We start from the raw sequence: 144,179 nt of genomic DNA, 5'->3' as shown, positions 1-144,179 counted from the left end.
AGAGTTGTGATTGGCTGAGGGAGCCTGTGAGTTTCCTGCTTCTTGGAGTTAGAAGGAAAAGAAGCGGGTGGAGGAAAGGCGGCAGCAGTCATCAAGTAAGTGATTTTTTTCAAACCCGACACATTCATCCTCCCTGTCACCCATGTTCCTTAGCAGCCGCCACTGAGCAAAACTATAAAAATCGTTAGATAAAGTGTCAGTCTTTGACCTGGCCCTGGTCTTTACATCTCTCACAGTGTTTATATCAAAATCTGTAAGACTGAACTTTTCCTTGCAATTTCATCGATCAATCTCTGCTATGGAAAGGGCAGAGAGATGTGTAAACACCTGCGCAAGTCATAAGCCTTCCTAACAAATTATTTCAAACAATACTTAACTTACTTGGAAGCTAGACAGACCTGCCTGAGAGAAAATCCTGTCTTCCAGGTGCCAAGGCTCACTCAATCGAGCTTGGCCAGATTTATTGGGTCCTGCAGTATAACAAGGGTAGTAGGGCACCTTGTTGAATAAACAATGTCTGGCACTGTATTCCATCCTGAGAGGTGTGCAAACATAACCTCTATGAAGGGCATTGAAAGCAGTTCAACAGGAATTTCCAGCCTCTGTGCTTTGCTGAACACAACAATAGTTACAATAGGAAATGGAACTAATCTGACCTACATTCATTTATCATTGGTGTTTAAGCAGTGCTATCACCAGAACAATAAAAAAAATACTTGATCTTAAATCCAGGAGCATATATTTGAGATAGGAATAGTGCCCAGTAACAACACCAACTTACACACCGTCATTACGAGTTGGCAAATAATTACTAATATATTTGGTAACTCATGTTACTCCACCTATCAGAATTGTTAGTTTTGTGGGTTTTATCTCATCTCATTATATACAGAGTGTGATTAAAAAAAGCACCCCTCATTAAACTTCCGCAGGTTAAATCTGCTGAGATTTAAAGGAAGAATAATGTCCAGTAATTATGGGGACATGTGATAGCACAGCAAAACCCACATGTTATGCTCCATTTTAGGGAAAAACTCGTAATAGGTGCTATTTACCGCACTCGATAAATAATGTAATCCCACGGAATCATTACTTATCATTTCGTATCAGTATCGCACCTAATACTAGGCCACTCAAAATGAGGGTCAAAGAGGGCTGAGGCACAGGCCCGGACTGGCCGTAGCGGGCATCGGGTGTTTGCCGGGGAGGCTGGAAAGATGGGGGGCGGTTTTGGAGTGGTAGGGTCTGGTTTTGTTACTGAGGTCTGGTTTTGCAGTGATACTACAATATTGGCCCCCAGTATCAAAAGCAGCAGTGCCGGGGAGTTTTTGTTACACAGCAGTGCTTCACACTGGTTCCCCCCACCCCTCCACCAGCCCCCCAGGGTTGGTAGCCAGTCCAACAATATTGCTATGGCTGCATTGGGTTACTAGTCCATGCCCTGCTGAGGCATCGATAAAACCTGGATAGGAATTGAAGCACTTCTGAACACACACGCATCCAGACACAAGCCTATAGACACTGACATAGACTAGCGCGGCTTAGCCAGATTCAGACTTTGTCTTGGTTCTAAAGACATCATGCCTACTGGGGCAGGAGGATGAATTAGAGGAAAGCATGTTAGGCACAGGTTAGGGATCACAGACACGAGTCAGATGTGGTGTGTGGTCTCAGGAATGGGAGATAAGGAGGTAGCAGCCTTGTACTGTATTATATCTTATAGGATTATTCATATAGAGATTGCTACACCTGTGTGTTGGGTGTTGAAGTGCTTGCCTGTAGGGGTAGCTTGCCCTTCATTTTTAGGTTTTGCCTATACAGAGCTTGCGCTGTGCTTGTGAAATCTCATGCATTTAATATATCTTAAAAGGGGTCGCTTATCAGTTCCTGTTGCCCAATGACTCGGCTCATTTGCTTTTGTGTGGAACTTTATTTTTTTAACGTCCCCTGGCTGCACGAATTTACGATACTTTTGCTAAAGCAGTTCACACTATTTAAGCCCCATTCCCTGTCAAGATAAGATCTCTTCCTATGGAAAAGGCAGACAGCTTCTAACAGTATACTACAATGCTTGCTTTTTATTACATGGGGCCGATTACGATGCGGCCCGTAAAGGCTCTGACTGACAGTCGGAGCCTTCAGGGCCAGATATTAATGGATTGCTCGGTTTGCATTACGATCGCCTAATTATAAACTAGGCGGTTGGAAAGTAAACAGGCCAGTCATTCCGACTGGCTTCCGATGGGCTCCTGGAGCCCGTCAGCCAGTCGGAAGCCTGCCAGTAATCACAAGGGCAGCCTTTCCGCCCTTGGGATTACAATGCACTGTTTCCAGCATGGTTTCCATCCCGGCCTATCCAACATGGAAACCATGTCAGAAAGCATGCTTCTTGGCCCCCAGCAGGGCCCCCTTGTGCTTGTGGACGCCGAATGGGGCCGAGGGGCACCTATGTTGCCCCCTTGTTGATCCCTGCACCCCGTGGCAGGCAACTGACGTGCCTGCCACGGGCTAAAGGGATAAACTGCACCTCCATTTCCCTATGGGAGCATGTATTACGGCCAGTTTACAGCCGTAATGCATGATCCCATAGGGAAATGCAGGAATGCGTCATATCCTAATGAGGCGGTCGGGACCGCCGACTAGAGGTCGGTAAGTCCCAGGACCGAGTCGATGTTGGGCAGAAGCAATTCCACCCGACATCAAAATGGGTCCCTTAGTTGTGTAAAGCAGATGCTTTAGCTTTAGAACGTTTGTGGCATTTCCTATTTATGCCTCAGCACCTTAGTTTGCACTTAGTAGGCATTATCGGATTGATTTTTTCAACTTAATCTATTTGGTCATTATGATTAAATTCTAAATGTTGTAATAAACATTGCACGTTAAAAGTAAAGTTAATATACAAGAGCTATACTATATTTTACTACTAAACAGGCAGCCACAAGTGCAGTTACCTTGCAGACCAACAAGAAACACCTTGAAATTTTTCAAAAATCTTTAAAGATTAATTTAAAGTGAAACTTCCAATTGCTATAAGGAAAGTTTACCAAGAGCATGAATTGAAAAGAACTCTGGAAAAATAGGTTTGTTTTGATTATTGTTTTGAAAGAAATTATATTAAAGGAAGAATTGTATTATTGTTTAAAATACATTTTGTGTTGATTTTAACATTTTCGTTTTAGCCTCAATAGAAAATGGAGTACAGCAAATACTGTAAAATTATTAGTTTTATTGTATTATTGGCCATATTAATAGTCTAAGATAGCCTGTTGTTGTGCTTACTCTCTCCGGTGGAAAATGTCTCTACAGAAGTTGAATTATCTATAGTACATAATGAAGTGAAGCATAACACACTGACACATACAGAAAATTTAGTTAATCGATTTCTGACAATATGAAGGTTAAATACTGTTTCATCTGTACTTTCCCTCCCTTTTCTGCAGATGAGAGTGCTACATATATGCAGTTTCCAATCGCTTATGACTTCTCTTGCACAGTGTTTTATTTTATATAATAATATTGAATTTGTGTCTCCTTATTTATCAGATTTCAATGTGTGCTGGAGAACATATCTATCTTGGAGAAAGAAGAATCTAAAAATGGTATTAAATGTGATCACTATGTCAAGTCAAGTCAAGTCAAGTCAGAGATTTGTATAGCGCGCTACTCACCCAGAGGGTCTCAAGGCGCTTAAGGGAAAGGGGTTCGTTACTGATCGAATAACCAGGTCTTGAGTTGCTTCCTGAAGGAGAGGTGGTTCTGGGTAAGACGGAGGTGAGAGGGGAGGGAATTCCAGGTCTTGGCCGCCAGGTAAGAGAAGGATCTTCCTCACATGGTGGCTTTACGGATGCGTAGAATCACGGCGAGGGCTAGGTTGGACGAACGTAGTTGGCGGGTGGGGGTGTAGAAGGATAGGCGATTGTTGAGGTAGCTGGGTCCTAGGTGGTGGAGGGCCTTGTGTGCGTGAGTGAGGAGACGGAACGTGATTCTCTTGCTGATAGGGAGCCAGTGCAGGTTTCTCAGGTGTTCTGATATGTGGTTGTGTCGAGGTATGTCCAGGATGAGTCGGGCGGAGGCGTTCTGAATGCGTTGAAGTCTTTTCTGCAGTTTGGCTGTGGTTCCGGTGTAGAGGGTGTTTCCGTAGTCTAGTCAGCTGGTGACAAGTGCTTGGGTGACCATTTTCCTAGTTTCGGTGGGGATCCATCGGAAGATCTTTCGGAGCATGCGTAGGATGTTAAAACACGATGATGAGACGGCGTTGACTTGTTTGGTCATGGAGAGGGAGGAGTCTAGGATGAATCCTAAGTTGCGCGCATGGTCCGTTGGTTTGGGTGAGCTGCCTAGTGCCGGGGGCCACCATGAGTCGTCCCAGGCAGAGGGGGATGTTCCTAGGATGAGGACTTCCGTCTTGTCCGAGTTCAGTTTTAGGCGGCTGTTCTTCATCCATTCGGCTACGTTTTTCATCCCTTCGTGTAGGTTGGTTTTGGCGGTGGTTGGGTCTTTGGTGAGGGAGAGGATCAGTTGAGTGTCGTCAGAGTAGGAGATGATGTTTAGGTTGTGTTGGCGTGCGATGGATGCGAGGGGGCTCATGTAGACGTTGAAGAGGGTGGGGCTGAGTGAAGATCCTTGTGGTACGCCGCAGATGACTTCGGTGGCCTCAGATCTGAAAGGGGGGAGACGGACTCTTTGGGTTCTACCGGCGAGGAACGAGATGATCCAGTCCAATGCCTTATCTTGTAATCCGACGTTTCTGAGGCGATGTACTAGGGTGCGGTGGCATACCATGTCGAACGCTGCGGAAAGATCCAGGAGGATGAGGGCCACTGTTTCCCCGTTGTCGAGCAGTGTCCGGATGTCGTCTGTAGCTGCGATGAGGGCGGTCTCAGTGCTGTGGTTAGCTCGGAAACCGGACTGTGAGGGGTCAAGGGAGCCGTTAGACTCAAGGAAGGCGGCGAGCTGGCTGTTGACGGTCTTCTCGATGACTTTGGCGGGGAACGGGAGGAGCGAGATGGGGCGGTAGTTCTTAAGTTCGGTGGGGTCTGCTGTAGGTTTCTTCAGGAGGGCGCTGAGCTCGGCATGCTTCCAGCTTTCCGGGAAGGTAGCGGTGTTGAAGGAGCAGTTGATGATATCTCGGAGTTGGGGTGCGATGACGGAGTCGGCCTTATTGAAGATGTGGTGGGGGCATGGGTCTGTTGGAGATCCGGAATGGATGGAGTTCATCATGCGTATGGTTTCTTCGGTGCTGATTGGGGTCCAGGCACGGAGGGTGGTGGTAGGGGGCTTCAGTTCAGAGGTAGGGGGAGAGGGCAGGTCGCTGAAGCTGTTATGTATGTCTGCGATCTTGCTGTGGAAGAACGAGGCTAGTGAGTCGCATAAATCTTGAGAGGGAGTGATGTCGTTGTTGCCGGCGCTGGGATTGTTGAGCTCATTGACGATGCTGAACAGTTCTTTGCTGTTGTGGGCGTTGTTGTCTAGTCGGTCTTTAAATGCTGACTTCTTAGTAGTGCGGATCAGCTGGTGGTGTTTGCGGGTGGCGTTCTTGAAGGCGGTCATGTTGTCTGCGGTTGGGTTTTTTCTCCAGGTTTTCTCCAGGGTGCGGCAGTTCTTTTTGGAGTTCTTAAGGTCGTCGTTGAACCAGGAGGCTCTTTTGCTTTCTGGTCTGTTCGGACGGTTTTTCAGGGGTGCTAGTTCGTCAGCACAGTAGGTGATCCATTGTGCGAGATTAAAGGCTGCTTGATTTGGGTCCGTAGATCTGGTGGGAGGGTTTTGGTTCAGTGATGTGGTGAGCTGGTCGAGGGTAATTTTGTTCCAGTTTCTGCGGGGGACCTGTTGCGGGTGGTGGTGGGTCGTTGTCTTTCTGAGGCTGAAGTGGACGCAGCTATGGTCCGTCCAGTGGAGTCCTGTGGTGTGATTAAAGGAGATGTGTTTGCTGAAGGAGAAGATTGGGTCGAGCGTGTGTCCGGCGTAGTGGGTGGGGGTGTTCACCAGCTGTTTGAGTCCGAGATTGGCGAGGTTGTCCAGCAGGGTGGTGGTGTTGTTGTCGTTGTAATTCTCCAGGTGAAAGTTGAGGTCTCCTAGGAGAATGTAGTCCTCGGAAGGGAGGGCGTGTGGGCTGACAAGGTCAGCGATGTCTTCGCAAAATTGTGTGCGGGGTCCTGGGGGTCTGTATATGAGGGTGCCTCTGAGTGTTGTCTTGGGGTCGGTGTGTATCTGGAAGTGGAGGTGTTCGGTGGCAATGAGGGAGTCGTCGGAGCTGGTCGAGATGCGGATGGTGTTCTTGTGGACGATCGCGATGCCTCCTCCTGTTTTGTTGATGCGGTCTCTTCGGATGATCTTGTATCCGTCCGGGATGGCTATGGCGATGTCGGGTGCTGATGAGGCGTTCATCCAGGTTTCCGTGAGAAAGGCGACGTCCGGGGATGTGGTGTCGAGTAGCTTCCATAGTTCTATGGCGTGTCTGTGGACCGAGCGGGTGTTGAGCAGGATGCACTTCAGGGGGTTGTTGTTGGAGCTCTGTTTGACGTTTGTGGTTGTAGTGTGGGTCCTGATGCAGCAGAACATGCAGGATTGGCAGGTGAAGGGTCCATGGGTGTGTCCTGGGGCAGCTCGGTGGCAATCTGGGAGTCTGCCGGTGTTAAGGGCATTGAGGGTTGCGGTGTCGTATGTTCTGCGGGGGGGATGGTTACTGCGGGGGCCAGGGGGTCTGGCGCTGGGCGCGGTCCAGGCGTGGACGGGCGTAGATGGGCTTACCTTTGGCGTGCCTTCGGCGCGCATAGGCCGCGCCTGCTGCGCGTGAACGCTGCGTGTTTGCCATTCTGCCATAAGTGGAGAATGGAGGGGGGCGGAGCGAGGGAGGAGCAGCTGGGAGGCGGGAGCGGGGTGGCGAGTGGGGAGGGGAGGAGCGTTGATGCAGGACGGGACGGGGGTTGGGCTGAGCAGCGGCAGGGAGCGGGGTGGAGGGGCACAGGGCACAACAATTGGAGTAAACAAATGAAAATCGAAACCGGAGAGGCACAGCGGGCAGCGGTGGCGGCAGCAATCAGGGGGCGTAACAATATGAGTGCAGAGCAAGAGCGAAACGGGCACAGGCACAACAATTACAATGCCGGGCAATAATGAAAATTAAAATACAAGACCAGATCCTTGGCGAGCTCAGGGGCACAGCAGCTCAGGGGCACACCAGAGGCACAGCGGGCAGCGGAGGCGGCAGCACTCGGGGTCAGGCACTAGGCGGATGGAGCGAACGTCTCTGACCAGGTCAGGTCGGGTCACAGCTCCTCGTCTCGCTGAAGCACACCTAGGCTACTAGTGGGAGGGAGGAGCAGCTGGGAGGCGGGCTGTGGGGTGGCGAGTGGGGAGGGGAGGAGCGGTGATGCAGGACGGAACGGGGGTTGGGCTGAGCAGCGGCAGGGAGCGGGGTGGAGGGGCACAGGGCACAACAATTGGAGTAAACAAACGAAAATCGAACCCGGAGAGGCACAGCGGGCAGCGGTGGCGGCAGCAATCAGGGGGCGCAACAATATGAGTGCAGAGCAAGAGCGAAACGGGCACAGGCACAACAATTACAATGCCGGGCAATAATGAAAATTAAAATACAAGACCAGATCCTTGGCGAGCTCAGGGGCACAGCAGCTCAGGGGCACACCAGAGGCACAGCGGGCAGCGGAGGCGGCAGCACTGGGGGGTCAGGCACGAGGCGGGTGGAGCGACTGTCTCTGACCAGGTCAGGTCAGGTCACTGGGGTGTTGAAACTAAACTATCTGAAACTAAATCTATTAAAATGGCATATGTGTGTGGCTTGAGCAAGGAAAAACATGAATTTATTAAACAATGCAATGAGAGGAAAGTAAATATGTTGAGATGTTAATAAGATAAAATGGCAATAAGAGAACAAATTAAAGGAGTAGAAGATACAATGATATATGTATATATATATATAAGACAAGCATTTACAATGCAATGGTTTCGCCTTTGGAAAAGTTAGAGCTATTGGCATTGTAAATGACAAATTTTGTATTTATGTGTTGGTTTTGAAAACAGATAAATAAATGGCATTGTCATTTACATTGCCATTAGCTTAATCTCTTGCAACCTATTGTACCCTACGGACGAGCTCAGCAGACAGCAATTACTACCACACACACACACCCAGAGCCACACACACACACACACCCACCCAGAGCCACACACACCCACTCAGAATATTAATATTTGGCTTTTAAGGACTAAAAAGAATGTATTTACCATAACCAGGATTCCGATTTATGTACAAGGTAATGTGAGAATCTGTATTACTTGATCGAAAATCAGGTTCTGAAATGACCAAAGGGGTAAATATTCATACTAATATTCTCCTAGATTATTAGATTACAAGCTTCATATCTATTACCATCAAGACCTGTCAGGGGCGTAGCTAGAGCTTGTGGCGCCCGGGGCTATCCCTCAGGTTGCCGCCCCTTGGAAGAGGGGAGGGTGCTGGGGAAAAAGGACGGTGAGCACAATTAAGAGACAAAATAACAGGCCCCGCCATTGTGTGCCAGCCATCTTATTATTAAAGAACAACAGACCAGGAAGCAGTGTTGCAGCCTTGATTGGATGACTGGTGTTATTGTGACACTGGTAACCTTTCCATGAGTCAGTCCTGTTTTATAGGCACACGGAGTTCACTAACTAGGGTGTAAGGTGAAGCGATTTTGGAATGAGCTACAATATTACTGTGCCCTTTAAGATATAAAGGGAGGGTGACAGGGAACGACTTGCACAAATCTAGCTCATAAAAGCCCACCACTGAGATCCAGATTGTGTCAATATTTCCACCCTTCCTCGTGAATAGAAAAGTTGCCTGCATAGGAGGGATTATGGGTATATTACTTCTCTCCCCCCTCTGTGGTAAAGTGGACGATGCCTAACTAAGGGATTTTAAAGTAGTGGTTCATAGCTGCCAAGGTTTCAGATTGCTTTGTGTGACATTTTCATAATTTCAGCGTAATTATGAGTGACATTTCAAAAACTAGGTGTGACACTTTTTCCGCAAATCAAAACCATGGAATTAGAACGAGGGAAACATAAATATCAGACATTACACCCATAGGGGTCACAACCCGGACACAGACTGTACTTTATTTCAAAAAGACACAATGAGCAGTTTAATAAAAAATCAATTTGCGGATTATAGCAGGGTTCGCAGCCCCGCTCATTATTTATTATTTACCCGAGGCTGAAAATACATGTTATTGCTATTCTAAGCCATTACCATACGACACAGTAAGGCATCGGAGGGAGGGGGGTGGGGCAGGGCAAGCCTCAGGAAGAGAGGCTGACTGAAGTACACATAGCCTAGTTCAGAGCCCGACTGTAAGCTGTATTCTCAAAAAAAATACACTTTTTGAGAGAGTGAGCAGTTATATTCATAAATAGTTGCACGCCCGTCAGCCCTGGCCATGGTTTACTGGTATGTCACCGCCTCTACCTAAGAGTACTTGCACCAGTGCGTGTCATGCAGGCTGTCTAAAAACACACATATGGCACAGAAGTCTTAATTTTAAAACATACCGGCACTCTCTCTCTCTGGTACATACTTCATTCTGATGACCAATGGCTTCGTGTGGCAGCTGAGCCCAACTCCAGCACTTCTCCTCCGGGGCTCCATGCGTCTCCGGGCGGGACTTCCGTCAGCTGGAGGAACACAACTCCGCTCCTGCCGTCTCTTCCCCCGGGGCTCCCTCAGCACACGGGAGCCCCGCACCATCCAGCACTTCTCCTCCGGGGCTCCATGCGTCTCCGGGCGGGGGCGGGACTTCCGGACTTCTCTCCCACGCACCATGCCAACGGTGCTTCACCCTAACCCCCGTTTCCCCTCCCTTGCCCCACAGGACTCTGCTGACTTGCCTGACGCCGCGGCACCTGAGCCCTTCGAAGCATTCTTGAAGGGAGAGGACACGGACGGCGGGAGTGGGCGGGAGGGGACACGGACGGCGGGAGGGGGCGGGAGGGGGCAATCGGATATGAAATTATAAGCGTACCTTAACAAGCTAAGTGAAACGCAATAATGTAGTTTGCATTGACCGTGGATTGGACTCTGTTGTAGGAAATGGCCCTTTCTCCCGCGTGACTGCTGGCCCACATAATGCCTCGACTTCTGAGCGGTGACGGGTGGCGTTGTCTTGGATTGCTAGATGCGATCATCTGGGATGAACCCCCTACTGTTACATTAAAAAAATCCTATTAGAGCTTCCCTGCTGAGGTGTCAGGCTTTGTTGTGCTGGACGTTCTTAATCTTAGTGAGACGTGCTTCCTATCGAACGAAAAGCAGACTAAGACAGCTGGAGAGGACATTCAGTGACCCCTAGATAAAGAGCAGCCCTGGCGAGGAGTGTTTCTCTGTCCTACTAAACGCATAAAGTGCGACTACTGTCCGAATGCACTTATAGCAACACTGAGTGTATATTGCCCCAGTAAACGAATAGCTCAGCTGTCTGCCAAGAAGCCCTGGGTCTATGCACCTGAAAGCACAGTAACACTGCTGCCCCTCTGTCCTATGTCTTAAAACCCCTGATTAGACGTGTTGTTGCTCTCAACTAGTGAGTGTATAGGCAGCCATACGGAGAAGTATGTACACTGTTGTACATTACGGCTGCTGAGAAGTGTCGGTTTACTTCTGTCCCACCAAACATATGGCAGCTCAGGCGAGACTTCCTTGAACTGCCCCACCAAGCACATGGCACCCTTCGTTAGAAGTGCTGGGTCTACTTTATTATATGTATAGCAGGGCAGCTGAGAAGTGCTTGATTTACTACTTTGAACGTACATCAGCAGACCCCGCTAAGAACTGCTAGGGCTGGCATATCAGGTGTATAGCAGGGCACCCGAGAAGTGCCTGCACTTCCACTTCAAACATACTATAGCTGGATCTGCGGCGTAGCGGGGCGGGTTAGAAGTGCCTTTATTAATACTTTAAACCCACAGCGCACTCCCCCATTAATGATGAAAACTCAAACGATACCACTGAGGACAACAATGACAGTGTTCAATTCAGCAAGCTACACATCATCAATCGAGTGATAATGCACATGACCTTTGGCCACATGCTGGATACACTGCTATCTATCAAGTCACCCACATTTGGTTGGGTATTTGGGATGCAAAAGCCAGTGTTAAAAGTCCATACACAGATGGACTTTGCTCGCCTGTAAATCATTACGGGGGTATGACTGGGTCGTTCTAGAAATGTTCAATAACAGTGCATATAATGGGAAAAGGCCATATCCTGTGTACAGTACCTACGGTGCTTGACTGTATTAGTGGTGCCCTTGTATGTAACGAGCACAGGGTATGTACAGTTAGAAGCCACGACAAGTATGCTCTACTCTGAGCTGATGGCACAAGCCACTCCCAAGGGAGTCACTCTAGTCACTAGTGATGTAATTTGACGTCGTGTAACTGTCCTCAGTGACCATTCCAGTGGCGATGGTTATGGTGGTGTACTGTACCATACTGGCAAACCATAGTGATGTTTCAACGTTTCAGGGTCCATACTGGCAAACCATAGTGATGTTTCAACGTTTCAGGGTCCACACACAACATACTACGTACTGCCACGATTCTTGACAGTTCAGAGAGAGACTGTCGCAAATCCACGAGTTTGACTGACAGTTCTTTTGCTCGCTCCCATGAACAGTAGCATCAGAGGAGCTACTGGCAGACGGTGCATTTTAATACCAGATTGCTAGAAATGGTTAAATGTGGTCGATACCGGCAGTGGCAATAGTATGTAAGGCCTGGTCGACTTTCACGCCCTCGGCCTAACGTATGACATCAGTGTGGCTCTAAGATGGACTTGATCAAACATCCGACATGTTAAGGATTGAGGAGAGGTCGCACACAGATAGATAGATATCCTTCATAAACCGCGGACTGGCGCTCGGCTCAGAGGGTGCAATGGTCTTCTCCAGGCGGGCCCGCTCTCTGAAGCAAACCACAGCCCGTCTCGGTGGCAGAGACCGCAGACTCGAGCGCCGCGAGTCACTCCTCGTCTGCCGCACGAACACTTCTTCCTGGCTTGTACACTTGGTATGCAGGAAGCGAGGCGCAGATAAGGCGAATCTCTTCCCTGTGTCAGCGATCCTGCCTTTATTGTCATGACAACGCACTTTCAGTCTGACGGTGAGAAAAGGGGCGGCCACCTCCCCCGGCGGCGCACGGCCCGACCATGGCATGCTCCCTGGCCCCGGGGAGGGCAGCCCGCAGGAATGCCAGGCACGCAGGGGTCAGCCCCCCGCCTTTGAAGCCTCACGCAGCCACTGTCAGGAGCCTTCTGCCGGGCAATCTCACATTAACGGAGGCCGCGGGCGGGGCTTGGGAACCTGCCCGACGCGAAAGGGAGTCTCCGGCAACGGACGGCGGGAGGGGGCGGGAGGGGGCGGGAAACGTGCACAGGACAGCGAGGGGGGGGGGGCGGAAAGGCACACGGAGGGGGCGGGACGGACGGCTGGAGGGGGCGGGAGAGGACACGGAGGGGGCGGGAATGGACTGCCGGGCAATCTCACATTAACGGAGGCCGCGGGCGGGGCTTGGGAACCTGCCCGACGCGAAAGGGAGTCTCCGGCAACGGACGGCGGGAGGGGGCGGGAAACGTGCACAGGGCAGCGAGGGGGGGGGGGCGGAAAGGCACACGGAGGGGGCGGACGGACGGCGGGAGGGGGCGGGAATGGACAGCGCATCTGAATTCACTTTCAGTGAAAGGGGAGGGAACGGGGAAAAACGTAACTCCGCCCTGGGAAAAAATCTCGGGAACGCCCCCGAATCTGGTCCGGCCTTGACGGACAGATCCGGCACCCAATGGCTAGCCTCCATTTATGGAGCTAGCCAATGAGAGCCGGGGGACGTTCCCGAAGTGCTTAGTGTAGACATAGGATTTCACCTGCGCTGAAAGTCTGCGCAGAGCGCAGCCTTTCGGCAGGCGAAACCCAATAAAAGGGCAATAAGAGAACAAATTAAAGCAGTAGAAGAATTTAGATTGACGTCCACATCCTAGATTGAGAAGAGAATAAGAATAGAGAGATGAAATGTATATGGTGCATGAACCTTTTAAAGGTTACAAGGCTGGATATGGGGGTCAAGTGAGAGCGAAATAGGCTATGTTCTAATTGGGAATTATTTGGTTGGTGCACAGATTATTCTGAGGGGTGATTTATTATGTGTGTGGTAAAACTGCCTGGTTTAATTTGCTGAGTAATTGGGTAGGATCTTGTTATCTTGCTTTAGTGTTTCCTAGAGTTTATCACATGAGTGAAATGCATGATGCAGTTGTTTTGAGGAGAGTGAAGCATGGATTTGAACAGGTAGTTCTAAATATATATTGCTCATGGTGTGGCAATGAATGATGTGAAAATTAGATGTTTATCTACATTGGTGGATAAACTTGCTTTAAGCACAGCCGAGTGCTAACTCAAATTAATTCAGAACTAATTGCTATGGTGATGCAGAACCACTGAGCATTAAATATCTTTCTTGGGAAAGAAGTTGCTGTTTGTAAAGTACTAAAAATTAAGAGATGCTGCACTTTTAATCCTTATAAAAGTCCTGGTATTAACGCGTCTATCATCAACATGACTAATATCTCTAATGAAGTTTAACCTTTAAAATGCATGGCTTGTGTGATGCTATCTGTTATTGGGTTAGTGAGATAAGGAAAGGTTTTAGCAAGGTTGGTAAATGGTTAAATAATTTTGGTGGTAGTCTGTACGTATTAAACTAATCTCTGTAATAATTATAATGATTTGTACTATTGTTTTGTTTCTCTTGCTAAACTTTTCTGGGTGTCTGATTAAAAATATATAAAAATTAGAAGCGACCATTAAAGAGGATATGGACTGAAGAATATGAGATATGAAATATCAAGGATCGTGTCTATAATCAGTTATAAATGGTGCAGAAGGATTCCAGAAAGAAGCAGAAAATAATGCATTCCTGATTAATAAAGTGTTATCAATTGTTTTAGTGATTATAAAATAATAAGAGGGGGGATTTGTGATAAAGTTTTCCGGGTTTATAATTTGTGCATGAATAATGACAATTAATATGCCTTTTTTTACTAATGAATCAGGCTGTGTCTAAATGTAAGTCTGCCACAGATTCACAAATAGCTTTGTAAATCGTCCACTCTGTGTTATAGTCCTCATGGTTGTCAACCAGGCTCCCCCAACAGGTATATCAGTAAGGATTCATACAAAGCAGAGTTATGGCCAGATTTATTTCGTGTGTCTTATATTATTTAATTATCGGTGAGGTATCTGGAACACAACAAGCCTTTTTAAATATATGTATATATCGGGGGTCAGGTTTTAAGGCAAAAGAGGAATTCAAATATCTTGAAAAGAAGCAAACACTTTCACAATGTATTTTTGTTTTTATGTAATGTAGGAGTATGTCCATTTTTTAAAGAGAAAAATATTGTTTAATCCTCTCCTTTCGTCAAGTTGATTAAGACACAATATTTAGCTTTCAATACAAATAATAATAATATAATGAGGAAGAAGCAGAAGATGATTAAGAATGTGCCCAATTAATGTAAATTCCTTATGTGTCTTTTGCACATTTTAATGATACTGAGTTAACCAGCATAGGAAGAATGGCAGGCAGAGCTGGCCTCGCTGTGATGCAGACCTGTGGTGAAAAGATCACAGCAAATGACAGCAGCAAGCATTAATTCACTGAGCTGTCTTGCTATCATATCTGCACACTGTCTCGCCTCACCAGCGTTAAAGAAGAAGTTAATTGCATGAAGAAGAGGTGAAAATGTGTGGTGACGGTCTAGTGTTGTCGGGTAGGCGTAGACTGGAACCGGAAGGGCGGCCATCTTAGATAGCGGCCGTGCCCGATAGAGTGAGAGCGTTTCCCCGGCGCCCCGAGGAATAAAGAGAACCCAACCAAATAGTGGCTACGGTGTATTCATTTATGTGCGAAGGGCACTTCCACAAATGGTGACGAGGCGGGATGCAAGAAACATCGAAGACCCACGAAAACAAAAACACTAAACATCAGAAAACCACGAACGAATACACACCTCGGAGCGCGGCAGAGGGTGAGCATTGAACCGGGCCACACGTGGAAGCACAGAGGCACGTGAGCGGCAGACCAGGCCAGAGCAGCCATCGCACAGCGGCGAAGCGCCAAGCTGACGGACAGACAACAGCCGTTAAGCGCGCTATAAAAAATAAAAAATAAAAACCCGCGCTGCGAGCGGCCACAGCACGCCCAGGGCGGCACTGAAGGACGGGAGACACAGCGCCCGGCGACGCTCAACGCCTAAGGTCACGAGGGCGTCGGGGTACCGCCACGACCAACCCCACATAAGAGGAGCAAAAGCGCGAAACGCTCGGACCGGTCAGGGGAGAGCGGACGACACAAACCAGAGAGGAAAGACGGGAAGCAAACCTGGAACCCCGAGGGGCTTCAGGCAACGATGACGACGATCCGACTCCGGAGAGAGGAAGAGAGGAAAGGCAAGCACCGGGAAGCCGGCCGAGCAACAGTGGACAAGCCCAAGCTGAGCCAAGGGGCAACAAAAAGATGGCCGCAACCTCCACATTACTCACCAGCATGGTGCCGTTCTTGCCAAAAAGAGGCGAACCCACGATGCCATGGGAAGACTGGAAGAGGTACTTTCTCAATTATTTGTCGGCACTAGAGGAAGAGAGTGAAGCAGAATACTCCAGCCCACAACGGAAGAAGATACTCCTGCACAATCTAGGGCCGGAAGGTATAAGAGTATACGACAACATAGTGAAGATAACAAGGCAAGCGACGGACACGGACGTATTCCAACACGCAATAGATGATCTAGATGCTCACTATAGGCCAGTAGTATGTGTGGCCATAGACTGATGCAATTTCTTCCAGAGGAAGCAGGAGAGCGGCTAGACTATCGACGAATATGTAGCGGTGCTACAGAAATTGGCATTAACTTGCAAGTTCGGAGCACTACACGACGAACTGGTAAGAGATCAAATCATCATGCATACATCTAACACAGCAGTACAAGAGAAACTGTGGGTTAATGGAGATGCGCCCCTCAAGGAGGTGTGGGCCCTGGTGAAGAAGGCTGAGTTGTCCAAAAGATGTGTGGAAGCCGCCAGGAAGGACACGAGTAGCAAACAGACAGTATGTAGAGTGATGGTGAATAATAAAGGAGACAAACCCAAACAAACGGGACCACCCAGAAGCCAATACTCGAAGAAAAACCAGCAAAGCGCCGGAGTGGCGCAGAAGTCGAGTTGGGAGAAGAAGACAAGTTGCAACAGGTGGGGAAGCAGCTCACACGCAGGAAATGACAAAGTGTGTCCAGCATTCAAAGCTAAGTGTGCATACTGCGGAATATTTGGCCATTACGAAAAAGTCTGCAGACGAAAGCGCAGAGGGGCAGCGGTCAAGTGCATAGACCAGGTGTAATGGTTGCCAGCAGGTTCCGCAGGAGCGTCAGGAATCCGAAGAATATTCCACAGCCTTCCCCTACGGTCTTCCGACTCTATCAAACCATAGAGTACGAGAGACTCGCCAGGGGAAAACAGGGAGACAAAACAAGGAGAGGTTGGGGAGAAGAAAGTGCTTGCGGGAGGTCTTCAGAATGGATGCGTGGCAACTCCAGTGGTTACTGGACAACAGGTGGGCTGTAACAAAAGGTAAGTAACAAACTTATCTAAAGGAAACACTATATCTCTAAACTCTCTGATATATTTATATCCAGAAACATTACATACCCAAGGTTTTTTCGGGTATGACGCAGAACTGATATGTAGACTAATCCGAGGAAAATCTTCTTGAGTTCTGACGGTTGTAGAAGGCTCGAGGAAAACACACCCTATAGCCTGATGGACATGTAGAGAACCTGTTTGCCACACCAGTGACCGTTGCAATAAAATCGTGATTCTCGGTCGAGATGAAGAAATCTGAATCCCACTCTGGTCCACGCAAGCACTCCAAACATAGATGATAATGCAAAACCCCCGGAAAATATGGTAACGGAAAAGGATTTCCAAAAAGGGGGTAAGCAGCAACCAAGAAAGTGAATTGTATAAGGAGAGAGGGATAGGGACACGCACCTATATAACTTCCTAAGGGGATGGGGAGAAACCCAGCCGGGCAGCGGAGACAAAGCCCGGCCGCCGGGCGGAGCAAAGCAATGGAGGGACTTTAGAAGGGTATGCCCGGCCGAGCAGCGGAGACCAAGCCCGGCTGCTAGGCGGAGCAATCAATGGAGGAATACTGTAGAAGACGCCCGGCCGAGCAGCGGAGACCAAGCCCGGCTGCTAGGCGGAGCAAACCAAAAGGAGAAGGAATTGATACTGCAGAGCCCAGCCGGATGGCGGGGAAGAACCCGGTCGCCGGGCGGGACTCTAGGAAGGGAAAAACGGCTACGGAAAATCCGCTACAGATGACACCAAAAAAAGCAGACGCCAGAAGTATGACACGCCCGCTAAACTGGCCGCTGGAAGGGGAGAGTAAATACCGGGGCCCGCAAAGATACGCGGGGGCCGGGAACACTCCCACTATGAGAACAACAGGAAGTAACAGGATCGGAAGTCAGGCAAACAGGATCTGGACGGAACTGCACCCAACGGAGCTAAACGCAAGAACGTGAAGCGTTGCTCCAGAGGTCTGGGTGCCCTAAATAGCGAGACAATTAAAGAGACAGTGTTACAGAAGGCTCGAGGCATGACACCAGGGTAGCGCAGAGGAAGAAGAAGCTCAGGGAGGAGAAGAGTACAGTGAAGAAATTCTCTACATTGGAGACCAAGTGTTAGACGTGAATTGCAAAGGATCCAGCAAACCGGTGTTAAAAATAAACATAGGAGGAGTGATGATTGACATAGTGGCAGACTCAGGATCTCCCATCACCATCGTGCAAAGGAAGGTATGGGAAGAAGAGTTCCAGGTAGCAATAAAGAAGGAACTACACCCTATGGATGTGCGGCCAGTCACCTATACGGGACAAAGGATACCCATGGTGGGGTATTGTCCTTTATTGTTCGAATTCAGAGGTCGTCAAGCCGAATGCAAGCTGTATGTGTGGGAAAAGAGGCCTTCAGTGCTCGGATGGAAAGACCAAGATGTCTTAGGCATCAAACTCAACCCTGGTGGAGTGGAGAAGGTAATGCTGACGGATACAGAACAAGGCTACGAGGGAGAAGCGTGGAAAAGAGAATACCCAGAGGTATTTAGTGGGAAGATAGGAAAATTAACAAAATTCACGCACATGATACACTTGAAGGAAGGCGCCAAGCCTGTGAGCCACAAGGCCAGAAACATTCTGTTCCGATGCCGTGAAGCAGTACAAGAAGAATTAGAAAGACTGGAGAAGAGTGGCTAAATAAAGGCCATTGAGAGTGCGGAATGGCTATCACCCTTAGTGGTGGCACAAAAACCCAATGGGAAGGTGAGGTTGTGCATAGACCTCAGAGAGCTCAACAAAAACATACTAGTTGACAAATTCCCACTACCACGCATTAACGAAATGCTCACGAAAACGAAAGGAATAAAGTGGTTTTCCACGGTAGACCTATCCTCAGCATACCATCAGGTAGCATTGTACCCCTCATACAGCCACCTCACCTCCTTCATCACACCGTTCGGGTGCTACAAATTCGTGAGGATGCCGTTTGGACTGACGTCAGCAGCCGCAGTCTTCCAAAAACTGATGCACAAGATGTTCCAGAAGGTGGTAGGCGTACAGTACTTCCAGGACGATATCCTCATAATGGGGAAGTCAAAACCAGAGCACAATGATAAGTTACACACAGTACTGGAAATACTAAAGAACAACGGACTCACAGCCGAGTGGGGTAAATGCAAGTTTGGAGTGCAATCAGTGACCTACCTAGGACATGAAATCAGTGAGAAAGGTATTGAACCAAAGAGAGCCAACATGGCGGCGATAAGGTACGCACCTGCCCCCTCAAGAAAGGAAGATGTCAGGTCATTCCTAGGCATGGCAGAATTTTACAGCAAGTTCATCTCACACTTTGCAACTAAAACCCACCACCTTCGACAACTGCTCAAAGAGAAAAATGGGTTCAAATGGGATAAGGAAGAACAAGAGGAGTTTGAGGCGTTGAAAAAAGAAATGAGCGAGGCGATACCGCTCAAAGGGTTTGACCAATCAGCAGCATCGATACTAACCACAGATGCCAGCGACAGAGGGCTGGGGGCAGTACTGATGCAGAAGTCAAGTACAGGAGAAGTCTCCACAGTTTGTTTTGCATCTAGATCCTTAGCACCCAACGAAGAAAAGTTTAGTGTAATTGAAAAAGAGATGTTGGCCGTAGTATGGGCAATGGAACGTTTTAGGCAATTCCTATGGGGAGCTAAATTCCTGGTATGCAGAGACCACAAACCCCTAATAAAGGTACTCACCTCTAATGGACACGCACACGCAACCCCTCGAATAGCGAAAATGACGCTACGACTGTTAGATCACGTGTACGAGGTGGAGTACATACCAGGCCCCAGGAACAGGGTTGCAGACTTCTTAAGCAGAGCTGCAGCCAAGGAAGGAGTGGTCGAACAGGAACTCCCCGGATGGGAAGGGTACATGGTGGCGACCATGCAAGACCTGGAACACGTCATCAGCTAACAGGAATGGGCTGAAGAATACAGCCTAGATGAGACCCTGGAGGCAATCAAAGGGTATGTGACACATAAATGGCCGGACAAAAGACACCTGGACAGCCAGATGAGGAAGTATTAGGAGGTTAGAGAAGAACTGTCGTTCGGGGAGAATCCCTGGTTCTTGTTGAGGGGGGACAAAGTAATTCCTCCCCAGAAATTGGTGGAACACCTGTTGGCGATCCTGCATGAAGGACATCAAGGCATCACGAAGACTAAGGCATTGGCGAAGCAGGCGTACTGGTGGCCTGCGATTGACGCCCAAGTCGAGAAGTATGTGAGGATGTGCGAATCGTGTTCCCGAGCTGACAAATCTCAAACCTTGATAAGACCACCGTTGGGAAAATTTCCAACGCCCAGCTGTCCGTGGGAAATGGTATCCATTGACATCATAGGGCCCATCCTCAACATCGAGGGAGTGCAGAAGTATGCCATTGTAATGGTAGACAGGTACTCAAAGTGGCCGGAGGTGGAAGTAAAGGAAACAGCGGACACGGAAGCAGTGCTATCATTCCTGAATGCCATATTCATAAAGGAAGGGATCCCCAAGGTGATAACCTGCGATAATGGACCGCAGTTTGTGTCAGCCAAATGGGTGGCGTTCATGGCCCGGAACAGAATAGAGGTAAAGCACACCCCCATCTACCACCCAGCAGGGAATGGATTGGCCGAACGGTTCAACCGAGTGATCATGGGAACCATCCAAGCAGCAATCAGCGCAGGTCAAGATTGGGAGAAGGAACTACCCAAAATGCTATGGGCATACCGCATCACCCCGGGAAGCACAGGATACAGTCCTTTCAAAGTGTTGAGAGGAAGAGAACCGTTCACCAAAGACAATCTAGCATGGAGGCACATGGTAGTACAAAGCAAATGGTCCCCTGCTGTGCTGAGAAGGAATATGGAGAAAGCGCAGGAAGTATACACAGAACATTTCAACAAAAGGCGCAGTGTGCAAGGAGTGACCTTAGAGAAGGGAGACTGGGTGAGGGTGAAAGTAGCGACGATGAAAAGGAAGGGAGAAAGCAAGTTCACACCACCCCTCAAGGTCATTGAACCATACGCCCGATCAGCACTATTAAGCGATGGCAAAGTGTGGTCACAAGACAGTATGGCGAAATTTAACAAGATTCTAAACTGGGAGACGGCAATGGAAGGAGGGCTGTACCCCGAAGAAGGAGTAGAAGAGCAAGGAAGTGAAGGAAGGGCGGAAGAGCCGAGAACTGAGAGCGAGCACGGTAACACCAGGGAAGGAGAAGACAAAGGAACAGGAGAAGAGACGGCCCGGAAGGAAAGTAGGAAGGAACTGGACAAGAGTCGATGTGAATTTGAGCAAGGAAGTAACCTTGGGAGGAGTTGGCTGGACACTTCCCCCAGAGTAAGCGAAGGAATGAGTGAGAAGGGGGCGGTGAGAACGAGAGCCGGCAGAGTTGTAAGAGTTCCCAAGAAGTTCGATGACTTTACCATGAGCATCAAGTAAGACTGTTTCAATGTACATTTTACATATTGTTGAGGGTGCTAAAGGGGGGAGATATGTGGTGACGGTCTAGTGTTACCGGGTAGGCGGAGACCGGAATCGGAAGGGCGGCCATCTTAGATAGCGGCCGTGCCCGATAGAGTGAGAGCGTTTCCCCGGCGCTCCGAGGAATAAAGAGAACCCAACCAAATAGTGGCTACGGTGTATTCATTTATGTGCGAAGGGCACTTCCACAAAATGGAGACACAATGTAAAGAGTGTAAACAAAGAATGGGGAGAAGGAAAGGAAAGTAAAGTAGTGATGCAAAGAAGGGGAGAAAAGAAAAAGAGCATCATGGTATGAGTAGCTGTGTGTCATGGGAATTGTGGGATCATTCCCAAAGCATTAAACCACACACCCTCTCTGACTGTGCAGTGGCATCCTCAATACCTCATTAAACCGCACTTGGGTGATTTCAAATAGATCAATGGCCATGCCTTTCCACTCAGTCTCCCACCCACACTCCCTCGAAAATGTGTATGTTTGCCTCATTGACTCACTGTAGTAATAACAATGCAATATTTTTGACAGCTTTCACAAAAACAGCAATAAAGATTTAGGACTATTGGTGGAACTCGGCATGTACCTTAATGTGTCTCCTCGCATGTCATATACTCCTGCATTCAGACAATAAAATATATTCTATCCTAAATCCTCCAAATATGGACTCATATACTTGGTCTCACTTGCTTTTGCATTTATGCTGTTTTGTGAATATTTCTTTACTGGGAGCACAATCAGCGGCGTCGCCCCACTGCTCTCACAGCCGTGCAACAAGGAAAAATAAAATGATAACAGCACATTATTATAATCATTTTATTTTTCTGCATGGAGCCAGTGTGGGGCAGGGCGGGGCTGGGCTGGTTCACAAGAGAGGGAGTCGTATGGGCCCTACTAAGTGAGCATGATGGTTTGGCCGGCCATCTGGGGCCGGCCAAACCGTCAAGCGCACGTAGCATTTCTCCACCCAGCTGTGTTGCACAGCTGTTGGAGAACTGTCCCAAGGTTCCCAGGCACTGCCTGAGTGACCAAAAAAAGCAAACACAAGGAGATGATGGACGGAGCACTGAAACGTTACAGACACTCACCCCCAATCACAGATCTGGGTTGAATCCATCATCGTTCTTTAGCTCTCTTCGCCACCCCAGTTCAGACACAGCTATATACAAATCAGTCTTGACCCAGTGCCTCATGGGAACAGTCCAGCCCGAACTGCCAAGCCATCTCTTCCCTGGACCAGAAACAAGCATCCTGGGACTGGTTTTGAGCAAACAGCCCTCATCAGCCACTGGAGTCAAGCTATCCTGGCTGATGAGCGCTGAAACCCTGAAACCGGTCCTAGGATGCTTGGTTCCAGTCCAGGGAGGACCTGGCTTGGCAGTTCGGACTGGACTGTTCCCATGAGGCACAGGGCCAAGACTGATTTGCATATGGCTAGGTTCAAACTGGAATCAATCAATCAATCAAAGCATTTATATAGCGCACTACTCACCCGGGGAGTCTCAAGGCGCTGGGGGGTGGGGGTCCACTACTGCTCAAACAGCCAGGTCTTGAGCTGCTTCCTGAAGGCGAGGTGGTCCTGGGTCAGGCGGAGGTGAGTCGGGAGGGAGTTCCAGGTCTTGGCGGCGAGGTAGGAGAAGGACCTTCCCCCAGTGGTGGCTCTTCGGATGCGGGGGATGGTGGCGAGGGCGTGGCTGGTCGATCGAAGCTGGCGTTTGGGAGCGTAGAAGTTGAGGCGGTTGTTGAGGTATCCTGGGCCTTCGTTGTGTAGGGCTTTGTGTGCGTGGGTGAGGAGGCGGAAGGTGATTCTCTTGTTGACCGGGAGCCAGTGCAGGTCTTTCAGGTGTCTGGAGATGTGGTTGCGACGGGGGATGTCCAGGATGAGTCGGGCTGAGGCATTCTGGATCCGCTGGAGTCTCTTCTGGAGTTTGGCGGTGGTTCCGGCGTAGAGGGCGTTGCCGTAGTCCAGACGGCGGGTGACGAGGGCCTGGGTGACCGTCTTCCTTGTCTCGGTGGGGATCCACCGGAAGATCTTACGTAGCATGCGCAGGATGTTGAAGCACGACGAGGAGACGGCGTTGACTTGTCCGGTCATGGAGAGGGAGGAGTCCAGGATGAAGCCCAGGTTGCGTGCGTGGTCTGTTGGTTTGGGTGCGTTGCCTAGGGCGGAGGGCCACCAGGAGTCATCCCAGGCGGAGGGTGAAGATCCCAGGATGAGGACTTCCGTCTTGTCCGAGTTCAGTTTCAGGCGGCTGTTCTTCATCCATTCGGCTACCTCTTTCATCCCTTCGTGAAGGTTGGCTCTGGCGGTGGCGGGGTCGTTGGTGAGGGAGAGGATCAGCTGGGTGTCGTCAGCGTAGGAGATGATGTTGAGGTTGTGCTGGCGTGCAATGGCTGCGAGGGGGCTCATGTAGACGTTGAAGAGGGTTGGGCTGAGCGAGGAGCCTTGAGGGCCGCCGCAGATGACTTCGGTGGCTTCTGATCTGAAAGGGGGGAGGCGGACTCTCTGTGTCCTTCCGGCGAGGAAGGAGATGATCCACTCCAGTGCCTTCTCCTGGATTCCGATGTTGCTGAGGCGCTGCACTAGGGTGCGGTGGCAGACCGTGTCGAAGGCCTCGGAGAGGTCTAGGAGGATGAGGGCCGCTGTTTCTCCGTTGTCGAGCAGGGCTCGGGTGTCATCGGTCACTGCGATCAGGGCGGTCTCGGTGCTGTGGTTGGCCTGGAAGCCAGACTGCGAGGGGTCGAGGGATCCGTTCGTCTCGAGGAAGGCGACCAGCTGCTTGTTGACGGTCTTCTCGATTACTTTTGCTGGAAACGGGAGCAGCGAGATGGGGCGGTAATTCTTGAGGTCGGTGGGGTCGGCTGATGGCTTCTTTAGTAGAGCGCTGAGTTCGGCGTGCTTCCAGCTCTCCGGGAAGGTGGCGGTGTCGAAGGAGGTGTTGATGATGTCCCGTAGGTGGGGTGCGATGACAGCGTCGGCCTTGTTGAAGACGTGGTGAGGTCAGGGGTCGGTCGGAGACCCGGAGTGGATGGAGTTCATCGTGCGGATGGTGTCTTCGGTGCTGACCGGGGTCCAGGCGTGGAGGGTGGTGGTGGGGGGCGGTGGTTCGATCGTGGCGTGCGTCGGTTGAGTGCAGAAGCTGTTGTGTATGTCCGCGATCTTGTTGTGGAAGTAGGAGGCGAGGGAGTTGCAGAGGTCTTGCGAAGGGGTGATGTCGTTGTTTCCGGCGTTGAGGTTGGAGAGCTCTTTAACGATGTTGAAGAGCTCCTTGCTATTGTGTGCGTTGTTGTCCAGTCGTTCCTTGAATGCAGTTTTCTTGGTGGCGTGGATCAGTTGGTGGTGTTTTCGGGTGGCGAGCTTGAGGGCAGTCATGTTGTCCGGTGTTGGGTCTCTGCGCCAGGTTTTCTCGAGTGCTCTGCAGTTCTTCTTGGAGCTCTTGAGTTCGTCGTTAAAGCATGGGGCTTTCTTGCTGCCGGGTCTGCTCGGCGGGGTCTTCAGAGGGGCGAGGTTGTCTGCGCAGTCGCTGATCCATTTTGTGAGGTTGGTGGCCGCTTGGCTGGGGTTCGTTGTGCTGGTGGGAGGGTTCTTGCTCAGGGAAGTAGCGAGCTGGTCGGCAGTGATCTTGTTCCAGCTTCTGCGTGCAGCCTGTTGCTGGTGATGGTGGATTATGGTCCTTCTGAAGCTGAAGTGGACGCAGCTGTGGTCCGTCCAGTGGAGTCCAGTGGCGTGGCTGAAGGCGATGTCCTTGCTGGATGAGAAGACCGGGTCGAGTGTGTGTCCGGCGTAGTGGGTGGGGGTGGTCACCAGTTGCTTGAGTCCGAGGTTGGCGAGGTTGTCCAGCAGGGTGGTGGTGTTGCGGTCGTTGTTGTTCTCCAGATGGAAGTTGAGGTCCCCGAGGAGGATGTAGTCAGCGGAGGGGAGGGCGTGCGGGCTGACGAAGTCGGCGATGTCCTCGCTGAATTGTGTGCGTGGTCCCGGGGGTCAGTAGATGAGGGTGCCTCTGAGGGTGGTCTTGGGGTTGATGTGGATCTGGAAGTGCAGGTATTCGGCGGGTGTGAGGGTGTCGTCGGTGTTGATCATGATGCGGATGGTGTTCCTGTGGATGATGGCGATGCCTCCTCCAGTCTGGTTGATGCGGTCCCTCCGGATGATCTTGTAGCCGTCTGGGATGGCGATGGCGATGTCGGGCGCTGAGGAGGCGTTCATCCAGGTTTCCGTGAGGAAGGCGACGTCAGGGGCTGTGGTGTCGAGCAGGTTCCAGAGCTCGACGGCATGTCTGTGGACGGAGCGGGTGTTGAGCAGGATGCACTTGAGGTGGTTGCTGCTGGAGTTCGGCTTGGTCGGTGCTGGTGTGGTGCAGGTCCGGATGCAGGTGAACTTGCAGGAGTGGCAGCTGAAGGGTCCGTGGGTGCGTCTCGGGGTGGCTCGGTAGCAGCCTGGGATTCTACCGGCGTTGAGTGAGTTGAGTTCGGTGGCGTCATAGGTCCGTCGGGTCGGCTTCCGTCGGTGGAGGCCAGGGGTCCTGGCGCTGGGCGCGGTCCAGGCGCGGACGGGCGCAGACAGGCTTACCTTTGGCGCACCTTCGGCGCTCATTCGGTGCTCCCGCTGCGCGCGTCCACTGCGCGGTCGCTCTGGGGGCGTCATAAGAAGGGAGCCGGGAGGGAGGGTTCGCTGGGAGGCGGGAGCGAGTGAGCCAATCGGCTCGCGGGGGGCGGGGCCGCAGGCAGGCAGCGGCGGGAAATCTATGCAGAGCTTGGCGGGCGGCCCTGCGGCGGCTGGGGCGCCGGGAGCGGCATCGGCGAGCAGGTACTGGCAGCAGGTGAGGCTCAGAAGCAGGGGAAGTGAGGAGCGTGGGGGCGATCAGGCCGAGGGCGCAGTGGTCGCTCCCGAGAAGGAAGCAAGGTCCCCTTAAGAAGGGAGCCGGGAGGGAGGGTTCGCTGGGAGGTGGGAGCGGAATGGCATGGTGAGCAAAAAAATGATGGATTTAGGCCCAGATCGCTGTACTGGGGTGAATGTATGACATTGTTCTGCATTCTGTCCATCAACTGTTCTTTTTCCATGAGTGACCAAACAGGCTGCTCAGACCAATCACGTCATGCTTGTGACAGCAGAGTTGTGATTGGCTTAGGGAGCCTGTGAGTTTCCTGCTTCTTAGAGTCAGATGGAAAAGAAGCAGGTGGAGGAAAGGCGGCAGCCGTCACCAAGTAAGTGATTTTTTCAAACCCGACACACTCATCCTCCCTGTCACCCATGCTTCTTAGCAGCCGCCACTGAGCAAAACTATAAAAATCGTTAGATAAAGTGTCAGTCTTTGACCTGGCCTTGGTCTTTACATCTCTCACAGTGTTTATATCAAAATCTGTAAGACTGAACTTTTCCTTGCAATTTCATCGATCAATCTATCTCTGCTATGGAAAGGGCAGAGAGATGTGTAAACACCTGCGCTAGTCATAAGCCTTCCTAACAAATTATTTCAAACAATACTTAACTTACTTGGAAGCTAGACAGACCTGCCTGAGAGAAAACCCTGTCTTCCAGGTGCCAAGGCTCACTCAATCGAGCTTGGCCAGATTTATTGGGCCCTGCAGTATAACAAGGGTAGTAGGGCACCTTGTTGAATAAACAATGTCTGGCACTGTATTCCATCCTGAGAGGTGTGCAAACATAACCTCTATGAAGGGCATTGAAAGCAGTTCAACAGGAATTTCCAGCCTCTGCGCTTTGCTGAACACAACAATATTTACGATAGGAAATGGAACTAATGTGACCTACATTCATTTATCATTGATGTTTAAGCAGCGCTATCACCAGAACAATAAAAAAAAAATACTTGATCTTAAATCCAGGAGCATATATTTGAGATATGAATAGTGCCCAGTAACAACACCAACTTACACACCGTCATTACGAGTTGGCAAATAATTACTAAATAGTTACTCCACATATCAGAATTGTTAGTTTTGTGGTTTTTATCTCATCTCATTATATACAGAGTGTGATTTAAAAAAGTGCCCCTCATTAAATTTCAGCAGGTTAAATCTGCTGAGATTTAATTTAAAAAAAAAAAAAAAGGAAGAATAATGTCCAGTAAATATGGGGACATGTGATAGCACAACAAAACCCACATGTTATGCTCCATTTTAGGGAAAAACTCGTAATAGGTGCTATTTACCGCACTCGATAAATAATGTAATCTCACTGAATCATTATTTATCAGGTGCTATCAGTATCGCACCTAATACAAGCCACTCAAAATGAGGGTCAAAGAGAGCTGAGGCACAGGGCCGGAGTGGCCGTAGCGGGCATCGGGTGTTTTCCCGGGAGGCTGGAAGGGTGGGGGCCGGTTTTGGAGTGGCAGGGTTTTGTTTTGTTACTGAGGTCTTGTTTTGCAGTGATACTACAATATCGGTCCCCAGTAACAAAAGCAGCAGTGCCGGGGAGTTTTTGTTACACAGCAGTGCTTCACGCTGGTTCCCCCCACCCCTCCACCAGCCCCTCAGGGTTGGTAGCCAGTCCGACAAAATTTCTAGGGCTGCTTTGGGTTCCCAGTCCAGCCATGCTGAGGCATCAATAAAAACTGAATGGAAATTAAAGCACTTCTAAACACACAATCATGCAGACACAAGCCTATAGACACTGACATAGACTGGCGCGGCTTAGCCAGATTGAGACTTTGTCTGGGTTCTGAAGACACGGGCCTGCTGGGGCCGGAGGATGAATTAGAGGAAAGCCCGTTAGGCACAGGGTTGGGATCACAGACACGAGTCAGATGTGGTGTGTGATCTCATGAATGGGAGACAGAGAGCCAGCAGCCTTGTACTGTATTATATCCTATAGGATTATTTATATAGCGATTTCTACACCTGTGTGTGGGGCGCTGAAGCGCTTGAGTGTCCGGGTAGCTTGCCCTTCATTTTTAGGCTTTGCCTGTACAGCGCTTGCGCTGTGCTTGTGAAATCTCTTACATTTAATATATCTTAAAAGGGGGCGCTTATCAGTTCCTGTTGCCCAATTACTCTGCTCATTCGCTTTTGTGTGGAACTTTTTTTTGTGTTAACGTCCCCTGGCTGCACGAATATACGATACTTTTGCTAAAGCAGTTCACACTATTTCAGCCCCATTCCCTGTCAAGATAAGATCTCTTCCCATGGAAAAGGCAGACAGCTTCTAACAGTATGCTAGAATGCTTTCTTTTTAGGTCTCGCTGGCTTTGCAGCGCGAAGCGCTGCCGCCAACGAGACTTATAGCTGCCGTGTTTGCCTCCAAGGGAGGCAGACCTGGAGACAGACCTGTGCACGAGCCGATTCTAGTATGGGCACGAGCTCAGGTCTGTCTCCAGGTCTGCCTCCCTGAGCGCGCTTCAGGCTTTGCAGGGCCGCCACTGCCAGGAGCCGCAGGGAACGCTAACGTGCACGCTCACGGCGTCACGCTCATGCACTCCCGCGTCCCGCTGTTCTCCGCTCCAGGCCGACTCCTTGACAGGCTCAGCAAACAGAGCGAGGTGAACTGAACTCACCCGCGCACAGGGCAGCACCATGGCGGCCACGCACCTGGAGCAGCACGCATGGCGTCTCTCGTCTCTTCCACCAAGGCATGTAAAGGCGTGTAGTCAGGGGTTATGTTTCATTTTAGTGCTTTGTTTACTCCAGGCAGGCAGGCACAGAGCTCAGAGTCGCAGGGGTCACGGGGAGGACAGGGGGATTTTGGCAGACTGTGGGTGCTTTTCTGCCAAGGCAGCAGCGTGTTCATATTTTTTGCATCACGTTTCACTTAAAGTGAAAGTGTGATGCAAAAATAAACATGCTGCTGTTTGTTTAGGTACATTAGGTGGACGGCACCTTTAAGATAGCTTTGGGCACTTGTAATGAATATGGTTTGTTTACATAGCTGTGACGTTTTGACGCTCCATTGACGATCGGCTAACATCTTGAGGAACTCACGTTTTCGCGTGCTTTTGCATACTCGTATCCGGGTCTTTGTAGTACCTACAGACACCGTTTCAGGTAATTTCGCCTTGCTAGAGGGTCATGCCTCGGCTTTGATTTATAGGTTTTCTCAAAGGGGTAAAGCGGGGAGCGGTTGTGGTAATCTTTGAGAGAGTCGGGGCAATTCACAAAATTTAAAATTAGAGTCAGTGGGTAGTGAACTTTCGTTTTTCCCGTACGAGTTAATATAAGGAAGATGAGGCCCCGTTTCCAGTCACTGTTGCGATTGCGTTTTGACATCTAAGTCCCTCCCGTGACGTTACGCTCACATGATTCGATAACGCTGGTATAGATCAGAGACCGAGCAACTGAGGTCTCCCCTGTGCTTGCCCCATCTTGACAGCTTGCCCCGCAGGGGTAACTGCAGACCGCGCACGGCGGCAGAGTCTTCACCAACTGCCGTCTTAGACATCTTTGCAACCCCGCGGGGTGCTCATTACTCCGTGCAGCTCCCTCTATGTCGCTCTACACTATCATGGCTCCGGGCGGGTCCTGGTGGCGGACGCTGCCTGCCTTATTGTTGCTTGGTTTTCTGCATACTTCCTCTGCTGTTTTATTTGATGTTAAAGATGGTAACAACAAAAGTTGCATCATGGCAGACTTATCGCTTAATTTTTCAGTGCAATATAAAGCTTCAGACAAACAGAGAATCAGTAGCTTCAGTCTTCCAGATAATGCAGTTGTGCACCATAATAGTACTTGTGGTAATGGAAGTGTGTCATCTCCCATTTTGGCTAATACATTTGGAGAGCAACACGTTCTAAGCCTGCACTTCAATAGAACTGTGACTGATTATTACGTTGTCGAGTTGAATGTTGTTTTCAACCAGTCTGACAGGGCAGTTTTCCCAAATGCATCTGACAAAGGATCTATTGAAGCATCCTCTCGGAAAACTGATATTGCTGCGCCGATCAACACAACATGTAGGTGTGTCAGTGATAAACAGCTTAACATGGGGGATGCTAATGTCACTCTTCATAACATTTGGATTGAGGCGTATCTCCTAATGAATAATTTCAGTGCTGAAGAAACTGTATGTAGTAAAGCTAAAAATCCCAGTCCACCCAGATGCCAATTACCAATTCAACAGCCAAGCCCACGGCACCAACACCACCACCTGCTCCAGTAGTTGGCACATATAATGTCTCTGATGAGAATGGAACTTGCTTACTGATTTCTTCAGGCTTGCAGCTCAACATCACCTATCAAACCAAAAACAATGACTGCGGTAGATGTATTTGCCTTGGATCCCTTACAGGTGACCCCCACAGGGAATTGTACCCCTTCACCAACTATTAGTCTTATTATGAAGCAAACTGTTCTTTCTTTGATATTTGTGAAGAATTCCTCTTCCAATGTGTTTTACCTTGGGTCGGTTTCTGTGAACACATCTGTACCTGATGATGCACAAGCTTTGAATTTTGCCACTACAAATGGATCAACTTTCTACCTAAAAGCTGCTCTTGGACACTCCTACAAGTGTAAAACTGAAGAAACCCTTAAGATCTCAAAGGAATTTTCAAGTAATACTGTCAACCTTCAAGTCCAGGCATACAACATTGATTGCTGAAAATTTAGAGCAGTGGGAGAATGCCAGTTGGATGAAAACAGCATGTTGGTACCCATCATTGTTGGCGCTGCTCTAGCAGGACTAGTTTTGATCGTGCTAATTGCGTATTTGATTGGCAGAAAGAGAAGCCATGCCGGATATCAAAAAAATTAATTATTCCAATGCCCTTGATCCTCAGTCACAACTGAACATCTTCAAAGCAAGAATTCAATAACGTTTGCCTGTTGAGTTCAGATTGAGTGTTTTAAGGAAGAAGTGTTTTTCAATTTTTTTGCTGCTTGTGAAACCATCTCAAAACATTGTTGGTTATGCACAGGCCCACAATTCCCAATATAGAATAAATTCTTTTACTGAGTGGGTATCACAAAAAGTCAGAAACCCTGCTAATATTAAATAGTGCTTTAAAAACAATTAGCTGAATTTGGTGTTGGATAAATCCCTTTTTTAATGGCTGGTGTAGTACTTCTCTCAATATAGTTATTCCTCTACAAAACGTAATATTTATTTCCATTCCATTCTGTGGTCTGACTAAATTTTGCAGATAATTGCACTAACTTTGTGGGCTTTTTTAATGTTAAATTAGAGTAATCTCTGAATTATTGCATTAAACTCCGAACAGCAAATTATCTTTGTTCGGTGCGTGACTTATTTTCGAAATTAAGCTAAAAGCACCAGAGATTGCCTGGTACTTGTAAGTTACTAATGCAATACTGCAATCCTATAGGAAATTTTACTTAACTTTAATACTGAGTTCAGATGTATGCATTGCCTTAACAGTGCTAATAAAAAATACATCCAATTCAATGGTACCAGGCTTGTATTTAACAAAGTTTTTTTTCACTGTTAGTTTTGTTACGACATTGGATGCCTGCGCTTAAACGAGGGTTTTTAGAGCTGGTTTCATCACATATCCACAGAAGTGAAATTTGGTAACCTTTTGATTAGGTGAGTGGGTCCAGCTACATGGGAGACTTTGTTCATTAGATTTAGCAAAAGAGGTTTGCACTTGATTTAGCATGTTTTCGTTGTGTATCTTTTCAGGTGGCGGTACATTCAGGAAAAGGTACCCAGTTGGACAGTGATTACCATTTTAGTCTGGTCATGACATTGATTCATTATGTATTAATTAGGCTTTTTCCAGCCGGATTCACCCCATATACACTGAAGTGAATTTCGGTCACCTAGCAAATAGGTGAGTGACTTCAGACATAAGGGATGTTTTGATCATTAGACTTAGTGTAATAGGGGCAGATTTACACGCCCGTTTGTGCCACTTTTGCGTCACTTTTAACATGGGACAAGTGACGCAAAAGTGGCACAAGGGGCTTGTAAATCTGTCCCATAGTCTTTTACATGATCCAGCGTTTTTTATTATGCATCTTTACATCACACTCAGATGTTAGTATATACAGAACAGATAGTCTAGTTGGATAGAGACATCAATTCCAGAAGTTTTGCCTGGTTATTCTTGGAAACTGGTGAGTGTGGTTAGATTAGAGGCACGCTCTTGCCCCATGTTCAATGCTCTGTATTTCTCTGTTTTTCCAGGACAGTTTGGAGTCCTCGGACTACGCCCTTACGTGGTACCCCTCGTCTGTTGTAAATGTAGTCCAGCTTCTTTTTCAATTTGGTGAGTTTCCCCATATTAGCGGGATACTTACATTTTTTGCATATAATAGAATCTTGTCTTAAGTTTTTTTATTCTTTTCAGCCTGAACAGAACACTTTGGTTTCTTGTATGATTTTACTTAAAGCCTTTCGCTACCGGTTTCTATTGGAGTGTAGCACTGTCACACCTAAGAATGTTCATGGTGAGTGTCACCATGGTAGCAGTTCAAAACCGAGTGTTTTTTTGCTGACTTTAATTCTAATGCCTCGCATTTCATTTTCAGTCCACATGGAACATTTCCTGTCCATGGTTGCCATCCGTTGCGCTGCATGTATCCGGGATTAATTTTGTATTGATTTACTACATGCGCTTCTAAGGTATGAAAGCACTTCAAATATTGGTGTGACTGGAGTACCACTTTCAGGAATGTTCACTTGCTTTAAAGCTCATATGAGTTTGCACTTTTGCCACTAAATAAAACCATACAACCTTCTGCTGTTTTACCTCCCAATTTTAAGTGTAGCATTCGGTAATTAGGGGTGCGAGTTTCAAAAAGTAATACTTCCCTCCCGAAAGACCATACCGCCTCCTGCTGTTTTACCTCCCAATTTTAAGTGTGGCATGCGGTAATTAGGGATAACATGCAGGAACAGCTTTACCACATTGCAAAATACCTTTTCATCGCATTTTCGAAACTTTGACCTATTGTTGTTATAAGAGACAATGCTTTTTATTATTGCAGGTTTTTTAAACATATAAATGAAAGGCATTGTCATTTACCATGCCAATAGCTCAAAATCTCGCAAATGCGAGACCTAGTGCATTGCAAATGCTTGTTATTACATAGGGGCCGATTACGATGCGGCCCGTTAAGTCTCGGACTGACAGTCAGAGCCTTCAGGGCCACATCTTAATGGGGCGCTCGGTTTTCATTCCGACCACCTAATTATAAACTAGGCGGTTGGAAAGTAAAGACCCCAGTCCTTCCGACTGGCTTCCGATGGGCTCCTGCAGCCCATCAGCCAGTCGGAAGCCTGCCGGTAATCACAAGGGCGGCCTTTCCGCCCTTGAGATTACTATGCACTGTTTCCAGCATAGTTTCCATGCCGGCCTGTCGACATGGAAACCATGTCAGTAAGCATGCTTGTCGGCCCCCAGCAGGGCCCCCTTGTGCTTGTGGCCGCTGGCTGGGGCCGAGGTGCCACCCTGTTGATCCCTGAGGTGCCTGCCACAGGGTGCAGGGATGAACTGCACCTCCCATTTCCCTATGGGAGCATGTATTATGGCCAGATTACGGCTGTAATGCATGATCCCATAGGGAAATAAAGGAATGCGACCGAACAGTGTTCGGTCATATCCTAATGAGGCGGTTGGGACCGCCGACCAGAGGTCGGTCAGTCCCAGGACTGAGTCGATGTTGGGCAGAAGCAATTCCACCCGACATCGAAATCGGCCCCTTAGTTGTGTAAAGCAGATGCTTTAGCTTTAGAACGTTTGTGGCATTTCCTATTCATGCCTCAGCACCTTATTTTGCACTTAGTAGGTCTTATCAGATTGATTTTCTTCAACTTAATCTAGTTGGTCATTATGATTAAATCTAAATGTTGTAATAAACATTGCACGTTAAAAGTAAAGTTAACATACAAGAGCTATACTATATTTTACTACTAAACATGCAGCCACGAGTGCAGTTACCTTGCAGACAACAGGGTCATGATTTGAATTGGTGCAGCAGGTGCAGTGGCACCGAGACCAAAAGTTGTCAGAACTCCTCTGAACACGTATTATTGCTAAATTTTACTACTATACAGGCAGTCACAATTGCAGTTACCTTGCAGTTAAAAGGGGCTTGATTTAAATGGTACAGCAGGTGTAGTGGCATCGCGGCCAAAAGTTGTTATAACTCCAATAAACACCAAATATTGCTATATTTTACTACTAAACAGGCAGTCACACGTGCAGTTATCCTGCAGGCAACAGGGTCAATATTTGAATGGTGCAGCGGGCGCAGAACTCCTCTAACACCTAATATTGCAATATTTTACAAATAAACAGGCAGTCACAAGTGCAGTTATCTAGCAAGCGATAGGGTCAATATTGCATTAGTGCAGCAGGTGCAGTGGCACAGGGACCAAAAGCTCCAGGCACCCCACTAAACACTGATTATTTCTATATTTTACGACTAAACAAGCAGTCACAAGTGCAGTTATCTTTCAAGCACTATTGTCATGACTTGAATGGTGCAGTAAGTGCAGTGTCACTGGGCCAAAACGTTGAAAAAATTCCTCTTAACACCTAATATTGCTATATTTTACTACTAAACAGGCAGTCACAATTGCAATTACCTTGCAGTTGAAAAGGGCTTGATTCATGGAGCATCAAGTACAGTGGCGCCAGGGCCAAAAGTTGTCATAAATCCACAAAACGCCAAATATTTCTATATTTTACTACTAAACAGGCAGTAATAAGTGCAGTTACCTGGCAAGCACTAGGGTCACGATTTCAATAGTGCAGCAGGTGCAGTGGCACCGGGACCAAAAGCTCCAGGTACCCCACTAAACACCAAATATTGCTATATTTTATTCCTAAACAGGCAACTACAAGGGCATTTATCTCGCAGACAACAAGGTGATGATTTGAATGGTGCAGCAGGTGCAGTAGCACCAGTACCAAGAGCTGTCAGAACTCCTCTAAACACATACTATTGCTATATTTGACAACTAAACAGGCAGTCACAATTGCAGTTAACTTTCAGGCACTAGGGGCGTGATTTCAATGGTGCTGCAGGTGCAGTGGCACTGGGCCCAAAAGTTGTCAGAGCTCCTCTAAACACATAGTATTGCTATTATATCTATTAATTCTATTATTTCATTTCATTTTTCAAAATGCTGTTATTACTTACTATACCACTAGTAACAGCACAATATATTGCCCTGTTGTACATAAACAAGTCATAACACTTTAAAAGACTTTCTGCAACCTATATTGTACAGCTACTCAACAAACTGCAACTTACAACAAACCTAATGCATTTACCAATGCTTGTTAACCCAGGAACTTTGAGGCCTCTCACAAGAGACAGGGGCAGTGGCAGCAGCATGGATGAGGTCCAGACTCCTGCTCTGTGCTCTCGAACAGTGGCTCTCTACTAGGCATTGCCCTTTGATCTAATACATGTGGTGCCACATAGAGCACTTCAAAATGTCCATGGAGAACCTCTCTCTTCCCCTGCATGCAGCAAGCTCAGTATTCTCCCAGCCTTATAGGTCAATACTCCTAAGTGGCTTCCAAACCTTAATTCAACCCATATGTTCTGAAGCACCTTTTCTTAACCAAGACTGCAAAAATACATATGCTTTAAACTAATGCAGGAAATGGAAGTATTTTTTCCCCAGATATTCTACTTAGCGGAATTTTATTTCAGGATCCCATCAAGTTACCACCATATAGTACCAGAGTAAGAGGCATAGTCAAAGAATTCTGACTGAGCAATGCAAAATGGGGTTGGGCTGACAAAGTTGGTACGTTTCTTTTTCAGCCTGGGCAGAGTTTAAATGAACTTTCACATAGCCCCAAGAGCGAGCACAAGAGTCCAGCCTCTAGGGCATAAGACAAAGAGAGATAGGATCAAAGACTCTAAATAGGGTCTGATAAAAAAACACAGGTCAAATCCCTCCCTGCCAGATTGAAATACCCTGACCACGAGCCCATGGCCAAGTGCTTTGAAGAGTCAGTCTTGGACAGACAGCAATGCTCATGCCTAAAACTGCAACATCTAACAGGGCACTTACTATAACTTCGGTTAAAACTGTTAATCAACATAAAAACTGAAAATTCTCCCTTGGAATCATCATCTTTTTTTAGTTTAAAGAAGCTTTATTGAAATGATTTAAGCAAAAAGTGCATCATAATAAACATGTCTAGTATTTAAGTCAAAATGATAAACAGAATTAATGCAAGATTATAAATACAACCTAAGCAGTAATAACTAATAAAACAATGCATTGTAGAGCTATAGACCAATAATAATAGGAAATATACAAAGGAGTACCTGAGTAATATTCCAATTTATGTTTTATGGGAAGGAGAGGAGGGAAAAAGGAAAAAAAGAGGGAAAGAGGAAAGAGAGAAAAAAGTCAAGAAAGGGAAGAATAAAGTTATATGCCTTACAAATATTAAATAATATTGTGGTTCTCAAATACTTAACACACATAAATTAGGCTGCAATACTGTATACAATAAGAGAAATGTTTATGGAGGCTGAAATGCAATCATTCTGTCATGGATCTAGGTGGAGTTACAAGATAAATATGTGGTAAAAGGCGACCAAAACATATCCTTCTGAAAAAGTTATTGTAGAGAAGATGCAGAAACTCTATCGAGTCTATCATGATGACAGAGTAAGTTCCACCATCCGGTAAAAGTAACTCAAGTAGCATGCTTCCAATTGGATGTAAATATTTGAAAGGCAATGGCAAAACGTAAATCAACAAATTTACCCAATTTACATATGCCACCCCAGGCATGAGAAGAACTTCTTAAAATCATGTCAATATCAAAAGGAAAAGTAATGGAACATATTGTTGAAATTGTTTTACGTATCTTAATGGATGGGCAGTTAAAAAACATATGTATATATGTGCCCCATGTTTTTTACAGGTCCGACATGTGCTCTGAATGAAAGGATTTTATTTACAGAGAAAGGTTGGGGTTAAAAACAACACATGGTCAAAATAATATAAAGTTTGCGTAGTGTTGGCATTACAAGAGGTGTGGTGGATTTTGGAACAAAATACATTATAGATTTGTAGTGAAAATGAGTGTTGTCATTCTAATTTCCATAACAGTTTAAATTTAAGTTTTTGGATGATTTGTAAGTACATAATGAAGATTCTTGTATATAAAGAAGGCTTTAATAGGTAGGAAAAAGCTAATCTGTTCCGGAAGCTCAACGGAAAGTGGGGAAGGACCTTGTAAAAGGGTGAATATTTGTTGTGTAAGAACATTTTTCAAAGCGTCACATTTAAGAGTGGAGGCAGAGGAGTGGCCAAATTTGCTTTGGACTTCAGATGAGGAGAGGATATGCATACCTTGCCATAACTGTTTAACCTGAATTATTCCTTCAGCTACCCAGTCCTTGCACAAGCATTGTATGATTGGACAATTTAACATGTTTGTTATGCCATATTGAAGAGTTCAGGAACACCTGCAATGACGGCAGAGACCGAGTAAAGACTGAATATAATATTGACATAGAATGTCTAATGGTGGAAGAAGCAAATTATCTTGCAGGGTTTGAAAAATTAGCCAGAGAATGAAAGGAGAAAGGTGAAACCACAGAATCTTCCAATTTGCACCAGACAGCTGGATGTGGATCTGTGACAATGTGCAGGTGAGGCAAAACTTGTTTTTATTAAAAAATGAGGAATTATATTGTTGAATATTAAAAAAATTAACCCCTTCCATTTCTTTAGGTTTGCATAAGGAAAATAATGACATGCATGCTTTCCGTCCACCCCATAAAACATTTTCCAGTGAACTATATAGAGATTTGAAGAACCTCAGAGGAAGCTTCACAGGCAGCATTGATTGATAAAAGTGAATAACAGGAGGCATCATCACTTTGATGGTGTCTCACCTACCGCACTAAGATATATACAGAGAGGATCACCTTCCTGACATTTAAGGGATTCTATGGTGAGCATCCTCCAAATTTATATGGATGGTTTTGGAGATTGGAGAGGAATATTTGATCCCTAAACATTTAATTTAATTAGAATTCATTTGAAAACCAATAGCCACAAACATTTATTTTAAGCAATATTTATTTGATGGAAGTAGTAGAAGTTAATTTGTATCCGGATAAGTTAGAATAAAAGGTAAAGGCAGGTATAGATGTTTGTGGATCTGAAAAATATAAGACAATATCATCAGCATAAGCAGTGAATATGATTTGAGTGTCTTTGTATGAAAAACCATGAAAAGAAGGTGAATGACGTAAAGTATGAAGAAAATGTTCGAAAGACAGTATAAAAAGTAAAGGTGCTAATGGACAATCTTGAGGGGTACCATGTAAGAGGGAAAAGTATGAGTATTGAATGCCATTTACAAATATTGAAGTATTTAGGGAGGAATAGAGCTGACTAATATATTTTTAAATACCATGTACAAAACCATGCCATTTAAGTGCAGGCATCATGAAATGCCAATGAACCCAGTTAAATGTCTTTTCAGCATACAGTGAAGTAGCGGCCATAGGTGTGGAACATTTTGATGCAAGTTGTAGAACATACAAAAAAGCTGTAGAGTTATCAGCTATACATATACCTTTTACAAACCCGGTTTGCCCTGTACTAATCAAATGTGGAATATACTGATTGAGTCTAAGGGCTAAGGTTTTTGCCAACATTTTACAGCCTAAATTTATAAGAGAAATGGGTCAATAAATAATGCAAAAAGAGAGATCTTTATCTTTTTTTGGAATCAAACGCAACATTGCTTCCAAGACAAGTACAGTGAGCTTCGTTATTAGAGAGAAAGTATTGGTACAGGGAGAGTAAATAAGGAAGTAAGATGTGCAAGAATCATGAATACAATTCGGCTGTAAAACCATCCGGTCTGGGGGCTTTATTTTAAGGTAGTGTAGTGAAAGCTATCTTTCATTTAGAGATGGATAAATCGTTAGCTAGAAGGAAAAATCTGACAAGAACGTGGGGGAAGAGAATCAAAGAAGGAGTCAAGAGCTTTGTCTGAAGGGAATTGTTCTGGGGTGTATACATTTTGATACAAAACTGTAAAAAATGTAAGGATTTAAGCATCTCTAAAATGTTTGACACTGTTGTCATCCGTAATGCTAACTATTTTAGATATTTGAGATTTGAGCTTGAGGTAATTCGCAAGCAGCCTACCTGCTCTATACCGCCCCCCATAAAACTTACCGTTAATCTTTCATAAAACATTAGATGCCTCTTCAGTGGATCTTTTGTTGAAATCCAACTTACCTTGAATAAGGCACTTTAGTGTGGCATCATTACTTGATGTATAATATTCATGCTCAAGTTGTTTAATGGATGAAAGTAAAAATTAGGATTCCTTGAGAGCTTGTTTCTTTTTGGCCGCAACATAGTCAATAATATGTCATCTAGCCGTTGCGGTGAAGACATCCCAAATAATATGAAATAGAGGATCAGGAGTATTGGAGGAGGCAAAATATTAATTCAAAAATGATTCAAACTTTTTCACAAATACTTTATCCTTCAAGAGGGTGTTGTTAAAGTGCCATTTATTTGATCTAGATTATTTGGCATATAAATAGGTGAAGAAAAGGGCATAATAAATATACATCTTCAACTTAATAAAGTAATTAAACCAATACAGGTAAGACAACCAATACGCCAGAATTCAAGTACAGCATAGTATTGCAAAGCCGTGTGAAAATAGTAGAGAAAGGAGAAGAGAGAGGAAAATGAAGAGAAGGGAAGTGACCGAATCTGATAAAGGAAGAGAAGATGGTAACAAGCTAAGAGTCTTCAAACATGGTGGACCATGTCTATAGCCTGAAGTATACTTTTAGGGAGGCATGGTCCTCAGATATGACCAAATATTAAAGCTGTGCACTATGCGTGCATTCTTTCCCAAATACTTATAGGGGAAATGTACAGTATGCAAAGTTTTAAAGCACACAGTGATCTATGGTGCTTTTTATTCATGTGTGTGATTCTATTTGAAGAAATACACAGAATGTTTAAGGTATATATTAAAGCATATTTAATCAAGATTCCACAATTGGTTCTGAATTTGTGGTCCACCATGTCCCTATAGAAACGTAGTTGTAGGCTTGAGAAAGACACAGGCCTGAGCGGCAAAAGGGGCGAAACACATGTTGGCTGCCTATTCCAACAAGCGTTTTGTTTTGAAATATGAATGTAAAATTGTGCAAATAAACAATTGAATAGAAAACTCACCAAAATGTACAGAATCTTATTCCCTGTGAACTCCCAAGCACAATACTTATGATTAGCAAAAGTGCCTGTAATTATAGTACTGACTACTCTATACTATTATTCATATTGTGCATCCAGGTTTGGATGATGTGCAAGAAGTGCTTAAAGCATTGGATGTCAGAAACATGGAAGACTTTCAAGTAGAGCTGTGTGTCCTCAATGTGCCGAAGGCAGCTGAGTGTCCAGCAATATCAGGAGGCAGGGGTCATCTTCATCTGTTGTCAGGAGGGCATTGCCTACGAGGTGTAAGGTATTGGACTTCCTGCTGAAGCTTGAGCTGCAGTCAGACAGGTAGTCGTGCATATGGAAATTACTTCATTTTCATGTACAAGGCATTCACAAACAGTGGACATGTAGTAGTAAATCCACTTACTTATGCTTAATATTAATCAAGAAGGCATGATATTGCTTGAGTAAATACTATGACAGGTGCAAGGAATGGGTGTTTGAGGATTTGGAAACCAGGGAATGTTCTGAACTCACGCTTTTGTGAACACTTATTATTATTATTATTATTACAAAGCTTGTAAAGCGCCTGGTTACACTAACTAGTTACAAATATGTTTCTAACCCTTTCCTACCATGGAAACGTTGGTAATTTACTCCTTTTTAGGGGCATGAGAAAATCCTTGTGGAACATGGGAAAAGCCTGGAGCTCCAGCAAAAACTGGGTGGCTTACGGGAAAGGGTTTCTCCAAGAGCATATGTATTTTACTGGATGAGAAAAAAGGCAATTGCAAATACAAGTTCTTTATTATTAAAAAGAATGCCAATGTTTGGGTCAGCATGTTTCTTTTAATTTTAACTTCTGCCTGTATTTCCCTTCCTTTTCAGATGTACCTGGTGGCAGGTGAAATCTGTACCCAATATTAGTGGTGCTTGGAAAATTATCTTATCTTCTTGCACGAAGATTTTAAAAAAGCATCATGGACCTCTATTCGCCAAAATGTCAGTGGTAGCAGAAATAACTACTTTCCCTCAGTGACCTCGCAGTAATTGTCATCAAATGATCTTTGACAGCAATCATCAGAGGAAGTGACTTCACAAGACATCTGACAGCCCAAATTGACGTAATTGTTAAGAACCGCATAATAAGTGCAGAATTCTTAGTTACTAAGGTGCAGTATGTTTTTGTATACCACCTATATTTTAACTAGGGTATTGCCATAATATTCCAGGGGCTCAGTCATCACCTGCCCAGGCACAGCCATTAAATGCCCAACACAGTTATATCCAGGTACCGCCTAAAAAACACCTGGGCACAGCCATGGCATGTCCAGCCTTTTATTCCTTACCTGTTCTTGCCAGTATTTAATTGCAATTCAGTTGCTACCCCTGCATTGAATGTCCTTCCCTCTAGCCTCCAGTACACTAGTCCAGCCTCCAGAGCCAGGTATACCCCTCTTAGGTACATCACCGTTGTCCATTGCCTGAGGCAATCTCCATGGGAGCAACCCACGCCGTCTACCGACTGACTAACTGTACCTTCCTTCTCATACGCTAGTGCTAAAAATGTGCCCTTCCTGTAGGGTCACTCAGGATTTTTTGCCTTTTTCCTGAACCCTATTTTTTTGGGTTGGTTGTAGGAGTCTGCACACTTTCCCCTGCTAACCAAGGGTAAAGTGTTTTGACCTCCTTTTTTCAAAGTTGGTCAAATTTGAATACGCCTGATTGTCACAGTTAATTTGATTTTAGGTTCCTAGTATATGTTACGACCTGTACGCATAGCCTGAACATTAAATGATTCTAGTAGACTGCAGCACCCATTGTGCCAGCCAGTACAGTAGGACTTCAAAACATGTCTCCTGGACATGCCCTTACAAGCAGTGTGTGCAGTTTTAAACTGCCATTTTGACCTAGCAAAATAAACCTTTACCAGGCCTAAACCACAAATAATAATACAAATAAGTCACTCCCAAGGTAGGCTTTAAAAGCCCAGAGGGCAGGGTGCATGGTATTTAAAAGGTAGATCCTCTGTATTTAATGTTTGGCTTGTCTTGGCAGGAACAAACCCTCCAAATTCGTGTTTCACCGTGGCGTGGCTGGCTGTCCCATAAGTTAACACTGGTTTACACTATCACCATTAATAAGTACTGAATTGAGTTTGGGAACGGCTAGAAAAATGGATTAAGGACTCATTTTAATAGTAATTTAAAATGCAACTTAATGGTCAAGTTGGATTTTATATTACTACTTTTAAAAAGGCATTTTTACAAAGTTGTCGTTTTCCTGCCTAAAACCAAAAGGCGTTCCTGCCAGTGTCCAGCAGTCACCGGACCATGAAAGCTACCCTACAGTGAGATGTACATTGCTCCCTGACATTGGATAAAGGGCTCTGGGAATGGGGACTGGGACTACTGTCTTGTCAGGAATGAATGGGGGTGGGGAGGGCTGTGCCCAGCCCCTTCCTGAGCGTTAAAGGACGTCTATCTTGTCACTGGCAGATGGAGCTCTCACCTAGGCCTGCCTTATCTTTGTCTCTTTAGTCAGGCTGGCACCAAATGCAGTGGGAGGGGAGGTTCAGGCCAGATCTGATTTAGGAGATGGGCAGAGGCTTGCCCTCCACCCACAGGCTGGCACTGGGCATAAAGGCAGACCACACAGACCTCTCATCAGACCACTCCTGCGCAGGTGAGGAATCAGACAAAGGGCTGCCCTGCTGTCTGAAGAACCTGAAGGAAGACTGGCCTGCTTGCCTTGAGTCCAGGACCCAAGAAGTGTCTCCAAGGGTCAGTCAGCTGGCCTCCTGTTTGAGCGACAGGGACCCGACAAGCTTCCAGTGGCCTCTCTCCCTGCAACTGCCCAGCTGACCAGTTTTAACTCCACCTGCCCTGGACCTTCCTGCTGGCCTCTGCTGGAGTGAGTCCTAACCCCCAAGTGGTGCCCCACAGGTCCTGGACCATTGGCTGGTGTTAAAGTCTACTCCTCATTTCTCTAAACTATAAGAACTGGGATTTAGAATCTTTTTGGCAGCTTTCTGCCTGGAGAACCGACAGAGACTGAGACACATGTCAGAGCCACAGTTGTTGATGTCGAATCACCAGTTAGCCTCAGCCTCAACTTTCTAGTTTGTCCCCCTGAAGGAGATCTGACTTCAAGAAATTTTTCTACATCTGAACATAGAGCGCTTCATTGGGACCCATGCTGACCACCATCTGATCAACATTGAGTCTTCCCAGGCACAGTCTTCGCCGGCTCGTTTTACCGCCTTCATAGATGACTGCACTGGTACAGCAACCCGCCTTTGTCAGTCCCCACATCAGATCCAGCTTGTCCCGCTGACAACTCACCGGCAACAACTTTTACACCCTAAAATTCTTTATATCCGAAAGTAAACGTTACACCAGGATGAACATGGTACCTAAATCTGACCTGCGCTGCATTGTGGCCGGCCTTAACTTTTGACTTTGACCCAGTATAGTACAACCAGATCACAGTGGTTGGCACTTTGAGCATTTTAGTGCTATTTTTAATTCAATCTTTAAAACATCATGTCTCTGCTTATTGAATTTATATCATTTTGGTGTCATCTGATGTATTAAAATGTATATTGCCCTGATTCACAAAGGTAAACTTACACTTTTGTGTCAGTTTACGTTTGTATTCACAAACAATTTTACAAGTAGTATCTTTATGACTTAAGAGTTTTAGTACATTAAAAGATAGGACTGTCCTTTCTTTTTATGTGTGGAGACTCTACAGTCGTAGAGATAATTCTTGTAAAAATGTTGCGAATAGCAAAAAAATGTAAACATACGCAAAAGTTTATGTTTACCTTTGTGAATCAGGCCCCATCTTTCTAATTTGGCTTGGGATTTTTCGTGTGCTGTGTTTTTACTTTTATTACTGTTTGCCTGACCGCTGTGTGCCAAGCTACCAGAGGGTAAAGCATAGGTTTATTTAGTGACTCTCGTGGTTTACCCTGGCAAGACTTGTGATTAAGATTTAATTATTATTTAAGGTGGGTTCTCACCATCTCATCTAATGCTTCAATTTCTAACAGGGAGTAAAACTGACAAACATAGTTGCAAGCATTTTGTTAAATTCAATTATGGGTAGGTATTTAATGCACTGTCTCTGCAATGTAGGCTTAAACTGCCTTGGACACCAAGCTCTGTAAAGTCCATTATGAAAGATGTCCTTGTGAATGATGTCGATAGATTAAAAAGAATCTGGACAGTGACACAGCCAGCATACACCTCTCCTTTCAGGTCACCCAAGATAGTCTGTGTGTGTATGATGGAGGGGGCCATGCTGTAATACACGATATTCATTGACTTGAGAAGGAGAGAAAGAGAGTGTTAGTTATAATGAAACTTCATATCAAGGGTTGGCTTCTTCATTGTCCTTTCTTTTCTTCTCCCACTTTCATTTATTTCCTCTCCTCTTTGACTGGTGTCCTCCCGTGTCATAAGAGCACCCTGTTTGTCCTTCTCTCTCAACTTCTTCTCTACTGTCCACCATCTCTGTGTTACTTCAGCCCAGTCAAGTCAGTTTCTCACACAGATTACTTATGACACTGCGATTGAGTGTATAGCTCAAGGTTTTCTGGGATGGGGGAGGGTAGAGTTCACTTAAATACTTGCAACACGATGCCAAGGCAGCAAAAAATAAGGTTTCTCTCATAGGGTGCAGGGTGACAGACGCAGCAGCATTCCAAATTTAACTCATATGCAGTACCGGTACTGCACAGATAGCAGTAAAAGTAATAATAGTTCACTAACAGGCTTCATGTTCGCACAGAAAAAAGGCAGATCATGGGCCATAGGGTGGGATTGCATCACACAGTAGCGGTATACCTTAGGTAGCAGTGCTCACACAAGCAGTAGCGGTAAAGCACAAAAGCAGTTATGCCAGCTTCCTTAGAAACATTGAAAGACACAGTGCAAGCTTCATTCAGACAAGGACAAAAAAGGCACAGTATAGACAGCAACTATGAAAATTACTCTCAGGAAAAGTGACTGCACCACAGATATGAGCTGGGCAAGCATTTCTCACACACGATGGTGCATCACAGTAAGCAGATGTATGAAGTAGCAGGAGAAAGCTCCCTCACAATACAGGTAGAGGATGGTAGAAACTGAGGGCAAACCTTCAGACAAAATAAGAACAGCATGAGCAGCAGCTCTTAAAGCATGTAAAGCACTGGAAGCAAGTGTTATTCATATTTGTAGAGCACACCATCAACTGAAAGGTTGACCTGGCGCTGAAACTCACCTTCACAGAATATACACCATAGACACCAGCTCTGCAAACCTCACTCACACAAAAGGACAATCTGTACAGAAGCAGAAAATGTCTACCTTACTAAATAGATGAAGGACAGGAAGCAACCATCTCTTCAAGCCTCTCTCACTAAACATGTACACACCACTAGCAGGAACAGGTGTGCAAAGCTAGCTCAGCTGCCACCCTAGTAGGAGTCGCATTACTTTGCTACTGTCTGCAGGTGGGGCAGCTGAAATAGACAATTATCTCATTCGTATGGTCATGCTCTGACCAAAATGCCTTTAAATGTTACCCTGACTACAACAAGGCAAATGAATACTATGAATGATATACGTCACGTGATGTACTAAAATCAATCATGCAGACAATCTCCTGTCTGCCAAAAGTAGACGGTGGAAAAAGCGATGCACTACAGTACATGGGTAGGATTAAGGGCCATATGTATCATTCTTCTGTTTTGCGAATTCCAAATAGCGAATTTTAAGGAATCGCTATTTGGAATTCGCAAAACGGTATGTATGTACAAAATCGCTATTTAATAGCGATTCCTTACCATTCCTAATTTGCGATTAGCAAATTGCTAATCGCAAATTACCCATTCATTTCTATGGGCCAGGAGGCCCATAGGAATGAAGGGGCAATTTGCGATTAGCAATTAGCTAATCGCAAATTAGGAATTTTTTCAAGGGTGCAGGGGTGTCTCAAGAACACCCTGCTGCACCCCTGAAAAAGACATTTGGGGGCATATGGCGCACATACATGCCCTAAGGGCATGTATGGGCGTCATATGGCACCTTTTGTTTTTTGGAAAAAAGATTTTTGAAAAGAATTCCCAAATTACCACCAACTAGAAGTTGGTGGTAATTTGCGAATCCTTAATGGCATTTTTTGAATATTTTTTGTTTGATACATTGCATTTAAGGAATCGCAAAATTTGCGATTCCTTAAGTGCAATCGCAAAATAAGGAATTGCTAATTTTGCTATTCCTTATTTTGCATCAAACATGTTTGATACATACCATTTGTCAAATTAGCATTCGCAAAGGCCGAAATTCGCAGAATTTCGGCCTTTGCGAATGCTAATTAGCTTGATACATATGGCCCTAAGCGAACAGGATATTGTATTAGGCACGTTCATCACGGGCTATCCCCAACACAAAAGTCAAGGTACTTGGTCTTAGTCCCACTTTACGCACTGGCCTCACCCTCCGTCACCACACTTTAAAATTTCTTTTTTCCAACAAAATACATTTGCTCTGCAGTAAGGAAAGGAATTAATAACTTACTCTACTGCAGGGTAAATTAGAGGGATTAGGCTGGGTAAGTAGACGTTTTACTGATCATCATCATGTGCCTAAGATTTGGCTAGTAGCGAGTCAAATGTTGCAAATGTGGCAAATGTTGAGGCAAACAATTTGAACAGACGTAATCTGTTATGGAATCCATAAAATATATCACTTGGCCAGAAAAACGTGGCACATGCAAAGAATTTGTTTTCAAAGTTTTTGGAAGCCTAGGACAGAATTTAGGAAAGAATAAACAAATTATGTATTAGTAAGTGACTAAGTGGGCACTGAGAGGGAAGGGAAGCAGTGAAGCATACATTGCTTTTGCATTGCCATGAACTTTGCAAATGACTCATTAACTGATTTAGGCCCAGATCTCTGCACTGGGTGAATGTATGACAATGTTCTGCATTCTGACCAACAATTGTTGTTTTTGCGCATGACTCATTAACTGAAGCAGATGCACATTCCACAGCCAACAATGCAGTGCTGCTGAATTAAACCATGTAGCCATTAGACGCTGAGTAGGGATGGAGGGAGGTGAAGATGAATTGATGATGGCTGGGTAGGATACATAATATATCTGTCTCGCTTGAAAACTACTGTGAATCAAGAGAGTAGTCAGAAATACCACCTCAACCCTTTGAATCAAAGCTTTGATTAAACCATTCGAAGCAAGTAAAGCAGGTGAGAGCGCCCCTCCAGAGGATCTCCCTAGACCCTTGTTTCTTCTACATTCCAGGCATTTATCCATTCATCATTGCATTGTTCTTCTAGTATTCTTATTCTCCACCCTTGGCTTTGCTATTCACTTGTTAAGTTTTACACTCTCTCATCCAGTCTTCACCATTGAAAACCATCCATCCATCCATTAATCCATCTATCCAAACATGGCTCTCAGTTTCAACAAGCCTTTCCCCAACATATATTTACCCACTCATACATCCTTTCACCCATTCACCCATCCAACCCACCCAAGGATTCCTTTCACTCACCCAGGCAGGCATTCTTTTACCCGTACACCCTTTCAACCATCCATCCTTCACCCACCCATGCATCCCCCTATCACCCACCTCTGTGCATCCTTTCGATGCGCATTCTTCTCTTTCACTAATATTACATTTCACCCATCCTTTCTCCTTCCATCCTTCTCTCCCTTTTCCATCAACCCATCATATTTAAAGTACTTTATGAAAAGTTTACAATAACTGATTAGCTCCACGGGGATTGAGGAAATAAGGCCTGCACTTATCCTACGGTGGGAAAAGTCACAAACTAACTTTGGTGCACAGAACCAGAGGTTCAACTCCCTTAAACTTCCCATGGTTAAGGAACCTTATCTCATCAATTGATACAAAATGGTTCAGCCCCCAAAATTGTGTAAATTATATTATTTTACATCAATCAAGAGTTCAGCTAAGGCACGTTAAATAGTGTAACACAAATTACATGTTTCTTAGTATAAAGCACCAGTCAAGCATGTTTAGTTTATGATCCTTTATTTATAATGTTTTCATCATCTTCTTCATAATCAGTTAATAACCATAGCCAACGTGTTTCATCCTCTCAGACTTCTTCAGGGCCACATTGACATGTACAAATATTTGTTTTAGTTACAATATTTACAAATCCATAATTTAAACATACAACATAATCTTTTCTGACATGACAGCACCTATACAACATTTGGTCTAATGACTAGTAGTAAATCATCAATTTACCCTTAAATGAAAAAAGGCACGGAATAAAAGCACATTATATCAAACCAGCTAACCTAATTTATTAACAATATCATCACCAATACATTATGACTGTATTGAACTTGTTTATCTTTCAGTGTCTGAATTTCTTTAACCTCATTTCACGCTAAATCCAGTCTGTTCTGCATGTAAGGTTTGTTTTTTTCTATTTTTCTTTATCCGGTATTTTTTAAATATTTTTTCATTTAAAAAGAGATGGAGCCAAGTCTATTCAATATCATAAAGTGAAACCCTTACCTCTCAATAAAATTCTTCTCAATTTGCTGGATGGTATAGTTCTGTTAATTTTTCTGTCTTCTATTGTATGCTTTACCGATTATTTTATCCTATTGAATGTTTATTTTGAATATTGTAAATTATGACATCTCTTACATCCATCTAAAATATAGCTGTATGAATAACAACCATGAGGACGCACCTCCTACTGAGAGGTATGAATTATGACTAATTACATATTGTTAAAATGTATTATCAATAAAAAAAAATTGAAAAAACAAAAACCAAACCTTACATGCAGATCAAATTGGATTTAGCGAGAAATGAGGTTAAAGAAATTTAGACACTGAAAGATAAACAAGTTCACTGAAGTCATAATGTATTGGATAATATTGTTAAGAAATGAGTTCAGCTTGTTTGATATAATGTGCTTTTATTTCATGCATTTTTTCATTTAAGGGTAACAAGAGGATTTACTACTAATCATTAGATTAAATGTTGTATAAGTGCTGTCATGTCAGAACGGAATATGTTGTATGTTTAAATTATGGATTTGTAAATATTGTAACTAAAACAAATATTTGTATTTGTCATTGTAGTCCTGAAGAAGTCCGAGTGAACAAAATGCGTTGGCTATGGTTCTTAACTGATTAAGATGAAGATGCTGACAAAATTATAAATATAGGATCATAAACTGAACATGCTTGACTGCCGCTTTATATTAAGAAACATGTACTTTGTGTTACACTATTTAAAGTCCACTTGCTGAACTCTAGATCAATATAAAATCATTAGATTTACACAATTTTGGGTGCTGAACCATTTTGTATCACTTTATGAAATCTTGTCTGCTGAGTTGCAGATAGAAGAGGCCATTAAATACGCAACTCCTGCTGTATCTGCTGAAGCGGGGTGTTCACAAGTCAACACAGTACACCCTTGCAGTGAGTACATTAATTGTCAATAAGCAAGCAATATGACTTACCACCGCCATCCACTGACGCTGCTGCCGGCTCACCCCCTTGGACGGCTGCTGCGTCTGCTTGGCTGGCTCCATCACTGCTGGCCCCATCACTGGTGGTCGGTGCAGCTAGAAATAACATTACACAATTTTTAGTTCCCAACTATGCCTCCCCCTATTATTTTTTTTAAGCAAAATAAAACCACAATACATTACTACAATTTGGTTACAGTATCTTGTATCAAAAATCATGGTTTGGGCATTTTGGTGGTGGCAATTTTTGAAAGCCAGGTAGTCAAGACAAACAATAACTTTTTGTAATGGAGTGGCAGAGCTATTGATAAAGCTAAGTATTTTAAAAGAAATAAAAGGGTGGACATATGGTCTTGGTTGGCAAATGCAGTGGGGCCGTCCTCCTCATGCTTCCTTTCAGCCATGGTGCACAGTCATCATCAACTGCTGGTGCTGGTATACTATAATATTATATACACAACATTGGGGGGTCCAACATGACCATGGCCACTCTCTCGTTTTACTGATTGAGAATGAGCAAGAAAAGGGAAGCCTTCTCATCTCAACAATCATGTGTAGAATACCTTACCTGGGCATGCAATCTTCATGGCAGAGAAGGAGTATGTGACCAATAGGTTCTCTGAGTCTTACAGAACCACCACCAGTCCAGTCCACAAGATATATAAGGGGAGAGGAAAAGCTTACTGTAGGCGGCTGTCTTAGTATATGGTGCAGTCTTATGTAAGTGTAGTACCCTGCACTAATCCAGACCACCCTTATGGTGATTTTAGTGGCCTTAGACAATCTTAGAAATCTCTCTAGGCGGTAGCTGTGGAGCGCTGCCTTCAGGCTTAGTTCAGGAGAGTAAAGCATCTTGTTTTACCAGTACTTAATCTTAGAGTGTAGGTTGAGGGGAAAAAAAACACACAGTTCAGTTATAAAAATATGTGTTTATTTTATACAGCTGAACATTGCAATATGACCTACCTGAGATATAACCACAATACACACATTACTTTGATAATAGAACATGTAAGTAGCACAAATACACAGTGGTCTCCAGGGGGAGACCAAACCATATACTAAAATAGTGGAATGCGAACCACTGCCTAAGTCAAGGCTGGACCCGAAAAACGTAGAAGAGTCGGGATCCAAGGAACCACCCATGGTAAGTACCCAGGAACACCACAGAGGCCATGTGCAGAGTGGGAACACGACCGCATGCTCAATACAAGTCATTGGGTAGGTCGCGGCTGCAGATTTTAAGAAGAAGGACGCTTCCCAGAGGACCCTGAAGAAACCCCGTGGAAGATGGAAGGTTGGAGAGTCATCCACCCGTGGATACCCCAGGAACCAGGATACCTGCATCAGGGAAGCCGGATGCATAGGAGCAAAGTGATATCGGAAACCGCCGTAGACCACAATGGAGGACTTCAGTGAAGATGCCGCTGGCGAAGAAGGTGAAAGAGTCTGGCGGAACCCTAAGGTGGATTCAAGGTGAGAGGTACCTGCAAGCAGAGGGGACAGAGTCTATGCCACTCAAGAGTGACCATGAGGCACGGAAGACGAATGCCCACCGATGTCGGAGTTGCAGGAGAGTTAGCGGTGCTATTGAAATTACAGCTGTGTGGACCAGGAAAAGCTGTAGAAGACCAGGAGACATCACAAACTGTCCCACATTGGATGTCAAGAGCCAAGGGGTCGGTGTCCGGCAAGAGCACCAACTAGCCTTAGTAACAGCAACCAACATAGTTGTAGAAAAAGGTGCAGTGTTGGGACAAGCAAGGTACAAGTGATTCACCATGAGCAGGTAAGTCAGAGCAGGCCGTGAGCAAGCAGGGGAGCCCACTGGAGCCAAAGAAGACCCTCGAGCGAACCCACGAGCCAGAGGCACAGGATCCGCAAGAGGACCTCGAGCAGCTCACCAAAGCATGAAGGCTCACGGTGCAAAGGATGCGGTGTAGGTAAAGAACTTGGCTGTAGAAGATGCTTGAGGCTAGAGCTTCTTGGAGCCCAAAGATCTCTGGAGGAGAGAGTCAACAAGCCTTGGCAACAGCAAGTCAACGGGGTGCCAAGGGGTTCTGTTCCAGCGGTTCCGATGTGGGATACTGGCCTCGAACTCGGTGAGAAGACAGTGCAGGCCTCAAGGGAGTTGCAGAATTACAACCAGTGTTGCTGAGCCTTTCAGAGTCCGTGGGAGCCCAGGATCAGCAGACCGGACAGCTGTGTTGCGGTGCCTGCAGATGCAGGGGAGTGACTACTTCACTCCAAGAGAGATTCCTTTGGGTGTCTTGGATGTCCACAGGTCTTCTGAAGAATATGTATGGAGCCCAGGCACAGATTTAGCAGCAGACTTGCAGGACAACAAGACCAGGAGCAGCATGAGTCTTTCCAGTTGCAGTCTCAGTACCCAAAGTGAAGTTCAAAGTGCCCAGACTGTTGAAGTTGAAGTGCTATTAGATCAGAATCTTGTCCCATGATGAATCTAGGGTCCCAAACACAGGTAAGCTATTAAGTACCCTAAGGAAAGGGTTGGAACGATTCAGGGGTCCCTCTCACAGGAGGGGCTGGACAGTGACCATGCCCTTTGTCCAGTTTCAGGCCAGAGCAGGAGCCAAAGGCTCACTGAACTGGTATTGAACAGAAGTATGCAAGAAGGACACCCAATGGGCTCTTAAAACAGTTTCAGTGGCGCTGCCAAGTGCCCCCAACTTGTCTCAATATGCTACGTCCTGTCTGGGAGGTGGCCACACCTCCCTGTGACAGGAAACCTATTGTCCTGCTTTCTCCTGCACGAGCTTGGCTCAGCAGCAGGAGGTCAGAATCGTGTCTCTTGTCAGCAGCAGCCATAGTTTGCTGTTCGGGAGCACTGAGGGCCTTACAGAGGTGCTTTACAGTGCATCGAATCATACCTCCCACACCGTTTACGGTGTGGGGATATGATTCGAACATGTTTGATATGATACCAAACACGACAGGGTTCGTTACAGCCAGTTTAGAGATAGCCATTGTATGATGACGTATGGCCACTCTATGTATCTTAAAGACTGATGCACTTACAATCCAGGAGAATGGACTCCAAAGGTTGTAGGGGTGTCCTGCTCATGGAGGTGCACCCTCACTCTTAGAACTGAGCACCCTGCCTTCAGGATTGAAAGGCATGCCTTAGGAGTGACTTATAGGTTTTAAGTGCACTGACCCCAGATATAAGGAAATGTATATCTGTCATAATTGGTGCAAGCACCAGCTTACACAGGCTGCAATGGCAGACCTGTTGGCACAATTTGGATGGTCTCTCATGGGTGGCATAATATCTGCTTCAAACCATGAGAGACCCCTGGTGTACTTATGCCCTGGGTACCTTAGTATCACATACCAGGAACTTTAAAGAGTGCACCAGTAGCCAATCTGGAGTGTACCTAAGTACTCACCATGTCCAATTTAGGGATGAAGCACAGAGACTGGGGTCCTAATTAGCGGGATCCCAGTCAGACTAGTCAGTAAAACATAATGACACCAGCAAAAAGTAGGGGTGACCATGAAAGCAGATCCTACTTTCCAACACTTACTGACAAAGCAGAAGAAAGGAAGGTACAGACAGATTACAGCCAGTTTGAAGTAAAGTACATAAACTTGAAATATAGAAATAAGTCAATAGGATAACGCAGGGATAACAAGAATTTAGGAAACGAAAAGATCGTAGAGGACTTGGAAAATAAATTTGGAGACAGGCAGAAATAATTCGAAATGTGGAGCGGTAACGTTAGGGAAATAAATATTAATGTTAGCAACAGGGGGACTTACTGGGGCCAGCAGAGCCATCAACCGCGGAACTTTGGGATGCACCTAATGCTCCCTTACCCACCTCATCCGCTCTCTTCTTGGCCTTGGATGCTGTTGTAAGACATAAAGTAAAGAAAATTAAAAAAGATTGGTGGTAAATAATCTCGAAAAATATTCTGGGCAAGAAAAGGCAATCACGATAACTTTGAACTTTTCTAAATCAGATTGACTAGTAGTGTCACCGACCATCCTATTCCAAATTTCCTAAATCTACCTATCCCTATTCCAAATTTCCAAAACTATATTTTGGAATTACTAATAAATTCGAACAAATTAGGTTTACTTCTCGTCTCATTCGCAATCTCTCCCAACCCTATTTGACGGGCCAGTTCACTATGTCTGCTTTTTCAATGCATGGATGCATGCATGCATACACATCAGTGGGAAATTGCTTGACAATGTATGAGCTACAAAAAAGTAAAGGCTCAAAGAAGTGACAGAACACGCTTACTCACTAATACTAACTTCCACTATCTTGGTGACAGGACACAGGAGTCTCTGCATTACTTGTTCAATAATCAGCCCAAGCGAGCGCCAACAAGTACGATTAGGTAGCACCCAGCACCTGTCTAGAATAACGATCACAAAAAAAATGCTAACTTACCTACGTGTCAATATGCATGCCTGCTATTTGAGAAAAAAATATTAGCATAGAATAGAACACAAGTAGTAATAATTACTCACTGAGCCCAGCGACCTCAACACCTAGCAGGTCCAGCAGGTCCTGGTCTCAGTCCAGGTCATCGGACCACTGGTGCATCGGCTGTTTCAGGGTGCACCGGACCCCAGAGCAGCAGCGCACAGCCTTGCGCACCCTCTCCCAATGATGCTGATGCTCAAGGAGTCTGAAGCTGCAACAAGGCCTGCCGCCTGCCGCCTGCTGCCAGTGTGGAGGGGAGGTGGTGCTGGACATAAAATAGGAGGGCTGCCACCTCCACTTCAAAAAATAGGGTACAAGGCTGCACACCTTGATGGTGTCCCCTTCCTCAAGGAAGGCAGTGGTGCTTTTAGGTGGCCTGGCGCTGCCGTTGCTCTTTTATGCCATGGCGCTGTGGGGAAGAGAGAAAAAAGAAACAGGAAAAAGGAGGAAGGCAGGGAACAAATAGGGAAGTAAAGCGAAACATTAAAAAAGTACAAAACTCATACAAAAACACAAAAATTATAGCAAAAAACGTAAAATACACACACACAAAGGCAAAAGGTAACATCATAAATAAAAATGAGGGGTAAAAAGTTTTATAAGGTAATGATTAAACAGATTAAGAAAGAATGAAAAAGTAGGCCCAAGCACCATAAACAGAGTGAAAAGCAAGATGGCTGCACCCATGCGAACCGCGTGGTGCAGTTCGCTCGAGTTTCCGTCCGAGAACAGTCTTCGCATTGACGTGTAACGTAAACATGACGAGAACAAGTGCGACAAGGGAATTCCACGTAGCGCGACAGAGTTTTTTGCCACTTTACAGAGTTCCGCATAGCACGACTATGCGAACTGCACCCGGGCCTTTTTATTATCATTTGTTTTAATCTCCCGGGTATGTCTTGGGGGCAGGGCCGTCACGGGGAGGAGGGGGCAGTCATTGAGGGAGAGTGGTGGGCGCTATGATCCATAAGCATGATGGTTTTGCCGGCTGTCTCAGGCTGGCCAAAGCGTCATGCGCACTGAAGCTCTATCTTTTTCTCCAGCTGCATTGCTGAGTTAGAGACAGCAGTCACAGGCTCCCAGTCTCCCTGGGAATGCAAATCTAGGGCGCTCAGGCTAATCCTGACACTGAATGAGAGCAGCATCAGGAATTGGCTGCAGGGGATTCTGAGAGTATGTGCTGTTGAGGAGGAGAAGAGCGACTATCCGGCAGGATGAGCAGGTAAGTTATTGTTTGATGTTTTTTATTTGTTTTTTGTTGTACTCGTTAGCCCTACCAATTCCTCCCACCCCCACCACACCAACTGTTTCTGCCTCTGCCTCAGTGCAAGTAAGTAAACTTGGGAAAAAAAAGTAAGTGACCCTTACTACATACATGCCAACAGACCCTATTCAGGTGGTAGATTCCTGGTGTTTCAAACCCAAAAAGGGTTTCTTTTAGCTGTGTCCTGCCTACAATTGCCTTTGCAAGTCAATGAGGAAAGTAAATGCCCCCGATTTTTTTCCCCTCTTTGCAGCTTGATGATGTTGGCATGTATGCTTAATTGTTTCTTACCTGTCCATGTTCCCAGTAGGATTTTGCATTAACCCAACAGTACAGTGGTCTTCTTGTTTTTGGCACCCTAAATGGGAAGGGTTTGCCCAGACATGGGGCCTGTGCTCTCTGCGCCACTGGATTCAAGCTAACCTGGCTGATGAGTGGTGATGCCCCGACACCGGTCCTAGGATGCTTGTCTCTGGTCCAGGGAGGGCCTGGTTTGGCAGTTCGGGCTGGACTATTCCCAAGAGGAGCTGGGTCAAGACTGATTTGCATATGGCTTGGTCCAAATTGAAGCGGTGTGGTGAGCAAAAGAACGATGGATTAAACCCAGATCTTTGTGACTGGGGTGATTGTTTGCATTGTTCAGCATTCCGTCCATCATTTGTTCTTCTTGCTTTTAACCCAACAGTGAGCACATCTGGGGTCTTGCAGCTGTTTCAAGACTATCTGTAGAGTTCTGTGTTTCACCAAGGAGGTACTTTCTGTTATTTGTGATATTATAGGAATCTTTCTGCTTGGTTTTAGTTGTGAATACATTTCACTCACAGTGTCACAAATATGGTATAGAATGCCCCATGTAACCACACTTACCCCATGGTAATATTACACATAAGCAATCTGAAAACCTAACAGTTATGCATTACACATTTTCACAAATAATTTTTCAGGCCTGTCAAATATGAAGCCAAAAATGGCTTTATTTTAACAGTCTCTTGTCTAAAATTGCATCTGCTTTCATGTAAGTCAATGGGGAAAATAAATTCATTTTTTCTTTTTCAAAATCTTCCTCTTTGCAAATTGAAAATGTTGGTTGGCCTATTTAAGCTGTCTCCTGCCTAAAATTGCATGTCTCAACAAAAGTCGATGGGGAAAACACATCCCCCTTTTTTTTGTTTTTTTTTTTGTTAAATCTCCCACTTTCCTATTTTACAATGTTGGCATGTTGTGGTAGTGAAAACGATCCACAAGTTGTATTCAAGAAGAAGCTTTATTGGAGCATCCACATAGGTCTTAACGCCTCAAGCCACTTCCTTCACAACTTTTAGAATATAGAGCATAAGTTACATCTTAACAGCATGATATAACAAAGACATTCACTAAGCTAGGCTGTACTTAACAGCGCACACAAACTATTCAGAATTCAGAATACTTCCAGATAAAACATTCTACTACAATACTACACATGTAAGTTCTAATCACCCGCAAACAAAAAGCCACCATTACCATAGATTGTAATGTAGTCATCCCTTTTCAAACTATATAACCCTTCAAAATGTGTTCTTTTCCCATTGACCAAAATGGGACCATCCTCTTAAATATCTGACACACATTCATGTTTTAGGCCAGAGGTTGACAAGTATGTGGGTGATTCAGCTACTAAAAAGAAGTACAGAACGTTTGCCAGTCCTCTTCTACAAACTGCAACTAATGTAATCTAAAGTTGAATTATTTAATAGTGTGTACCCCACAACCAGTACACTGGGAGATATGACTTAGCACTCAACATCTGTATTGTAACTCTGTATATCCTGCCATGTTCAAGATGTCCGCTGCGTTATCCCTGCTTTTTAGGCGGAGCTGTGTAACGCACGACGTTTCCACGCCCTGTTTCGACGTCACCTCGCACCCGTGTGCTGACAGGCGGAATGTAAACAGTATGAGTGGCTCGTAGAGGCAGTGGACGGAGGGTTCCCAGTCCGCGGGTGAGCCGCGAGAAGCAGGATGCCCCTGCTCTCGGCAAACCAGCCGCAGCTGATCCGCGCCAGCCAGAAGGACGAGTTCTACCTGGGCGGCTTGCGTCAGAGCGCACACCAGACTTTCCAGGCATTCACCGGTAAGAGGGGAACGCGGGAGGGAGAGGACAGCAGTGGAAACACAGTTAAATAGCAGGAGTCAGAGATATACCTGCAGAGCGAGTGGTGGTGCGCAGGATAGAGTCTGATGGGTGACAGGAGGGGGAAAGACATGAACCAAGGGGAGGGACAGCTTGGAAGACCGAGCACACGCCAAGGGATTAGAGGAGGGACATCTGAAAGTTGGAGGGTATAAACGAGTGGAACTAGAGGTAAAGGAAGAGAGAGAGAGATGGGGAGCAGGGCAACGGGGAGGAGAGCATGAGGTAAGAAATATTGGGGCAGTGGACAGAGAATATAATAGGAGAGCACAAGGTGATTACACTGAAGATATAAGGGCGTGGTACACAGAAGATCACATACAAGGACTTATTAGGGAGACCAGGAAAGCGAATAGATCCCGTTGAGGAAGAATAGTTAACGGTGGGGCGCAATATTCCTGGGTGAGAGGCAGGTACGGGCAGAGAGTGCTTCGGCGGGAGGTAGCTTGCAGTGCTAGCGACACCAGGAAAGAAGCAAGCATGACTTGGGTGCACTGCACACGTGGCCACCAGTAATCATACATTGAACTCATGTGCAAAGTCTTTACCCTTTAACCCTTTTTGCTAATTTGTTGTTTTTAACAAGAATACTGTAAAAGTCGGCAATTCCCTGCACTTTCCAGTCTTCGGTAGATAGGTGCCCACATATGAAAATAGGGCACGAGTCAAGATGCTTGTTTGCTTGTCTTCAAAAGTAAATGTTGCAAAATGGCTATTTTTGGAAGCCATTTCTTTTTGTTTCGCCTCTCTGATTAGGTTTTAAATTAAAGTGGGAGAGTGGGGAAACGCGCATGCTATGGGGATTTAGTCGTAGGCTATGGCACACGCTTGGTTGCATGACTTTATTATTAAAGTATGCTAGAGTGATGCCCAACAGCTGTACTTTTAATAAGCTTACGTGAGCTTTTAAATTCTGTTTTCCTGCCAAGTAACTTATTCATCGTATGGCAACATTTCAAAGTAACTGTGACTGGCATTTTAAGCGCGTAAGCCTGTATTGTGCTCAATACGAGTGACCTTTCTTGTTTCAATGTAACAGGTGCCAAGAAATGGCTGCAGTGGAGAAAAGAGATTGAACTATTGTGTGACATTGCGTACTATACCATCACAACATTTTCAGGTAAGGCATGATGTTTCTGTTTGGGTGGCTAAAACACCGATTCTTCACCCTGCTTAAAAACATCCCTTAAATGTGAGGTTTTATATTTGAAACCTTTGGCGAACTGTGCTTGTACCTACTTGGTCCTTGGTCCTGTTGCTGATTATTTACGTGTCCCTGCTGGGAGGAATCACCCTAGCGCCTCGCCGGACCCGCTCCGCGGGTCCCGCAGCGCTGTCTGCTTCGTGACGCTGCTGGCTCCTGGTTAACTTTTGAGAGGAGTGCGGGGCTGGTGACTGTGTCGGCGGGGCTGCGAGCACAAGACAGGGACTCCAGTGTGCAGGAGTCCCTGCGCACCCAACCAGCTTCACCTGGGCTGCTCTCCCCGCTGGCCACGCCCCCCGCCTATCATCCAATGAGATTGCTGAACTTGTTGTTTAAAGGAGTCTAGTTCCACCGCTTCGCGGGAGCGAGCGGGAGCGCGCCCGGGACAAGGGCTGGACCGTCTGTGGCCGTCAGGGGCCGAGGGAGGCCGGGCTGGGCTACCCCACTGATATTGATCCCAAACGATCATCATATCTCTTAGTGCTTTGTTGTGCCACTCAAGTGTTTATCAGTAAGTGGTGAAAAAGGGCTGATAACCTCAAGGAATGCCGGAATTCCCAAGTAGCACCGCCATGATGACACCACCGGGCGATGCCGGGCAACTAGTTGTTGGTCCCTTGGATACATTTTTCAATCGCCCACTTCAGTTGATCGACAAAGAAATATCGCTTGCTGAGAGGCGTGCAGAGCGGAGATTATCTATCGAACTACTAAAAAATCCTGTGGATAAGCGCTCTGCACAAATCTATCCTGCACTAGTTACACCCCTGTCATCACTAAATCTACCTGCCGCATCCTATTTAGCTCATGATGTATCTACTAATAAGGAGAACCAGGGTAACGTGGGCGATTTGATTCCTTCTTGTGTGAGTCATACAGAGATTATAACCTGTACAGCCGAAGTACGTGCTTCATTGACCCAACCTAAATCGGGTTTTAAAAGAAAAGGCAATATTCTATCCAGGAAATGCCTTCCAGCTAAGCCACCTCATAAACTTAGAAAAGTTAACAAAAGTATGCATTCTAGTAAGGCTGCTTCCGAAGTAAGCAGTGGGAGGGAAACTATGCAAGAGGGGGTTGTTGTAACACTAGATAGTCCTGATCTTACTTCTACCATTCCTACAGACACAGGGATGGTAACGGCAGATAAACAGCCATCCCTGAGCAGTTTGCTCCCTGACTTAGAAAGGTTGTTACGGTCTATATTGCTCCCATTAGAGGTACGCATTAGTAAGCTCTCTGACCGCTTAGACCATTTTGAGCAGGCAACATTAGACCATTTCTTTTCTACCAAGGCACTGATAAAAGTTCAGGCTAGGTTGGATGGAAGCAGCAATTGCCAGAACACTATTCAAGCTCCATCACAAGTTAAGGGACAAAGGCAACAAACCAACTCTCCATTACCTGCAAAGTTTGATAGTGCGGCAGTGAAGAGACCCCTGAAGCCCCCTAACTCAGTACCACTGGGACTTGTTCCAAATCCTCCCGTTACTGTAGTACCTGCCCAGACTGCGGCGCAACAACCGTCGCCTAGCATAAAAACTTCAGCCACTGTAGTAGCAGGAGGCGTTGTGGGCATTAGAAAGGGTACTGTCTTATCATCTGCCCTACCTACTGATAATCAACCTTTAGCGAATAAATCTATACCCCGCCCTGTTTCTACTGTTCCCAGACCGTCCGTACCACCCCCGACAAAGCCACCACACAAGAAACCCCCCATGAACCTCACCCCAGATTCCTTCCCCTTTGTAGCAGTCCTAATAAATGTCCCACCACTTCCACCGGGACAGAGAGAAACCTTCCAGATGCTCAAAAACAAGGCTATGCACTGGTTAAGGGTAAACCGGCCACTACCAGGGGAAGTTGATGGTCTTATATTGGGAGTGAGGCGAATAGATTGGATAGGCTCCACCGCCAAAAGCCTGGGGGGGGACTGTATTGTGGTCAATTTTCAAGATCCAAGGGTGGTAGGATGGCTAACAAGACAGGGCTGGTGCACAAGTAAAGGAGGAATTGGTATTGTTGATCTTACCTTCTTTTACCCACGTCCCACTAGTGTTTCGACCTGTTTGCTTAACGAGCAAAATGGCCCCTCAAGTTGCTTGTGGCCAGGGATTGTTACAGCAGTCCCACCCCCACAGTACTATAATCATACTATTGTCCCGTTTACTAACGCTTCGGGTGGTTGGCATGATCCAGGGAGGGGATGGTGACAATCCCCTGATCACCAGGAAAATATTAGGGGTATAACTATTAATAGAGTGGATGTAACATCTAACTCCAGAAATTCCAATTCTGTATTAAGAAACGACCTACTGCCTACTTCAGGGGAGCATGTGGCTCCAGGTGATACATGGGAAGCAGGGGTGGTGATGGTCCAAACTGAGCCTACCATTGCCTGTCCTCCTACGGGAGATGCAGACTTGGTGGGCCCTGTCGAGCCCGGTAGCATTTCGGCTGTGACGGACCCATTTGTTAGGGTTCTCAGTTGGAATGTGGCCGGCCTGGGCAGGAAATTGGCCCTGCCTGACTGGAACACTCTTGTGGAGGAATACTCCATATGCCTGTTCCAGGAAACCTGGTGCAGGGAGCCCTCTCATAAGGCGGGTTATTCATCCCACCATATACCGGCAGTTCAACTAGAGACTGGTAGGGGTCGTCCCTCGGGAGGCCTCCTTGTTTGGGTAGCCACTGCACTTAATTGTAGGGTGGAGGAGCATGATACCCAGTGTCCGGACCTCCTTAATATCACATTGAAAAATCCAAAGGGTCAGGTTTTTTAAAATATTTTTAATATTTACGCCCGAGGTACGAAGGGGGTAGAGAATCCCCCACTATAGCCCGCCTGGAGGCCCTGCTTCGATCCTCTCCATATAAGCACCGCACCTTGGTCGCGGGCGATTTCAACTGCACCTTCGAGCCTCTTGGCCCTGAAGTTCTACAGGATCAAGAGGTCGACGATAATAGGTGGGGTATACCCGCCCTAGAGCTTAGCCCAATTAAAAAATGAACGGAAGTGGTGCTCCAGGTCAATTCCATAACAATCGAGTTTGACCTGAGGGCCCTTAATGGTAGGACTAGTTCTGACAAAAAAGGAGCCCACACATACAATAGGCCCGCGCATACTGATTACTTCCTTCTTGACACCCACTTATGGAGCATGGTAAAGGATATGGTTATTATACCCTCTGTAGAGAGTGACCATAATCTTCTTTCGCTCACCCTGACCCATAGGTGCCTAGACGGTATAGGTAGCAGAACTCTTTGTTCTCCCGTCCCGGACATGTCGGTAGTATCTAATTGCGGTCGACGGCTAAAGTGGGCTAAGCTGTCGCTCTCAGCGGTGAAAATATCCTCTATAACGCAGCTTCTAGCTGCAGCCCTAGAAAACCTTGACCCTTTGGGGGGTGGGTTGGTGGATGTGCCGGCCAGGTTTTGCAACCTAACTCTGGCTCTTAGCAAGCTTTTTATTGTTTCAGGCAGCACCAATGGGAAGAGACCAGGTCCCCGGGCTAGACAAGGCTGGTTTAACCGTAAGTGCAGAGAGGCAAAGACCCTGCTTGTTGACGCAGTTAAATCTAAATCTCAAATCAGGATTAGGGAGGCTAGAAGGTTATATTCACATTGCCAAAAAACCGCTAAGGAGGAATGGGAGGATAACTTTTGGCAGGATCTTTTGACTGCCAGTCGAGGGAGAGATGCCAAAGGGTTTTGGGACTTGGTGGGTAGTAGGAACCGTCCCGATGACACCTTGAGGACTTGCACTATCACCGCCAAGGCGTGGTTTGACCACTTTTTGGCTCTCTATTGTGCTATTGAAGGCACACTTAATGATCATTTTATCCTTCCCCCCTATACTCTGGACAGAGACACGGATCTTTTCTCTGCACGCGAGGTTACGAACCTGATCAAAACTCTTACTCCACTAAAAGCAGCTGGCCCGGATGGGCTACCAGGGGACCTTCTCCGAGCTTATCCATGTGAATGGGGGGTGTTGGTCTCTGCACTTTTAAATGCCATTATTGAGGGAGGATCTGTGCCAGAGTCCTGGAAAGGGGCAGAGGTAGTCCCAATTTTTAAAAAGGGTAGCCGGGATTTACCAGGAAATTACAGGCCAATAAGCCTTATAGACTCGACCCAGAAGGTGGCGGGAAAAGCAATTCTGGGGAGGATTCTTTCATGGGTGGATGACAACCACATATTGTCCGAGATGCAGGCTGGGTTTCGCTCAGGCACAGGAACAATCGAACAAGTCTTCAGACTCCTGTTACTATATTGGAAGGTGGTGGAGCTGGGCAAAGGCAGTCTTTATCTGGCCTTTATAGACCTGAAGACTGCCTTTGACCTAGTTCCTAGGGAGGAACTCTGGAGGGTGTTGTATGGTCTTGGGATGCCCCCTTACATCTTAAACCTCCTCATGAAACTGCATAACGCCAACTATGCCCAGGTTAGATGGGGTTTGAATGGGGAGAAGACTGATAAGATCCGGGTTGAGAGGGGTGTCTGGCAGGGCTGCGTTTTAGCTCCCACCCTATTCTCGCTCTATGTGAATGGGGTGGTAGAGCATCTGCTTGAAGAACCAGCAGACGCCCCCACCTTGGGCGGCGTTAAGATTCCAACCCTGTTGTTTGCCGACGACACCCTTCTCATTTCGAAAACCCCCCAAGGCCTCCAGAAGCTCCTGAACCGGTTTCAGGATTTTTGTGTAAACAGAGGACTTGTCATTAATGTGGACAAAACGAAGTACCTAATCATGCACCCCCCTAGGAAACTTGGCCGCCCCCCCATTCTGAATTCTATCCCTCTTGAAAAAGTATCAGAATTTGATTACTTGGGAATCCGTTTGAGTGATGTTATGAACTGGTCTCCCCACATTAAAAAAATGACTCTGGGTCACAAAAGGGTGGGGGGAGCCTTGTTGAAGGAGTATAATAACTCATCTAAACACTGTGTAGCTCCGATAATCGACATATACAAGGCTAGAGCAGTATCCGCATCACTTTATGGAGCAGAGTTATGGGGTCTGGATAATATGGAGTCTCTGTCTAAGGCCGAGAATAAATTTATTAAGGACCTAATGGCAATCCCGATGAGCGCCCCGACAGTTCCGGTGCTCATGGACGCGGGCTGTAAACCAATCAAGGATCTGGCCCGCCTCCGGCCTCTCTTATTGTGGGCTCGCCTGTGGAGGGTCCCGGAACTAAAATCTTATGCAGACGGGCTGGTAGAGGTAATGCATTCGGATGGCTGGCAGAAGATTAAATGGCTTAGGGACATTAAACACCTGCTTGGGGACCTGGGATTGGGTTCCTGCTGGTCCACATACTCAGCTCCCCCGAAGGAGACTCTGAAAAAAATATATTGGGAATGGGTTTCCTCAAAGCTCATCAGCAATCAGCATCACTGCAATTCCACCGCAGCTTACCTGAGAATAAAAGATGTTGTTGCCTTTGAACCCTTTTTGGACATTATTACCATCCCAATGGATCGGGCCCTATATATTAAATTTAGACTAGGGACCTTACCACTAGCCGATCTCCTCTCCAGATGGAACTTGAACAAGCAGGTATCACGCAACTGTGCCCTATGTACTGACAGACCCGAAACCGTGGCACACTTCCTCCTTGAATGCCCGGATTATGTGCGCCCCAGATCCCACTGGCTCAAACCACTTTGTAGAGAGATGGGTATTCGTCAGCATTCGGTGGCTTTACGTATTTTATTGACTGATACAGCTCCTCCCATTGTTTGTGCTGTTTCTAAATTCTTAAAATGGGCCTGGTTGATCCGCTTAAAAAGACTGTCTATATCGATTTAATGCCTTTTTAATTTTTAATTTTATTTATTATGTCTAATAGTCATTTTTACCTGATGTTTTTAATGTACAGTCTATGTTTTACGATGTGCTGTTTTATATATCTTTGTGTAATGCTTTTATGATATATGCATATCGAAATAAAGCTATCAACCAACCAACCAACCATATTTGCAACTTTAGTGCAGCCGTCAAAACGTAGCTAAATATCCTGGCCTTCATCTTTTTGCCTTCCTGTCAATGCTTGGGATTCATCATTTTGCTACTTTGCATGGACGATTAACTTCTGTGGTTGCTACACACACAGATGCAATGGTTTGAACAGAGGATGCTTCCATTTGACATTTGCAGATGCAACGTGCAAAGTGGGAATTTAACTAATCGTTCGTCAAGGCTATAGTGTGGTGTTTAAAGGTACAGAACTTGCAGTGTGCGTGGCATGATTAAGTTGTCACACATAGCCTGCACTTTTATCGTGCAAGCACACATACCTATACATATTTTGTACTAGCCTCTCGCCGTTTGTATTATGTTCAACACAACTTGCACAGAATACTTACATTTGTTAGAAAATATTAAGCCATTGTTGTGTGCTAATCATTTTGTTAATGTTTTTTCAGGTTATCAGACTCTTGGAGAAGAGTATGTGAACATCATCCAGGTTGACTCCTCTAAGAAGAAGATTCCTTCCTGGTTTCAGCGAGCTGCCTTAATTTCTTTTTTCACAATAGTGCCTTATTACCTGGATAAGGAGCTGATACATTTGGAGCATGAACTGCATATTGAATCCGATGTCCCTAGAACACTGCATGTCAGCCATTCGCACAGCGTGCTTCGTCGGTATTTTATTTGGAACTGGATACAGCGTCAGGTGGGCAGTTTCTCGGACCAGCAAAAGAAGACCTTACTGAAGACTGTATACTTTCTCAGACAAACTATTACTATGCTTCAAAGACTCCATCTTGCCGTTTTTTACATGAAGGGCACATTTTATCACATTGCTAAGAGAGTCACTGGAATTTCATATGTAAGTATAATGCCAGCTTCAAAATGCAAAAATATAGTTATGTTAAATCAATTTGTATGGCGCAAATTATCACCTGTGAGGGTATGCAGGTGCTGGAGCAGAAATTTAGGGTGGACGGAGCTCCTAGTTCAACAGACATGGTAAGTATCTTGGGGAAGCTGAGTAGCAAAGGAGCTATCCTGATGTGTTGGGGAGGTTCATTCCAGTTCTGGAGGCGTTGAAGGAATTGTGAGCGCCATCCTGACTTTCTTCTGCGGATGCGGGGGACACGTGTGAGGTTGAGGGAGTTAGAGCCTAGCTCTCTGGATGGATGGTAGAGTTGAAGTTGGCCATTGAGCTCGTCCGTCCGATGTTGTGGAGGGCTTTGTAGGCGTGGTCTAGCAGTTTGACTTGGCAGCATTTCTGCATGGGTAGCCATAGTAGCATAGTTATCTCGTACTGTATCCATGTAGATGAAGCATTCATTTTCACCAGCACAAACCGAGGGGTAGTAGTTTATTTGCTTTTATGGCAAATGTATTTAATTTGTGCATTTACAGGGGCATTGTAAAAGTCTGACTTGAGCTCTCTAACAAAGAAGAGACCCATTTATATATTGCAGAAAGCCATCATTTGTGTAATACTGTGTGTGTGTTTTTTTGTTGTTGTTGTTTTCATTACTTTCTATGTCTTTTATCTAGTGGGAGAGTTAATTTTTGTTTGTCATACAAGTGGTGTTTTGCCACCTCTAGAAATCGCACACAAAACAAAAACAGCAAAAAAAAATCAGAAAGTGTGGCATCAATTTCTGAAAAGGTAGTTAAAAAAACGATTTATTTGCTTGAAAGCAAATGTCTTTTTTCACTATCCTGTTATGTTATGTTATGTTTTGCATTGGCTAGCCTGCCAAGCAGAATGCTTGTTCTGCATGCCATGGCAACCATGACATGCCTGCAAAGAGACCATTTAGTGCCTGCCAGTTACCTATCCCTTCTCTGCACTGAGTCAATAAAAGGAGCGTGGGCAGTAGAGCAGCATTTTCATTCTCTCTCCTGCTCTGCGATGTCCATATGCGCTTCCTGGAGGCAGAGCCTAACTCCAAGAACCTCAAAATAAGAAAATAAGCTGCACCAGGCCAGCACAAAAGGAGAAAAAGGCTGCTGGAAACTGGAACACAGCAGGTATGTGAGCTTCCCAGCTTTCTTTGGCAGTCTTTCTCCTGGTCCCCACATTTTTCCTCCTTTTGTTTTGCCCCCTCCCATCACCCCTGCCTGACAGGTGTCTTCCTACCTCCTTCCTTCCACCATCCATCTGCCCCTGGCTGACTTCCTTGTTTGGTTTTCAGCACCCACCCAGTCACCATTGTTTACCGTCTGACTTCTCTCTCTCCATGAGTGTTTAGTTTATCCGCCCCTTTGTCACCTTTCTAACTCCCCTCATCCACCCCCTCCTCCCCTGCATTACCGAGCAGCATGGTAAACATGCTGTTGTTACAGTAACCCCTCCACCTTACTACCACTTTACCCTAAGATGGGAGGAGGGGGCACATTAACAGCTTCATCCAGCAGCATGGAAATCACACTGGGAACCAGCGTGTCTGGATAGCGTAAGAGAGCACACATTATAAACTACTTTCTGCACTCTAGTCTGAATCAGACATATTTATCCCCAGCTCATACTTGCTGCGTGGTGCTGGTTGGCTTGCTTGGTGACGGTATTTTTGTGGCAGGCACGTTTTGTGCTTCTCAAGGTTTGCCTTTTTCGGACACAATGTTCTTTTTTTTTGCACCTGCCAATGTGACTGCAGTGTCCCTGAGGGTGTGTGTTGAATTCACCACTGGGGAGGCGGTGTCTAATAGCATTATTGCATTTACTTGCAGGGTAATAATGGCTGCTAAGACTCATCCCCCTCATTATAGGCCTTTGCAAGTGGCTCAGGACCATAATTACAGGGGCGTAATTAGCCCGTATTGCCTTCAACTATGATTGAGTTATTGGGATGTGCTATTGCAGAGAATGGCTGCAAGATTCAATTGCAAGTGGTGTGGTGGAGAAAAAAAAATCTGGGAAAACAGTGGCAAAGAAAGATAAAACTCCCTAACAAATTCTGTGATCTGTGCTTGACTTAAATGTGAGCAGAAACAAAGGGATTGCAATGCACATTCCTATGTAATCTGGATTTAGCCTGGAGACAGGAAAGTTAGGATTACAATTGTGATTTCATAAAACCATCCCTTATGTAATTTAATATTTTACTTCCTTCAATTTGACTCCGACTATTTGGGAGGAATGGGGGTTATTATTCTTTCACTCATCAACTGAGTTAACTGTTAGCTTAGTGTTTATGAAGTAAAAAGCACTCAAAAACCTCACAAGCAGTTCCCAAATTCAGTGGGTGTGGTTCTCCATCCTTTTTCAGAAAATACTTATAAAGAGATTCTTTCAGTCAATCGGGTCACTCCCGCAGAAGAGGGCACTTCATATGCCAACCAATTTTCTCAGCAGTACAATATCTTTCATTGTATGTATTGATGTCTTGGAGGATGTACCATGACGACTTAACAGTTGTCCATGACCTCTAATTGTACGGTATAAGCTACGTTTACCACTGTGCTCTTCTATAGAGTTAGCATTACTGGTGCTAATTTTCAGATTTTGCCTCCAGCATTAATAAGACCAGTTTTGTAGGGCCTAAGCAACTGTAAGGCAGCTGGACAGCCCTTAAGACCAGCATTGCTTGTTGTTCCTGGAGACACAATCAATCAAACAGGATTTGAATAGCGCTGCTAATCACCTGCGAGGGTATTCAGGGGCTGGGGGTTCTGCTGCTCTGGTGGAACAACGAAGTTTTGAGTCCTTTCTGAATTTCTGCAGGGAGGGTGAGGTCTGGAGGTGATAGGGAAGGCTGTTCCAGGCCTTCGCAGCCAGGTATGAGAATGAGCAGCCACCACTCTTGCTTTGGCGGAGGGTATGGGTGAGGGAGAGGGAGGCAGAGCGCATGTGTCTGGAGGGTTGATGGAAGGTCAGGCAGAGGTTGATGTATGCTGGTCCTAGACTGTTCAGGGCTTAGTAAGCCTTCAGTTGGCACTTCTTGTCAACGGGGAGCCAGGAGAGTTTCCTTAGGTGTGGGGGTGATGTGGGTCTGCCTGGGGAGGTCAAGGACGAGTCTGGCCACTGAGATCTGTAGCCACGTCAATAGGAGTTTGGTGATTTCTGCGTAGAGAGTGTTGCCATAGCCCAGTCAGCGAGCGACAAGGGCTTGGGTAACACTGCTTCTGGTGCTGACTGAGAGCCACTTAACTGCCGTCCGACGCATGCGGAGGGTGAGGAAGCAGGCAGAGGATACTACGTTGATCTAGTTTTTCATGGTGAGTTTGCTGTCCAGAATGAGGCAGAGGTTCTGAGTGTGGTCTGTTGGCAACCAGGAGTGTTGTTCCCAAAGTTTAGTACCTCTGCTTAGTCAGTGTCCAGTTTAAGGCAGTTGTTTTGCATCCAGTGGGCGACGTGGTCATGCACAAGCGGAAATTGTTTCTCGTGGTAGATGGGTCTGTGTATAGAAAAAACATAAGCTGGGTGTCGGCTGTATATGACATGATGTCGAGCCCATGGGTCCTGATGATGTTGGCGAGGTGGGTCATGTAGGTGTTGAATAAGGTGGGGCTGACCTTTGAGGGAAGCCGCAGATGTTGTTCCTAGGATCGGAGGTGCAGGGCGGACTCTGGGTTCTTTTGGTGAGGAATGCTGCAATCCATTTGAGGGTGTCCTCTTGGATGGATCCTGATCTGATAGATACTCTTGATCAGGGTGTGGTGGGACAAAGTTTCAAAAGCTGCTGAGAGGTTGTAGGATTAGGGCAGTTGTTTCTCCTTGGTCTAGTAAAGGCCTGATGTCATCAGCGGCTGCGATTAGGGCGGTTTCTGTGCTGTGGTTTGAGCATTATCCAGATTGTGATGGGTCCAGACGGGTGTTGTTCTCCAGGTAGTCCATGAGATGGCGGTTAATGGCATTTTCGAGAACCTTGGCAGGAAAAAGTAGCAGGGAGATGGGCCCCTAGTTCTTGAGCTCATTTGAGTCTGCTGAAGGTTTCTTTAGGAGGGGTTTGACTACAGCATGTTTCAGTTCTTTTGGGAAGGTGGCGAATGTGATGAAGATGGTGGTGAGCACATTCCTGATAGTCTTGTTTCTGAGGTTGAACATGTGGTGGGGACGGTCTGTGGGTGGTCCTGAGTGGACAGAGTGCATTATGGTTGTGGTGATCTGCACAGTGAGCTGATCCTATGCTGTGATCCGATGCTTGGGTTAGACGTTGGTGGGTGTGAGGATACTGACTGCGGAGGGTTGGGGGTCGAAGGGTATGTAGATGGTGGAGATCTTGTCACCGAAGAGGTCCGCCAGGGTATTGTAGAGATTTTGGGAAGGGGTGATGACGTTTTCAGTTGCGGAGTGGTTGGAGAAATCATTGACTATGCAGAAGAGTTCCTTGGTGTGGTCAGAGCTGGCTCCGAGGTGGCTAGGGTGGTGGTAATGTCTTTCAGGAGTTGGTGGTAGTGGTTGAGCGCTGCCTTGAGGGTGGTGTGGTCAGTTTGCTCCTTGCTAGTGCGCCAATTCCTTTCTAGTCACTTGCAAATGCGTTTTGTGGTTCTCAGTTCCTTTAAGTACCAACTGGTATGGTTGATTGGTCTCCTGAGTTTGGTGGGCTCGATGGGGGCGATTCTGTCAGCACAGTCGGTTATCCAAGTGTTCTGACAGCCTCTTCTAGGTTGATAGTTGTGTCGCAATGGGAGGCGTTGAGGGCGTCGGTCCATTGGTTTTTGGATATTTTGTTCCAGCTCCTGTGTGTGGTGCTGTGCGGCTAGGTGGCATAGGTGGGGGCTGCTGTGATAGTGAAGTCGATGATTGAGTGGTCTATCCAGGTGAGCTCAGTGACATGGCTATACCTTATTCTTGCTGGCTGTACAAATGGTGTTGAGCATGGTTCTGGCGTTGTGAGTGGGGTTGGTGACTATTTGGGTGAGGCCGAGGTTGTTCATGCTTTCGAGGACGTTAGCTGTGTTGGCGTTGTTTGGGTCGTCCAGGTGAAAATTGAGGTCTCCGGGGAAGATTATGTTTTTGGTGTTGATGGCCAGCGAGACAATAAAGTTGGGGATGGTGTTGCAGAAGCCGGGTGTGTGGTCCTGGAAGTCTATAGGTGAGGGTTTCTCTGATGATTGTTTTGTTCTGTTTTGAGTTGGAAGTTGAGATGATCCATGATCTTAGTGGTGTCGTCTGGCAGCAGTGCAGTGGAGGTATTCTTTGTGGATGATGTCTCTTCTACCTCCGTGTCTGTTGTTTCGGACCCTGGGTGCTATCTTGTATTTTTGGGCGTGGCTGTGACGATGCTGGGTGCGGATGTTGGGTTGAGCCAGGTCTTGTGAGGAAGACCACCTAGGGGGTGAGGGAGGTGTTGGTGTACGAGATCTCTGTAGCGTGTTTGCAGAGCAATCGGGAGTTGAGCAGGAGGCAGGGGAGCTGTCCTGGCCTAGTCATTGAGGGCAGGTGCTCTGGAGTCACTGGGGAAGGAACATTGGCAGCAGGAGAATAGTCCACCCATTGATCGTGGAGAGGCTTGGCTGCAGTTTTCTCCTACTTGAACCTCCACAGTGAGTTGCACCTTACATCCACTTGGACAATGAGAGCAAGACCTATGTCTGGGCATACCTGTTGCCCTTAGTGCATCTATTGCAACAAGAAACAAATAAATGATGCTTGAAGTAATCTCAGCGGTTGGTGCTCACTTGGAAAGAGCGCACAGGGAGACCTACACGAACTGAAACTGCTTACTTTATGAACTACAGGTATCCCTGTTAATTTACTTACCAACCTAGTGCAACGCACGTATGTGTCAACCCCACACTGGAATGCCTCACTCCTCAAATTCAACGCTACCCCTCTTATATGGAAAAGGAGGTGTTCCAGACATGGCACACCAATTTAAATGTTAGAACCTCTAGGTAATCACACCAGCATTTGTGCAGATAAAAACACCTTTAACTCGCCACTATTACTTGGCTGCCACCAGTCATTTATTGTATCATGGCCTTGATATTGGAAAGATAGTCAAATATTTCCAATTTGTGTTACGTCTACAGATCAGTAGAGCCCAAAACTCCACCAGGGAGCAGCAAAGGTAAATATGGAGATTCTCTACCAATGGACTCGTGAAATGAGGCACTTGTGTCCGAAAGAATACAAGAAGAGGCAAAATGTTGAAATGTGAGCTTTGGTGGCACATGGCTACTGCACCAGTGATTATCAAACCCTAAAATATTCATGCCCTTGATTCTGTAAAATGCCCCATAGGATCTTGACTGCTGGCTATGTGTTTATATTATACAAAAACTTTGTTAAAGAGCAATGATTCATTGAACTGACATTGTTTAATGTCTTAAGCTTGTGTTAATAATTTGTAAAACTCATAAATTATGGCTAAATGTGCTGCCTGCAGAAGGTTGTCATTGAGTTGTGTGTTACCTTCACTATCACAATATCAGCGAGCATTCATGCAGACTTAAAGGCTCAAGTTGTGGCTCCGATCCATAAATAAATGTTAGGAAATCAGACTCTTTATTAAGCAGGTTAAATCCGAAACCGAGAGAAACAGAGACAGAAGTAATGGTAGCATATATTCGAACATGATCCTTTTTCTGAAGTCTCTTGGAAAGTCCATTTTATTAGAAAATCATGCAAACAAGCTAGTGTTCTAGTAGGAAGTTATGTAAGAGTACAAAAGAAATGAATGCAGCCAGCACTGAAAAGTGTTTTTCGGCAGAGAAGAAATAATCCAGTTTCACCTGCTGGTTGTAATTTGATTCCACTCAACACCTAAGCATGCCCAGAGCCTCAGGAGTGCTCAACCCTCAATTCCTAAGATGTTCTTCAATGAATAGAGAAGGATTTGTTGACCTGCGGAGCCGAATTCCGCAGAGAGGTCGAGGAGACGATTGCCGATAGAAATTAAAAAGCAGTGCTCCCATGCACCGCTAACTTATGCCATGTGGCTCTTCGTTTGCCTCGTTTTGCTCCTCAAGTAAAGAAGTGGAGCGACATATAAACCCCACCACAGCAAGTCAATGTCCGTTTCTTGCTTGACTCTTTCCATGTCGTTGTACACAGAGTACAAAACGATTATCAGTACCATTGTGCAGATTTCTGCTTTGGGACCTTTTTAGATGGTATAAAGAGACCACTCCACAGAACAGGGAGGTCTGAAGGCAGGGAAGAATCTGCGGTTTGATAGAATATCCACCAGGAAGGGTGATACTGAATGTAAGAAACTTCTTCTGCTGGATACCTGTAACTACAGACTCCTTACCTTTTAGAATAGATACCACACCAGTATCTGTCAGCGTGGAGGGACTGTGGAGTGGGTTAGACCAAAATGTTCATCAGGACTGGGTGGGCATAGTTCCCTTTCCATCAGACTTGGCAGTCAAGGCAGTAGTGCTTTGTGAACATGTGCACTGATGTCCACGTCGCTGCCTGACGGATGTTAAGAACAGGCACTCTGCGTGCCAATGCAGTGTTAGCAGCCTTTGCTCCAGTGCACCGAGCCCTCATTTATTCCGGAGAATGCTTTTTGGCTATCCACCTTTACAAAGTCCTTTTTTGCACTGCCTTACCTATCTTTGCCCCCAAGAACCCCATAAAAAGCTGATCGTCCACACTATGTTCTTTGGTACAATCCAAGTAAAAGCCTAAGGTTCTTTTGTGGTGCAGCCACTGGGCTCTCTTCTCCTCTTTTGAGGGATGAAATAGAGCAAAGAACTCTGTGAGGGTGATGGATTGCCCAAGATGAAAAGGAGTCACAACGCTTGATAAAAAAGCTGCAAGGGTCCTCAACACCTGGTGTCTCGGGGGAATAACCGGTGGTGTGGGGCAGCTGAATCGAGAGTATTGCAGCTCACTCATGCAACAATTTGAAGTGATCGCATGAGTAAGACATTTTTGAGAGTCAAAAGACATAACAAGCAGCTGGGCATTGGCTTCAAGGGGGTGCGGTGCGCATGTCGAACATCATGACCAGATTAAAATTCTACTGTGCCATCAAAAACAGTTGGGGAGGAACAGGTATTTGAAATGTTTTTAAAAAAGTTCATCATGACCGGTGATGTTAACAAGGATGGGTGGTCCAGCAAATGCAAAAGGGCCAGCAAATAACCTCTTATGGTGACCACTGAAAAACCTTCCCGGGCCAAAGACATAGCAAACAGCTTACAGTTTGGCTTGTACGGGGAGCTGTGTTGTGGATGCCACAAATGTATTCCAGCACCTGGCATAAATGGACTTTGTAAAGCGATGCAAGATCGCGAGGATGACCTAAAAAACCTCAAGTGGTAGATCGAACACAGTCACCTGCCGCCGCTCAATCTTCACACAGTGGTGTAGATTGAGGTGCATAACCCTGCCCTGCTGCTGTGACAGAAGATCCCTCTCTGAAGTGTAGCCTTATGGGAGGACCGATGCTCATGCCCAAAAGCTCTGGTACAACACTATCCTGGCCCTATCCAGAGCCACTAGGGTGACTTGAACAAAGTAGTTCCTGATCCTCAGAACTCTGGGCAGGAGAGGCAGAGGTGAAAGTGTGCACTGCAGTCCTGTGCTCCACGCTAGAGAGAGCGATTTTGGGAATTCCAACATGCAGACGTTTTTAAACTGGTTTTCGGCGGTGGCAAAAAAAAACCCAACAGGGTTCTCCCCATAGTTGGAGGATGCCTTGCGGCACCTCAGAGTGCAGTTGCAGTTCATTATCATCAGCTGAGCTTGTCCTTCAGCACAAGATGGATAGCTCGTGGAGCTGGGCGTCTGCTGGAGACCAGAGGCATCTGATCACCCTGATCCAGTGCAGAGAGAACCTGGTTCAGTGTGACCATTTTGGATTGGTCTGTCCATAGAAAGGTATCCAAAGGGTGACAATCTAAAACAAGATAAAGGCCTCCATCCTTTTTTGGCCATAAGAAATAGCAGGAATAACAACCTGTCCTTAATTTCAAGCCCTGCTACCTCTTGATAGCACATTTGGACTGTAAGGCTTGCACCTGTTGCAGTAGGGATGATAAGTGCTCCTCTCAGAGGCTCTTTGAGGTGGGGGGAAGTCGTTGATATTTGCAAAGAAAAAGAAGGGAATAGCCCTGCTGGATGATCAGAAAGACCCATCTGTTGGATGTGATGGGACTGCCACCCTGGGAGAAAATATAAGATACTGCATCCCACAGGCTGGTTGTGATGTGATGTAGGAAACTGGCTCTGTATATACTATACTTAAGTAAGGTATAATGTGCGCAGAGTCCAGCGGATTCCCAGAGGCTTAACAGAGGCTAAAGTAGATAATACTAATGCTCTCTTTTCTGGTAGTGTGAGACAGCAGTTAGGTTATCAGAGGGCTGTATTAAGTATTTGTTGTACACACTCAGGCAAGAAATGATTACACACACACACACACACTCCATGACTAAATCCAAGACCAATTGTTTGTAAACATATTACTTTTTGTATGTTTATTACTTCGAACCATAGATGCTTTGTTGTAGTAAAATAAGTTGTTCAATATAACAGTTTTTCAGTAAACAAAGTGGACACTGCATTTTTGAAACAATTCAATGTTAATCTATGGAAGGTAAATAATAATGCAATTTCACAGGTATGTACACAACTTACAATTCCAGTCTTTGGGTTTCAGGATCAACACTGGGCACAGTCGGGTAAGTATAGAGACTGCACCACTAGCGGCACTGGGGCGGCCATGCGCAGAGGCCAAATTGGGTCACTGGGGCCTAATGTTAATCAGTGGAGACTGGGGTCACTCAAAGAGGTGCCGGTTGAAGGTAGGTAAAATCAGAGTGGGGCGGGGTCAGTCTCCGGGAGTTTAGACCAGCCCGGGGAGCAGGGGCCACAAGGCAGCACCGAATACGCACCCACAGTGGCATGGAGGCAGCCAGGTGCAGAGTGTCAGTACAGCATTGGGCGCCCAATACAAATCAATCGAGAACGGCGGTTTCAAACAAAGTCTGCAGGCTTAGACCATGACACTGGATGACGGAAACCGGTGGCTCTGGAGGTAAGTTGGGATGCTGAAGAACTTGGGGACACTGTAGGTAGGGCTCCCCAAGGCCTTGGGCTGCGGGAGCCCCCAAGGCCTGGGAACTGTGGTGCAGGGGTGTCTTTGGATGTCGGGAAAGTCTTATTGGAGCCGGTCGCGGTTGGGGGACCCTTTGTGTTGAGGCTGCAGGTGCTGTCGGGGAGTTCAGGAGAGGTCACTGGGTAGACTCTAGCTCCGGCCCACTGGGAAACCTTCTTGGGACGATGGACCACTTCGACTCGGCCGGAGGCGTCGGATGCAGAGGTGGGTCCAGAGGTTTGGCTGTGAGGTTCAGCAGGGCACTGGAGTTCTTGTTGTTGGTTTCTTCGTGGACAGGGTCGCTGTCCTCTGGAGTTCTTGGTCTTTGGGGAAGGCAGGCAGGCCTCCCAGTGTTTTGGAGGTCGCTGGGACCGTAGGACGAGTTGCTATTTGGAGCAAGTTTCTTCAAGGTCTGCAGACAGTCCATTAGGGCTGGGTCCATGCAGTTGTTGTCTGGAGTCTTCACTGCTGGTACGGCTCTTCGGTCCTTCTTGTTCTTTAGGTCGCCAAAAATCTGAGTATGAAAGTTCAGGGGTGCCCCTGATAATTTAAGGGTGTTGCAGGGACTGGAAGGTAGTAGCCAATGGGATAGTTACCTTAAGGGTAACAACATCCTTTGTATGTCCACTCACTCTAGGGAAGGACCATACCCCTATCGGCTAAAATCACCCAAAGCAATATGGAGCATATTCAAAGGAAGGGGGTCACTTCGGCTCAGGACACCTTAGGGGTGGTCCTGACTGAGAGGGGACACACACCTCCTGCTTACTAATTTTTCCGCTGGCCTTGCCACCAAAAGGGGGGCTAGGTCAGGGGTCGGGCATCTCCACTAGCTGGAGAGGGCCTGGCTAGCATAACAAAGGGAAAGAAGCATTTAAGGCTTACCATTCAATGCTGTTCCTGCTTGGGGGTAGGTGTGAAGCACCTCCACCCAGAACAGACTTTGTTTCTGACCCATAAGAGCAAAAAGGCTCTCATCTCAAGGGTCAGAAACATGTCTAGAGGTGACAGGCTGGTGCAGACCAGTCAGGCACACACTAGTAGGTTTTCAGGGGGAACCTCTGAGGTTCCATGTGAGTGCATTTATTAATAATTCCAACACTGGCATTAGTGTGGGCTCATTATCTTGAGATGTTCGGTACCAAAAACCGTAGGATTCGGTGAAGACATCTTGGAGCCGTAGAACTCTTATTCACAAGCTTCCAGCCCATTTACGCAGAATGGCTTCACTATGCACTTATAATGCCTACACTATAGGGGCATATCTGCTCATGCAGTTATGCCCTCACAAGAGGTATAGTGCACTCTGCCTTAGGGCTGTCAGGCCTGCTGTAGGGGTGGCTTACCTATGCCATTTGTAGTGCAGGCAGGCCTAGCACACCGGGTTGTGCGCCAAGTCGACTCTTCACTTTTAGCTGCACCAAAACATGCATGCGCCAGTGGCAGTGTGCATGTTTTTTGTGAGGGGTCTCTTAAGGTGGCATAATACATGCTGCAGCCTTTGAGACCCTTTCTGGTCACAATGCCTTCGGTACCATTGGTACCTTTTACAAGAGACTTAAATGTGGGCCAGAGGTGTGTCAATTGTGGAAATAAAGGTATTGTTTTGGGAAAGAAGAACACATGCACTGGGAACCTGATTAGTAGGAAGCCAGTGCACATTCAGTCAAAGTTGCATTCAGAGTCAGGCAAAAAGTGGGGAGTAACCATGACAAAAGGATTACTTTCCTTTAGCTCTGCAAAGGCAAACTGAAGCGATTTGGAGGCTCATGCCACAGCGGAGGGGGACTTAGTTGATCGGTGCGCCTGATGACCTGCACATTGTCTGTCCAGACTACACAAGGGTTGAGGTAACTCTGGGGGTGGGGGCTTGTGTTTTATACAGTCCAAATCTCTGGAGTAGCCTCCGAAAAACTGAGGCTGATAAGGAAACTGCCTTTCTGGTGGGAGAAAAAGGCCATGGCCCGGCTTTCCTTGAAGTGCTATAGTTCAGAATCCGCATTTTCGCTACACTAGCAGGATCCAATAAACGTCATGTCCACAAGGATGTTTGTATGCCCCAGAGAAGCCTGTGGATCTCATCCATTTGTGGCGACTGAGCACCACATTATTACTGAATGCTCATCTCCTGCAATCATCAAAAAAATGGGGTAACCCAATTAGCCAGCAGACCTGGGTAGTGAATCTCATTCAAAAACAATGGCCTCCAACTCCTCTTTTTGCTAGAACCAATTTAGGTAAATAGTTGAACTTTCTCTTATTTAATGGGCATATATACCAAATTAGCCCGAACCAATTAATGTCAATTTTATCCACAACAAAACAAAGCAAAAGCAACAGCAAAACAATATTTCATGGGGCAATTTTAATTACTTCATTGCATTTCTAACTGTCTCAATAAAAAACATTTGTAGTTGCCCAAAGAAAAGCGTGCAAAAAGATAGTTATAGAGTGCTGGAGAGGAAAGATTAGAAAAAACACAGCGAAAAAGGGGGGTTATATTTACAAATTCATATATACAAGCAATAAATTTGTACAATATAATATACAATTCCTTTAGATCCTGGTGTGTATTATATAATTTAAACATGGTTTATCTTGATTGGAGATACTACTTCCAAACTAATATTGCACCCAGTATTTTTACAACATCATCCAGGACAAATTAAAGCGTCGACGTTTCGACTCGTCTTGTGGCCTTAAGGTGATTTAAGCCGTGGCCATGCGAGTCTTCATCAGGACTACAATTTTGGGCAACCCAGGGGAGCAGCATAGGGCCCTGAAACATAATAAATTTATATGTCAAGCTGTTGCTTTAAACTTGCGAACCTTCATGTGTCGCAAAAACCATGGTAAGAAGAACATACCCACTGGTAATAGATGACAAGGGAACACTTTATTAGCTCCTGTTCCACTGGTGAATAGATTAATACCTAAAAATAACAGAGGGGTCATTAGACCAGTTCTAAAGCCAAACAAAGGCCCTACTTTCCACAAAAACCTCTGTCGTTACCTTCAGGTGGGTCGTGGCTGGCGTTATTAACACTCCAGTTTTTCTGCAGATTAGATTTCAAGCACACCCTATGGTTTTAAAAGGGAGATGTTTTAGTGGCCAGAAATAATAATGAGCGGATTCTCAGCCTTCCATGCCCAGTTTCAAAAATTGAATCTTACCGGTAGGCTTGCCTGTCAGCCCGCGTGGTTCAACATGCGCTTGCTTCGATCCAGTCAGAATAAGGGTACAACACTCCCTACAAATTAAGTGCAAAGGAAGTCACTACCTATGCAACTACATGAAAGATCAAACGTGGGGGTGAAGTCATAAATTGGACTCACCACTTTAGTCCATTTGGTTCCAGACGTACTTGACTGCCTGCAAAATCAAGTGAAAATTGCAATGATTCCACAGCGCCCAATTAAAAAACGAAACTAATTCTAAAGGAGAGGGAGTGCAAACGGATTCATAATACACTCACCTCGCTCGTTAATAGCGTCCCCCAGAGATTCAACATTCAGCGTAACGCGGCATCTGCTCGTTGAGCTCAAAAACCCTCGATATGGAGGAGGGACTACACGGAAGGTCTAAGTATCCGGGAATCAAAATAAAGGAAGGGCTACCAACGCGCTACTCTTTCAAGGAAAGCATGTATCGGCCATTTTGAAATGGGAAAATGAACAGGACTCTTACAGTCGTGGTCCCTGATCTGCACCCTATTCATGATAATGCATAACATCAAAACCTACATACATATTACTACAGTGAGAATCTTATAGTGGAGCATATAAATATGCATAAGACGATGCCTTTTCCGGATTACAGTAAACTTTTTCAATAGTGCCTATAACAAAATCCGTGTTAGGCAACTATGTTGAGTATTGTAAGGTTTTACAAGCGTGTATACATGCCCCTTTTGTCAAAAAACCCGTTTTTTGGTGTACCTCTCCAAAGTGCAATATATATTCCACTCCGGTTCAATTCAATAAAGATAGATATATCCATATATATATTGTTATGATCGTAAACGCATATATCACATTTGGATAAAGATAGATCTATCCATATACATTGTTATGATCGTAAACACATATATCACATTTGGACACATTAGTACCAACGTGAAGATCTTTTAGTCCCTAACCAGAAAAAACAGGGGGATGATCGCCTTGTGTGTGTCACCACCTTCAACACCACCTTCCACACGAAGAGTAGTGTCATTAAGAAATCTATCAATCAACATTGGCACCTGGTGAGTGAGGAATTGGGTGGCCTGCCCCCACCTCTACATGCATTCCGTAAGGGGATGAGTGTGAGGTACCACCTAGTTCCGTCTCTGTTACCCACAAATCGAACTGTGGGTCAGACAACATTGTGGGATCTCCCTCCCATTAAAGGACACGCGAAGTGTGGTACATGTCGTGCGTGTCCTTTAACCAATGAGTGCACTACATTTAACTATAACAATCAAACCCATACTTTGACACAACACAGTAACTGTAACACGGCAGGGGTCATATATGCCATCTTATGCCCCTGTGGTTTCTTGTATGTTGGGCAAACGACCCAAAGAGTTAAATGCAGAATCCTACAACACTGTAGCCGCATTAGATGCAAAACACCAGGTGCACCCTTGGTCGAACATTTTACCACCTTTGGTCACGATTGCGACAGCCTCCGTTGGTGGGTAATAGAAAGAGTGGCCACTAATATTCGGGGGGGTGATTTTGGCAATGTACTAAACCTAAGAGAGTGCAAGTGGATATATTCCCGTAACACGGTCAACCAAGGACTAAAGGAACAGGAGGAGATAAATAGACAGGTGTCTCTCCTTAGAGTTTAGAAATGTCATTGTGGATTTTGTACTAATGTGTCCAAATGTGATATGTGTTTACGATCATAACAATGTATATGGATATATCTATCTTTATCCAAATGTGATATATGCGTTTATGATCATAACAATATATATGGATATATCTATCTTTATTGAATTGAACCTGAGTGGAATATATATTGCACTTTGGAGAGGTACACCAAAAAACGGGTTTTTTGACAAAAGGGGCATGTATACACGCTTGTAAAACCTTACAATACTCAACATAGTCGCCCAACACTGATTTTGTTATAGGCACTATTGAAAAAGTTTACTGTAATCCGGAAAAGGCATAGTCTTATGCATATTTATATGCTCCACTATAAGATTCTCACTGTAGTAATATGTATGTAGGTTTTGATGTTATGCCTTATCATGAATAGGGTGCAGATCAGGGACCACGACTGTAAGAGTCCTGTTCATTTGCCCATTTCAAAATGGCCGATACATGCTTTCCTTGAAAGAGTAGCGCGTTGGTAGCCCTTCCTTTATTTTGATTCCCGGATACTTAGACCTTCCGTGTAGTCCCTCCTCCATATCGAGGGTTTTTGAGCTAAACGAGCAGATGCCGCGTTGCGCTGAATGTTGAATCTCTGGGGGACGCTATTAACGAGCGAGGTGAGTGTATTATGAATCCGTTTGCACTCACTCTCCTTTAAAATTTGTTTCGTTTTTTAATTGGGCGCTGTGGAATCATTGCAATTTTCACTTGATTTCGCAGGCAGTCAAGTACGTCTGGAACCAAATGGACTAAAGTGGTGAGTCCAATTTATGACTTCACCCCCACGTTTGATCTTTCATGTAGTTGCATAGGTAGTGACTTCCTTTGCACTTAATTTGTAGGGAGTGTTGTACCCTTATTCTGACTGGATCGAAGCAAGTGCATGTTGAACCACGCGGGCTGACAGGCAAGCCTACCGGTAAGATTCAATTTTTGAAACTGCGCATGGAAGGCTGAGAATCCGCTCATTATTATTTCTGGCCACTAAAACATCTCCCTTTTAAAACCATAGGGTGTGCTTGAAATCTAATCTGCAGAAAAACTGGAGTGTTAATAACGCCAGCCATGACCCACTTGAAGGTAATGACAGAGGTTTTTGTGGAAAGTAGGGCCTTTGTTTGGCTTTAGAACTGGTCTAATGACCCCTCTGTTATTTTTAGGTATTAATCTATTCACCAGTGGAATAGGAGCTAATAGCCCAAGTGTATCCTTGTCATCTATTACCAGTGGGTAAGCTCTTCTTACCATGGTTTTTGCGACACATGAAGGTTCGCAAGTTTAAAGCAACAGCTTCACATATAAATTTATTATGTTTCAGGGCCCTATGCTGCTCCCCTGGGTTGCCCAAAATTGTAGTCCTGATGAAGACTCGCATGGCCACGGCTTAAATCACCTTAAGACCACGAGACGAGTCGAAACGTCGACGCTTTAATTTGTCCTGGATGATGTTGTAAAAATACTGGGTGCAATATTAGTTTGGAAGTAGTATCTCCAATCAAGATAAACTGTGTTTAAATGATATAATACACACCAGGATCTAAAGGAATTGTATATTATATTGTACAAATGTATTGCTTGTATATATGAATTTGTAAATATAACCCCCCTTTTTCGCTGTGTTTTTTCTAATCTTTCCTCTCCAGCACTCTATAACTCTATCTTTTTGCACGCTTTTCTTTGGGCAACTACAAATGTTTTTTATTGACACAGTTAGAAATGCAATGAAGTAATTAAAATTGCCCCATGAAATATTGTTTTGCTGTTGCTTTTGCTTTGTTTTGTTGTGGATAAAATTGACATTAATTGGTTCATCTCCTGCAATCAGTAGCATCCAGACCAGCATGAGTTACATATTCAGCTGCATCCTGACCATCCTGAATGGTTCGAGCCTAAGAGGCCCTGAACATTTTCGGGGACCACCAGCAAGAAATTCTTGTCCATGTCCTATAGGGCATGCGTATAACTGCAGTAGATAACTGGCACTGACTGACCTCAAGGCAAGGCTGGCCGAAGAGAACAGACGTTTCCAAAATACCTCAGTCCCTTTTAATATCATAATGAACGTGATGCAGAATGAATTAGGATTCACCTTACTGCGGACAGCTCGGACCACCAAATTCTTAGGAGTGGGATGCTAAGTAAGAAAATCAGGGTTGCTTGGCACTTGTCTGTGATGCCTGGTCACCTGCCTTTTTACTGGTGGGTAAGAACAGAGTTTAGATCAAATGCCCATAAGGGTGTCAGTTGGGGTTTCATTGAATGGCAGTAATGGCTCAGAACACTACCCAGGCTGAAGGACTTTTGTAATCACATTTGTTTTAACCTCATCAGAGGGCTGTTATAAAACCAGACTCTCCGTATGTCTGATGAATATTGCAAAGGAAGCACACTCTTCTGTGTGTGGAGGGGGTGGAATCAACTCTGTATCCGGGGAAGTATCAAGTCCACTGACCTCTTGCAGATCCATAAAACACACTTTCATTATAATGTAAGGATAAATCATCCCCATCATCTCCATTGTCACATGGTCTGAGTCAGCCAACTGAGGACAGCTCCGTGGCATTGGGAAGATTTTCTTTGATTCCGATTGACTGGGAACTGGTTGCACTGGAGAGAAGTAAGAGCGTGCCTTCAGGTAATTTGATTCGGCATTGAGTCAGACCATGGGATTGGCATAGGAACCCCCACCCCCAGAGACCTTGGGACCCCTGTTAACTAGAAGGGGACTTGTGCTCATCATGGAATCGGAATAGGAATCGGTGCATAACTCAATGTGGGTGTGAGATGCTCAAAAGGTGCTGAGGATGGATCCACTGGCGGTAAATCAACTGGAGGACCCTGGAGATCCTTGGGGCCAAAGGCGTACCAGAGGAAACCAGATGAGTATCCAAAATATGCATCATGGTTTCTAAATGCCTTAACTTGCTGCAGCGTCACAGATGGCCCAGGGAACCTAGGCTCTTTGGGACCTCTTATATTGGCTCTTCAATTGGAGATCGGGAATGAGATCAGGTGGGGCTCTGATGCATTTACAACTTCTCTTTAGGTAGATAAAGGTGGGATTGGATCGAGCCCTGCTTCACATGGTTGTGTTTCTGCTACGACTTGGACCTCAACTTACTGGATAACTTAGACCGCAAAGAGGACCAAACATGGGATTGGCCTAGAGAGTGATAATGGATTTGTACCCATGACTTATCTTGGCTTCTTTCGATGTTCGGTGATATACAGCTTCACTTCACAGTATTGGGCAGCCTTTGGGTGCAAGTGGGCACATTCTTCACATGATTTGGAGTTGTGTGACTACACCAAACACCAGAGATTCCCCTTGTGAGGGTCTGTCCCCGAAATCTGTTTAATATGGTTTTAACCACGAGTCTTGGGTGGAGACATTATTCCCTTGCACACTGAAATGTATTTTGGAACACTCAACAAACTGGCTAAAAGGGCAGCAGAGCTTCAGATCCACATTCAAAGGTGTGGAATGAAAGGAAGGGACCTCAATTCACATGGCTGGCATTTAAATGTGCCTCCACTCTGTTACCTCTGGGAGCGGAACAAGGTTAGTGTGGAGCTGCACAGCACCAACTAGCAGCATGTGGGAGCACTGCTGTGAAAACCTCCGGCTCTAATCTGGTACCTGGAGAATATTCCAAAAGTGATGAATCTGCACTTAGAGGTAACCATCAGAAATTGATTTATTTTGAATACTGGTGTTTGAATAAATCATAATGTAGGCCATTCAATTAATTGTAAGTGATGCAGAAATGGAGAATTTGTGTTTCCCACCATCTTCTCCCAACAAATATTGTTAAATCCTTCTCGTAGGATGGTAGAAAATGCCTGAATTGTTGCTTTAGTGTCATGGTTTTTGGTAGTGGCTTACAACTGAGTTTACCAAGGAGTGGACTGGCTTGGCTGATGTAGGAGAGTGGCGGGCTAATGAATGGAGACCCAAGAGGTTAGTGGGTGAGAGGATTGTTTTGAAACTGGGTAAACTGTGACCAGACCTACAGAGAGGATTTTTTTTTGTTGTAATCCAATTTGATTCTTAAGACTAACAGGCTGGCCTGGTCAGCTTCACTTATGCATTGATATGGAACGTAGTAGTCATGAACCAAGTGACACCTGGGGGGTACAAGAAGGCAAGTTGCCCCCACGGAATTCCAGAGTACTGAGTGGAAGAAGTTGGAGCAGGAAATGGCTTCCAAAGCAGCCAAGTATTGGGTACTTAATAGGACGTCCTTTTTAATGTAGCTAGATTTAGTATTGAAATACATATCTACCTTCCATATTTTCCCATATTTGAATAATGAATCTCCTTGGATTGCATCACATTTTACAGAAGTGGGGTTTCACCATCACTTAGGAGCTATTATTAGGAATGGTGAAGGAACAGTGAACTGTGGTTGAGGAAAGCATTAGGACATGTTCTACTGTAGGCTGAAATTAAAACTTGGCATGCCCTACTCCCAGAGTGAGAGAACAAAGGAAGACTGAGGTACATGAGCACCACATCCTATACTGGAAAGTTGCAGAAGGTTTGTGACATTGCTTATGGTTTACGTAAGCACATAGGCACAAAGCCGGGAGAATTCTTGTGAAGATAAATTAAATTTCACCACCTCTTTGAATGTTTACTTATGCCTTGAGCTTTCTCTCGGATACAAGAACTTATCTAGTGTCTGTAGTGAATCTTTTTCTCTTTCCAAGATATGATTAATAGCTTTACCTAGAGGTTCCACATAATCTTCGAAAGGGTGAAAAGTTTGTCAAGCACCATGTTTCAGTGCAATGAAAATTTTGAATACTTTATTTATCTATGGGAAAAGTTGCAATTATAGGTGACATCAATCTAGTTACCAGCTGTAAATGCACGTCGGAGCCTAAAACATAATTTAATTCTTTCCATAGGTTACTCTTTACATTTGAGTATTTGTAGTCTACAAAATATCAAGCTAGTAAGATTATTGTGAGTTTTGAGTACTCATCAGATTGATTGTATTTTCCCAAGTATAGAAAGCATGAATAATCATGGGTTGTGATTTGAAGTCATTGAATATTAGTTTATGCTACCAATTAATGTATCCTTCTACTGTTGATAATATTTTACACATTGTAACTATTAACAATTGCTAACTTAAAGGAGGACTTGAGGCATGCTTTGTATCCTTGACTTGGTTCACAGCTCAGTATATTTGGTTGGTCTCTGAAAATAGCTAAGGAATCAGGTAATGCCCACATTTCATTTTAGGATGCCTCAGATATTGGTCGGGTGAGTTTAAATTGATTCTACAACAACTCTGATTAACATAAACAAATAAGGCACAGAAATAGATCCTAGAAATATTTAATTGTTTTCTTGGTTTGTAAAACTAAGAAGACCGCCCCCCAGTAAATCCTGTCTGCTACTAGGAATTGAGTGAGGACCTATGTGCACCCCCACATCTGTCAGATTCTTGCTGAACACTATAGGCGCAGACTTTAACCTGAATAGAAGCGTCTTTAATGGTAATGGGATGTTGTTACAAAGAAGTACAGGTAGCTATGGTGACGTTTTTGGATTAGGACATTAGAGTACATGTCCTAAGCGTGTATTGTGTTCTCAAGTCGCCTCGATTTAAAAATTGGGCAATTGCTTGCAAGGAAAATATTTAGAAAGTCCTTCTTTATAATGCACATGTAAATCCACCTCTGATCCAATTTGGCTTTCTTTTTACAGATCTGATCTCTATATACTAACAAGTATTTGGAATATACTTGACCTTGTTCTTCAACCACATCTGTCACCAAACACGTTCAGCCTTCCTCTCAGAGGAGAAAATTGTATTCTTCAGTCATACCACAGCTGGCATGTGTGGAGACATCCAATTAATTTGTTCCTAGGCCCTAAGGTCTGCATCTTTTGTGATGTCTTCCAGGTTGGGAAGAATGAACTGTACCTTTCTAGTCACCAAGGTGCCTTGGCAAGAAGTCACTGTAACCCAACATTTGAAGAACTGCACTTAAGGCTCTTCTTAGGCTACACTTTCCATGTTGATATGAGTAAAATTGTTTTATTTCTTTGATTTGGCAGAGCCCCTGTCTCTGTTTGAGACCGTGTAGACCATCTGCCTGTCCCATTTCTGTCTCTCTGTGCTCCGATTTCTTTTTTTTTTTTTTTCCTTGTATGTTTGAGGGTTAGTAAGAGTTGTCTATTAAAGGAGGATTGTACATTTGAAGCTGTACCTCTGGTTTAACCTTGGAGAGCTGTGACCAAGAGTGCTAAAATAGGTGCTCGGTGTAAGACTTGTCTGGAAGCCATATGTTGCATATCTATCCAATCTGTAAGGAGATACTTTGATCTTGTCTTTCACACAGTCCGACCAACCTTTGTTTCATCTCTTTAGCCGTCAAATAAATGCCCAAAAAAGCTTCCACTTTTGTCCTATCAACTACATAAAAGCCTATAAAAAAATAGGCGCCATTGAGCACATGTGAAGGAATTGCTTCAAACAAGCAAACTTTCTTGCCAAGAATGTCTTATCGTTGATTTCCAATGTCCTGGGTATTTACTGTACCTTGAGAGTTGCTTGACATATTCACGGTGTCTCACTCCACAAGGGACGCCTACCTAAAGCAAGAGCAGAATAATTTCCAAAGCCTTATAATCACTGTGCTTCTAAGGGAAAACTAGTGTTTTGGAGCCTAAAGTTGGTGACAAAGAATGTATGTGATCCAGGAGTACAAGAGTTGTGTATTGATGCCTGTCTACAGTGTGTCTAAGGGAAAAGTCATCTGTGGCCTGGCTTATGGCAGAAGGATTGTAAATTCCCCCGTTGACTTATTTGTAAATAAAAATTCAACTAATAAAGGATTGTCTAATGGCGACTACTTGATTAGATCTTGTGAGGTACCTTCAAAGTCCTTCTTGCCTGGGTACTCTTCATAAGACATAGAGGGCAATCCAAGCACCTTACTTACACATGTGGAGGATAATCTCTTGCTGTTGTTTTGATGGTAGTACTTATAGAAGTGTTTTTCAAGTAAGTCAGAAGAAAAGATTTTCCTACACAATCCAAGGCCCAGACAAATTCGTTTTTTTTGTGTAAATTAAATAAACTATCGAAACACTTTAAAACCACCTTCATGGTGAAAAATGGGCATTACCAGAAGATGGAAAAATGTTTTGGAAACACTTGGGCATTTCTCTAAGTGGGGTGTAGGAGGTAAGAACTGAGGTGAATTGGCTGCTCTGGGACACTTTATTTTTAGAAATAAACTCCACCCAGTGTAGCTAAACAGTTTGAGAAAAGGAGCAGAAATCTATTAATGGGCGCTGAAGCATATACATTCTGGACCTATTGCCTTTGCCAGTGCCTTTTTGCTGATGCTGTGCAGCATTGGTCAAAAAACAAAGAAGCCACCATGATACAGCTGCTAAGACTGTGTCCTTCTGTTCGAGCCGGGTAGCTTGGGAGCGCCTGACATGGAATTGTACCACAGCAGCCCACAGGCTCAATTCGGGATCCATTGGATTTACCTGACTCTATTCATGGCACACACTGCCCCTGAAAGTGACCAAGCGAACCCAGTTCCACTACACATGGCATTATTTTGTCTCCATCGTCGCCCGTGACCTGGGATTGACACAGGATGCACAGTTTGGGCCTGGCAGCAACTCCGCCGCAGAGCACGTTTGGACACTCTGTACACACAGTCAGTGCCGCTCACCAGACACCCATCATTGTCTTTTACGACTGAAACGGGAGTTTGCCAGCTACTACGTAACCTCCAGTTACATACACTGGGGCATGCTTTCACAGACCTCTACTTCATCAATCTAGATACTGCATTGGGAGAGGATTACACTGGCCTCCTTGACAGAATGACCTACTTCCAATTGTGGGCGGTGATTCGAGCTCAGTATCCCTCGTTCTTGATTGGGCCCCCAACTTTCCAAGTTCTGGAAGCTTTTTAACTAATCCCTCGCCCGAAAACTTATTTCACGTATTTACTCTGGCGTGCAGCTCAAATCTCCAGTCTGCAACCCCTCCTTCCCGCCCAGCGCGAATGGGAGGCAAGCTTGGGAACTCCGTTTGGGGAAGGGACAGGTTATATAGGACTCCTGTATGGCTGCATAAAGCGGGATTGAGTGCGGATGTGAGATGCGTATGCTGCAGAATGGCTGAGGCGGCTTTCATGCACCTGGCCTGGGAATGCTTGGACGTAGCGAAATATTGGACCTGCGTCTTTGATGCGCTGGATGGAATGCAAGTTGGAGCGCTCTCCGCTTATTGCTTTGGTGGGATATGTCTGGGACCTCCCGGCAGACATTAGGAGACTGGATGCTGCTATTAGCCAAGAGGCGGGTGGCTATCTGCTGGGGCCGTAAGCATAGACCACATAGGGATGACTGCCTTAGGGACGCTGCGTGCTGCTATAACTAATTTTCAGAATTCTGGGAACTCATGCCGAGACAGGCGCGCCCGTACAATATCTGGGAACCTCTGCAAAGTTTTCTACAAACTCATTCCGTTGACCACGCATGTCTCGCACTACTATCGGGGGCTGCTCCACACGTTGGAGTGCCCCTTTCCCTAATTTGACCAGAGAGACTTCCCCCTCCCCTCCCCGTGCTGTTCTCTCCTTCTGATCCCTTTCTCCATTCTATCTTCTTCGCTGTTCTCTTTTGGTTGACAAGCGACTGCTGCCTTCCGAGCTGATGCACAGGCTGGCAAGAATATATGCCACTACAGGACATTGCAAGTATGGCTGGACTACCAACCATCGTAACTTGATAACTGTGCAGTTGAATATATACATGTGCAGATTTACCTCTATATTAATCTCCAATATCCCCTTTCCCGGGGCAGCATGTCGCATTTTTGTACTTGCTAAACATGTATAAATAAAGTTGTTTTTTTTTAAACTGTGTCCTTTCATAGGCACTCCTGCACGATGACATGCACACATCTGCACGAAGCGTGGCACACATCTGCATGATGACGTGCATATGTGCCATCAAGCCATGTCGCAAATTTTCAGGTGCAAGATGGATCAGCATAGTTTAAGAAATGGTACTGAATTGGCACCAGAACTCCTTTTTATAAGACTGAAGGGCTGGAAACAATTTGCTGCCATGTGCTAATCCCATTTTTAAGTCAAAGCCTGCATTGCAGCGCATGCGCTGTCGCAGGCGAGAGTTCTTGTTAGCAAGAAGGGGCATGAAACCACGCCCCTTCTTCCATTGGCCAGCCTCGCCAAACGGAGGCCTGCCACTGGACAAAGCCCGTGTTTGGATGATTTGTCCGGCTGTGATCCGCCTCTCTAGGACTGGGTGACGTGACTTACGGTGTCGGAAGCGTATTTTCAAAAATATCGCCATGGCAACCATGAGTCAGGTCACCAGTCCCGGAGGGGCGGGATTCCTTATCGCGTTTCCGGCTATTTTTTTTTTTATTTATTTTATTTTTTGCATTTTTGCAGTCATTCCTGCGCGTTCCTCGACGGTGGAGGAGGTAGGGGAGAGGCGGTGCTGGTTTTGGCGTCTGGATTTGGGGCAGGCGGCGGCAAGATGGTGTGCGGCGGCTTTACGTGCTCGAAAAACGCCCTGTGCACTCTGAATGTCGCGTACATGGTAAGTGTATATGGGGAATAGTGGACATAGAGTAGACTGTGCTGTTCCCTAGTTCTGTGTCGTCGTTACATAATGTTTCCAAGTCTGTCTTTCATTTGGACAACCTTTTATGTTTTAGGAGTACTAGTGAAGGGTTGTTTACAGAACCAGTTGGGCCGACCTCTCTCAGAACAATGACTTGTTAATGAGCAGCATTCAGTTATTTTTGCCTGAGCACGATTAGGAAAGCTAACATTCTGCACGGCAGAGATCACTGTTTACATACAGCTGGGGAGGGCCGCGGGCGGGCGCAACCCTCCCCCACGCACTGGAGAAGGGAGGCCGGGCTACAACAGTGAGGGTAGCAAGAGAGGGTAGCAAGGGCAGGGAGAGCGACCACGGGGGTCGGGGGGGGGGTTCGGCTGGAAGCGGGAGGTCGAAGAAAAGCCAAATAGGAGAGCAGGATAAAGACAACGGACTTATATGTGGAAGAGAAAAACAGGTTTCAAGAAAAACTGCTGGGAACCCGAGACTGTAGCAGATGGGGGAGGGGTTGAAGAGAGACAGAAGAGTTGGCCTAAAAATGCATGCCAGAAGTTGCGCTAAAGTCGGGCAGGTGAACGAGAGACTGGCCGATTTGAAATACAGGAGGAGAGGTGAAAGGTCATGGAGAGAGAGCGTGAGACACAGAGTTCAGAGTAGAGACGTGCGAGCAAGCACAGAGCAAGAGACAGACGAGGGGTTAGAGAAGTGAAAAGCTGCAGATAGGAGGCGCGAGAGCCAAGAAATTGGAGAAGAGAGACTTCAGAGCGGGCTGTGCACGAGAGGCAGAAAATATAAGAATGTGTGGGGGGAGAGGGGTGAAGAATGGACGAAAGAAGAAACCGCAGAGAGGGCAGGGAGACGTGTGACGATGTGAAAGATCGGTGTATTGAGGAAGGATGAGGAAGGAGCAGGGCACAAGTCGAGGGTACACGTGGGTAGACGGCGCCCACCCACTATTTTAACAGGGTGGACGCCGTCTCCACTGCCAAGAAGTTGGGCACTTTGGGAACATGCCTAACCTGTGCCTGTGACATTTTCCGACACTGGGACACATTAAGCAGCGCCTGCACGTTGTCTGCTTTCCCTTCCCAGCAACAGTGCGCAAGCAGCGAGGGTTTTATTTTTGTTTTTTTATACCTTCAGCATGGCCCAAGAGAGAGGCCAAATTTAAGGTCCATTAGCTCTCCTTTTCTACCAGTATAATCCTGGCTGGGAGCTCTCTGGAGCCTCGCACCTAGATACCAGAGAGGGGGAACAGTTCTTATGGAAAAACTGCGATTGGAGGCAAGCTTTTGACTTTGTCTAATCCCTGCACATACAAAATATGCATGCACAGTAAGAATGTCACTACTGAATCCAGGGAAAGGGAGTCGCCGGCACTTTACTTTATACGTACACGTTATAGATTGACAAATAATACAAGTGTGTAAATCGATGTATGGGATATGTTACATTAGACACTGTGAGTTACAACGTGTAGTAGTCAGACGCCATGATGTCCCATGCATACTTCCCTACTTGGTCAGCCACCGCCCCGCCCTTATTTTTAGATTTCGCCTGTCGAAAGCTGCGCATAAGGCGAAATCTTATGAGAATAATATGTGGGCTTTGTTCCGCCTCTGTCTTCCATTGGCTAGCTCCATAAATGGAGGCTAGCCATTGGAAGAGAGAGGCGTCCGTCATTGTGCGAGGCGATTGGTGGGCGTTCCCGGCGATTTTTTTTCTCGTCCTGCCCCTTTGACAAGTCATTGCGGTGGTGGGCGGTTCCTATTTTTTTTTGGGGGGGGGGGAAGGTTTGTTTTGGTCATTGCAGGCCGACCGCCGCCGGAAAAAGTCCAGGTGAGTGCTTTTTCTTGCCTTCTGCTTTGCCTTTCTTGCCGTTTGCCGTTCCCGCCCCCCTCCCACTGTCCGAGCCTTTCCCGTCTCCCCCTCCCGCTGTCCGTGCCTTTCCCGTCCCCCCTCCCGCTGTCCGTGCCTTTCCCGTCCCCCCTCCCGCTGTCCGTGCCTTTCCCGTCCCCCCTCCCGCGGTCCGTGCCTTTCCTGCCCCCCTCCCGCTGTCCGTGCCTTTCTCGTCCCCCCTCCCGCTGTCCGTGCCTTTCCTGCCCCCCTGCCGCTGTCCGTGCCTTTCCTTGTTGTTTATGCCATCAGCGCTATCAACTACATTCCCTAACCTATCAAAAGGGAATCTGTCATGGTGGCCATTTGGGGCTGGGAAACTGGCTAATTTCTGTGGAGCATACAAACGAAAAACTGATCCCTGGCCTCACCTCACACGCCCGTGGCCCTTTCTTGTGCAACCCTCCTGCAGTGATCTCATATGCAGTAAACTCATCTCACCCGACCAACCTAAAACTGCTGTACATACACTTACCATCTTAGGCGGGGACTCTAGGAACGCTATACTGGCTACTGTCTCATTTACATAATCTGCCTCGCTCAGAGCTGCCTTACAATTAGCAGCCAGACCATGTGTCAAAAATACAACTCTATTGTTCTAGACCTTCACTATACAAATGCTGCAATAAATAAAAGAATATGCAATCTGACGTTCAGAGGTAGATGAATGTGGGAGGTCATCACATCCAACGCTATCTGTCCGTGCCTTTCCTGCCCCCCTCCCGCTGTCCTTGCCTTTCCCGCCCCCCTCCCGCTGTCCGTGCCTTTCCTGCCCCCCCTCCCGCTGTCCGTGCCTTTCCTGCGCCCCCTCCCGCTGTCCGTGCCTTTCCTGCGCCCCCTCCCGCTGTCCGTGCCTTTCCTGCGCCCCCTCCCGCTGTCCGTGCCTTTCCCGTCCCCCCCTCCCGCTGTCCGTGCCTTTCCCGTCCCCCCTCCCGCTGTCCGTGCCTTTCCCGTCCCCCCTCCCGCTGTCCGTGCCTTTCCTGCCCCCCCTCCCGCTGTCCGTGCCTTTCCTTGTCTTTTTTGTTTATGCCATTAGTGCTATCAAGTACATTCCCTAACCTATCAAAAGGGAATCTGTCATGGTGGCCATTTGGGGCTGGGAAACTGGCTAATTTCTGTGGAGCAAACAAACGAGAAACTGATCCCTGGCCTCACCTCACACGCCCGTGGCCCTTTCTTGTGCAACCCTCCTGCAGTGATCTCATATGCAGTAAACTCATCTCACCCCACCAACCTAAAACTGCTGTACATACACTTACCATCTTAGGCGGGGACTCTAGGAACGCTATACTGTCTACTGTCCCATTTACATAATCGGCCTCGCTCAGAGCTGCCTTACAATTAGCAGCCAGACCATGTGTCAAAAATACAACTCTATTGTTCTAAACCTTCACAGATGCACTATACAAATGCTGCAATAAATAAAAGAATATGCAATCTGACGTTCAGAGGTAGATGAATGTGGGAGGTCATCACATCCAACGCTATCAGAGACTGTGATGTTTGGCTCAGATGGAGGTTTTTCTGTAATGAGGACATCCTCTCCAGACTAAGCAATATTCTAGTTTCTTTGCGTCTATAATAGCTCCTAAAAGTATTTTTATGTCTTTCTATTCAGTGAGAAACCCAGATGATGCAATGAAGAAAAATGTATAACTTGTAGTCCTATTTCTTCTTCCTGGTTGTTTTCTTTACGTTCATAGATACTGAAAAATCGTTGTTTACGTGTAGGATGCTTCCTATTTCATCTTGACATCCTAAGCTTAAAGGAGGTTGGTCCTTGCCTCTGTTGCCTGCTTGTGACCCGTTTTTGTGTGTGCCTCTGCCTGCTTGTGACCCGGTTTTGTGTGTGTGTGTGGGTGCAAATGCAATAGGTGTCGCATTTGCGAGAGATTAGGCTATTGGCTTTGTAAATGACAATGCCATTTATTTATGTTGTCAAAGCCAACACATAAATAAAAATGTTGTCATTTACAATGCCAATAGCCCTAACTTTTCCAAAGGCGAAACCGTTGCATTGTAAATGCTTGTTTAGGACTTTTGCCCTGAGAGGGAGAGAAAATAGAGAGATAGGAAGTTGAAAAGGGGAGATACCTGAGAAAGAAAGGGAGTGACAAAGGAAGAGGAGAGACAGATGAGCAAAAAAGCAAGAGATTGCAGCTATGGGGTTGAGAGTGAAGAGATGAAGGTTTGAGAGGGCCAGTGCTGAAACTGTAAAAAATGGCTTTGGGAACCCATACGGGCCAAGATGTGGCAGGGGAAAGGGGGTGGAGTCACAAAGGGCGCAGCTTGCAATTCAGAGTCTGACAGTCAACTTGTATATTTACTTTAAAAAAAAATCCAGCATAGAAAGTGGTAGCAGGAACATTGATGACAGCAAGTCCATTGTAGATTACTTAATTGGTCACAAAGAGGCTGCATTTTAAAATATCTTACAGGGTTAAGACACCTGCTGCAGAGATCGTCGTGTACCCAGACATTTTGAGGGGATTATTTTTGTGGTAAAATAACTCTAGTGGTTTACACATTTCTGCTGGGTTTGGTCTGGTCACGGTTTGGCTAGTAAAGTAGAATGAAGGGTTAATAGGCTTTCTGCAAAGCACACTGTGTAACATGCAGAGCACAGATTTTTATTTTATTTAGCCATGTAAGTGGGCTTCTGTTTTTGACACAAAGATCGTTTTGTTGCTTTTGATTCATAGGATGCATGCCTAATATAGCACAGTAAACTATTTACCGGCATCATGGAGCTGCATGCAAAGTTTAAGTCCTGGGTTTAGATACTTCTTTTTTTCCCCACTGTTGCTATAAGAATGCAAAGAAGGGTCCCATTGGGAAGTAAAGCTGTCTTGGTAGCACAGACAACCAAAATCACTGTATTACATTTTATATCCTTACTTTGTGTTTCTCCCGACCATCCACTCTTAACATATAATCAAGTATGGATGATATGTGATTGCTACACCTTAGAGCTCTCTTTGTGTTTTGTAATATTTCCTGTCCATTGAATTACACACTTGTATGATTTATTGTGCCCCGTGTGTGATGTGAAGTGCTCTTACACATTATACTGGGATAGATCGGGCTAGAAAAGAGGTAAATTAAAAACAATTATGCCCATATTTCTTTCAAATCTTGCATTCTTAGAGTGTAAGCACACCTATTACATGGGGGTGGGGGGAGTTTGAGCAAAGTTAAAAAAAAGCATTTACAATGCAATAGGTCTCGCATTATTAAAGTTTGAGCTATAGCCATTGTAAATGACAATGCCTTTTATTCATTTGCATCGGTGTGTAAACAAGCACTTTGTACTTATAGTCCATGCTTATGAGAAGCAATGCTGGCAGTCTCTTTTACTGCCAGCCTTGCTCATCGTAAGCAAGGACTATACGTTCAAAGTGCGTGTTTATGCACCGATTGCAGGTTTTAAAAACAAATTAATAAAAGGCATTGTCATTTACAATGCCAATAGCTCAAACTTTAATAATGCGAGACCTATTGCAATGTAAATGCTTGTTTTAAATATATATTTGCTGACACGTGCTAATCACATCTTTTAAAAAAAAAAAATTTTTTATAAAAAGGCCTGGTGGGGTCATTGAGGAACAGGTGGGGGGGGAGTACATGAGAGTGGGCCTTGGCGAAATAAAACAAAAAAAGCTGTGCTGAGGAGGTGGGGAAAAGCAACACATCAGGTAGATAGCAACACTGCTGTGGGAGAGAAACAATGGGAGAGAGAAAGGGAGGGAAACACCTGAGGAAAAGAGCAACACAGAGCACAGGAAAGGTGTTTGGCAGCAGAGGATAAACGCACGAGAGAGAGAGCTGCAAAACACCCACGGTCATGTAGTGCTTAACCAAAAATTAAAATAGTAGTTCCCTAAAAGTGAGTTGGGGAAGAATACAAAGCAACTAGTCAAAAGCATGGTAAAGAGACTGTTCTCCAGGAGAGGAACAAATGCAGTGGAAAAGATCGGAGAAGGAAGGCCATTGAATAAGAAGCAAATAAATAAGAGTGCCAAAAAAGCCAGACAGTCCTAGGCATAGGCGGTCTGCGAGTTCTTAGTAAGTCCACAAATAGGTCTTTCAAAAGCAGAAAGTTTGCACGGTCTTGTGGGTGAGGCCTAGAAATTGAGTTCTGACAAACTGTGTTTTGAATTAAGAAAAGAAAATGCTTGGAGCATATTTGAAATCAAGCATAGTAGTCACAAATTATTCTACGGAGTTCGAGTTGGGGAAAATCCCTTGTAGGATAAATATTTGAATTGCTCAATCATTTGATTTTTTTCCCCAGTAAAGTAGTTCCCAAAATCAATTGAAAGCAAATGCCATCAAAATTAATTGTTCGTATATTTTTTTTAAATCCATTGAGAGTTTAGAGACTACTTTTTTAGGAGCTAATTGAGAAACCGATCTATTGGATGGCATCAGCTATAGTAATGCAACGTTATAACTTGAAGTTGTCTTTGTATGGCTGTGTGTTAATTTAAATACTAAATGAAGCCCAGGTTCTATAACGTTCTTAACTTGTCACCTGTAACTTGTTAGTTTGTGTTGCTGTATGCTCAAATTTAAATTTTAGACCAATTCCTTTCCATACACGTGTGACCACAACAAAACATGTTACTTGGTTATTTATTTATTTTCTGGTATTAGATTCATAATAAAAACATAGCCTTTCTTGCAGCCAGTATTCACACCCTAATTACACATATGGTGGTGTGATATTGCCACGGCAATATGTAGTTGGGGAGACATCAGTTCTCCATTCCACAAGTTTCCTTATCGGGGATTACCTGGCCTGCTGAACTCTGGGACGCACTTTACCAGGCACAGATCTACACCCGTTAAAAGTGCATAGTAGGAATCTGGGGCTTTGGATACTGCTACAGCCGAGCCCCACCTAAAATATTTTGTCTTATGCCACGACCCCCAACCGAAACTAAACTTACCCCTCCTCCACCACAGAGGCAGTAGTTTAAGAGAAGATGATGCCTGGCCTCAGCTGTGCCTCTCGTCCCTCGTCTTTCAGAAAGCCATGTTAATATCTGCATTAGTAGTCCCTGGATTTGTGGAAGACCTCCAGATTTTCACAAAGTTTCCCCCATTCTAGAGTCAGTAACTCATAAAGAAGGTGGTATGCAGCCTGGAATCCGATTCCAGGCCTACGTTATTACCGCACCTAATTCCAACCAGCCCATAATGAGTGCATTAGTGGCACTTGCTTGGGCTTATTATATAGAAGACTTGCGCACAAATAAAGGATTGATTACAATTCTGAATTAGAGGAATCTCTGAAATTACAACTTCTAGGAGCTGCCCCAGTCATTCTACATCTGTAGATGGGATTCTTGCCTGAGGAATAAACCACTATAATCCTTCATTATACCCTTCTTGTGTTGGTGGCCCTTTTTATCTCCCTGGATATTTTAACTTGCTGTGTTTCTCTTTTACATAACCAAAACCCACATCACTTGAACAACATAACCATAGTGTTGTTTTCTGCCTGTCTCAAACAAAACTATGTTTACGTTAAAGTGACTTGGGTTTAGCATCAACATGTTTGTACTGTCTATCCTATAGTAATTACAGGATGTACGACTATATGTGTAGGATTTTGTTGTGTCGAATAACTGTAGAAGGGAGGACATATCCTATACCCTCAGCTCCCATCCCGTCCGTATCTCCAGATTGTTATCCGTGGGTTTTCGTTTTGTGTGTAGATGTAATCTCTTTTACATAAGACTGCACCACATCAGTTTCCTTGCAGTAATTTTGGAAGTTGAAACAAATCTGTTGACTTCTTTTGGAAAGCTATCACTGCTTCACTCTGACAAAGCAAGTCTGTTTATTGTGATGTTGGCTTCTCCTACAGTGCTTTTTATGTACTCTGGATTGAAGAGAGCCAGGAAACTGGCCAAGCCCACCCCAAGGAACAGCTTGTTTTCTAAAGACCTTCTTTGCCCATCCATCACTTGTCAAGAAATTAGAATAAGAAAAGCTCAAGTCAAAATCTGTGGCTAGCAAGAGTCCACAAAATTAAAGGACTTTATTAATTCAATAGCCTCTTATATAAGCCTCTTTTTCTCACTTCTTCAAAAGAAAAGAATTGACGGGGCTCTTTAGACACAAAACCAATCTTGTTTCTGCTTTTCACTGCAACTTCAGTTTGCTGTATGCAAATAATGCAAGAATCATTGGTTTGTGCATTTCAGTCTCCATTCACACTCTTCCTGAGTAACACAAATTTTAGTTGGACTGCTATATAAATAATTTCCCTGATCAATCCTCTTTTAGATTCTTCACTAAAAGCTGTATCCAATGTTTTGGCACTTTGGCTTTACCATCACTTTTAACTAATCATTTAGTGAATAAAAGGTTCTCATTAACAAAATACCTTGAAGTGCAATTTTAAACCCACAAGCTTGCTTGTTCCTCATTCTTTCAGTGGTACATAACAAAAAACGATCTATAGACTGCTTCTTTTTCTTCCACTTATCACAGTTCAAAGATGCAAGGTGAGATGTGCAAGCTGCCTTCGGTTTGGCAAATCAGTCACAGTGTAAAGTTGCTACTTTTTCTCTGGTGCCAACTAGTGTGTTGTAATCGCCAAAGACTGTGGTGTCCTGCAGAAAGCATGCGATCACATGCGTGCCTTTTTGAGCCATTGTATACAATTGGAGAAATCAATGAGGGACTGCAAATATTTTCCACTATCTCCTCTGTTACAAATGTGGGAATGGTTTCTGCCAGCCTTCAGCTGTCCTAACATCGCAAAAAAGTAGCAGGTCATAGTAGATCCCTTCCGCTTCGCCATCAGTATTAAGAAATGAGTAAGCATAGGTCCAAGACTGCAGCCTTATCCCACAAAGTCAACTCACAATGCTTATATTTGAATGGTATTGCGACCTTCCTACAACCCCTCGATTGGCTTGTGATTGTATTGGTAGCAAATTGCGAAAGCAATGGCAGTGTTCTACTGTCCCATTCAAGCTTCAGTCTTTGCTTTCCATTAAGTAATATTTATATAAATATACTCCCTCATTTATTGATATGTTCGATCTTGCATTATTCACTGTGGGGAGCCCCTGCTCACAATGTTGCTGCCAGCATCCGAAGCTTCCAACAGTAGGAAGCTGCCTTTAGTGAAATACACTTTCTTCCAGTAGCGGCTGCTACCCAACGGGGGTTGTGGGGTGGGGGAGGAGAGGTTTTGAAAACCACTTTCCTTAATACCGCGGACCGCCGCGCCTCCTCTGTCCTCTCACAGCAAGAGGAACCAAGAAGCGAAGCACACAGCCTCCCAGAATCCCTTTACCAATTACAACGCTGCCTTGCAGCAGCTTTGTAATTTGATTAGTGTGACTGCTGTGGTTTGGCGCTCAGACAGGGACTGGCAGGCTGTGCATGTTCTCTGCCCAGGCTGTAATGCAGCCTGGGGGGAGAACATGCAAAGTGCGCATGATGGTTTGGCTTGCAAAATAATCATGTGCACTTAAGGTGCTGCCACCACTCCTCCCCCTGAACATGGGAAGACTTTCCCTACCCCGCCGCTTCAGCTGCACTATGGAGCGTTATTATCATTTTGTTTTTTGTAGTCAACTTGCAGTTGAAGCAGTGGAGTGATGCTCCACCGCCTTAATGGAGGAGCCGCCGCCGCTGTTGTCTTCATTGTGCTGCCACCAGCCTACCTTGTGCAGGTGACTCCCACCATCTAATTTACCAGAATTCAATGTGGTCAAGCACTCTTATCTCCTCTGACCTCGTTCTCCAGCGGGCCAGGAGCCTACAGCTGCAATAGTATCATAATAAATGTCCTCATAGGAGTAAGGCTCAGCTTTTTTCCCAGCTTACTCTACTACTGACAGCCTCTCTCCCTGCTCAAACTAGGCAATTAAGGCTTAAGCATAATTGGTGGCTGTCCTTTCTGCAAGTCACATCGCTTATCCCTTGCAGCCTAGATATGTATGGTGTCTCCATTTCACAAAGGCCTGACCCTTGCCTCTCTTACCAACCTCTCCACCTCAAGATGTAAAAGCTGCCAAGAAATTCAAGTCGCTGCATCACTCTGTCATGGCTGAATACCCACCCACAGCCCCTCCTTTGGCAGACCGGATGTCTATGGAGGTGAGACAGGGCTGTCAGCTGTCTATTCTACAATGCTTGAAACCCACTCTCTTCCCATACAGAGATCACAGAACACCAGCATCCAACTAAATCAATCAATCCGGATTTAAAAAGCCCCATTAATTACCCAATAGGGTATCCAGGTACTTACTTGCAGGTCCCGAAGGCTTATTTGAACAGCCAGGTCTTGAGGGCCATTTGGAATTCCAGAAATGAGGTTATAGGCCAGAGTTGCCTGGTGAGGCTGTTTTTGTCAGGTCTTGCTGCGATGTGGGAGATGGAGCATCCTCCACTTCTGCTTCGGTAGATGGGGGAGGTGGGGAGTATAGGCAAGTGAGAAGGAGGTGGATCATAGTTTTCTCGATGGTTATTAGAAGTTTAGGTGGTGTTCAATGTAGGCATGTCCGTGGTTGTGTAGAGCCTTGTGTGCATGGGTCAGCAGCTTGAATTGACATCTCTTCTGTACGGGGAGACAGTGGATTTGCCTAAGGTGGAGTGTGATGTGGGTTTGTCGGGGAAGACCGAGGATGAGTCTGGCTGCTCATGATCGAAGTCTCTGTAGGAGGTTTTCGGCGTTCCTTCGTAGAGGGAATTGCTGTAGTCCAGTCAGCTGGTGATGAGTGCATGTCAGTGCATCTCGTGTCTAGAGGTAGCCACTTTAAGATCTTATGTAGCATGCACAGAGTGACGAAGCAAGCAGAGGAGATGGCATTGATCTGTGATTTCATGATGAGCTTGTTGTCAATGATTTCCGAGATATCTGGCGTGGTCGGAGGGAGTAGATGTGGGTCCTAGGTCTGATGGCCACCAGTAGTCATTCCGTGTGTTGCTGCTGTTGCTGAGATCAGTACTTTCACCTTGTCTGTGTTCAGCTGAAGTCCGTTGCACTTCATCCAGTTGGTGATGCATGTCATGCTTCTGTGGATGTTGGTTCCGGTGGTGGTGGGGTCATCATGAATGAGGAGATGAGTTCGGTGTTGTTTGCATAGGATATTATGTTGGGACCGGATGATCTGACGATATTGGCGAGCGGTATGATGTATGGATTGAAGAGTGTGTGGCTGAGTGATGAGCCCTGGGGGACACTGGAGGTGATCTCCTTGGGTTTGGAGGTGAAAGGTAGGAGGTGGATCCTTTGGGTTCTTCCGGTGAGGAAGGAGGTGATACATCTGTGTGCTTCCTCTTGGAATCCGATATGGTGGAGTCTTTCGATCAACGTGTGGTGGGATTTGGTGTTGAAGACTGCCAAGGGCCTGCAGAGTAGCTGGTTCTGCACCAGGTGTGTCATGAGTTGCTTGCTAATGACCTTTTCCAGTACCTTCACTGGGAATGGGAGCAGAGAGATTGGCTGGTACATTTTATGTTCGCTGGGGTCGGTAAAGGGTTTTTTGAGTAGTGGTTTGACTTCGGTGTGTTTCCAGGTGTCTGGAAATGTTGTGGTGGTGATAGAGGTGTTGATCAGGGTGTGAGTTCCTGGACCATTCTTTGGTTTCCGAGGTTGAAGATGTGCGGGCATGGGTCTGTGGGTGCTTCTGGGTGGATGGATTTCATGGTGGAGGTGGTGTCCTGGGTGGAGAGGAGATTCCAAGTGGTCAGTCTGTGGTTCGTGTTGGTGGTAGCATATCTGTCAAAGAAGTCCATAGTTGTGGGTTTGGGGTTCAAAGATTCTTTATATGGTTACGATCTTGTCCTGGAAGAATCCGGCGAGGTTGTCTCATATCTCCTGTGAGGGTGTGATGATGTTTTCACTGGCAGCCAGGTTGGATAATTCCTTAACGATGTTGAAAAGTTCCTTGGTGGTGGTTGCTCTGGTTTCGATGCGTGTGGCTAGGGCTGTCTTCTTTGTTGCTTCCTTCATATCCCCGATCCCGACAGGCAAGACATGCTGTAACAGAGGTTGGTCACAGATTGGCCTCGACCCCATTCCTTGTCACTAGAGACTGCGGACGCGGCTCACAGGTTACTGGCTTGCCGTCCCTGATTTACAGCAGCACACTGCAAATGGCCTCTCTGATATCGAGACCCCTCCACGGCGCGAACATTTCAAACGCCTCATTTAAGCTGTTACAACCTTTATTAGGTCGACTCTGACCCAGCATCCAACTGCACAGGCCACGGCTGTCTGCATCCTTTACTCTCCTTGCACTTGGCCTGGACTTCTACTCGGTCTTCGCCTGAAACAAAACTCCTCCAAGTCACTCTGACCTGGATCTAGGCAAAATGTATACAGGCATACCATTGTTAATGTCCTGATGATGATCCTATATCTTTTGTAAGGATCGAAACGCCATTGACTTGTTGTACATCATATACACCTCTTTATTTAATACTTATGTGTAATGGTGTCTCCACTATAATTTGTTTGTCCTACCAAAATGTGTCTCATACAAACAATTTACTCTCCCTGAGCCTTTTTGTTTCATGTTGCACGTCCTTCCCACTAAGTTGGATACAGGCTTTTGTCCCACTTTATTTGCTTCTTGCTGAATTTTGTGTATATTTAAGCAACTATATATTAAAAACACCTGTCTGACTGGACAGCTGTAAAATATAGTACTGATTGGGTCTATATTTATTGTTTGCTCTCATTAATCCTTGTCCAGGGACCACTGTCTTTAGAAATAATTCTTTGTTGCCCTCAGCAGGTGATGGTTGAGGGAGGTCTTGCAGTCTGCATTGTTAGAGGTGTCCTTGCTGGGGCACCATATCCTCTCCAGCTGTTTGCTGTCTCGTTTCCCTGTTCTGAGTTCTTGGGTGTACCAGCTGGCCTTTTTGGGGGATTTTTTCTGGATGTTGCTCTTGCTGGGGACGATGCTATTGGCGCAGTTGGTGATCCTGCTCGAGGTTGGTGATGGTAGCAGGTTTGGAGGTGTTGAGGACTTCCTTGTCACAGCTCTCTGAGATTGTGTTCCAATTCCGGTGTATGGGGGGGGTGGAGGGGGGAGGGGGCGCTGGTCATCGTGGGGGTATTAGTGCAGGGGCTGGAGATGTTGGAGTAAATGAGGGAGTGACCTTTCATGTGAGTTCTGTGATGTAGCTGTATAGACACAGTTGCTGGAGGTGAAGCTGGGGTCCAGCTTGTCTTGCGGTGTGTGTAGGGTCTTGGACGATCTGGGGTAAGCCGAGGCTGCTCATACTGATCATTTTGTTTATCCGTGCATATTGTTCTTTGAGTCACCGTTCTGCAGTTAGAGGAGTATTCCAGCTGCATGTAGTGTGTTATAAAAATCCTGATAAAAACATATGACTAAGAGCAGGACTGTGACACCATTTTCCTTTAAGGTAGATCCCTTACTAAAGAAAACTGATGCATTCCAGAGTGCAGAGTTCCAGTTTTGTTGCGACCAATATAAGTTTACCAAACCATCTGGAATTACTAGTTTCATAGCAGAAATCTGGTTACGTACTTGACATAGCATATGAAAAAGTTGTCCCAGCTAATCAAAGTTTGAACGCAACTAGATACTTACACTGTATTTTGGTACAATATCACCAGGCTGATGAAATTAAACAGTCCAAAAATTCGTCATATCATTTGGGGAAATAAATCTCAGTCCCACCCCTCCTAATAACCCAAATGAAAATATGACTGTCTCACAGGCATTTAAAGGTTCACAAACAATGCTTTAGTAGATCTATTAATACCTAAAATTAATTTTATCTTTCATTTATTCACAGCTCCGTGTCCGAGGATTTGTTGGAGGTGATCAAGGAATTCGATCAAGTTATGGGCTCCTGGGTATTGTGTCACTACTGCATTTGATACTGATAGTCTCAGTGCAGATCTACAACTTCAAACAGAGGCAGTGGGCACAGCAGAAGTGGAAACTACACCGACGCATGTCCTATCAAAGGTATGTAGATTTCTCACTGCCTGAACTGCCATTTTGAATATTAGACTTATATTTTTAGTAGGTGTGATACTTCATAGTTGCTAGTGTTGCCTTATTCTTTAAAACCGAAGATCTTGGCAAATGAGCAGTAGAGAGATTTTCTATATGTAAATTTCACACTTTCAGGGCCTCTTCCAAAAATAGAGTGCACCTGGTTTCAGAAGGAATCAAGAGTGGAAAAACTGAATGAAGGCCCTGTTGTGGGAATCAACCATTAGTTACTAGGCTATTTAAGAATGTAATAAAAATACGTTCAAACATAAACTTGCTGCAGGCATTTTGACATAGTTCATGGATAGAAGATTCAACTGTAGTATTTTAATAATTTCTAGAAAAGATTTCCCACAACAAACAAATTCCTAACTAAGACATTTGCCACCTTAACTGATAAAGCTCACAGGCATATTGTAAAAGTGTGACTTTCAAACTCAGTTGTTTAACTTTTATGTGGAAAACATACCACAGGATCGTAAGCAAACAGGCAGATATTTACATATTCACATCCCATTTCCCCCCTACTATCCTACCTTTTGCCCTTCCAGTTAACATAATTAAAGAGAACGAAGAAAATAATTATAGGATAGTTCATCTAACATTGGTGATCTTGCAGAGTTTGTAAAATGACGTGTCCTTTGTGACTCTGCAAATGTAGTTCAAACAGAGTGATTGTTTTGTTTCTTCTGAGGTCAGTAAAATGAAGACTAAGGTTTGATCAGTAATGGTAATTCAATGTTCTACTTATTATGTATCACATCTAAATGAATTTAGTGCAACTTATTATGTGCGGAAGTGCTGGAAAGTAGGGAGGATCCTGACACCTATTTCTGGTCCAGATCCGGCCGACCCAGGCAAACATGCTGCATATATCCTGGTGTCATTATGCGACACCGTCTATAATTCAGCAACTCCTGCACATTGTCTGCAATGTGCACGCAGGAAGGGTGCTTTCTAATTCCTTCCAGCTGGGCCAAAACAAAGGCCTGAATAAAATGTCCATAAGCCCCCCCCCCCCCCCCTTTTTGGTCAAGTTTCATCCTAGTTTGGAGCCATCTAGAGCCAAACAACTAAAAGCAAATGCAATGGAAAGACACTGAGATGTTTTCAGTTCTGAAGTACTTAACAGAAACTATGATTGGAGTCCCGTTGTTAACTTTGTTCAACTCCTTATGTAAGAGTTGTGTTTGCACTGCAAGAATGTAAGATTTATCTGGTTGCATGATTAATTACACAACTATTGCTTTGTGTAGTAACCAACTCGACACTGGAGGTAGTAAGATAGTTATTTATTGGCTACATCGGTAGCAGAGGCAGGGAGTCCAGCTCTGCCAACAGCTCCAACAGTAATACTCCAGCTTCACACAGTTGCTAGGAGACTCCACATTCTACAGCACAGTAATCGCAACAGATTTAAAGGTGAACTACCAATATGCATAAGCATGAACAGTGTAAGCATAAAATACAAGATACAACACTTTGCAAGGCACTTTTTAATTTTTTTAATTTTTTTTATTGTTGTACTAGCAGCCCGTCCCGACGTTGTCAGGGTATGAATTGCTGCCGGCCAGTAGTATATTGTTTTGTAGGATTTCGTTTTGATAGCATTTCTTATCTGTGACAGGCCTGTGAAACGCTCCAATTCACAGTGCACTGCTGATGCACTTAACAGTGCGCGTTCAGTAGTGTGTAAACTCGAGTTTCCCTACTTTATTTTTCCTTGCAATATTATATAGCACGAACTCGACAACATGGCATGAGCACAATTTACATTACAAAAGAACACATTCATTTGTGGTAGGCACAGGAGACAAAGCGATTTGCCTGGAATCACAGGATGTTGAGCTGATGCCGAGATTCGAACGTAGCTCCCCAGCTCTAAAGTTCGCAATTCTAGAACTTGTGGCGGGAGGTGTGTCTAAAAGTGTATGTCGGTGCTGGCCATCAATGAGAGAGACCTGTGCATTTTTCAAATGGGTGGTGAAAAAATATGAGTATGTTGCTGGAGATGTGGGCCGCCGTGCCACCAATGTACTTACCGGGGGAGGGTAAACACCCATTATTCCGCAACTTTCTTTCTGCATACCATCACTCCGCATACTTTCATTACGAAAGTACCATGACTCCGCAATGTCATTATAACTCATGGCATTACATTTTATATGCTTTTACCACGCATACATTTACAACGAAATTCGTTGTAAATGCATGAATGGTAAAAGCATGTTTTTTAAAAATGTTTGGATAAGGTAAGTATGGGTATATGGGTATATGTTTTGGGGTACTGGGGGTATATGTTTTGGGGTGTTTGGGTATTTTAAGGCTTCACATATAGTTTTGGGTTATGGGTTGCAGGGGTATTTTTAGGGTTGAGGGCTTGGTTTGGGTTTTGGGGTATAGGGGTATTTTTAGGGTTGAGGGGTATGTTTGGGTTTTGGGGTACAGGGGTATTTTTAGGGTTCAGGGCTAGGTTTGGGTATTGGGGTACAGAGTGATTTTAAGGGTTATGGGCTAGGTTTGGGTTTTGGGGTACCGGGGTATTTTAGGGTTCAGGATTGGTTTTGGGATACAGTGGTATTTTTTAGGGTTCAGGGATGGATTTGGGTTTTGGGGTACTGGGGTATTTTTAGGGTTCAGGGCTAGGTTTTGTGACCCACTCAGCGCCCTCCTGAAGAAACCATCAGCTGACCCCACCGACCTCAAGAACTTCCGCCCCATCTCGCTCCTCCCGTTTCCTGCTAAAGTCATCGAAGACCGTCAACCGACAGCTTGCCGCCTTCCTCGAGACGAACGGATCCCTCGACCCCTCGCAGTCCGGCTTCCGAGCCAACCACAGCACCGAGACCGCCCTCATCGCAGCCACTGACGACATCCGAGCCCTGCTCGACAACGGGGAAACGGCTGCCCTCATCCTCCTGGACCTCTCCGCAGCATTTGACACTGTCTGCCACCGCACCCTAGTACAACGCCTCAGGAACATCGGAATCCAAGAGAAGGCTCTGGAGTGGATCATCTCGTTCCTCGCCGGACGAACCCAGAGAGTCCGCCTCCCCCCGTTCAGATCCGAGGCCACCGAAGTCATTTGCGGCGTACCACAAGGATCATCACTCAGCCCCACCCTCTTCAACATCTACATGAGCCCCCTCGCGGCCATCGCACGCCAACACAACCTCAACATCATCTCCTACGCGGACGACACTCAGTTGATCCTCTCCCACACCAACGACCCAGCCACCGCCAGAACCAACCTACACAAAGGGATGAAAGAAGTAGCCGAGTGGATGAAGAACAGCCGCTTGAAACTCAACTCAGACAAGACGGAAGTCCTCATCCTGGGACCATCTTCCTCCGCCTGGGACGACTCCTGGTGGCCCCCTGCCCTGGGCAGCGCACCCAAACCAACGGACCACGCACGCAACCCGGGCTTCATCCTGGACTCCTCTCTCTCGATGACCGGACAAGTCAACGCCGTCTCGGCCTCGTGCTTCAACATCCTACGCATGCTCCGGAAGATCTTCCGATGGATCCCCACCGAAACCAGGAAGACGGTCACACAGGCACTCGTCACCAGTCGACTGGACTACAGAAACACCCTCTACACCGGAACCACAGTCAAACTACAGAAGAGACTCCAACGCATCCAGAATGCCTCCGCACGACTCATCCTGGACATCCCCCGCCACAGCCACATCTCCGGACACCTGAGAGACCTGCACTGGCTCCCCGTCAACAAGAGAATCAAGTTCCGTCTCCTCACCCACGCACACAAGGCTCTCCATGACCTGGGCCCCAGGTACCTCAACAACCGCCTGACCTTCTACACTCCCACCCGCCAACTTCGTTCGACCAACCACGCCCTCGCCGCCGTTCCACGCATCCGAAGAGCCACCATGGGAGGAAGATCCTTCTCCTACCTAGCAGCCACGACATGGAATTCCCTCCCCATCCACCTCCGCCAGACCCAAGACCACCTCTCCTTCAGGAAGCAACTCAAGACCTGGCTGTTCGAGCAGTAGCGGACCCCCCCTCCCCCAAGCGCCTTGAGACCCTCCGGGTGAGTAGCGCGCTATATACATTTTTTGATTGATTTGATTGTTTTGGGGTACAGGGGTATTTATAGGGTTCAGGGCTAGGTTTGGGTTTTGGGGTACGGGGTATTTTTAGGGTTCAGGGGTAGGTTTGGGTTTTGGGGTACAGGGGTATTTATAGGGTTCCGGGCTAGGTTTGGGTTTTGGGGTATAGGGGTATTTTTAGGGTTCAGGGGTAGGTTTGGGTTTTGGGGTCCAGGGGTATTTATAGGGTTGAGGGCTAGGTTTGGGTTACAGGGGTATTTTTAGGGTTCAGGGGTAGGTTTGGGTTTTGAGGTACAGGGGTATTTTTAGGGTTTAGGGATAGGTTTGGGGGTACAGGGTATATTTATAGGGTTAAGGTGGGTTAGTGTTTAAGGGTGTTGGGGTATTTTAAGGAGTAAGGGTGGGTTATGATTATGGGGTGCAGGGGTATTTAAAGGGAGCAGGGTGGGATTAGCACACGATATGAGACATGACATGAAGGGCGGAACGTACCACACGCCCCCAGCGTTTGTCACGCCCCCAGCACACGCCCACAAGGGACTACTTTGCTGGCACGGTTCTTTTACCTTTTAAAGGTATATTGGTGGGCATCTGCATAGCCTATGTCCTTCTGCTGCAACTGCCCTTTCCAACGCTGTATTGGGTGTTGTGATTGGTGCTGTGGTTCCTGAGATTACCCGCCTCAAAGGTTTGGGCTCTCTTTATTATATTAGTATAGATAAGTCTGCTCTTCCTAGAGTAAAGTGTCGGGGCACTTTACACCACACACAGATGCACAATAAATCATACAAGTGTGTAATCAATGTACAGGAAATGTTACACACAGCAATGAGTGTTGAAAAGTGTAGGAATCACATACCATCTATACTTGTAGACATTATATGTTAAGAGTAAATGATTGACAGAAACAAAAAGTCAGGATATAAAATGTTTTGTGGTTGTTTGTACCAATAAGACTTAATTACTTCCCAAAGGAACCCTTCTTTGTAACCTTAGAATTACAGCAGATTGCTAAATAACAATAAGGATCTAAACCCAAGATTCACACTTTGAATGCAGCTCCTTGATGCTGATAAATAGATCTTTGTGCTGTATTTGAAGGCTTGCAACATTTGAACCTATGGTAACAAAATTATATAGCTGCTAAAATTAGTAGCACACTTATCTATCTTAATGAAATACAAATCTGTGATATGCATGTAATACAATGTGCTACACAGGCATATTAGTCCTCTTTGCTACTTTAGGAGTTTAATCTATGATTTGCTGCAACACAGAACTCTCTTAGAACTGTATTAACCGTTATAGGTATCTTACCTCTGTTATTATCCCCTGAAATATTGCTAGGTGCACAATGATTTCTGCAGCAGGAGCCTTAACTATGTTAGATATTTTAAAATGCGACCTGTTTTTACCAGTTAAGTAGCCAAGAACATATTTACTGGGATATTTGTCCTTGTTGCCAATTTCTTCGTATAGGACTTAAAAAATTTAAAAAAATATATATATGTTCGAGGCATGTGGGCTGCTAAATTCATATCTTGTGCACAGATCGCCGCCTAGTGTTGGGTCCGGATGATTGCACATTGTTGTCCTGGAAGAGTCTTCGAAGTATCACGAGATAGGTGGCTCCTCCCCTGGACTACAGTGCGCATGGGCATCGACTCCATCCCCAGATTGTTTTTTTCCGCCATTGGGTTCGGATGTGGTTTCGACGTCTCCGTGTCGGAACCGATAAACTTTGTTCTTAAGGCCAAAAGGCCTTCGTTACCAGCGTCGGTATTGTTTGCGCTCGGTCTCGAGCGTCGTCCAAATCTCGGAGCCGGAACTCAACGGAGTCCAGTCACTCTTCAGACATCGAGGCCCTCTCGTCGCAGCAAGACCCGACAACATTACCATGGAGCGGAGCCCATTTAAATACTGCCCCATCTGTGGATCCAAATATCCACACATCGATGTGCATCCGGTCTGTAACAAATGCCTGTCACCGGACCACAACGAAGACAACTGTATGGCCTGCTCTCAATTCAGGTCAAAGAAGACGCTCAAGCATCGGCGCGCGGCGCGCCTCGAGGCCCAGCGAGCGGCACCGGCACCCGACGACATATTCGACGACCCCGCGGTGGAAGGCAGTAGCCATCATCTCCAAATTTCGCCTCCGACGACGGAGGTCCAGTCCGATGCCGAGGAACACGTCGAAGGGCACGGCCAGGACACTGAATACGTCGAGGAGGTAGGGGACGACGAAGAAGTTTATGGGGCCGCGGAAGATCGCTCGGAGGAAGAGCTATGCCCCGAAGTCTATATGGTTCAGGCTCAGGTCACGGGATTGCCACTCGACCTTACCCACAACCCCGCACCGCTATCCCCGGCCCCGCCTTCTCGCCCGGCCACGGACACTCAAGCGGAGCCGCCATTACCCGTATCGAAACCGAAAGCGAAACCTTCGGTCTCTACGGCTCCTAAGATGGCCGACGTCCAGCCAAAATCGAAACCGAAACACACGGCTTCGACAAAAGACAAAATGGCCGACGTCCAGGCCAAATCAAAAACGAAACTACCGGACGCGACAACACCAAAAACGGACGACGTCCAGCAGACGATTTCGAAACCGGCTCCTTCATCGGCTCCGTCCTCCTCCGGCACACAGAAGTCGAAGAAGGTTGTCGAGACGGCAGCGCCGCACAAGGTGCACAAGGACTCGTCCTCCAAGAAGGCCGTCCATCAAGAGTCGGCCTCTGTTGCTCCGGCACGGTCGTCGAAGTCGGTGCACACGCCTTCAGACGCTCCTACGGCGCAACCAACTAAACGCCCAGTCGAACAAAAGTCGACTACAAGCCACGAACCGAAGGCCGCAGGCACTACGCATCGGCACAAAGATGTCGACTCTGCAGCACCGGCGTCGGCGCCAAAGTCTACAAAGGACACGCGCCACAATGCGGCTGAAGATCCGTCGACGCACATACCGTCGACACCGAGGGACTCCGACGCCACCGGACACCGGCTGTCGGCTACTACACCCTCCGCCTCCTTCACCGCGCAGGTCACCGACTCCCTGAAACGGATTCGGGAAAAAGCTTTGTCGACGACGGCTCCCACGCCGTCGGCTCCAAAGGAGGTGGACGCTCCTCAGAAGTCATCAGCCAAGCTGCTTTACACTCTTCCACCAAAGGTGCCACCAAAGGCGTTTGCACCTAGATCGGTGCCACAGACTTCGGCTCCTTCGGCGCTTCAAGCCTCAGATGACCAATCAGAGCATTATATCGATGCCCACACGGGGAAACTGACCATTTACAAAAGAAACTTCCCAACCACTGGAATCATATGTTATTCCACTGAAGAAAAAGAGGACAGCACTGGACAGTCCTGCCCTTATTGAGCCCATTCTACCACCACCACGACTGAGTCCATCACCTTCCCCAAACCAATCAGGGGGAAAGGATGATGAGGAAGACGACCAATACAATTTCCCAGTGGACAATGACCCTGATGTTCAGCAGGACACATATGACGACACTGGGGACCAAGGTGGACAGCACGTGGTACAAGATCCACAAGGTTTTGGGGCCCGTACATCTCCAACTGAGGATTCTGCAGCATTTAATGCTTTAATCGAACGGGCAGCAGCAAATCATGATGTAGACATGCATGCTGACCCGGTGGAGGAAGACTTTTTGTTTAACACTTTCTCAGTCTCAGAAAGAACTGTTAAAATACTTCCTATGCTCAAAGGTGTCCTTAGACATGCCCCAGATATCTTTAAGGAACATTCCAGGGCAAGAGTGGTGAACCCACGTATCGAAAAAAAATACAGCACCTGGGGATCCTGCATATATTCGAGGACAGTTGCCTCTGGACTCGTTGGTGGTCGCCAATGCCCGCAAGAGGGCAAACTCCCAAACTACGGGTGACGCTCCTCCCCCTGACAAGGAGTCGAAAGTGCTTGAGGCATCCGGCAAGAGGGTGGCTGCGCAGGCTGCCAATGTATGGAGTATAGCGAACACACAGGCACTATTGGCGCGTTACGATAGGGCGCATTACGACACCCTAGAACAGCTCCTTCAACATCTACCTGATGAGTATAAAGAAGCAGCCGAAATGCTCATACAAGAGGGGAAGCTTATATCAAACGCTGCAATAAAGTGTGCGCTTGATGTGGCAGACACGGCGGCTAGGGGGATTAACACTAGCGTCATGCTAAGACGACAAGCTTGGCTTCGTATATCTGGATTTAAGCCTGACATCCAAACTACAATCCTCAACCAGCCCGTCAATCCTGACAGACTGTTTGGCCCAGATGTAGACACCACACTTGAAAAGATTAAAAAGGACAACGAGACTGCTAAGTCCATGGGGGCACTTCAGTCCCAACAATTCAGAGGAAACACTTTTCGTCACTCAGGAGCGCGTGGTGTTACCAGAGGACACTTGGGTCAACAATCACAATTTACAAAGGGTGGTGCACCATCCTCCTACCCCAATCAAGGTAGAGGGGGTTACAGAGGTAACAGTGCCCAGGGCAGAGGCAGAGGGAACAACCACTCCCGTTCCTCTGCCGCCAATAAACAGTGACTCTCTGTCACTGCCCCCCGACCATCCAACACCTGTCGGGGGGAGACTCCAGCAGTTCCTGCCAGTCTGGACATCCATCACCACAGACAGGTGGGTGAGAAAACTGATCAAATACGGTTATTGTTTGGAGTTAACATCCACTCCTCCCAACATTCCACCAAGACACCGTCCTATGTCGGCAGAGCACTTGCACTTATTGCAGCAGGAGGTCTTGGTAATGCTGCAAAAAGGCGCAATAGAGCTCGTACCAATGGAGGAGGAAGGCACAGGGGTCTATTCCCTGTACTTCCTCATCCCAAAAAAGGACGGATCCCTCAGACCTATTCTGGATCTACGCCCCCTCAACATGTATATACTGTCCGAACACTTTCACATGCTGACACTGCAACAAATTCTTCCCCTGCTAAACCAAGGGGACTTCCTGGCAACCTTGGACCTCAAGGATGCTTACTTCCACATCCCACTCCACCCATCCCACAGAAAGTACCTCAGGTTCACCATTCAAAACAAACACTATTAGTTCAAAGTCCTACCCTTCGGGGTTACTACTGCCCCCAGAGTGTTTACAAAGTGTCTGGCGACAGTAGCGGCGCACCTCAGACGGCAGAACATACATGTCTACCCCTACCTAGACGACTGGCTTGTTCAAGCGAAGTCGGACATACAATGCGCCGCGGACATGTCCCACACTATTCACCTCCTTCACAGTCTGGGATTCTCGCTAAACTACCCAAAATCGCACCTTCAACCAGCCCACGTACGGCAGTATCTAGGCGCGACAATAAACACCCTGACTGCTATGGCTCAGCCAAACCCAGCCAGGATCAACAGCATCCAGTCACTAATCCAACGGTTCAGACCGCAACACTCCCTACCAGCGAGAGTGTTCATGCAGTTGATAGGCATGATGGCCTCCTGCATTTTCATAGTCCCGCACGCGAGGTTGCACATGCGTCCTCTCCAAGAATGCTTGGCAAATCAGTGGACACAGGCTCGGGGACAACTGACAGACCTAGTGTTGGTGACCGGTCGGGCATACAACTCTCTGCATTGGTGGAATCCACACAACCTTTGCAAGGGACGACCGTGCCAAGAGCCGGTGCCACAGATTATCCTGACGACGGACGCCTCTCTCCAAGGATGGGGAGCTCATGTGCTCCACTACACTGTGCAGGGACTGTGGTCCACTCAACAACAGAAGTTGCACATCAACTACCTGGAATTGATGGCAATCTTCATGGCGCTAAAGTCCTTCAAGGTACATTTGTGCAACAAAGTCGTGTTGATCCGGACGGACAACATGACAGCCATGTACTACATCCAGAAGCAAGGAGGTACTCACTCACCACAGCTGTCTCACCTGGCTCAGAGCATGTGGAAGTGGGCCATTCAGAGGAACATTTTCCTCATGGCAGAACACCTCCCCAGCAAGGACAATCAGATGGCGGATCTGCTCAGCAGGTACAGCCATCAAATGCACGAGTGGGAGATTCATCCATCAGTACTCCACCCGTACTTCCAGCAGTGGGTTCATCCACAGATAGACCTGTTTGCCACAAGGGAAAACGCAAAATGCCAAAGCTTTGCCGCCAGGTTCCCTCATCCGCAATCGCAGGGGAATGCGATATGGATGAACTGGTCAGGCAAATTTGCGTACGCTTTTCCCCCAGCGCCTCTCATTCCGCTGGTGGCAAGAAAGCTAAAGCAACACTCGATGACTCTCATCCTAGTTGCTCCAACATGGGCACGCCAACCATGGTACACCACGTTTCTAGAACTTTCCGTGGTACCGCATCAAAGGCTGCATCTCACACCCAGCCTCTTGACGCAGAGCCATGGCGACATTCAGCATCCAGATCCGCAACAGCTCAATCTGGCGATCTGGCTCCTGAGGTCTTAGAATTTGGCTACCTCAACCTGCCTCCTGAATGCATGGACATCATCCGGGAGGCAAGGAAGCCCACGACCAGAGCTTGCTATGCTGCAAAATGGAAGCGGTTTGTCATTTACTGTACAGACAACAATATCAACCCGCTAGATGCATCCATTCCTAACATCATCTGCTATTTGTTACATCTTTACAAATGCAATCTGGCGTACGCTTCCATTCGGATACATTTATCCGCCATAGCGGCTTACCTCCAGAATAGGCAGCACCTCTCTGTTTTCAGGGTGCCTGCCATTAAAGCCTTCCTGGAGGGACTGAAACGAGTCATCCCTCCTAGAACTCCACCAGCTCCTGTGTGGAACCTCAATGTGGTCCTCACTAGGCTGATGGGCCCACCTTTCGAGCCACTGCACTCCTGCGAACTTCAGTTTCTAACGTGGAAAGTGGCTTTTCTCATTGCTATCACGTCGCTCAGGCGTGTTAGTGAGCTGCAAGCGCTCACAATCCAAGAGCCATTCATCCAAATACACTCTAACAGGGTAGTGCTCCGCACTAACCCCAAATTCCTTCCAAAGGTGGTGTCACAGTTTCATATCAACCAAACTATTGACCTGCCTGCATTTTTCCAAAACCCGCAAACGGTAGCAGAAAGAATGCTTCATACATTAGACGTTCGGAGGGCGCTAATGTACTACATTGACAGAACACAACCCTTTAGGAAGGCACAACAACTTTTTGTTGCCTTCTCAGCACAACACAAAGGCAACCCCATTTCCAAAGCAGGAATAGCCAGATGGATTGTTAAATGCATTCAGATCTGTTATCAAAAGGCTAAACGCACTTTAACAATACCCCCAAGGGCGCACTCCACACGCAAATTGGGGGCCTCCATGGCTTTCCTGGGGAACATTCCTTTAGAAGACATTTGTAGAGCAGCCACATGGTCTACACCACACACATTTACCAAACATTATTGCGTAGATGTGCATTCCAAACAGCAAGCAGCTGTAGGACAGGCTGTTCTCAAGACACTTTTTCAAGCTTCGGCAGCTGGCACGGGCAACCGCCCTTAATGGAGGGACTGCTGTGTATTCTATGCACAAGATATGAATTTAGCAGCCCACATGCCTCGAACTGAATATGCTACTTACCAGTATGCATCTGTTCTTGGCATGTAGGGCTGCTAACATTCATATCGCCCGCCCTCCTCCCCTGTGCCCGTAGCGGCTGCAGACACTCTCTTGCATTCATCATTAGCATGGACATCCTGTACACTGTTTCACTCCATCTCTGCCACAATGGCTAAAACCAATCTGGGGATGGAGTCGATGCCCATGCGCACTGTAGTCCAGGGGAGGAGCCACCTATCTCGTGATACTTCGAAGACTCTTCCAGGACAACAATGTGCAATCATCCGGACCCAACACTAGGCGGCGATCTGTGCACAAGATATGAATGTTAGCAGCCCTACATGCCAAGAACAGATGCATACTGGTAAGTAGCATATTAAATATATATCTATACTAATATAATAGAGAGCCCAAACCTTTGAGGCGGGTAATCTCAGGAACTACAGCACCAATCACAACACCCAATACAGCGTTGGAAAGGGCAGTTGCAGCAGAAGGACATAGGCTATGCAGATGCCCACCATATACCTTTAAAAGATAAAAGAACCGTGCCAGCAAAGTAGTCCCTTGGGCTTGTCTGCGTTGTGCTGTGGGCGTGTGCTGGGGGCGTGTGGTACGTTCCGCCCTTCATGTCATGTCTCATATCGTGTGCTAATCCCACCCTGCTCCCTTTAAATACCCCTGCACCCCATAATCATAACCCACCCTTACTCCTTGAAATACACCAACACCCTTAAACACTAACCCATCTTAACCCTATAAATATACCCTGTACTCCCAAACCTATCCCTAAACCCTAAAAATACCCCTGTACCCCAAACCTAGCCCTGAACCCTATAAATACCCCTGTACCCCAAAACCCAAACCTACCCCTAACCCTAAAAATACCCCTGTACCCCAAAATCCAAACCTAGCCCTGAACCCTATAAATACCCCTGTACCCCAAAACCCAAACCTACCCCTGAACCCTAAAAATACCCCTCTACCCCAAAACCCAAACCTAGCCCTGAACCCTAAAAATACCCCTGTACCCCAAAACCCAAACCTAGCCCTGAACCCTTAAAATCACTCTGTACCCCAAAACCCAAACCTAGCCCTGAACCCATAAAATACCCCTGTACCCCAAAACTTAAACATACCCCTGAACCCTAAAAATACCCCTATACCCCAAAACCCAAACCAAGCCCTTAACCCTAAAAATACCCCTGTACCCCATAACCCAAAACTATATCTGAAGCCTTAAAATACCCAAACACCCCAAAACATATACTCCCAGTACCCCAAAACATACCCTTATACCCATACTTATCTTATCCAAACATTTAAAAAAAACATGCTTTTACCATTCATGCATTTACAACGAATTTCGTTGTAAATGTATGCGTGGTAAAAGCATATAAAATGTAATGCCATGAGTTATGACATTGCGGAGTCATGGTACTTTTGTAATGAAAGTATGCGGAGTGATGGTATGCGGAAAGAAAGTTGCGGAATAATGGGTGTTTACCCTCCCCCGGTAAGTACATTGGTGGCACGGCGGCCCACATCTCCAGCAACATACTCCTATTTTTTCACCACCCATTTGAAAAATGCACAGGTCTCTCTCATTGATGGCCAGCACCGACATACACTTTTAGACACACCTCCCGCCACAAGTTCTAGAATTGCGAACTTTAGAGCTGGGGAGCTACGTTCGAATCTCGGCATCAGCTCAACATCCTGTGATTCCAGGCAAATCGCTTTGTCTCCTGTGCCTACCACAAATGAATGTGTTCTTCTGTAATGTAAATTGTGCTCATGCCATGTTGTCGAGTTCGCGCTATATAATACTGCAAGGAAAAATAAAGTAGGGAAACTCGAGTTCACACACTACTGAATGGCACTCTTAAGTGCATCAGCAGTGCACTGTGAATCGAAGCGTTTCACAGGCCTGTCACAGATAAGAAATGCTATCAAAACTAAATCCTACAAAACAATATACTACTGGCCGGCAGCAATTTATTCCCTGACAACGTCGGGACGGGCTGCTAGTGTATATATATATATATATAATGTGTGTATAATATACTTACGTTGACTATCAGACTCTGCTTTTCAAGTTCAGCCCGTCTTGACTCCAACCCCTTTCATCTGTCACACCTTGACTCTCAATTTATGGGTTCCTCGAGTAAAATGTTTCCAATTCCAGCACTGGGTAGTACATTGTATTGAGGTTACTAGTTAGGAAGCAATGTTATGTCATTGTTGCTGTCATAACTATTTTAATTACGTCGGCTTGTTGAAGCGGATCCTTTTGTGATGGTTCTCTGTGCTCTCCACTGGCTGCTGTTAGATAATTATTCCTAATTATTTCACTTCATCGGCCATCTTTGTTCTGTTGCTTAATTAAGGAGAATTCCAGTATGAAGTTCTGGATTTTTTTAAGAGACTGCAGATATAAGGTGTTTGCCTAATTGAAGTGAATACTGATACAACGTAAATGTTATGTGATTTATTTTTTATTTATTTTTCTATCAAAGAGCCCCGGCACAAGAAAAGTCTCTTCTCCGAAACTCAAGATGTACGTTATGCTTGGAACATCGAAGGCATACCACGGCCACACCATGTGGACATCTTTTTTGCTGGGAATGCATTACAGAGTGGTGCAACACCAAGGTGAGGTGGATTTTCTAGCACTGAACTCTGTTAATTGGAGGTAGCAATGCCTTTTGATTTAATTACAAAATAAGGCAATTGAGAGGGCTTGTGAACTAGCAAAAATCTGTATAATTTGTGTCTTTTGTAGACGGAGTGTCCATTGTGCAGAGAAAAATTTCAACCGCAGAAACTAGTCTACCTTCGGCATTACCGGTAATGTAGAAGACTTACACCGAGAAGAGAATAAAGCTATTCCTACAACCATCATCTTGTGAAGCGCTAAAAGGAGCACCTTGTTTCTTCATGTACTCTTCTACTGAAATACATTAAGAAGTTCGATTTATTTTTTTCATTTAGCTGAACATAAATGCGTATCCACAGATTGGATGAAAATCAACCTTTCAGGAATGAACATTTTTATTAAATTGTGTGATTTTTGCAGTACTTTTCTTAAGCGCAGGATTGCACAATGCTGGAGTATTTGAGTTGGGCAATAAAGATCACTATCTCAGCAACAGTCATAGGTTGTTATTGAACTGAAAGTTAAACTCTTCCAAGATTGTCTATAATTCTCGCATACATATATTTGTGTGTATGTAGAGTCAAGCTTCAACGTATACGGTCAGACTCCTTGATCTGCTAAAATTCTGCTTCCTTGTGCAAGACAATCTTGCTAACAAACACAGTTGTGCATCAGCTGGCAGTAGCATTTGGGCAGATGTATTCATGCGAACTAGCAGGCCAATCACAGCAGTCTCCGCTGCGTCTTACCAGCTGGTGTAATCATACAATCAGATCGTTATAACTTGTGAGTAGTAATGGATCCAACTTGATGCTGGTGAAGGTTGTGGAGACTGAGTGGTGGTGAAATGAAGCTTTGGGCAATCATTCCACCACAATATACGAATCAACAGAACGTAAGGACTTGTTTCACACACATGAGTAATTGAGGATTCTCCTGCTTCCGGTGCACCGTACAGCAAGCTTTTGAAAGTGTTTATCCATTGTGGTGCTTTTGTTCTCTGGAGCGCCTCCTTAGACTTTCTTGCTAAAAACCACGCTGACTGTGCAAATTTACTTTTGGTGCACACACCCAACAGTCCTACACAATAATGCTGGATGGTCTTTGTTTTTCTTGTTTTTGTTTTTCTTCAACATGAATTTTTTTTTTTCTCTAATTATAAATACCATGATTCAAATCTTGCACTGATGAGAATATGCACAAATCAAATGCTGATCACAAACTTTTGTAACTGCTCTGTTGTCTGCTAAATCAAGTGTGATGTTTATAATATCTTGAAAGATAGGAAGATGTCAGCTGATAAAGAGGCCCTAGCTCTCAGGCAGTGCTTACTTTGTAAAATATGAAGTCTAGGTGCGCAAATGTTTGAGGCCACACCCACTTCTCGAGGCTCCACCCACTTTCCAACTAGCTCCACCCACTTCCTCTATTGGCCCCACCCACATCCTCAACTGGCACTGCTGAAAGTCAGATGTAATACCCAATCTGAATTTCAGCAAGGACATCTTCCTCCGAGTAAGGTTTTGATAGGAGGTCCCCCTGCCCTTTAAATTTTTTGAAAAAGAGTAAATCAATAGTGGATATTTTGCGTGAGTATGAGTAATTTGACACAAGAATCCTACCGCAGGAGCTTAGTAATGGCGAGCGCGAGTGGCTCCTGCTTGCGTTCTGTTGCATTTAGGGATATTTGCTTAGCACAAAGTGCAACCTTGAGTCCATTTTGGACATAAAGGTGCATTACCCTCCTCATGTAATGCCACGTTATCTTGTGCAATATCACTCTATTTACTACGCGACAGCAAATTACATGAGTTAAACCCACCACTACAAAGGGCCCGATCCTTGGATAGAAATCAGAGTCCTTCCTTAATCCTCTTGAAGGATCTCAGGCCCACCTTTACTGTCCACATCTTTCATGAGAAGCCATGCCTAAGGTTGGTGAGGCTGGGGCAGTCACATACCTATGACTGTCTTTGTGGCTGCGGCACTTACTTGCCTATAACAGACTGTGGTCCAGCTCTATAAACCTTCTAGAGAGGTACCAACATGCAAGTGTCTGAATTGAGTCTATGAATACCAACTCGGACAAGTTACTGACTCCGTCCCAGCTCTACTGGTGTTAAAAGCTGGAAAAAATCTGTACAATTTACATATTGACACGGAATAAGACACTCTGCCCAGTGAAAGGATTGAGCCTGTCTCACAGCTCGGGCAGTGCTCACTGGACACTCAGATCTCCCTTTGTGCTTTACTGTCCCTGAAATTCACCCTTCCTGGAACCACACTGCCCCTCACTCTACCAGCTCCCCCTGCCTATTGTACACACATCACACACCTCTCTTCAGGCATAGATCCTTTCCCTTACACCTCCCTCCATGCGCAGGTCATTCCCCCGCATCTCTCTCCATGCACCGCTCCTTTTCCTCACATCTCCCCCCACGCGCAGCTCCTTTTCCTCACATCTCCCCTCACGCGCAGCTCCTTTTCCTCACATCTCCCCGACGTGTAGCTCCTTTCCCCCACATGTCCCTCCACACGTAGCTTCTTTCCCCCGCAAGTCCCTCCACACGCAGCTCTTTTCCTCCACATGTCTTTCCATGCTAAGACTTTCCTTCTCATCTCCCCCCTACATGCAGCTCCTTTCCCTTACATCTCCCTCCACGCGCAGCCTCTTTCCTTCATATCTACCTCCATCTGCAGCTCCTTTCACTCACATCTCCCCCACTCGCATCTCCTTTTCCTCACAGCTCCCCCACATGCAGCTCTTTTCCCTCACATCTCCCTTTACATGCAGCTCTTTTCCTTCACATCTCCCCCCACGCACAGCTCCTTTCCCTCGCATCTCTCCCAGGTCCAGCTCCTTTCCCCCATGTCCCTCCATACGTAGCTCCTTTCCCCTGCACGTCCCTCCACACGCAGATCTTTTCCTCCAGATGTCTCTCCATACGTAGCACCTTTCCTTCTCATCTCCCTCCACGCACCGCTCCTTTCCCTCACATCCCCCTCCACCTGCGGCCCCTTTCCCTCGCATCCACCTCCATGCGCAGCTCTTTTCCTTCACATGTCCCTCCACTCACATCTCCCCGAGTCTCCTCAGCTCAGAGAATCCTTTTATTAACAGCTTATTATCTTGCTTTTTGCTCCACTTTAAATTTTTCAGTTGGGAATCAATAAAACATCATTTTAAAACAAGAAACACAGAAAATATCACCATTTTGTCCAAGAGAATTCTATTTGCACTGCAAAAGAGCTGACGAGGGAGACCATGTAGAAGTGTCTAAGGCCAAGGATGTTGGATGTGAGACACTGTGGAAGGATCTGAGACAATCAATGAGGAATGTGTGAGACACTGTGGAAGTGTCTGACGCCAGTGATGGGGCTTGAGTGAGACATGTCCTCAGGGATGGTTCTAGGATCAGGGGTCAAAGGCAAGGCCCAGCCTCCTGACTACTGCTCCTCCTCCTGCACACGGTGCCCCGCCCGGCACCAGTTGCTCGGGCCTAGGTTCATCATAATCACATACTGTATGATTATGATGTACCGAGGCCCGAGCAATCCTGCGACTGGCACTGGGTAGGACACTAGTCAGGGCCTTGCCCTTAACCCTGCCCTGATACAGTTGTAAAGTAAACCAGTACGTAAAATCCAAACAACCTAACGCTGCTTTTTATCGAGCGCAGTGTTCAATAGTTTGGATTTTACTTTCTGGTTTATCAGGGGTTAAGGGCAAGGCCTTGACCTCGCTAGTGCTCCTGCACATTGTGCCACAGCCCCTCCCGGCTCCAGTCGCATGATTGCTCGGGCCTCGGTCGGACGAATACTCTGTTCATCATAATCATTCATACCAAGTCACCACGCTCAAGAAAAAGCAGCGTTGGATGGTTTTAATTTTACTTTATGCTGGTGGCACTGCCTTTATTAAGAGGCCTGCCGCTTCTTCAAATTAACAGTCTTCACGTGGTCTTGTGGAACTGGCGCCATGGTGACTCTTGCAGTGCGTGCGTGCCGGGGCGTGGTCTGAATTTAAATTGAAAAAAGATCACGCAGGCTCTACCCACAGAGGACCAAATACAGCCTAATCAGTGGCCCACCCACGGCAACACTGAACCGAAGGCAAATACTCCTGGATACTATGGAGAATTTATCATCGGCTGTTGGCTCTCGGATACAGTATGAGCAGCAACACTCTTCTTCAGCAGGGGGACTCGGGAGACAGCAGTGAGTGAGTCAGTCAACTATATTTACTGAGATTATGACTGCATGCTCTTGCAGTGAGTGCAGTCACGTCCGTGACGTCCTTGATGTGAGTTCAAGTTGGCAGTGGCTGTGGCAAATAAGTGCCAGTGCTAAGCACCAGCACAAATTAAGCACTGCTCTCGGGTATCCTGAGGTGCACATGCCTGTGTGGGTGTAGTTGAACAAGACTAGTATGGCCTCAGGTGACCATGCACGCGATATCCCATAAATACATGTGTCTCATACTTTTTCATGCAGGCATCAGATTGCAATTGAAGGGCACTGGAAAGTACCAATATTACCAATAGCGTTCTAAAATGTCTCCAATTGTAGTGAAAAATCCATTAGCCTTTGAAAACCAGGCTTTATGTGGTCTGCCTCTCTCAAGCACCAGTTTATCAGTGTTTTGCTTTCCCTGGCCATTACTGAACAGGGAATTACATTTTTGGTAAATGACTAGAGTAGGTCACCGTGTTCAGCAACTCGATAAACATGAAGGCTATTTAAAGGAATCGCTGATAATGTAATTCTGCATTTCATTGAAACTTTTGTTTTCTAGTTTCCTTCTCTTTCGCCTTCATTGTAAAGGCTGTAATGTGATGGCATACCGCTGTGGCAAACAATATCTTTTTTTTATTTACAGTTCTTTCAACTGTGCCCGTTTGCCATGCACCTTGTTGCACAGTAATTTTTATCAGGGTGATTCAATCTGAACAAGTAGCATTTGTCAGCATTGTTTAGGCCTGGGAACCCCTGCAATAAAAGACTGTTACAGTACTCTATAAAAGTAATTGCTTTAGTAGGTGAAAGTCCAGCACTGGATTGTACATCCAGATCAAGAAAATCATTTGTCACCAGAAGGAAGCTGTTTTTCACAGTATATCTAGGGCCAAGGCGCAGAATGTTCAAAAACTGGCTTAATAGCAAACTTAGGTTTGTTCCACTCATAAAGCAGTCACCAGTTAAGTATTAGGTTGTGTATACACGTATTTGGGTAATGGAATAAAGAATAAAATTTGCCTTGAGTTTTGGAAGGACACTAACAGCTTCTTTTTGTTGAATTCTATCCTTGCTGAACACATTGCTGTTTTCTGTTTGTGCTGAAGTTTCTTTGCACAACACTACTCCTAAAAGAGGCAAACAGCTGTAAGATGGTTAGATTTTGCGTTCAATTACTGTGCGTAGTAGTGTCTACTTGTGGTTTGCTTAACAGTCATCCATTGTTTTCATGTTAATAATCTAAGAACTGGAGTTGCTCTTCCTAGTTGAGCGCTGATGCTGCAGTTTATAAGGGACATATCAGTTTACTCTACATTAAATGGGTTATTGACATACGCTGTGTTTAAAGAAATCATACTGTGAGAATTTCTAAAGTAGAAGGAAATGCTAATAAACATTTTTTAGAACGTCAACTGTTGTGCTCCTCGTATTGTGACCAAACAATTGAAGTAAATGGATAGAGGATAGATGCACTTATTCCTCATGGTGTATGTATGATTTTATGTCCCTTGTGGTGTATGATTTTATGTATTTTCTTAGTCTTTGAATCATTAATTCACACATATTGTGCCACGGAGGGACACTTTCATTGCATCATGTTGCACTAGTGCTACACTTAACCAACCACACTGATGATATTTTTGGGTATAAATTATGTAGCTGCACCCATACCCTTCCTTTTTCTAACCCCCCCCCCCCATACTAGTTGATCAGATGGGATTGACCCCTCCCACCAGCACGGCTTCCTAAAACACCATTTCCTTCTCTTTGCACTTCTGATGCATCTCTTTAACTTGGTAATGAAGGAGTCACAGAAGGACTGTAATACTTGGAGGATGATTCGTGAACCCCGTCTATACTCCCATCTCCTCATGAACAAGAATCCACTTGTCTTCCTCTCTGACCCAGCGAAATCTGGTATTGTAACTACTTTACAGTTGTAAAGACTGATTTACAACCACAGTCCTCTTCTGACTACAATTCTTCATTGTTACATTCTCCGTTTGGGTTTAGACCACTGCACACGACTGAAACAGTCATTTTAGGTTCTGTGGATGACATTTTGTGGCTCATTGATGAGCGGCCTATCCTATTACTTTTGGATGCTTAATTGCACGTTTTGCTACCCACATCTGTGTGTTTGACTTCTGCGTTGCACATTATTTCATAGCACCAGTTTTTTTTCTATATTTGTTTTGTGATATACTTACTATATTGTGTATGGAACTGATTTAAAGAACACTGTCAACAGGCAACACAGTTTTTTTGTTTTGCAGTCCTGTTGCTGAAATTGTATTGTGGTAGATTCTTCTAATTGCATTGTGAGTTACTAAATATGTATCCAAAGGTTCAAGAAGAAACACTTTGGGTTTTTTGTACTACGGTCTACAACCCGGGTTCCTAGAAATACATGGTTGCCCCGTTGTTTTCTACATTAATTGATGAGGAGACCGCATTGCTTCTAATGGGGTTGGATCTGTCCATAACGTTGCTCCTGCTAACTTTTTGGAATGCTAATGCCACTACATTCAAGCCCATATGACTAGTTGCTAGACTACTATTTACAATGGATTGAATGTCCTGTGGCCATCAGAATTTCAAGGCCACTAGGTGTCTTTACAGGTCGATACTCGATAGAGTACTACCATCTTTTGCTAGGTATTCCTATTGGTGCAGATGTCTGGCAGGCAGTCTGTGGGCCATCACGCCCAAATGTAGTTCCTCACTCCCTATCGGGTGATAACTCTTCATAAAGGGCAATAGTTAGTGTGGCACATCCTGGTCCCTGCTCACAGGAAAAATTCCTACAGATTACGTACAGAGCCAGAACGTAGAACGGGATGTGAGGGTGCACTGGTGCTTTGGGTCATCCCTCTAATGGGAAGGAGTTTTAGCTGCTCAGAAAAGATACTTGTTGATGGCAGTTCAATTAAATTACTCTAACCCTTGGGGTTTGAAACTTGCCTCCAGTCCCCAGGGGATTGGCCACCTGGTCCCGGTGTACTCCTATTTAACACTTGGGAGCTGCTTGATGAAATCCTACTAATATATGCTCAGAATTGTTCCTCTGCCACTCTTCATCACAAGCTGACCTAAGCATGCGAAAAATCCAGAAAGGTTGGAAGATATCCGTGTCACACAAGTGTTCATGATTGGCTGTGTCCCAGTTTTATCAGTCTTCTTACAGATGTGCCTGCATGTTGGGGAATCTGTTTTCTATGAACAGCACCAAGGCTCTGGTTGGGATTGGTGGGCCTGTGATTTCAGTGGCAGGCATTCCAGCTCGCACAGTGCCACTGTTTGTCACACAATATCGATTCCCTTCACACGGTCACCCAGCGAGGAGCCAATATTACACAATGTGCACTCAATTCACTGGAACCCCCTGCAGAGAACCGGTTTCCAGCTGATTATTTGTAGGCTCTGTTCAACTGAGGTCCATTACAGGGTGTGAAACCTCCCAAGGCCATCGGCAGCATCCTCAGAATCATTAGTTTTTTTTAGGTGTTGGAGGGGATAGGCAGGGAATTTAAACATTGCTTAATTTGTAAATAGGGGCCAGGCCTCTCGTAAGAAGGCCACTGCAGCTTGCACCACCCCCCAGCGCTACCAATGATGGTAACAACACAACTACTAACTTTCACACTCCTACACGCCTGACAGTTCAAACTATTTCAGGCCCCCAAAGCTATAAGAATGGCATGGGCGGCACATAGTAATCATTTTTAATGTAGATTTAATTATTAATTAACTGTTGTTGTGGTCATCTCTAAATTAGCCGGACAGCGCCTCTTTGTGGCAGACTGTCACAAGCGCCAGTGTTGACAATGAAGTGCCAGTGCAAAGCACCGGAAACCACTGGCTCAAATTAAGCACTGAATTTAAAGTGTTTCAGACTTTGCTCGGCACAAAGCCTCGTCCTTTTCTCACACGGTGAACATTTTCGCCAGCTGGGATGGATAGTGGCCATGATAGTCTGACTAGGGATCTAATCGTGGTGCTCCCCTCAGACTTCCGTTGATCATGGACAAATTACATTAACTCTCTGCGCCTCAGCTGCCTTATCTGTCCAGAACAAGGAGTACGTAGACACTCCGTGGTATTGGGCAAGACGTAATAATAATAATAATTGAGTTGGGTGTGACTTGAACACTGAACACGATAGCAACAACTCACTAAAACATCAGCACTACTTCTGGAATGTTGCATAATTCTAAAGCCTCAGTTAGAGCATTCGTAGACGGGTGTCGAATCGTCACTCTGCCCTCATGGGCATATAATATACTGCTGGCTCCCTCCTCTCAGATGTACAGGCTGGATTGGGTATGGATGCCTGGCCTAGGTGGCTAAGGTGCAGAGTGGTCTAAGACGTTCAAAGACTTTTGAATCAAATCCTATGGGGCCCCTTAATGCTCTCCCTTGTGGAGCTCTGTGACGTGTGATCAGGTTAGCGGTGCCAGTCCAGGTTAGGGCAGCGCAGCCTATGGAGTGGGCCGAGAACCCGGACGTGCAGCATACATGCAAAGAGGAATAAGCGTCAAAGGATAGTTTTTGTGCTGGAAGGTACTCTACCTTCTCAAAACTAACCTAGACCATAAATCGGGCTCCCCTGTACTATGGCGCAAGGGCGCTAGTGTTGAGATTAGGTAGCCCCAAGTGCGCCAGCGCATGAAGAGAGCCAAACTGTACAATTTCTTTGAAAATGTGGCAGAGTTCTGCTCTTTCCCTTTCACACAACACACCAACTTCACTTGCTATGCTGTGTGAAATGTTTAAAAATCTGACTTTTGTGTTTATTTGAAAGCGCAGCACTAATTTTTATAAAGCTCATGGGCAATTGTTTATTTGAAAGTAAAGTGGAGACTGCTCCTGACAGTCATTATAAGAGCCAGTGAAGGCATTTCACCTTTGTGTTCTAGGTAGCCTTCTTTATTCTAGTGCATTGTCCATCTTGGGGGTTGAGGGAAGAATGAGCACAGCTACATTTGTTTCCATTAGTATGGTCACTGTGGTTTGTATAGGTGATGTTGCCAAGTGTTAGGCCATGCTTCAACACCAAAAGCTCCAAGCTTTATTTTGACATGGAAGTAGTAAGCATGAAAGTTGAACTTTCTGATTCTGTGACTAAATCATGATCACGTTTTACTTCTGTATGCAGACTGGGAATCGGTCTGTGCAGCTGTTTCTGCTCATAATACTGTGTGCTGCTCAGTTTAGGAAACACAGAGCAGTGGCCACCTCTTCATGCATCTGAGCGGCACTGGCTGCAGCTCCTACACTAACTTTTAGATTTTTCCAAGTGCATGTGTAGGTAGCACAATTTTAGCAAAACCAAAGCATGGACCCCTTTTTTGCCTGTGTATGGTTGCTAAAAAGGTTCATGATATGATCCTCATCCTTCTATATGAGCGGAAGCAACTCCTATAGAACTGCTTTTCAAACCATGACAATGTAAATCTAAGAGCAGGAGTGTTAGATACAGTTTTTAAGAGGAGGACATTGATTTTAAAGGAGTCTATTAGTGATCTTTGTGGCTACAATCTTGAAAACTGAGCTTTCAGAGCGCCATCCCGATATCATTGAAGGTGAATTGCATCAAGGTGGTGTCCCTTGTTCTGGACTGAGACCCAGCTTACAGTTCGCTGTGAACCGGCTAGCTTCTACACAGCAATATGCATTGAACAGTAATCTGAAGCCATATCAGGCAAGCCATGCTCCCAAAACAGGTGTGGAAGTAGATACAAAGTGTCTAGGGGCTTTGTGGAATGTCAAAAGTGGATATTAACTAACAGATCATGGGCCAAGTAGGTCATATCTGGATATCATCACAGAAAATTGTTTAGAGGTAGAGCAGCACTTTTACTGCTTTAGTACCTTCTGGTGTAAGTGCTGCAAAATCCGGTGTTTTCCATCTCCTACTGAAAATTACATATTCCCTTTGACTGTGTTTTATAGGTCATAATCCCTTTCAGCTGGAAACCCTAAAAATACAGATTTTCTCAGATTATACCAATATGGTCCAGAAGCAGAGCAAATCCTACTTAGAAGTAAAATGGATTCTCTGCGAGAAGAAGCTGAAGGACACAGACTGTTGTATCCGGTCAAGTTGAAAGTGCTTCTGAAAATGTCATCATTTTTCAACATGCCTGAAAGTGCATGGGACTGGGTGATCAAGAAGGGACCATACTCCACACCTACAATTACCATTAGGGCCGGGCGCAGCAATGGTGCCCCTTCTGCAGAGGAGAAAATAGAAGCTAACTTCAGGTGTTATCGCTACTGATGAGCGTGGTCTCACAGCTACCCAGGGGGAGAGAAGGAAGCAGTATGGAGACGGACAAAGAGGGAGCGGTCAACACATACTTGAATCCTCCTTCTGCCATTGACAGATGAGTGGTCATGTGTGATTGCTCTGTAACATTGGTTCTGGAGCAGAGTTGGATTTCATTGCATGCATCTTAATTTAGCTGCACTATACCACTAGCCTTGACACATCTGTCACCATGACCACTTTAACTCAATCCCTCATTGTTTTATGTTGCTGGTGACACTCAATGGCTAGCAGAGATCACTCAGATCAGAGATTAATAGATACTCTTGATGTATCCTTCACTCTTCTGACAATCATTCTCACCTCAAGAGATGGTACCGGTTGTTAGACATGTTCAGACAGATTTTTAGTACACCCAGGCAAAAGACAGAAGCTTTGATGTCACATGTATGCATAAGTTGTACAATGTCAACTGTGTGTAGACGCATTCTATATGGTTAGACCGTTGGTGACAGATACTTCTTGGACAGAAGGGTACTGTGGAAGGAGTTGGGTGGTTTTGTAACATTTGGAAGGTTCAGTAGTTGTTTTGTCCTGACCACAGCACATCATGTTGGTACATTCAATCCTTAACACAGGGAACTTGTATGCTTGGTAGTGATTAGCTCCGAGCCGACAGACCACAATGTCAATTCAAGGAATGTAAATGGCCTTAATGACTGTATTTTATGAGGGCAGTGTTGCCATACATTAAACGCTGATCCCCAGAGATACAACTATTGCAAGAAACCCACATACTGTAGCTTCCTAGGGAGATATGGATATTACCAAGTTTGCCACTCTGGCTTCACACAGAGCTTAGAGTGAGTAGCAATCAAGTTTCATTATTAATTCCCAGTCACGATCTCTAGAGTAAAGAGACATTACCTCAGACAAAATGTCATAGTGGCTGTCCCTGTTGTGGATAACCTCTGGCCAATCCTAAGTGCGTGTGGCCCCCTAGCCCTGATTGATAATACTCTTAAAATCCTTATTAATGTGTTCAGTAAGACATTACCTGGGAAAATGATCATTGGGGTGATTTCAATGCTGTTATGAATCTAGATTGGGGCTCTTAGGGGCATATTTACAAGGAAATGACGGAGTGCAGAGCTGTGCCAAAATTGGCAGCGCTGCACCCTGACATCTCCAAAACGCAAGGATGTGCTCTATTTACAACAATATGGCACACCACTGTATTTTCCCTTGTGCTTGCGCTAAAATGAGCTGCCCAGCACCAACGCAGTCACCCTTGCACCATAGAGCAAGTGCAAGGGTGCCTGTGTTGCAGGGAATGATTGTTTATGTGCAGGAAGGTGTCTCTTCAATCAATTACCGCAATTTGTTACTTCTATGTGTGCTGCAGAATGCAGCACACATAGAAGTCGGAAGTCTTCATTATTTGATGACTGTTTATGTTCAGGAAGCGACACCTTCCTGCCCATAAACAATCATTAATGGCATCTTGCTCTTTCTGTGCAGAATGCAGCACACATTAAAAAAAGCAAAAACAAGGAGAAATAAAAGTATTTCTCCCTGTTGCACCATTCTTGTGCCAGCTATTGCATGGGGTTAGATTTACACCTCCTTGTAAATCTGGGACAGTGTCAAAAAGCAAAGGGTGTTGCGGTGGAATACCCTCAGCAACACCTTTTGCACGCCTCTTTCACGCAAAGTGGTGCATGTTAAGGGACCGTATTTGCAAGGCAGCGCTAAACCATAAAAAGTAGCTTAATGCAGCTTTGTAACTACGGAGAAGGGCATGGCACCACCAGAATGTCGCTTAAAAGGATTTTCTTGTGGCTCTATCCCCTTGGGAGGTAGAGGGGAGTGGGGTGGGGAGACTCCTAAATCGTGTATCCTGTCTAGCTGCTTTGCCTCAGTGAGACTGTGTGAAATTTGCAGGATGTGGCATTCGAGAGAGGGCTTACACTTTCTATTCAGCAACTCACAATTCCTTCTCTCGTCAGGGCTGCCTTGGCACAGATATGATAGGGCAATGGAGGGTCCAGATATATTAACAGGACATCTCAGGGCACTCATGAGTCAAACTGTGGCTTGGAAGGGGGTCAGATCCATATCGTGTTTCACTTTTGCCAGAGTATTTTGGACAGCATTTAAGGCAACCATCCATGGAAAAACCAGGACGTCTCCATGCTAAAAGTCACAGAATAGGAGAAGGCCATCAAAGCCCTGGAGGCAAAAGCCTGTGACGTAGAAAAGAAATACACTTTTACCAAAGACAGGTTCAAACTGCTTGAGGCAGTTAGCACTAGATAAGGATATGTTTCCAGGATGGCCTCCCAACACTGCATTTATGAGCTAGGGGAAAAAGCGAGAAAGTTTTTATTCCTGCTCACCAACTGCAAAGCTGCATCTAGGATTTTACACCTAGGCGAAAAAACGGTAAGGGTAAAAACACAAGCACAGAAAATAAACTTTAAATTTCTTTGTCAATTCTTTGCAATTTTATCTTTTTCTTGCACAGTACGCTCAAAACCTCATAAGGATCTACCGTTAAGGTCCAAATCAGTCCAGAATAACATCCAATGAATTGGGGGAGCGTCTTAATGTTCAAAGATGTATCACAGGTTCAACGATGTTGATTCCAAATATTTTCTTTAATTGCAGTTCATACAGAAATGGCGACAGCTTATTCATCCAATTTCATTATTTATACATGACCAAAACACATGTTAAACAGCCGACGCGTTTCGTCCTGGAGCGGACATCATCAGGGCTGTTAAAGAAAGAAAAATTCACAATAATCAAATAAATATCTAATACCTATCAAATATTTTCCAAAATCTTGGTACTACACATTGACCATATAAAAAAACACAACACTTAACATTTGTGGTCTTGCATCTAGGATTAATTTGTCAATACATAACCCCATGGACCACCAAATTCAATGCTATGGGTAAACCCCCAGTACTGTCCCCTTCAGAGTCCGTCTCAAAACCATTTTCCTGAAACTCTGATCTCAAGCTCTGTCAAATCATGAGCACAAGAATCTAGATCTTCCCATAACCGTACTGGAAGCTGTTGACACAATATGCAGGATACAGCCGGGCCAGACTCGTGGTTGAAACAGTTTTCCCATTTAATCCTTTAAGAAATGTGAATCCCCTCTTTCTCCTCACCCTTTGGAAGTATCCACAGAGGCAATACATGAAGGCCTTGTCCCAAAAGACCTGAGAAATAACACCATTTCAGTTCTGTTAAAACCTGCCAAAGCCCCAGAGCAATATTCATATTAACTCTCACGCCCCATATTCATTATAAACTCGCAAGCCAAAACTCTGCCAAAAATCCCTACCAACAGGTTAATCAAAGTCATAACTTCAATACAGCAGGATCAAACCGGTTTTCTGCTGTGCCACAGTAGAACAAAGCGATACAAAAGGGTATGATGGACGGAGCGTTTGAACAAATCAAACACTCACCCCCAGTCAACTGATCTGGGTTTAATCCATCACCATTCTTTAGTTCACTCAGCCACCCCAGTTCAGACATGGCTATATGCAAATCAGTCTGACCCTGTGCCTTATGGGAACAGTCCAGCCCGAACTGCCAAGCCATGTCTTCCCTGGACCGGAAACAAGCATCCTGGGACCGGTTTCGGATTCATAATCCTCATCAGCCAGGCTATCGTGAATCCAGTGGCCAAGTGAACAAGGGACTCACGTCTGAGTATACCCTGCCACACTTAGGGCGAAGAAAGCGATACAAAAGGGGATGATGGACGGAGCGTTTGAACAAATCAAACACTCACCCCCAGTCAACTGATCTGGGTTTAATCCATCACCATTCTTTAGTTCACTCAGCCACCCCAGTTCAGACATGGCTATATGCAAATCAGTCTGACCCTGTGCCATATGGGAACAGTCCAGCCCGAACTGCCAAGCCATGTCTTCCCTGGACCAGAAACAAGCATCCTGGGACCGGTTTCGGATTCATAATCCTCATCAGCCAGGCTATCTTGAATCCAGTGGCCAAGTGAACAAGGGACTCACGTCTGAGTATACCCTGCCACACTTAGGGCGAACAAAGCGATACAAAAGGGGATGATGGACGGAGCGTTTGAATGCTTGATTCCGGTCTGGGAAAGACATGGCTTGGTAGTTCGGACTGGACTGTTCCCATGAGGCACAGGGTCAGAGCTGATTTACATATAGCCAGTTTCTAACCCAGGGTGGTGTGGAGTGCAAAAAAACGATGGATTTAGGCCCAGATCCTTGTACTGGGGTGAATGTATGACATTGTTCTACATTCTGTCCATCAACTGTGTTATTTGCAATTTTCACCCCGAGTGGCCTGGGTATTCTCAGACGTGAGTCCCAGGCTCTCCACACCACTGGAGTCAAGCTATCCAGGCTGAATGAAGGCTGATTGCCAGAAACCGGTCCTTGGATGCTTGATTCCGGTCTGGGAAAGACATGGCTTGGTAGTTCGGACTGGACTGTTCCCATGAGGCACAGGGTCAGAGCTGATTTGCATATAGCCAGTGTCTAACCCAGGGTGGTGTGGAGTGCAAAAAAACGATGGATTTAGGCCCAGATCCTTGTACTTGGGTGAATGTATGACATTGTTCTACATTCTGTCCATCAACTGTGTTTTTTGCAATTTTCACCCCGAGTGGGCTGGGTATGCTCAGACGTGAGTCCCAGGCTCTCCACACCACTGGAGTCAAGCTATCCAGGCTGAATGAAGGCTGATAGCCAGAAACCGGTCCTTGGATGCTTGATTCCGTTCTGGGAAAGACATGGCTTGGTAGTTCGGACTGGACTGTTCCCATGAGGCACAGGGTCAGAGCTGATTTGCATATAGCCAGTGTCTAACCCAGGGTGGTGTGGAGTGCAAAAAAACGATGGATTTAGGCCCAGATCCTTGTACTGGGGTGAATGTATGACATTGTTCTACAGTCTGTCCGTCAACTGTGTTTTTTGCAATTTTCACCCCGAGTGGGCTGGGTATGCTCAGACGTGAGTCCCAGGCTCTCCAAACCACTGGAGTCAAGCTATCCAGGCTGAATGAAGGCTGATAGCCAGAAACCGGTTCTTGGATGCTTGATTCCGGTCTGGGAAAGACATGGCTTGGTAGTTCGGACTGGACTGTTCCCATGAGGCACAGGGTCAGAGCTGATTTGCATATAGCCAGTGTCTAACCCAGGGTGGTGTGGAGTGCAAAAAAACCGATGGATTTAGGCCCAGATCCTTGTACTGGGGTGAATGTATGACATTGTTCTACATTCTGTCCATCAACTGTTTTTTGCAATTTTCACCTCGAGTGGGCTGGGTATGCTCAGACGTGAGTCCCAGGCTCTCCACACCACTGGAGTCAAGCTATCCAGGCTGAATGAAGGCTGATAGCCAGAAACCGGTCCTTGGATGCTTGATTCCGGTCTGGGAAAGACATGGCTTGGTAGTTCGGACTGGACTGTTCCCATGAGGCACAGGGTCAGAGCTGATTTGCATATAGCCAGTGTCTAACCCAGGGTGGTGTGGAGTGCAAAAAAACGATGGATTTAGGCCCAGATCCTTGTACTGGGGTGAATGTATGACATTGTTCTACATTCTGTCCGTCAACTGTGTTTTTTGCAATTTTCACCCCGAGTGGGCTGGGTATGCTCAGACGTGAGTCCCAGGCTCTCCAAACCACTGGAGTCAAGCTATCCAGGCTGAATGAAGGCTGATAGCCAGAAACCGGTCCTTGGATGCTTGATTCCGGTCTGGGAAAGACATGGCTTGGTAGTTCGGACTGGACTGTTCCCATGAGGCACAGGGTCAGAGCTGATTTGCATATAGCCAGTGTCTAACCCAGGGTGGTGTGGAGTGCAAAAAAACGATGGATTTAGGCCCAGATCCTTGTACTAAGGGGGGAATGTATGACATTGTTCTACATTCTGTCCATCAACTGTGTTTTTTGCAATTTTCACCCCGAGTGGGCTGGGTATGCTCAGACGTGAGTCCCAGGCTCTACACGCCACTGGAGTCAAGCTATCCAGGCTGAATGAAGGCTGATAGCCAGAAACCGGTCCTTGGATGCTTGATTCTGGTCTGGGAAAGACATGGCTTGGTAGTTCGGACTGGACTGTACCCATGCGGCACAGGGTCAGAGCTGATTTGCATATAGCCAGTGTCTAACCCAGGGTGGTGTGGAGTGCAAAAAAACGATGGATTTAGGCCCAGATCCTTGTACTGGGGTGAATGTATGACATTGTTCTACATTCTGTCCATCAACTGTGTTTTTTGCAAGTGCCACAGTAGAAGGCAGTACTTTAGGCCATTGCAACTCACCCTATCCCACACAACAATTCTGTGGCCCTAGTGCACTAATTCTAGTGGAATTCGAGCATGATTTTGACTTTATTGGAAATTCCACACAGAAGTCCTTCAAAAGATGAAATTTAGCACTAGATTCCTCTCATGCAGACAAGTCATGTATCATTCTTCTTGGGCTCAGATACAAATTCAAGGCACGCTCACTAAACCTTCCCATTGAGACAGGTCCCCGACGGAGACGCCCCCTCTTGCCATTGTTGTCTGCAATGGCGATTAAGACCATTGCAGAATGGAATAGGCAGGATAACTGATAAAGAGTGCATTGTGCTATAAAGTACTGTGCATCGCTATATGCAGACGATCTGCTCCTCTTTGTCGTACCCCAGATGAACAGGTCATAGACTAATGGAGATACTCAACCTATATGGAGATGCATTTGGGCTTTAGGTTATTTGGAATACGTCCCGCATATTTCCGGTCCAAGGAGGTTCTCTGGCTACCATCTGACAAACGAAGCTGCAGATCCGGGCTGACTACTCCAATTATCCAGGTGTGCTATATTACATCTAACCCCCAACTGTGCTTGAATCTAAATATGAGCCTTTTGACAGAAGGGATGAGGAATGACTTTCAAAAATATAACTCCCTTCCACTCAAGGTCATTAATTAAAATAGTTGCACATTTCCATGCTGCTTTACTCCTTGCAGTATTAATGTTATGAATTTCTCTATAAGTTCTTTGTCTCTGCATGCAACTACGCCCCACAATTGATCTGTTTTGGCTACCTGCATAGAATCTCCAGTGGCAACTGTGTCCAGTCTGACTATGACTGCCCAGCTCTCAACAATTAAGGACTAGGGGCCTCATTTATGAAAAGTGACGCATCGCTGCGTGAAAACAGCGATGTGTCACTTTTCACTGCGCCCTCCTTGCACCACCAATGTTGCGTCATATTGACAGTATGACGCATCATTGCGCAAGGAGTTACAGATACGTCAGTATTTCTGACGTATCTGTATGGCGCAAAAGTGGCGCATTGCTGGAGTGTGTCACAAAAGTGACGCAACTCCAGCAATGTATCCTTTCACATGGGGCAAGCCCCATGTGAAAAGGCCTGCGTCAGTCTTACGCCTGCTGTAAGGCAGGCGTAAGAAATTGACGCATTTGTGTCCTAGAAGTGGCGCAGTGAAATCACATAGATTTCACTGCGTCACTTCTACAACCCTTTCTTGCGTCAATACGCCCCTTGCATACATTATACCTGGCACAGGTATAATGTTGCGCAGGTGTTTACAAAGTGACGCATCTACCTAGATGCGTCACTTTGTAATTATGGCGCAACAAGGTGCATTTTTTACGCCACTGGTGCGTCACAAAAAGTGATGCACCAGCGGCGTAAAAGTGACGCATAGCCTCATAAATGAGGCCCTAGTGGTTTAGCAATAGGGAAGGCCCAGCCTAATACTGTAATTAAACATCTTTAAGGGTTCAGCCGCTGGGCCTCTTGAATTGCTCGATATTACACAGTAATCAAAACCACTATCAAATGCTGGTGAGAAACGTTAAAAAATATGGGCTAGAACAATAAAGTCACATGGGAAACACCACTCTGGCAGGACTCTGGTACTATGGGATTTCAGGCAATCATAATATCCTTTTAAGTGTTGAAAAGGGAATGTGTCCTAAATAACTCACACTTTTACAGCTACCTTCAGCTGCAGCACAGCCAGAACAATGTCACATAGAACTGAACCTCTCTGGCTTGAATCCATTAGAAGTCAAATTACCCTAAAGCCCCAGGGAAGGAATGGGTGCTCCAGACATATTGATCTAAACTCTCAAGACTCCCTAGGCCCGCATCGCTTTCTCTTGGAGAGTGACTCTGGGCCCTAAGACAAATGGACAGAAGCAAAGATGGCAGAATGCAGCTAGTTCCCAGAATGGACTATCCACCAGAGCTTTTGTAGAAAAGGGGGGAGAGCCTTGTCTCCATTTTTGTACTAAATGTAGACAGTGGCAGGAGACTTCCTACACATGGTTTGGAAGTGCCCCGTGATCCGGGAGTTCTGATCATGAGTGCATCTAACCATATCAAAACGTTTGGGCGGACCACTAGACTGCAAGTCAATGTCAATGCTTCTGGCACTCATAAAGGAACTGCATGGTACATGGAGTTTCCATATTTGAATAGGCTGGGTTTCCTCTTAGCAAAAAGTGACATAATACAACTCTGAGCTGATCCTGCGAGATGCCTTCGCTCTTCTTTAGCAAGACTTGTACAAAATTCCCAGATTTAGGAAAGTCAGGGCAGGTGGTCGATCCTTCGGGTACGCTGCTGCCAAACTTTGGAATCCGCTCCCTTTGGAGCTAAGACAAGTTAGTGATCTCCATGTCTTTAGAAGGAGACTCAAAACCTGGGGCCTCATTTATGAAAAGTGACGCATCGCTGCGTGAAAACAGCGATGCGTCACTTTTCACTGCGCCCTCCTTGCAACACGAATGATGCGTCATATTTACAGTATGACGCATCATGGTGCAAGGAGTTACAGATACGTCAGTATTTCTGAGGTATCTGTATGGCGCAGAAGTGACGCATTGCTGGAGTGTGTCACAAAAGGGATGCAACTCCAGCAATGTGTCCTTTCACATGTGGCAAGCCCCATGTGAAAGGGCCTGCGTCAATCTTACGCCTGCTGTGAGGCAGGCGTAAGAAATTGATGCATTTGTGTCCTAGAAGTGGCGCAGTGAAATCTTATAGATTTCACTGCGTCACTTCTATGACTCTTTCTTGCGTCAGAACGCCCCCCCCCCCTGCATACATTATACCTGGTGTAGGTATAATGTAGCGCAGGGGTTTACAAAGTGACGCATCTAGGTAGATGCATCACTTTGTAAATATGGTGCAACAAGGCACATTTTTTACGCTGCTGGTGCGTCACAAAAAGTGATGTACCAGCGGCGTAAAAGTGACGCACAGCCTCATAAATGAGGCCCCTGGTTGTTTCCTAAAACCTAGTTGGATGCCGGCTTCGGTGCATCTTTTTGTCCTTCCTTATCTTAGCCAATAGCGCCAGGATGCCTTTTTGGTGACAGTGCGCTTTATAAGTTAAATAAATAAATGAGCGCAGTAGAAGTACCACCTGTGGATGAGTGGACTCTGTGTCTAACCATGAAGAAGCTGTATATAAGGCAAGAGCATGGCACAAGTAGCATAGTGATATATGGGGGCTACAGTGAGGGACACGTCAACCCCTTAACTTTATTGACTCCGTGACTTCCTGCAATATTTGCTTTCTACTAAGCAACCTATTTGCATTTGACCCTACAAATGTGCATGTTATTGTGCCTTTTGTTTTTTGAAAATATGATTAAATGTATTTATTAAAAAAAAATGGACTTTTACATTTTATTCAGTGGTTGCCTCCATCATTGTCAGAGATACAAATGTAATTTGGGATGAGAGCAAATGTTATGAGGAAACCTTATAACAAAGGAACTTTTCAAACCAAAATACTTCACATTTTTAAAACACTATTAAATATATCACAAGTTAAAAAAATCTGATTACAGGCAAATGGGTTTCCTAAATGTAAGGTTAGAGAAGATGTTTGGTGGACTGTATTGTAGTCATACAGTCAAGCAACCAATGACTGCCATTTGACTTCAGTTCTTCTAGTGAAAACTGATTGAACAGAGGACAAGGATTACTGCTGTCAATAATGAGTTCTTATGCTACTCATGCCACGAATAGAATTGGCATAATATAACCAATAGATCTGGCATTGGGTGTCAGTCTTTTGGCTTTGTCAATGTCTATTTTGTTTTGTCAATTTTTTTAAAAACGTTATCGTTGGATACTTGTCAGTACGAGTTTCCTAGCTCCATGAAAGCTTCACTGTACCATAAGATGTTTGGTACCAAACATCTTGTCTTAATACATCCTCACTGATGCTGGTGTTGGATTTATTAATAAATGCACAAAAGAGACCCTTTAGAGGGTCCGGTCGCAGCCGGCATGAACCGTGGGTGGGGTGTCGCGTGGGAGGTTAATTTAATAAAATAAAAAAAATTTAAAACTTGACTCCGGCGTCGCGCCTCCTGCTCTCTCTGCTAACAGGAAGCAGAAGCAGGCAGCCTCCCTCTCTTCCCCTAAGCAAATCACAACACTGCAATGGCAGTGTTGTGACTGGCTAGGACGCCGTCCTTACAGGCATCTAAGGGGAGGTCGTTTTCTTCATGCAGGCTGCGCCGCAGCCTATATGAAGAAAACGGAGAGTGCTATGACTGGTTTGGTCGGCCCTGGGGCCACCCAAATAGCCACTGCTCCCTGACCCTCCCACCCGCCCGCCCCCTACCAGGCATATCCTTGTTCTGCTTGCTCGCAGTGCAAGAAGCAGAAACGTAAAATGGTATTTGTACCATTTTACATTTATGCTTCTTGCACTGCAAAAAGGCAGTGGGGCGACGCCCTGACGCCCACATGGAGGAGCTGCCCCTGAGAGGGTCCCCATAAAACCTATCAAGCACTAGTGCGGTCTCCGACTAGTGTTAGCCAGCCTTCCACCACCAGACATGTTTCTGACCTCATGGGGTGAGGGCCCTTGCTCTCAGAGGCCAGCAACAAAGCCTGCTCTGGGCAGAGGTGCTTCACACCTCCACCAGGCCAGGATGGCCTTCCAGGGCAGGAAGCTTCAAAGGCGATGCCTCCTTTGACATGAAACCCATAGAGCTCCAGATAGTGCAGGATGCCAACCCCCCTTTACTGCTCCACATTTGGCCGGAGGACAGGCAGGGAAATTACATGTCACTCCCTTTACCGCCGCAAAATTTAGTATTTAGGTGGCATCCCTGGACCTTGCAATTTAGACTTGACAGACGTAGAGAAGATAAGGACAAAGAAGAGCTGCTGACTCGAGGACTGATGCCCTGTTGCAGATATTTGATGCCAAACCATGCCTGCTGCCTTAAGGACTTGACAGTCATGGTGTGCTGCCTCGTCCTGCAACTGTGAGGCCTCCAACAACCCCGAAGTACCTCCAGCCTTTGACAACTCTCCAAAGAACTCCCTTGGAGTAGAGTTACTGCTCCCCTGCAGTCCGCAGGCATCAAACCTGCAGAATCCAGTTTCTTTTCTTGCTGCTCCTCGGCAATTCTGAAACAGCATTCAAATCCAAAGTGGTGCATCAGCCCCAGAGAACCAAATCTGTCTCCCTTCCAATTGTGAGGACACCAGGATCTACTGGAGCTGTGCCACAACAATACATGGGGTGCCTTACCCTCTGGAGCACACACAGAGACAAAGAGTCCAATCCAGACTCCAACTGCCCAGGAAGCAAGCACCCATTGAGGGACATCGAGATCCCTGGAACTCACTTGATGAGTAGCCCAGCTGTCCTTGAATCGCATCGCCAAGTTGCTCGCTTCTGACCGTGAGGACATCTTGACGTGTGCCGCCTGGCTGGCATATCTGCTCTGCACCCAGCCTGCCTGGCCTGGGTATCAACAAGCCAGCTGTGCTCCCGGCCACATCCGGTATGCTCCTGAGAATCCGCTGGTGGAACATTGCACTTGGCCTTACTAGTTACGTAAATCCAGAAGGTGAACCTTGAGATTCAACTGTGTGATTTTATATGCATTTTTCTATTTTCTCCCATTTACTTCAATGGTGCGTAATTGCACACAAAAGAGATTTATTTTGCGAACTTGAACAATTAATATCTTAAAAAGTACTTACTGTAGGGCAAAGTCCTTGGTCTGAAAAATTACATTAAAAATATGTCATTTTTGCAAATTGGTCTCAGATTTATTCTTGAGTGTCTGTCTCATTTATTGCATCTCTGGTTACAACAAATGCTTTGCACTACCCTCTGATAAGCCTAACTGCTCGAACACACTACCACAAATAGAGGGTTAGTATTATCTACTTTTGCCACTGTATACTAATCTGGGTCTCACTGGATTCTTTACAGAGTGTACATCGTTATAGTGCACTATGTAGAGAGCCAGCTCCCTACAACGGTAAAGTCAGCCTGTGAATGACCTACTGCCCTATGCTGTATGTAGTGGGCGGAAGCAAAACGTGAATGGCAGAACAGCAGACCAATGCATGAAGAGGGCTGGTTGAAAGCCCCTCTAAAGATAATATTGGGCATATTTATGTAGGTTTTGCATTGCCCTTCATCACGCAAGGGGCACAAGGGTGATGCAAAACCTAAATTGGATTTATCAGGCCACATAAGGCCACCTTGCGTGACCCTGTCTAGCTTGATAAATCAGGAGTAACGCAAGGTAGCGCAAATCGTGTGTTGCCTTACTCTGCCCTGGGATGATTTTCCATGTGTGGAACGTGGGTGTTCCTACACATCCACCTACTGAATTTGGCGAAACCTGGGAATCCATCACAATGCTACGCCTCCCTAGGTGAGGCCTATTGAGGAGAAATATCTTTATTCCTCCTTGTTACTTCCTCTTTCTTTGTGTGCTGCATTCTACAGCACACATAGAAAGTAGAAAAGGCCTCAGAATTGTTTTTGTGCAGGAAGGGATCCCTTCCTGCACAAAAGCAATCCTGCTTACAATGCAGGCACCCTTGCACCACGGTGCAAGGGTGCCCGCTTTGGCGCTAAGCACCACATTGTGCATCAGGGATAGAAAATGACAGGAATTCCCCGTATATTGCTAAGTACGGTGCATTTCTACCCTTTCCCTATCTCGCAGCACAGCAAGGTGACATGCTGCACTGCGTGATCATTTCATAAATATGCCCCTAAAAATAGATATTATTTTTAGTAAAATCAAAAGGTCTTGGATTGTGTCAGACAGAAATCGTGGTATGGCCTCTTGGAACAAATTGGCTTGTTTTTTTATGCCACCTTTGAATGTAGACTGGTATGGCCTATTTCTGATTCTTTTTGCACTTTTAGTCTATTCATTTATCATCATTCCCTTACATCACAGCAATTCCTGACACCAGCTCTGCCTCCATTTAAGCTCACTTCAGTAACTCAGTAGTTAATCATGCTCATGTATAAAAGGTACAGATAGAAGGCCATATTAGTTAGTGAAAAAGCATTGTTTATTTGTAGCGATAGTAAGGTACGTAAGGAAACGAAGTTGGAGATAAGTTCTCATGGTGGGGAAAGAATGCTCAAGGTCAATTGAATGTGCCGAATTGAAGGTGTGGGAGAAGAGCTGAATGTTTTCAAGTTCTACCCAGGAAAATGGAAATGCACTGGAAATGATGATGCTGGTTACCTTGAATAAATTGTGTGTTAATAGGTTTTGTATTGTTAGTTACAGACAGAGATTCTTAGGATTTCATCAGGTGCAGACCTCTCTTGATATTCCTCTCATTGTGGGGCTTCATGCTATACAGTCTATAGACTTGGAATTTACGCAAGACTCCAGAATGCGTCCACCTACTCCTTTCTTACTTTAGAGATATTAGAACTCTTCCCCGAGTTAGATGGAGTAGGGTAAGTTAGATTTCCCTAAATCTACTAATGACTAGGCAGGAGGATTGAGTCTTACAGTTTAATTTTCAGATCCTCTTTCTCATCTTTTGTATTGCAGCCACCGAGTTTTTGGTGTGCTTTTTATTGTTTATGCTGAAATTCATTAGGAGATTCAGATTTATTCTTGTAATATTATACTTTTATAACATGCTTTTGAGACTCATCTATATCAGCTTGTTTCTGAGTCTGTAATAAAACCCTTAATCTTCATTCAGTAGTACTGGCCTTATTTTTTGACAAATTTGTGGCACTGTTATTGTTATTTGAAATATATGCCAACTCCCTCTTACCTCTCATGCAAGTAATAAAAGGTTCACCGACCGAAGATGAGAAAAATCTATGGGGAGAAAGCTTTCTCAGATGGAAGCAGAGTGAGGATGGCTAATTCTTGAAACAGAGGGAGGTAGAAAAGTTATTGTAGACTAGCTAGATCCAAATCTCAGCCACTACAGTCCATGTCCTGACTTGAAGGCTCAGCGAAGTTCCAGCATTTCGGAAGAGAGTGGTAGCTTTGGAAAGGTGAGTATTAATAGGGTTGTGTGTCGCAGTGGCTCATACTTAGCTTGCGGGTTCTATGAGAGTAGTATGATGTCTAGCGGAGTACTATGAATGTTGTGTGAGTGTGGTGTTAAGTTGAAACTGTTATCAGGTCTGATGTGACCTAAGATCTCAGGATGATATTAAGAAGACATTGTATTGTAATTGTCTGCTAGAGTTTTGTGGGGTTTCTCATGAGACATCAGTGACAGCACAATTGAGATAAGGACTTATCTTTGTGTGTGACAATGAGGTATGATTAGTGCTGTGAACCTTATCCGCAGGAGGAAATTGTACTGATCAGGGTGATTCCCCACAGGCCGTGGTTTCATCTGAATGTGTGTTGGAATGGTACTGTTTCTTGGGTGATAGCATTCTATTGATGTTTTTAGTAAAGCAGACAATTGTTGATCGTTATATGTATTACAGGGGTTTGTTAATGAAGAGAAGGGTGTTTGTGGAAATTGTAAAGAGGGGTGAGCCGCGGCGAGGAGCGAGATTGCATCAGTGTCCTGTGCTGAGATTGGTGGGTTGTTGTAAAACTGCGCTGTTATTGGTTGTTCACGTCATTGAGTGCTGCCCTGTTATTGGTCAGTGGCTTGATAAGAGAACTGTGGAGAAAAACATTGTTTCTGTGTTGAAAT

The 144,179-nt window shown here is 45.7% G+C and overlaps 1 protein-coding gene and 1 pseudogene across 1 annotated transcript; both read left to right on the top strand.

Moving 5' to 3' along the window:
* The first annotated feature begins 29,637 nt into the window (after positions 1 to 29,637).
* Positions 29,638 to 30,885, top strand: LOC144752472 (lysosome-associated membrane glycoprotein 1 pseudogene; annotated as a pseudogene).
* Positions 30,886 to 57,459: 26,574 nt separating this feature from the next.
* Positions 57,460 to 124,298, top strand: PEX10 (peroxisomal biogenesis factor 10). The gene is made up of 6 exons (XM_078642468.1): positions 57,460 to 57,665; positions 58,765 to 58,845; positions 65,365 to 65,771; positions 104,120 to 104,295; positions 118,511 to 118,646; positions 118,777 to 124,298. The coding sequence occupies exons 1-6, from the start codon at positions 57,554 to 57,556 to the stop codon at positions 118,843 to 118,845; spliced, it is 981 nt and encodes a 326-aa protein (XP_078498594.1). The 5' UTR covers positions 57,460 to 57,553; the 3' UTR covers positions 118,846 to 124,298.
* The last annotated feature ends 19,881 nt before the right edge of the window (positions 124,299 to 144,179 follow it).

The sequence above is a fragment of the Lissotriton helveticus genome, chromosome 5_1 (assembly GCF_964261635.1).
Source record: "Lissotriton helveticus chromosome 5_1, aLisHel1.1, whole genome shotgun sequence".
NCBI lineage: Eukaryota > Metazoa > Chordata > Amphibia > Caudata > Salamandridae > Lissotriton > Lissotriton helveticus.
The sequence above is the reverse complement of the archived record's forward strand: the minus strand, read 5'-3'. Positions and strand labels throughout refer to the sequence as shown.

Coding starts and splice junctions, on each gene's coding strand:
- PEX10 (XM_078642468.1), top strand. CDS start 57,554: ATGCCCCTGCTCTCGGCAAACCAGCCGCAGCTGATCCGCGCCAGCCAG. Junction 104,296..118,510: donor CGACGCATGTCCTATCAAAG/GTATGTAGATTT, acceptor TTTCTATCAAAG/AGCCCCGGCACAAGAAAAGT. Junction 118,647..118,776: donor CAGAGTGGTGCAACACCAAG/GTGAGGTGGATT, acceptor TGTCTTTTGTAG/ACGGAGTGTCCATTGTGCAG.